The sequence below is a fragment of the Salarias fasciatus genome, chromosome 12 (genome assembly GCF_902148845.1).
Source record: "Salarias fasciatus chromosome 12, fSalaFa1.1, whole genome shotgun sequence".
NCBI lineage: Eukaryota > Metazoa > Chordata > Actinopteri > Blenniiformes > Blenniidae > Salarias > Salarias fasciatus.
The window spans coordinates 11740153-11853270 of record NC_043756.1 but is presented as its reverse complement, the minus strand read 5'-3'; the positions used below and the strand labels follow the sequence as shown (position 1 = coordinate 11853270).

The following is a 113118-nucleotide window of genomic DNA, read 5'->3' as shown; positions in this document are numbered from 1 at the left end:
ACTGCAGAATGCAGCCGACAGCAGAAGCCGTACGGCGGGAACCGCGTAAACAAAACATTTGACGTGATTGGCATAACAGCAACTTTATCCCCTCAATATTTCTAAATACTGTCAGCACCCTGAAACCATCTGAGCATGCAGAGAGCAGCTGTCACGTTGAGTGGAAAACCCCAAAAAGCATTTCTAGATTTTTTTTTCCCCACTGTACCATTGTCATCCAGATACATCATAATACGATAAAATCAAAAATCAAATAAGAATCCTTTACATATTTTCATTATAACCTCATAACACTGTACCCATTGCAGATTTTAGATAATAACATGTAATCATATATTATTAAACTTGGACTGTCTCTTTTTTTTTAAAGAAGGAATTAAAGGGTTTTATCTTCCATAAGAAAAGGGACTAAAGAAAATGAAATTTAATTTGAAGATTTCAACTATGAATATATGGATGTTTTAAAGCATTTCTTTTACACATTTATTTTTTTTCCCCTCGAAATACCACACAAAATCATTAAATCATTGGCCAAAAAATGATACATTGTGGGTTACGATGAATAACATCTATCCTGAGCTTTTAATTGATTTAACTTAGATCTCCGAGACGACACGAGGACATTTAATGCAGATTTTATGAACCTGACAGCTGAGATCCCCCCAAAAAAACTAAATAAATAAAAGAAAAAAAAAAGAAATACACACAAACAATTATACCAAATTTCCTAGAAAAAGTCTTGCGATCTTCAGATAGTTACAAATAAAAAAAAAAGACAGAAAAGAAGAACCTTTATGAGAGCATTAAAACGTTTGAACTACGTAGAACCTAAAAGCCTCGGCGTCGGTGCTGCAGCTCCACCGTGAACTGCAGTGCTTGTTTATTGTTACACACATCAGTCACCTCCGTTAAGCTTTCGCGGTGAGTCGCAATGTTTCAGAACTATTTAAAAATGCAGAGAAAAATAGGTCCCTAAATCAAAGCCGCTTGCTCTCAGGGCTGCAGGTTTTAAATGATTTGTCATAATATACATTTATAATTCACGCACCATGCAATTTCTTAAGTCTTTTACATATAATACAGGAGCATTAATAGTGTTCTGATTGATGTCGTAATGCCAGTGTCCATTCAGGTAAGAGCATGGCTCGAGGAGGTGAAGTAATCAAAGTAAAAATAGATCCGATAAAGCGATAACATGTTTTCTCTACATCGACACTTCAGTTATGGGATGAAGTCGGTTAATCGTGTCCAATGAAGCACGACGGACAGATTTCACATCCTTGTTAAAAAGTGACACTGTACAATAGCTTTTCATGGCGACAAGTTAAAACCACAGTGAGACCCTCCCCCTCCACCTTCATACTCCACCCCCAAAACCCCCCCCCCCCCCCCCCGCACCTTCCCATATATATTATAGAAGTTCATTCCAAACAGGATGGCAAACTTCAAGAAGAATAAAAAGACGAAGAACACGCTTTTTAAATAGGAAACTGAAAGTGAACCGGGGGGCAGGTTTGAAATCATTGTACAAAAGAACAAACAGCAACCCACCACAACCAAACACTTATTCTTGAAAAAATCCATTGGAAATCAATTACTTTTTACAGGTTGCACAGTTTATTTCTGCAGTATCGGGGGAGATACTCCAGTATGCCGAAGGGACGGGGGGGTGGGGGGGGGACGATGACGGGAAAGACGGAGAAAAGGGCTTCACTCTTCCTCTGTGCATCCCAGTATCTCTACACGCAAAGTGATCCTGCCGTACCATGACCAGGGCAGGATCCGAACCAGCCGGGCGTAGATGGGGGGATCTATCACGTTCTTTCTGTGTGTGTCGTTGTCGAAGTTCCCCTGAAACACCTGGGGGGCAAAAAAGAAAGAAAGAAAAGATGTTTTTCACAAACTTACATTCAAGTTTTGACGCTATTTTGGCGTCAATGTGGCACATTAGGAACTGACTGAAACTGAAAAAAATAAATAAATTAAAAATGTGGATAAGTTAGGAATGGCAAATTTACTGAAAGAAACTCTTTAAAGCCTGTCGGAGAGGTTGCTGCACCGTCTTGTGAACCGTTTTTGAACATTTGATATCGAAGGCCCTTCAAGACTCAGAAATGAGTAAAACATGCTTAACAGATGACATGTTGTGGGTTTTAGTGGAAAAGCCATGAAAAAATAAATCTGATTGCTTTTTTTCCGAGGAGGCAGGTGCAGCACATTTTTTGCTGCATTTATTGCTTGATTTCTCCGGACTGTTACCTTGAAGCCCTCCTGCCTGAGCAGGTACTGAAACGAAGCACGGCCAATCGGAGCTCCAATTCAAACACTGCCAGTGAGAGACCATCCACTGAACTCGGCCCTATTCGGGGAGTGTTTCTTTCATGCGAGCACATCGGCGGCTCTCCCCGAGAAACCGGCGCATTGTTAAAGAGGCGCAGCTGGAAGCGCCACCTTTACAATTAGCAAAAGAACCTCGGCTGCTGGGTCTCCATGCTCACAGAATGGTGTTAATAACATGTACTGCAGGCTTTTTAGATGGATTTTTTTTTTTTTTTACCTCAATTATGACCCTTTTTTTTTTGTCGTTATCTAATTAAAGAAAGCTCGGCGGGTGCCAGAAAAGCTGCTTCTGAAAACACAAAAAAAACAACTAAACCAAACCCAGTGTCTCGACTCCGGATGTGTTCAAACATAATAAACTAATAATAGACTAATAAACACTTTGAGTCATCTTTCCTCACTGAGCATGTTGCGTTTTCTATCTTCTGCTGCAGTCAAGCGCTCAGTAAAAGGTCGAGTTTGTGCAACTTTCACTCAGCCAGTGACCACAAACACGCATCATTTTCATGCCGGGACAAGAGATCTGTTGTTGATTATTAGAGTGCTGATTAGATGTGTGTTTAATCGACAGTAGAATGAAGTATATTAGGAAGGAAATGTATCTACAGGGAGTGCTTCGTTGAAGGATATGATCATTTCAATTAAATAGAAATGATTATGCTTGTGTAATTGGGATGTAATAGGATTCAGTGTTGTGTGGAAGAGGAAATCAGTGGGCTAAATACAAGCAGGTGCTAGAAATGAGGACCCACATTTTTTTTTTTTTTTTGAGTAAATTTTCCTGTAATTCCCTTTCAAATGCTCATACGGGTGTAAAAAAAACTGGACCAAAATAGTTTGCGTGGTGACATGAAACAACAGAGGAGTTTTAGAGCAGAAGGGTCGGAGGAAGGAATGGAAGCTGTGGCAGGATTTGATAGCTGCATTGGAATTCTCTCTGTTCTATTCATCACAATTTGTGCTTTTCTCTGTGAGGTTAAACAACTTCAGAGAGGAAAAAAAAAAAAAGCTGATTGTTTGGATGCGCTATGAATCTGAATGCACAAAAAGATGCACAAAAATGTGTCCTCTGAGAAAGAAAGTGGGTTGAGCACCAAACATGAGGAAACTACTGGATGAGGAAAGTAAATAATCTAAATGACACATTCAGAGCACAATAGGGGGAAGGAGGACTCTATTATAATCCCCACAGATGGCACATTAAGTTGATGTTTTGTTCTATGTGAGAAAATCTTCATTTCATAACTGATTTGTTTCAGTTTTTAAATATTTTGACATGTTTTTTTCAAATAGTTCAAGAAAGACAACAACAAATGAGCAATATTTTTGCACGGTTATTAATTTACGTCCACTGAATGCTTTGAACCAACACACAATGTCACTTACTACATCTGAAAACATCTTCAGTGTTCATGATTGTGTCTTGTTTTTGACCCGTTTGTGAAAGAGGTCCAAATCGGTTCAGCCTGCAGTGCTCAGTGCGAAGTGGGTGAACACAGAGACAATCACACATGTTGGCAGCAACGTCCATCAGGTTTGGGTTTCTCAAGAATTTCCCTTGGAATCGATAAAGTCTCTCTTCTTTCTATTCTAAATTACCTCGAAGGTATGTTTGACTAGAAGCTTTTCTGAACTTTACTGAAGTTTGCATAATCTCCCAGTGTGCAGTTTGATGAAAGAACACAGAAACACTTACATAGAAAGCTTATCTTGTAAGTATAGAATGAACTGAGCTGACAATTTTACAATAAAAAAGGCTTTTACTTGGAGAAATTTGATTAAAAGAATTAGTTATTATGTGTTGGACTTTACTTTTATGAACAGATATATTTGATGAAACATTTAGGCAGTAAAACGGAATTGATAAATCAACAGCACTGCTAGACTAATCTTGTTACTGAATTTGTTGCCTTTTTATGTTGTTTATCCTCTTCATAAACTTTACAGAGAAATTTAATTAACAGCTTTGCAGAGACTTCAAATGGGATGTCTGTAAATATAACTCTCACTCATAAAATGATCAAATAAAATGAAAAAAATAATGTTTTTTTATAATATCCAGGAATATCGTACACTGGTTCTCCTGTTTGTATGTTTGGGGGCCATTTTAACTGGATGTACGTGATAATCTGACACATGGACATAAATAGAATGAAACTCATCTATTCTCTTCAGATACATTTTACCTTAATAAAGCAGACGAGTGCAGAGTTAACATAGGATGACGTGTTGTACAGGTAATAAGCAGAGATTATTCATCCAGCAGCGAAGAACATATAAGATGTAATTGTTCCGGATCAATATACAGTGATGTGACAGTCCATCGGACCTCCCCCTCCTCTTTTTAAGACGGCTGTGTTTGTGTGATCCTCTCTTCAGCACGTCCAGGTCCTGTCATTTTCCCGAGCGTCGGCCGCGTTCCTCTCACAGAGCTGAAATCATGTGGCAGGTGTAGTTTTCATTACTGCTCTTATTTCACATGTCGAACACAAACGACGGAGGGTCACCTTTTCATCCGCCGTTCTTTTTCATCATTTTACTCCAGCACTGGAAGCCGCTCTCCTCCCGGTCCTTCTCATCTATACTGAGGTTTTAGATAGTAGTCGGAGGAGGTTTGTATGTGACGATGGGAAAGCAACACTTCATCACACACCTCTCTGTTCTCTCTGTCATTTCTGATGGTTTTTGTTTTCTTTTTTTCCCCCTTCTTTCTACACATTGTGATATTTTCCGCCATATATTGAATATCTCAAAGTACTTAATAAAAACTGAGCTGTATCATATTTCATCTCTCTTTATCCTGTTATTTCCTGTGTCTGAGAGGGGCCTCGTAGACACACTTACCTCGCTTCTCACCCACATTTTGCCTAATGAGTACATCTTGTTATTTTCTGAGAGGGTGTATCTGGAAATAATCATCTCTCTCTCTCGCTGATCTCCGGTGCGTCATGTGAAAAAGAAACGTCTTAATACACACCTCTGAGTGGGAACCTGCTCTGTGTGTTTACAGGGTCTGGTAAAATACGGCTCGGTGTGATAGATGTACATCAGATAACAAACTGATGAGTCCTGGGAATTGATCACGTACCAAGTGTTTGACGTTGCAATGATGGAAACACATTTTAGATTTTACCCTCTGGCAACTCAACAGCTCAAATGAAAAATAACCGAGTGTTGCAGGGCGTTCGCATTCCTTCTGTGTTTTCACATTTCAGATAACAATGAAGAGTGAATGAAGCAAAGTAGTTTGGACATTACAATGACGCACGATAGCAGCTAATAGTGTAACTTTCCAATCACACAATAAAAGCTTTGAGTCCATATCGCAATAACATGTTGTGAAAAATTAAAAAATAACATAAAACTATTATTCTATTGGCAGGTTTTGCGATATTTCATGATTAGTTGTGACACGTTTCTTGGTTTCCTGCTCAAAACGCTTCCCGCATTGGATTAAAAAATGTAAAGAAACAAAGTTGGATCGTTATTGTCATGTAAAGTATTCTGTGACACAACATTCACAACAGAGATGTGTGGAATATTGACGAGGCCTCTGTGCGACTCACAACAGCTTATATAATGTATAAAGACATTAAACCAGTGGCAGGAATTCATCCTTGATGCATCTTCAAGAACACAGACACTTTGAAGCCTGCATCCCGCGTTTGGTTCTTCTGGTTGTGCTTTGTTCAGACTTCAGTCAAATTACAATTCAAGGTTCTTTGGAAGAAAAGCAAAAGCTGGTTGGCATAAACTGAGCTGGGATTTATAACCATTTACTACATTTAGAGTATAAATATGCCCTCCAGTTTAGGCATGTTTTGATATTCCCCCTTTTTGCCTTTTCGCTCACATTCATAATTAATATAATGAAAGCATACTCAGGAGAGCGATCGCAGACCGGAACATCTTTGAAACAGCCGTGTTTTGACTCCCTGCTCTTTACAGTCTCTCCGAGTTACAACATTTGACATTGGGAAGCAGGACAGGTGTTTCCTGAGCGAGTGCCGCCGTGAGTGCAGTACGACAAGCAGGGCAAAGGACGGCGCGACATAAAAGGCAAGGCCACAAAACCAGCAGCTGATCGAGGTTTCACAAGGATCTGTCCCAGACTGTCTGGGGACGTGCAAAATGTCCGAGAAATACGATCTCTGGAAGCGGACGTGTGAAGGACCACAATAAATGGAGAAAATGCGGTGTTAGGAATGAAAAGATAAGCAAAATAATAACACATAAATGTCCTTATAATATCATCCTCAATACCAGTATATTTTTGTAAATATATTTAGTGTGGCTGCTGATAGCAGACTGAGTTTAATAATAAACATTTGACAGCAATTGGATATTTTTAGAACTTAATTCGTTGTCGGTGTGGAGTCCCTTAAGCTCCAAAAGGTTCCAAAAGGTACCAAAATCTTGTGTGCACAGGTTATAATGAAAAAAAAGTTTTTTTGTAAAAGCTGTAATATTTTCAGGAGGCAAATGAAGGCTGCAGGAACTCTGGTGACACTGCAGTGAAAACCAGCGATGTTAATTTTATTATTTTTTTTTCTGATGTGTTTTTGCTGGTGGAAGCAGTTTTGGTATTTGCAGACGGTCCCTGCACAGCGGCTGCACAGCCGGCTGCAGAGAAACCTAGTTTTTTTTCTGCTATTTTGAGAAAAATGAGCTTGTAGAATACTGTCCACCTTACAACGATGGGAGAGAGGCATCGTTAGTGTGATTATGACATTATGCAAGATCAGCAGAACTTTCACCGTGTGACACTACAAAATTAAAAATAAACTTGTTCATGTCAGTTGTGAAATAAAATTGTGGAATAAGCACAAGTAAATATTCTTATGTGTCATTCCATCAGCTTATATTTTGTATATAGGGTATTTTGAAATACAAGCATCTAAATTGTATTATTAGCTGCAGTAGGAGAACTGACCATTAACTGAATTTATCCTTTATTAACAGAGCAAATGACAGATTTTATTGTCATCCCGAAGCAGCCGAGAGGAAATAAAAAATGCATCCAGCTGGGAATAAACGAAGCAGCTGTTGCTGCCGCAGAAGTTGAACCTGCTGCGTCCGACCTGTGGTTCGTCTGCAACATCAGGGAAACAGGAGAGGAGCCACTGGCGTGAGGCAGCCGGAGCCACCTGGTTCTGCCGGTGCTGCGGGTGACTGAACCACTTTAATAAATGTGGCAGTGTTTCATCCCAGATGCTCCCTTATTTCATTTCCTGTCAAAATAAAGGCAGCACTGCTGATAATCCAGAGAAAATGAAAACATTTAAGCCAATGTTTCTTCATAAACAGGCGGATCTATAATGTTTGAATATATTGGAGAAGTTCAATTAATTCAGACGTGGTATTTTCGTTTACATGTCACTGAAATAAATGAGCTTTTATCATCCTTCAGGATTTCAGTTTTTAAGTTATGACGATAAAATACACAGTATTTAGACATATTGAAATAGCTCATAAGGTGAGATAACGATTTAATTACAGTTTTTATAGCTCACATTTTATGAGTGGGGCTGTCCACTGCTGTAGTGGTTGAAATCTCGCCTCATTGAGCAAACGTACCTGGTGGGAGTGCAGGCTGGAAGTGTGTGTTCCGTGCTGTGGAGCTGTGCATGTTCAGGTGGCGTCATTTGCTGAGTTTTATTTGCAGTACAGTGTGAATTTTTGTGTATTTGTCTGGGTGACCTCTCCAGGATTCAACTCGTCTTCACCTACAGCTCTGAAAGTTGAAATGCTGAAACTTTTCAAGTATACTCCCATTTTGGAGATGTACCTGTACATTAATCTAGATAATTAACTCCTACTCGCTCGCTCTCAAGTTCAAAAACAACAGTCCCACCATGGGGTCAAAGGTCATGTGTCTGCCACAGGCTCCAGACTGACCCCAGCAGCCACCGGTCCGCGCTCAGCCATTGATTTTCCAGGCTGGTGGAGTCATGAGTGCACATTACAAGCGCATACTTTGTGCACCCCCTGGAGCTGCAACACTTCCCGTCACTTATTTTGAAACTTGCAGCACGGGTCAGGGGATCGGGTCACTCGGACCTCTTTGCCCTCTGACCTCTTGCTGCCCGAAGCAGGTCGCGGCAGCAGCGGGGAAACTCCGCCGCGCCACTGAGAGGTCGAGAGCGGCCGTCCAGCTGGGAAGCAGCGGTTACACCCAATCAAACTGCAGCTCGCTGCACGACCCCTTCCTCTCAGAGGTCGGCTGTATTCTTGGGTTTTTTCAATCCTGACCTGCACTGAGATTAACTATCAATATATCTTTGGATTGTTGATCATAAAAAAGATGATTAGTGTTTCATTTCAAGTTGACAGTTTCCACAGCTATCTAGTGTTTAGTGCCCTCTGACCTGCGGGGGATTGAGGACTCTAAATAGCTAATTACCTCATCTCACCTGAGTAAAACACTATTAAACATAAATCAATTACTTTTGTGCTTGATTGCCACTATCAGTAGAATGTTGTAAATATTGACATCTGTAGCGGAGCAGGGGAGCGGGACCAGCCGGCACGCTGACCTCAGAGTGGAGAGAGTCCAGGAATGCAGCTGAATTATGGGAGGCATCCCACTTTAATTATGTTTAAAACAATGGACTCCGCTGTAGCTTGTCTCGGTTAGCAAGTGCACTACATAGGTATTTGGGATTTGTGTGTAAAGCAAAGGCAAACAAGGCGCTATAGATTTTGTGGAGTGATACTGTTGTGCGCGCCGCTGTGCCCCGCTTTGACAACATCTGGTATTCTGACACAGGCCTCCTCTCTCAATCTAGATCTAACTGCCTGCAGCCTCTGCCACACAGGAGCTGGAGGGGGGAGCTGAGGAGAATACTTACCAGCCTCCACCAGCCGAGCTCGCAAACATACACCCAAACACCAAAACACACAAAACACACACACACACACACACACACACACACATGCCGCTTCGCAGTGTATTCCTGCCAAGTCAAGCATTGTGGTGTGGCAGGAGGAGCCTCGGGAGTGCAACAGCCAAATGTGTCCTCTAGCATTAATGGCTGCTTCAGCTGACCTGGAAGGGGGAAAACACCTTGAGAATCATACATCTGAACAGCCACTCGCTCCTGTCTGGGACCGACTGATTGACATTCTCACAAGTCGCGCTAAACTCACTCGCCCTCTAATATGGCGCTGCGCTCAGATCGACTGCCTAACCTGCCTCTGCCCTGAATTACACAGGAATAACAACACAGGGAGCGACGCAAAGTTTTCCTCCTAATGTCAGAGCTGCAGAAGAAAGTGTTTCCATCGAGTAACTTCTTTATTTTCTCCTGAAACTGAGATTTGAAAATAAGCATAATAGCTTTCTGAGATGTCACCGGTACTTTGCTTTCTCCCCCTTTGGCTATCTCGTAGGATTCTTTCCAGGCTTTTAGAAGTCATCCAGGGCTCAGTACTGGAATTGCTTGAGAGAAAATCATGCTGAGCATGCATTGGCCTCTATCCAAAGATTCATCATGGGTGCTATAAACTCCTCAAGCAAGAAAATTTAACGGCAGAAATTGAATTTTTTTTTTTTTTTGAGGTATCGGCGGCTACACCAGATCTTCAACATGAAAGGGGCAAAAGTTGGTGGGAGTTATTTGCCTTAATAAGGTGCCGCTTTATCTATCAAAACTGACCCTGATGATATAAAAAATCCTTCTTTAGCAAAGTCTCGCTTGGAAATGAAAGTGGAGCCTATCGCATAACCTCTGCTCTGTTTTTTTTTTATGAGAAAACCAAAGCTGAGGCGCAGACTGCAGGGAGCAGACTGTAAACCATTTTAAAACATCTCACATTTAAAGAAGAAGAAACACTGAAGTTCGGAAAATCAATAAAGAAATCAATATTATGTCTTCGAATATTATTAAGATACTGTATATCTCTGAGCAAGAGGTGAAACATTTTAGTTCTGAACCACATATGGTCTCCGATTGATCTGCATTGGGTTGTTTCATTACAGCAGTAGCATGATAACCCATATAAAGAAAGACAACTGAAGCTGTACCTCATTTTGAAAGCAAAATAATACAAGTTCATCCTGAGAAAAACTCAGCTGGCATGTTATCTGCTTTCAAACTCAGTGTTCCTACCAAGTTACATGAATTGAGCTTTTCAGTAACTAGCTTTGCAAATGTTTTTGCAATTTGACAAGGATTTTAGTGTTTTAAAAAAAAAAATTACGGCGCATTTTAAATATAATAATTGTAAAAAAATAAAGTGCACCCACCCCATGCTTTCAGTGTGTTTGGATTTCTGTGGTCACACATCAGCATTCATGAATAAGAAGAAGAAGTAGGGCTTATCTTTCAATAACACAGCGAGAGAGAGAGTAAACAGTACCTCTCCTGCCACCAGTATCTGAAAGAAAGAGGCTTCAGCTCTCGCTGCAGCCCTCTGCCTGCAGCCCTCCTGATATCAGCGGAGGAGCTGCTGCCAGCTCGCCAGTGTTTCTGTTGTCGTGGGCAATTCCAATGGACATGTGTACTCAGTTGAAGGGCCGTAAACAAGATTTTCAACATAGCAGTGGCCAGGCCGGGCTGACAGCGCGATCTTATCTGATCCCAAGCCAGAGAGGAGCAATAGGACAGACCGAGCAGGCTCCGTTTGAGCCACTGAGTAAAAAGATGCTGAAGGGAAATAGAAAGGAGAACACGACGGCTCCCAAAATGCACATTTCACACTTAATGTCTGTCATTTTGACATCGGCGGCTTTGTTTGCTGCAGGTGTGTATCTTCCCTGTGCATCTTTTCTCTGATGTTTTCTACCCAGAGTGGCCCCTTCTTCTGCAGAGCGATATATATAATTCAAACCCTCAGCCCTCGCAGTGCCCACAAGCGCCTGATTCCACTGTATTTTTAATATGTTTGCTTTGGCAGCGATAATGAAGTCTGTTTTGGGACACGCAGGTTTGCCATTAATATGTTCACGTGGGTTATTATGCGACGGTAAACAACTCACCTTGTCCTTCCCCTGTTTCGCGTCTTGATATACGCTCCACCTCTCCCCATCATTGCTGTACGCAACTTTGTATGAACCAACAAACTGGACATGGCCAAAGTCTTTAGCTCCCTGGGTGATGACCCCTGTGACCTTGGTTGGCATGAGCAAGTCCACCTGAGGATGAAAGAGGAAAGAGAAAGATGAGGAAACTGAGGCCGAGAGAAAGAAACTCAAACAGAGTAAAACATAAATTCCACTTCTGAAGAAAGTTAGCTGGAAAAAAAACAAAGTCAGAAACGCTCTTTTTCACAATCAACTCGGCAGCTTGTTTTTTTTTTTCTTTCTTTTTTTTTTTTGATGTCATCAGAGGATTTACTGAATAAAGACACAGGGGCAAGTCAAGTCAGTTTCAATTATTCACAGAATATGAACAACAAGGCTAGTCCACAACCTCGCCTCAGCAAAACAGAAAGCGCACGCTGCAGCAGCTTCTGAGACCCACACTGCTCCATTTGGGTTAATTTTTAATAGGATCTCATTTGTTGCAACAATATACTGCGCGAGGGTTCTATGCAGTAAATAGACAAACTTTTCCTGCTGTTGACATTTTCCTTTTGTGTTCAATCACGCTTTATTATTTGGAGAACGACTCAACGCTGTTAATTTGAGACTGAGGTACACGTCGAGATGAATCTGAAAACAACAACAACAATAACTCGCTCTGTGCCAATGAGGAAATAATCTGTTATTATCTCTTAAACGCATTGAGTTGTGTTTTATATGTAAAATGTTCTGCCATGCTCAATATGTCAAATGAATAACGCACATATTGGAACAACACAAAGAGGAAGTTAAAGCGAGTGACGCTGCCTACTAACAACGTTGTAATGAAAGATTAAGGACAGCATTATAAAATGATTCACTCTCACTAATCTGAGCATAAAGCAGTAGATGTGCAACATTACAGCCATTGTACGGCAGGATTTGTTGTTTCTGTTAGAAACGGGAAGAATCACAAGGCAAATCCATAATGGTGACTTTTTTTTTGTTTCATAACAGTGTAAAAAAGATGAACACTAAATTATTGGCAGTCTTTCCAGGCGGCATTCATAACTCAAATGTCGCAGCAGAGCTATCTCACTTACTTATCACATACATCAGCGCGGCACTAACTCAGGAAGAGAAACAGGACTTGACTGGCATTTTGCTGCTTTGACACAAGTAGCAGCAAAATATAGCGGCGTACAGTTTGCACAAGAGAAATGTAAGCAGATTCATTTCTTTGCTGAATATGCGGCACACGACGGTTCGGCTGCCATACATCACGCTAATTGGGTTGGTCACAGGCCAACATATACACTGTCAGACTCAGATGGAAAAAAAACAAAAAAAAAACAAAGTAGGGCCTCGTCATAGATTAAACCAATAAAGGAACAAAGTAGCGCATGAAGAGGGACTGATTTCATTCACGTCCCTGCTTCTCAGAGCACCGCAGTGCACAAAACTTCTGTCGGCTGCAAGACAATAAAACTGATTTTTTTATTTCTTTCTTTCTAAGTGGCGACGAGAACGAGATCGCTGAAGTGTTTAAAGGATTCAACGATGCCGGAGAGCGTTTCCTCTCAGCTACTCCAAAACTGAGGGCATCACACTGAATGTGACAGAGACCGTCTTGAAACGCTGACATCGCCGCTCGCTGTGCACATGAGCAGCCGCAGACCTGGATCCTGACTACGTGTAGACAAAGCGCCTCTTTTGCAAATTCTTTAAAAAGGTATTAAAAGCAGATGAGTCCCAGTTCTCCATTTGTGAGCTGTTAAGCAAACAAAAGTAGGACAAAAGTTTGCGTGTACTCGTATGCTAATTCCTGGCGCGCGCGGCTACAGGTACGCAATTATGCAGATGCTGAACACAGCGTATGCACGCTTCATTTGTTGGGAATACACTATTCATGAAGTTTCACCTTCAAACAAACTCGCCCTTGCTTCCACTTTTCTGTGTGATCTCGAGCTCTTTGCTGTTACTAAACGCAGCTTTTTACAGAGTGTTTCACTGATGTGTGTGAGCTCTCTGGCTATTATAACGGCGGTGTCACAACAAAAGCTCCTGGACCGGGAGCCTACAATGCCACGATGGCAGGAGCTGGCCCACTGCTTCAGAGGGCGACGACAATTTGCATTGTTAGACTTCTATTTTGTTCCAGCTGCAGAACGCTGAGTTAATCTCGTTCTAGCCAAGCAGTCAGGTCTGCCACCAAAACAAAGGCACGCTTGAAGGGGAACCTGTAATTGCTGTCACAGGTAGCGGTCAGAAAATACGACCGCCTGGCGACGCGACTTCTCAACACTTTGATGGCCTGAACTGAATTAAGGAGCAAGATAAGCTTGTTAAAGCAAGGCCCCTTTGCCTGCAACCCCACCTCCTGTTCACTTTTCAGTCACGTTCTCAAGCCCACTCGCACCGCCGTCAGGAGACCCGAACCCAGACAGACAGGTAGTGTGTGCATCGTTTGTGGCAGAAGAATCAATTTCCGGATGTGGCTTTGCTTGAGCGAGATTAAAAACAAGATTTGTATGGTGCTAATCTGAGCTCCCAGTTTTCCCCCAAAATATAGCTGCATATCCAAAGGGGAGACAGGGTCAATTACTTATTTGTACTCTACTCTGACGGTTCGCCTTTGAAGCGGCCATGTTTGTGCACTTCTGCCAGACGAACTCTTATCTGCTCCGCTCATTAAGACAAGAGTCGGTGTGTAAATCTCATGTAACAATTTGAAATGGCTTTGCAACCGCGGGATAACCAGATTAATGCAGCAAGAGGCAGGTTGATATCCAGCTAAAAGAGGCTAAGCTACCTTTTTCATGTATACGGAATATGCATACATAGCAACCTGCTCAGATCGCCCCCTTTGGCTCTGCTGCTGATTTAACCGTATTTGATGAAGGTTCATTTAATCTTCACACCCTCGGGGATGTGTGTCTGTGCATGTGTGCTAATGCACGTGGTGCAATTTTTTTTTTTTTTCTTTTTTTCTGCAAATTCTCATTGGTCACAGTGAGAAATTCAGATTGCGTGTCGTTTAATCGTCATGCCATGCTGAACCAGCTCAAGGACTGGTGAAATCTTCTCACTACACTCGGACCACGGTGAGATAAAATCGCGGCCAACGGTCTAAAGTTCAGGCAGAGTTCAGTCTGAGGAAAGTCAGCGTGGAACACGATTAGGTATGGAAATGGAGCGATTCCATGTGTCAAACAAACTGACGATCAAATGTTGAGGTTTTCATGTGGCAGACAGGCAAACAGGCGGATGAAATTTAGAAAACTGTCATTAATTTGAAAGAATTATTTATTTGTTTAACTCCTCCAGGCTCTCATTCCTCAGTACTTTTACTCTTCTTGGCTTGTAAGCTGTTGCAGGTTTTCCTATCTCTGTTCTCTTTGCCCCATTACACAAACTTTTCCATAAGGCGTCAGATGCACCCGCTATTCCAACACAGAATTTCAGGCCACATGCCAAGGCACTATTAAGTGCTGCTGCATCCCTGTCGTTTCCAAAAACGCCACAGAACATAAAACACACCTGAAATTACAGAGAGGAAAAAAAAAAAAAAAAAGGGAGGAAGCTGCAGGCGGATAATTTTCAGACAGATGGCTGACTGAGTGCAGCGCTTCTCTACCGAGTGCCAAGAAAAAGCCTGTTTGTGTCATAATACCTTTTTCTGAGTTTAAAAACGTTCCATTGCACACAGGGGTGAGCTGGCTAAGCCTGTTGCAGGAAATGAGCGAGTGGTTTAAATCTCTCCGAGCATCAAAATATCCTGACACTTTGATTTTTTTTTTTTATTAGTTTGTTTTCAACCATATGAAACCATATTGCCCATGTGCGTAAAAAATAAATAAGTGGTGACTTACATATGGGGCAATATGGTGGCTCAAGCAAACATTGAAGCTATTCATTAATTAAATTTATTTACTTTGATGGTGTAGCAAACACACAGCACAGCCTGAAGAATTCAACTGTTATGGGTTATTAACACGAAAAGTTATGGTTCTAGAAAACTTCAGCCCAAATAGCTAAATAAATGAACAGAAAGATTAATAAAATAAAATAAAATAAAATAAATAAAATAAAATAAATAAGTCCACAACCAAATCTGAGTATTTTCATAAAATATGCCTTCACAGCTTCAGGCAGCCAAAACCACAACACTGTACACGTGTTTATTTGCACCTAAAAATAGGCACACACATTGTACTTGACAAAGAAAAACATTAGAAAAAAAAATAAATAATAAATAAAAATAAATAAAGAACTGAAGCAACAAATTGTGGCGAACTGTGTTGTGCATGCCTCATAACACCAGTTAATTACACTGAATGGGAATATACTGTAAGTGTGTTTGGGACTCTCTTGACAGCTTGATTAAAGAGCCTTGTTCTCAGCTCACCCTGCATCCTTTCATTCTATTATACATTTTTACCAAACATGACCAAAACAGCAAATTCCTCTACAGTGAATGTCACAATATTTGGTGCTTGATTAATGGCGCCCTTGTGTTTGTTTTGTCTAAGAAGGTTTCATGCTTCATCACAGAATTATGATTCATTCCCTTTTGCTTTTCCTTAAAGGTACACACACATAAACGCACACACACACACACATGCTTACATCCACCCACACAACTCTCAATCAGCTTATTTTCTTGTTTGTTGTTCTACAGTGCTCTGCAATTTATCAATTTTTGCATTTCTACAATATTGTCTTATTCAGTAGGTATAGGTTTTTTTTTTTTTGTTTTTTTTTTGGGGGGGGGGGGGAGTTTGTTGGTTTATAGACCCAAAGAAGTAATGTTGAGGTTTGGAAGTATTCTCTCTCTCTCTCTCTCGCTCTCTCTCTCTCTCACACACACACTGAGACAGAGCAGATCTGGCCGCTCAAACCTTTCGTGACTGGTGTTCCCCCGTCGGGGTGTTGAGATGTCAGAGGGTTATAAACGCCTGCTGAGCTCCCACACAGTGAAGGGAAGGTGAGCGGGCAGTCTGAATTGCCTCCGAGCGTTCAGCATTAAAATGCAATGTCACAGAGGAGGAAACATCACAGGATGGTCAGTCTGACATTGACCACATTCCGGTTCAAACTTATTTCCTCTTTGGAATCTGACATGTATACAGAGCTTTTGGAAAGGCTAAATGTGGATTGCGAAGTGAATACAGGTTTTCGAAAGAGTCCTGACATGAGCCTATATGTCTTTGTCAAAGATCAGGATGTTGAGCAGAACATCAGGAGCGTCGGTTTGCTCGGCCAGCCAAAACAAATCTTACAGCCAAAAAGCTGGAGATTTAAATATAGAAAAAAGCATGATTGGGTGATTGCAAAAGAGGGGAAAAACACAGATTTGAAAGAGTTACACATGAAATGAACATTGCTATGCATTAAGCATCCTCTCCTTTTCCTCTCAGCTCCTTTTCAATCTCATCTTTATGGCGGTACACTTACATAAAGCAATTCTGCATCTAACTGAAATGAAATTTAATTCTCTATTCTCTCTAAAAAATACAATTTTATAGCTCCACTGCAAAGCACTTTACCTCCAGATGTAAAACACAAAATCCTCCGAGGATCCAGAATGAAAGTCTTCTGATTTATCCTCCTTGAGCGAACAGGATGAGGATATTTACTTTACAGCCAACTGTCTCAAAAAGTATTTTGAAATATGTAGATCATATCTTTTACATATTTACATAAGTACATTATATACAATATACACAGTTCAAGTCTAAATGTACACAAATCCTGAGCTATGGTGCATTTAATTAAACTACACAAACCATCATGTTTGAGAAGGAGGATGAAGTAAACCTTTATTTTTTTAATCTACCTCTTCTTGCTTAACATATTTTACTATTATTATGTTACGTATCCAATAAGGCCTCTTTCACAATATTCATTCCACAGTTACATATTCACCAAACTTCTTCTGGAATTTTGTATTTAGATATTTGCTTCCACACAGCTGCCTATAAACATATATAAATTACATACGTTCATAAATACATACATAGTACATATTACATACATAGTGAGCGTCGTGGATAATGATGAACGTTAATGTCTTCTCCTTTATTAGCTTTTGACTCGGGTAATTGCTCGCTCGCTTTTCAGACATGTTTAACTACATCTATGAGCCAACGCAACAGTTAAAGTGCTTTAAAAAAAAGAAAAAGCACTTGCTCAGATCGTAAAACTTTCCAATCCCATCCTAAACAATGAGAGTGTTTCATCAAAGGCGGCGCATTAAAGCAAAAAACATTACTACCTGAACTGGCTTCTAATAGGCTACACAGCATAAAACAGATGGAGCCTCAATCCAGCATGTCAACTTAAAGTCTAAACTGGTAGCAGGAAGCGAAGAAGGGAATTGGCCATGGCGAAAGGAACAGGAAGCAAATCAGCCATGGTGGTTTGGATCATTTAGAGCTATTACAGCAAAGAGAGCAGCATCTGTAGAACCAGTCAGATTCCCATGTCAGTATGAGTGAAGTGAGGGAGTCGCATCCATATGCGTAAAAAATGGGCCTGACGGTGCTCTGGTGAGGGACTTGGGGAATTTCACACTCTGTTTAATGCTCACTGTGACTAGACATCTGATGGACACTTACTCAATGATAAAATCTAAAGTAGTCTGAGTCCCATGTGTGATCTTGACTGAAATCAAATCTGTATTTCAGCTGGAGCAAAGAAAACTGCTTTCCGTTCAAATATTAAGCAAGTGTAAATGTGAACGGATTTAATGACCTAAAGTCTGGTTTTCCGTTCCAACGATCATGACTCATAATGGCAAAAGAGATGGAGTTAAAAACAAAGTCGGTTCTTCCTCTGGCTGCTGCACTTACAGCTCATCAGGCCTCCTTCCTCTCTCTCCTCTTCCTCACGTGGTGCATGAAATATTCACAACAGATTCTCATCTATTAATACACACTGAAATTAACATTGCGTGATTCGCAAGGAACAAAAACCAATCATCTCATTACGAATTACACTTTATTGATAGAGATACGTGATTTTCTATTTTTCATTTTGAAGCATTGACACTTATCTAGACCTGAATCTGTGCTCCGCCTTGTGCACACCCTTCATTTAACTTTGGACGACTCTGAATAAATCATAATACTGTAGCATGTGCTCTACATAGTGCTCTCTAAGTGCAGACCTGACTCTCCTGGGTAAATAACACGAGGACGCCCGACTCAAAACGTGTGGGCCCGAGAGGGGGCCTTGTCAGGAGACGCCGTGAAAATCACATGATACACATGCAGAACACAGTGGACTCAATCTCTGCTGCATTGATTTAAGATACAAGCGCTTTCACTTCTGACATTCCTGCAGATCCCGCGATTACAGCAGGCGCTGCTGCAGACTCATGAATCAATCACCCCGAGATAAAGCAGATAAATGCAACCTGCGCTGGCTGAGGGGGAGGGGAGTGAGAGGGGAGGACGGAGAGAGAGAGAGAGAGAGAGAGAGAAGGAGGAGGTGGATCAGGGTGTGGTGCTGAAGGATAAGATGGCTTCCATGGATAATGAAAACAAAGGAGTTACATTACACCGATCCCAGACCTGTACATTTAAGGCTATAGTGGAAGGGAGGGAACACTAAAACCCGCCCAATTGAATCAAAGGAGCAGATGGATTTACCATCCCTTCCGTAACTTCATTTAGAAGCTAATTCAATCAGCGTGGTAGCTGCAGGGGCCTCGGAAAAGATAGAGGAAAGAAAGAGCCTTATTGGACGGGATTAAAATGAGGCTCTGACGATAATGCCTTAATGAAATTTACATCAGGCGTGTTTTCAAATTAGTGTGGATTCTTTTCTAAGATTCCTCCTAAATTCTTGGATAATGTTCTTGAGATGACTGATTTAGCAGCAGCTGTGGGGGACCGTTCTGAGCCAAGACACTTTATTTATGTCTATTCAAATCATGCGAGGGACTTTAACTGGCGAGACATACAACATCAGAAAGGTCCCATCTGAAATACATCTGCACAGAGGTCTGATAATGGAATATAACATTCTCCCACTTTAATTCGCTTCTCCATATTCCAAAACCTTGCCAAGTTTTTAGAATCGCGCCCACAACGTTCGCGGCTACATGGTGTAAATTTGATCTCGCCTTTCCGAAGCTGAGCTGGCACATCTGCTGAAGCGAGTGTTGGCAGAGGGATTTGCAGTCATGGTCATCTGTTATCGGCCTTTCAAGATTCGTATCAGCAGCCTGAACCATAGCTCCGCTTGTGACAACAAGTCGGGGGGAAAAAAAATAAAAGCAAAAGAGCAAGATGCGATGCAGTTAATGTATCATATGGACCGAGCAGGCAGACGATGCTGCCTCTGCCTCTTTGTATAAATATGGAAATCCAAATCAACTTGAGGGTGGATAATTGATATATAAACAGTTAGCAAAGTTAAATCAAGATTGCATTTACCTTCACAGCAGTGTGAACACACCCTGGCAGATCGGAACGTATCCTCAAGCCATCGTTTACACGTTTCAAACTTTTCAACACTTCAACTGTGGCTAATGCTCGTGTGCTTCTCACTGATTGCCACAGAAAAAACTAAATGAAGACGTTGGCCCCTGTAGCATTTGTTTCTGGAATTAGTTCAGCAAGAATATTTGGAGACAGGTTTTCTTTAGACTTATTCAGTTTTCTGAGTGTAATGAAGTGGGATAATGACAAAAAACTACAACTGAGGTTAAATAAAGAAGCACTTCAGTCTGTAGGACTCTCATGTAGGGCTGACCTCATCAATACAGACCAGTCATACAACACAGGACTTAAGAGGAAATCTTTTGAAGTGTGCTAATTTTTCGTTGTAAGAACTGTGTTCTCCGTCGACGGGATCAAACTTGAAGGACGCAGAAAGATCCTTAAAAAGCTCCCAATAAATTCTGGCAGTCATTTTCCCCAGCAAGCAACTTCATCTAAGTGCAGGTCTTTTCTTCTTGAAACAAGACGTGATCGTCGCTACTGCTGATAATCGGAATCCTTCTTAAGTCCCTTCACGCTACGTCGCCTCCCCTCCGTGTGAAGCAGCTTTTCTGCTTTCAGAAAGGACATACTTCATCTCTGCTGCAGGAACACTTAACAGGAGATGAGAGTTTCAATGGGACAAATTAAAGCCCCTCTCCTCCGCGGACGGATGAAACAAACACCCGGCTAATTCTATTGATTAAATGAAACAGACTTTGTTGTCGGCAGTGCTGTATTTGAGGTAGCGATTTGATTAGGAAGCTGTGTTCTGCAGAATTGGTGAATAATGAAACCAGCTTTGATTATATCAAACGCACTGGATCCCGGCTTGGTCCCTCTGGCCTCTGCACCACCCGGCACGCTGCTCTGAGTGATTGATTGATTTAAATAGTATTAATGATTAGCTGCAGATTTATAAATGTTTCAATAGTTAAAAATAAATGACATAAATATAACAAATGGCTGCTATATTTGTTACCATTGCAAAAATGTAAAAGTCATGGGGATTCATTTATTTTTGGGAATGTGTTCAGAAGTTCACAGTGTGAGCCAGTGTTAATTTTGACAAGAAATTTAAATTTCGTTTTAGTTATAGTCTGTTGACTAAATCAATTAAAATTTTAGTCATATTTTAGTCATCTGATTGTGTTTTAATTTTAGTCCATTTTAGTCGACGAAAATAAAGACCAATTTTAGTCGACTAAATTAGTAATCAATTTTATCGACAAAAATGTTTTTCTGTGTACAATTCAACTTTTATACAGAAAAGTATAACACATTTAAAACAGGAGTTTAAAATCATTAGACGCTCATTTAACACAAGTGTCTTTATTCCACTTTGCTTTGATGAAAAACACTGAAATGACAATATTAAATCTTAAAGCTTAGTTTAAAAAAAAAATAAAAAAAGTGCAGAATTGCGTCAAATGATCTATAGCAGCACAATGAATGTTTGAACATCAATCTAAACAAAGTGCAGTGAACAGTCCTTCCAGTCCCATTCAGGAATGCTGGGAACACAATAAGAGAAGGCCAACATTTATTTACATGCATTGAATTTAAGGAAAGCACTTTGTGCTAATGTGACTCTTGCTCTATTACGCTTTATTTCACTTTGTTTCGATGAAAACACTGAAATGATAATATCAAGTCTTAAAACTTAAGTTTTCAAAAAATAAATAAAAAGGTGCAGAATTGCTTCAAATGATCTATAGCAGCACAATGAATGTAACCAATTTACAAATAATTTACAACAATCAAGCCGCACTCATCTAAAATTCTCTGTGTTGCAACAGAAGACTTTCGAAAGAGCTTCACAATTGAGCGCGCTTTGTCAAGGAGTCTCTTTGCACTTGGTTCCTTGTTTATCATCTGGACCACGAGCTGCAGTGTAGGACACAGGGCATTCGTTCCATATCCATGTCCATGTTTTGGTACCTAAGAACAGTAAAGACAAATATACATTTAAAGAGACATTTTTGAGATGTTCTATAAAAAAATTGGTAAAGTGGCTTACCGAACATCTTCTGTCTCCTCCTCTGATTCATTCTCGCCCAGGTGGAACTCATCTGGATCATCAGAGCTGGTCTCTTCCTCTTCTTGAGTAGACTGTTTAAATGCCGCCACCATATTGCCCATTGTCAGTTATAACAGTGAGTATTTTCTCACTTGAAATGCCCCATTCTTTATGCACTTATGCACACAGGCCTTAATGGACTGAGCTGTGTGTGGAGGGCAACTTGTTCAAGAGCCAACAGTATGTGTTCTGGTCTATTTTGTTCAACACAAAAATAGCAGCAGCTTATTGCCAAAAATGATGCAGTCAGTCCCTTTTTAGTCCAGAGGTCAATCCCAATGGAAACTTTCCGGGCACCTGACAGTCTTTTTTTAAACTTTGTCACTTCTGTGTCATATGTTTCTCAATCAGATTGCTTATCTTTGTTTTCTTTGGCACAGTGAGTTTTTTATCAAATGTCTCAATCATCAGAATGAAATCCTCATCTTCGACTGTGGTGACTGGCAACCCTGTACGTCCAATCCATTTGGCAATAGCATCCTCTTTAATTTGTTGTTTCTTTGGCATCACTTTTATACTTAACAGTACTTAATAGAGCCTTTGCAATGTCCTGATGTAGTATTTTTGCTTTCTTGACACTTGGTTCACCACCTTCATCAGTAGATTTCTGCAACTGTGACATAATACAAATAAAATGAATAATTGTTATTTAACTTTTCTATTTCACATGTACTTACAAACAAGAAATGCACAAAATTATAATTGAGAGGTAAAAATATAATATTAACTAGATTAATATATAATGAAAGCAGTGAACATGGTCATCTTTACATAATATATTAACTGAGACATATCATGACATTTTACCAACATAAACACACATAAGCATAAGTAATTGTGTACAGGAAGACATCATGACGGTAAATGAAGTTTAACCGAGCTTGCTACCCGTAAACTTCTCGCGACGCACACACTACGTTTCCATATGCCACAGTAATGCAGAAGAAAAAACAATGTCAGCAAAAGCAGCGCATTTACCTGAGAGAACAAGGCGGGATGGACATTTTGTAGATGTCTCTTTAAGTTGGTCGTGTTCTTTCCGCGTATGACCGCTTCACATTCTTTACACTTCGTTTTATTTTCTTCATCGTTAACGTGAAATGGGCCCACAAATCTTGTCGTCGCTTTCTTCAGCTGTGGACATTTTCTCGAACTTTTAACATTGCATCCTCTTCGTGAGCTGTCTGCTTTCTTCCCGGGAGCCAGCTTCAAACGAGCGCTCGCTCCAGTTCCGGTCTCAAGAAGTCGGCTCTGATTGGCTCTTTATCTTCTTAATCCTGCCTGTTCACTTTCTGAGTGGTTCTTTTCTTCTTCCCACGTATGATTCTCTTCTCTGATTGGATTTCGTCACTGTGTATTTTCGTTTAGTCTTTTATTTGTTGACGAGATTGTCAATCAATTTACTTATCGTCATCGTCTCAATGAATGACTTCTATTTTAGTTTTCGTTTCGTTTTCGTCTGAAAAAAAAAATTTGTGACGAAATAAATGACGAAAATATTTAGTCAACGAAATTAACACTGGTGTGAGCTACAACTAGGAGTAAAATCCATCAAACGCTTTCCACAGCTCTGTGTTTCATTAAAGTTTGCTCTCTGAAAAATGTATTCCCGCTGTCCTCCGGCTCGGCCGCTGCCGCCTCTTACTATCACTCAGTCATCGGCTGCTCAGCTACAAGTGTTTCTTAGTTACTGCAATTCCCTGGTTAACTGAAGAAAAAAAAACTCCCCTGCTTTCAAATGCAATGTTGCTTTAGACATACAAGTTTCAGCCAGATGAACATTCAGAGAAAAAAAAAAAAAAAAAAAAAAATAGGCAGCATGTTTTTGATGAGTCAGCACTCGTGAGATTGATAAGACGGAGACGAATCTGGGACTCACAAGACACGCATGAACAGAGAAGGAAAGAGGACAATCTGGTCCGGACTCAGGCTGGATCCATCTAAGCAGCCACTTTGTGCTCATGCTGAACAAAACAAGGCCACACACTCGCATGCGGCCTGCTGGGAGTCACACGGCCCTGTTCACTGCTGGTATACTCCAGATAGAGGAGAGCATTTCACTTTTAGATCTGTTTTTTTTTTTTTTAAATATAGTCTGTTGAAATGATTTTCTGTTCGCTTTTCTCTGTTGGGTTCTCACTCGGCTGAATCACATTGTTACTGCAGTGAGAGCCTTTATGTAGGCAGAGGTAGTATTTTCAGCTGCGTCTGTGACCTTGAGGATCCTTCAAATCTTTGTAGTTTTTCATGAGGATGCATTTCCTGATAAGGTGAAGAATTCGGCGACGACATTTTATTTTATTTATTTATTTATTTATTTTGAACAAGCCATGCCATGGTGTGCCACTTACATCTCCTGGAGTGGCGTAAAGCTCACTCTAATGCGGAGGTCACATCCACAACATACGGTCTCCTAAACTGGACTAAAATATCAAACTCTTCAGACTTTAGCTGTCTGTTGCTTCTCAGACGATCTGGAAGGAAGATGTTCACCAAGTTGCTGCTTGAGCAACCAAAAAGTAACACCCCAATCGAATAAAAATCTGAAACAGTGCGACTCCCTCTTGACAAAATGAATAGCAGATACTTCTATAGGAAAACGACCCTAATATCTGTGAAGAATCCGATTAATGTGTTAACAGGTTGGATGCAGTTATGCGCTTTAAAAAATGTGATGATTGAAGAAGTTTCAGTTCATTATCGTATTTCTTCTGTGTGCATAAGTTCAGTTTGTCACTGATAGTATGTCACTTATCTCTTTCACACACAGCTAAATGTACCAAGAACTAAATGAATCTGATTAAGAGACATACATGCACGGAGACACTGGGCAGAGGTATAGGTGTGTGTATCTGATTTCTCATAATTGAATAACTGATGCCATTATCTGATGAAATATTATGACATTTACATGACTGCTTAAATAATCTGATAACTCCAGGAACTGCACAAGGCTCAGATTTTTATTGTGAATGTATGTTTTAACCACCATGAAGTCTTTACGGTCACAAACTTTCTCATGCACAGCAAAGACTTTGTGTTTATTATGAAGGGGAGGAATGAAAGAACACAGCAGAGCATCTGATGATACTATTGAGTGTGAAATACCTTCACCTCCTGTGCTCAGAGGCCCGAGTACGTTCTCCATGACGCGTCCAAATGTTCGATCTGGGGGTTTCGGATGACACGGAAATCCTGCCATGTCCTTCAGTGTCGGACAATCGGTGTTTTTTGCCAAAGCCAAAAAGTGCCAACTCAGATGCTGAGCAACAATATTCCCTCCCTGAGCTTCTGCTTCTCCAGTGGCCATTCGCTGCAAAGACAGATTTAACCAAAGCCAGGAAACAAATGGCTGCAACCCAATTCTGTCACACAGCTGCAGTGTTGTCTGAGGACTGCCACACACACACACACACGCACGCACACCACACACAAAGACACTTGTGTTGTAACGCCATCCCTTGTTCTTACCTCCTATTTGTATTATTCACCTGGATTTCCCCGGGCGAACACAGCGTGCCTGCAGAGCTGCAGCAACAGTTTATCATAACAGCAACTCCACAGAAAGACACTTTCTCCAATAATAAGAACTTACTCCTAAATCAGTCAGCATGACAAAAAACTATGATACTGAATCAATAAATGCATGAACATAACAGGCTCAGACCTACCGAGTGCTCCAATAATAATTAAACTTTCTCTCAGTGGTGTGTGTGACAGGTCACTTTGCTCCAGTCCTCTCACTTTGTCTCTCTGGTCTCGGTTTATCGTTCCCCACTGTGCCTTCCTCCTTGGCCCAATGTGCTCCAGCAGAGAGAGACGCCTGGTTTTCTGTTCGCACGCAGTCCTCGACTTGCTAAACTGCCACTGTTTACCTCATCAGCATCTGTCTATTTAAACCTCCACTATCATTATACACACTAATTATGTGTGCTCGGTTCTGCATATGAAATCCTCTTAATATATTGCTCTGTTGTGAAAAAAAAAGGCCCAACCCAGACTAAACAACGGCAACGATTTTGGAAAATCCATCAAATACTGTTTAACTATCAATATGTATTCACCTGACTGGAACAACAGAACTGAAAATATGAATGCACGGCCAGCAGTTTCAGTCATCAACCATGATGTTGTCTTTGCATCCACACATGACACAAGTCTGCAAAAAACGCCAGGCACTCAGGCATTTGGCCTACTTAGCCATTATAATGCACATTATCTGGTCAGGCATATAAATGACTCGTCAGCATAAAAGAATGCGGTGGCGCAGCTCATGCTACATTACTGCATCCGAAAGGTGTGCACTGACTTGGCAACAATGACTATATGAATTTAACATTAGCATCAATATATCATTTGCATGGAGGGGAAGTGTGCTTCTTTCAAAGTTTTCACTGGAGCGCTGGCTCACTCTGCATCATCAGAGGCAGAGGTGATTATCGGGGTGCCATAGCCACACACCACACATATTCATCACTTTAAGGAGATAATTGGGTGTGAAAACCTCGGAGACGGTGGATAACAAATGAACCGCCGGAAAGAAATTACGTTCATAGGCTTGTTTTGTAACCTTTGCAAGATGCAAAGAAATTTAACAAGTTACAAATGAAGTTGTGCGTTTCGTATTAGCGATGTCTACACAAGGCCACGCCCACACTGACCTGTACATTAATGCATTAGATGTTGGGATCTTATTTAAGTAATCCTATGTGTAGAAGACATCTCAAGGTGTGTAGATGAATTACGCAGTATAGAGTTACTGTATATAAGTGGATGAAAGACATTGTAAGGTGAGTAGTTTAAAGGATCACGCTGGAGAGTTTTGGATGTGCTTTTATAACAAGGGGTCATGACACTGCAGTGTTTATGATGGAATAACGGTTTAGTTTAAAAGAACACATCTTAAAACTGCAAGAAAGAAAAAAGCAAAAAGCAAAGGGAATACTTTCTTCACTTTCTAAATGACCCCACTACCCACTGTAGTTATAGTAATATGTCAAAGATTAAAATAGCACATTTGGTAGAAAGCCCCTGAGTGGTGAATTCTGATTTTTTGTCAGTGTAAACACAGGTTATTCTGTCTGTGATATTTAATTTTCTATTTCAAAACCGCTAACGTATGATCTACTCATAAAAGCACCAAACATGAGCTCCATCTAGGTCCAGTATGTCCAACCGGTGCAGCTGGGGCATTGGAGGCACAGTAACTCTTTCTGATGACGACGACCTGTCGCTTATGGGCGTCTCAGCGCCGCCCGCAACCTGAGACATGATTCAGGATCATGACTCAGGATGATGCATGCTCGCCAAGCACTTTGTTGATTGACCAGAATTAAGAGATTTGAGAGGAGCAGTCACAATCACTCTTCTTCCACTGTGTGCGTGCGTGCGTGTGTGTTGTGTGTGTGTGTGTGTGGTGTGTTGGTGTGTGTGTGTGTGTGTGTGTGTGTGTGTGTGTGTGTGTGTTTCTGGCATGTTTACCATAATCCACCATAAACGCACTCTCCCTGGCTCTGAGTAGCACTTGTCAGATAATTTGCACTGCACATATTTCATTAACAGGAACACTGTGAAACTGAAAAGAAGTAACCGTCCCTCCAGTAATTTCTCCACTCGCTATGTGGACATGTTAATGTGCATAATTAAGTAATCAGCTTATGCCAGCTGGAAGATTTGGCAGCTCAGTCTGACAGCTTCAGCTCCTCTCTTGAAAACATCTTGAATGATTCTGGTTGAGTTTCCCTCCGTGTGATTTTATCTCCTGCCAGACTAGAATAGCTTCAGCTTGGACAGCCCTCAAATATTGCACTTCTTGGTGTTTTTATTTCCACTTGAGCATTCAGTGACAGGAATATTGCGTCCTGGCACACACTGTAAAAAGATTCATACATAATTTACATTAGAACTTGGTTGGTGAAAAATATTCTTGTTCTTACTTTAATTTGTCTCACTTATACTTATAATCCATTCAGCTTTAAAGAAAGTGTTTTAATCAGGGAATTGATAGTTTTATTCCTACACTTATGTCTTATTAACACGACTGAACACCAAACTTTGAAATTAAAAAAAAAAAACATGCTCGGAAAAGGCATAACCCCGAAAACCAGATTTTCCCTGCTGCTTTGAATCTCTCTGATGTTCTCCAGAGGAGAAACCGATCCACATCTTTGAAAATGTTGATACAGTATTAAGACATCATAATCATTTAGAATGTAGTCATTTGCCAGTGTTCTGTTCTTACAGACTCGACAGTACCACTCACAGGTTGAATATAGGTTATTCACACACTGTTTTTTAATACTTGTGATGTTCAATGTTTTTAACGAAGTGACTAAGAATACTGCACTGCAGACAAAATAAACTGTAACAATAATTTGATTAAAGTAATCCTATAATATGCTAAAAGCATTGAAAAGCGAGGTGAATAATATCTTCCCGTACCCAAAACACTATTAGGCAGGTACTGAATAATTTATTATCACTATCTTCAAACTTATACAATCTAAGTACCGATTGATTTATAGCGATGTTCTAATACCTGATGACTGAAGCCCCAATGTTTTATTAATATCTAAAATCCAGATTATTCTGTGTCAGCAGAGCTTCCAATGTGTTCACGATTCGACAACAGCGCAGCTGTCCTGACAATAGGAATAGTTATTTTATCATTAGAGCTGATTAATGCCATTAGTCTGTGAGGCTTTAAGTCATTCAAACACCACTGAGAAGCAATAAATTGCCATGGCAACCGATAACGGAAACACAACACTAATGGTGTGACTTTAACGAATGCGCATAAGCTGGTTACTGAATATGTAAAATGATCGGTTTTCAGCCACAGAGTCAATTACAGATGTAAAACATGATTCTCTCGTATCCCAGGGTCCTTCAAACAGCAGCCTACAGAACTGCTCACAATAGTCTTTTGCAAAAGGAAGACATTGATTTTCTTACTGTATCTGTGTGGCATCTCCCAATTCTGCCAGCACAGCGTGTAATAGGAGAGCACAAGTTTTATTTTCCCCACAGCAATCAGTTTTGCTCAGCTGAGCTTCCTGACATGGATGGAAACCGCCTAAGTACCTGTCTCCTCTGACGCACAGGCCGGCATACAATTATCCTTCTTCAGAAAAAACATAAAACAAAACACACAAACTTAGACTCATGAAGACACAGCTGATGTAGTGATGGCCAAGACAAGCCAGAATGACTGCAGAGCGCTAACTGTGTCACGGCCAGCAGACGGCAGTGAGGAGCGAGTGCACAGGAAAGGCCAAGAAATCAAGAAATGACTCTGATCTTTCATTCCCTGAGAAGATGATCCACATCACAATTTCTCCTGTGCTATCGGTTCTGCAGCTTGGGAGTGAAATGTGGTTTCCTCTCTGTCTAAAAGCAAAGAGCATTTACTGCCTTTTATCATCAAAGAACCCACAAAAGTCCAATATCTGAGGCCTTGTGTGAGGGCAAACCGGGCATGATGAGTCTGATTGATATCTATCTTAAACACCTCAGCACCCATCAATCTCTCATATTGTTAAGCAGAAAGACTGGGAGGTAAATGTTCACTTAGACGTGCCTTGTCCCTTTCAGGAGACATGTTCAGCCATCAGTTACTGTAATGAAACAAATAGATTGGCTGGTTTCACAGAGATAGAACGCCTGGACCGCAGCCAAAGATAACACAGCTAAACTCTTCCAACAGAGGCAGGTGGGTGTCGGATTCAAACAGACTGCATGGAAATAAACAGAAAATGACTACCTATTACTGCTTGTTTGTAGGAACGATCCTGAGAGCTAGCTAAAAAGAGGAAGGGTTTTAACATATAATTTCATTACAAATCATCGGATGAAGTCTTTTCCTGTGAAAAGTAATTGAATATATTGGCATTTGTTACCATATGCACACAACACCGTCAATTACTATTCCGGGGAGGTAGGAGCTAATCCTTCAGCAGGGTGAAAGCCAGCTATCAGCAAGATCCTGGCCTTCTGTTGTTCATTTTCCCCACTAATATATTGATTTATATCTACAGAAGCGGCAGCAGATAACCGGTTTAGATCAAATGAGTTTGTACCTGTAGCCACTGCGACTGGTCGCTGTGCCCGGCTGTCCAGGCGTTGACCTTGCCCTGTTTATCCAGGCGGGCCTTCCCGGGCTCCCAGGTGAACATGTCCATGTTGAGTGTCCTGAAGATGCTGGAGGCCGTGACCTGGTAGTCCTGGATGTGGCCCGACTTCACCCCAGCGGCTCAGAACAGCCTGCCAACAACATAAACTCCTGTTATTTTGTGTTGTAGCATCTAAAATCCACAAAATAAAGTCCACCACATAAAAAAAGGGAGGCTTCCAGATTCAGTTTCAAATCATATCTGGTTACTTTGTGATTAATGATTTCCGATCGGTGAATCACCTGGGAGCTCACAGCCCAGCAGCTCCATGCGTAACGTGCAATGCCTCCTGCAGACTTGTGGGTAGATGCGCACGTACTGGGCTTCGATGGGAGGGTGAAGGAGTTGGCCGACGGAGCATTGTTATCGACATTGCCTCTGAAAATCTGTTGCAAGGGATGAATAACAGCAGATCGGGGCGGGAGGGGGGACAGCGAAGCAGATCAGCTTGCAATATGTGGCGGGCTATCTGCTGCTGTCCTCTAGTGTCTACTCCACACTCAACAAATTACTGTCATTCAAGGTCAATGAGCTAGAATTACATGGAAAAATAGACAATTTCTCGCACCATTTGAGCTAGTAATTCATAAGAACAGTAGTGTGCTTTAAATTAGTGCTCCAATTATATTGGTATACCTTCTGGACTGTTTCAGAGACACGACCTGAGAGAGTCTAATAAAAAACTCTCCGATATGAGTCAAACATGCATTTCTATTTCTCAGGTCCAGACCTGCAGTGTTGTACTCTAATAAATCTGATGAGAAGTTTGGAGGTCCGGGGTGTTTCGGAGCTCGGCCAGACAGAGGACAGCCATGGTTTGCTGTCAGGAATGATAGAACGCTGTGTGGCCTATTTGGTGGCTGTTCATCCCCAAATAGTATAAAAAATTCAATCTAGAAGTCATAAAAGTGGAGGGGGGTACGGGGCAGCAGGATGGGCCCGGTGTGTGCGAGCTAATTAAAAAGCCATCTCATCATGTCCTCCAGCCTGCCCTTGACGGAGCGCACGGTCTCCATCGCTGTGTGAGTGTGTGCAGGAGTGTGTATCCGAAGCGACGCTGACGGTGAGAGAGCATTCTTGTGTCTGTGTGCGCGCATCTCACCATATCCTCATCCTTGCCCTTGACTTTGTACGTTTCTCCAGGTCTTCCCGTCATCACTGTAGGCTACTTTGTAAGACTTGACGTACTCGGGGCTGCCGATACGCTTTGCACCCTGGGTAATTAGGCCCGTGACCCTCATTCTCCTCTGCAGGTTTATCTGTCAGAAAGAAGAAGAAGAAGAAAAAAAAGCAAAGCCCTGAAATGAAAGGTTCTTCTTTTATTAGCTATAAAAGTGTGAGTCTGTGTCTGTCTGCGTGCACGAGCGGTGTCTGAGTGCACGTCATGGGAATCAAGTCCCCCTCCTTGTATCTGTTCTGTCAGGGCCATCCATCTTATTCAAAACGTCTGTGATCAATGGAACATTTAATCAATCCTTACGCTCCACATCCAGTCTGTCCGCCCAGTGCAAGCTGTCAATATGGTGCCAATGTAAAGCAGCTCGGCGAGCCAGGAGGAAACCAGGTGAGCAGAGAAAGAGGGGAATGATGAATGGTTTCCTCAGATCACACTCAAGCACACAACAAGCCTGACTGTTACATACAGACACAGAGTTTCAGGCTATTTCCAAACATGTACGTTAGAAAGAAAGCTTTCTCCACGCTTTACCTCCAAATCACCTAACGCTGAAACCACGAACCACTGGAAGGGTTGTGGTCTGATCTGTGCGTCAGTAGTTTTTGCTTTGCCAAAACAGAATTTCCTCAGGTGAACTAAAAACAACCCGTGTTATTGTCTCTTTTATTAACTGATTGAAATTAGGCCCAAGTCCCATTAAGTCCCAGCCTGATATTTCATATAAATAAATAAACTTCTGCGTTGAATTGAGCTCCAGTAGCTTGTCTCTTGGATCAGATAACAGGATCCTGCTGCGAGTCGTTTTGAAACCAAAAGCAGACTCAAACAGCATCTGAGTTGAACTGAGTTTACTGATGAAGTCCAAGGTAGTGTTTTTTTTCCAAAAACACAACCCAGGAGTGAAGTCAGAGCTGAAAAAAAGAGTCCACGAATCCAAAACACAGGTATTACGAGGGGAGCACAGAAAGGTGTGGGATCTGGCACTGAGACAAAGGGAAGACGTGTATTTATACACAAGGAGGAGGGTGACACACACTCACACACACACACACACACACACACACCACACACACACACACACACACACACAAACCACACACACACACACACACAGGGAGGATGGTTGAGTGCAAAAATAAAGCAGGAAGGATGAAAACAGGTAAGAGACGCAGACCGAACTGAATACAGGAGACCAGACGGAGCCAGTCTTCTCTTCATGTGACAGATTTTCCCCCCTTGGACCACTTCTGATATCTACTGCTGCCTGCAGACTGGGAACTCCCCACTAGAGCTGCGTTTTATTGATGTCCTGACCCACTTGTCAGATCGGAATTGAGCCCTTGTCAAACTCTCAAATGTTTTTTAGGCTTGGCCATTTTCACTGCATAGAAATGTTTTCCTTCCTACTGAATCCAGTGTCTCGACCACTAACAGACACTATAATAACGTTTCTTCAGTCAGTGTCATAATGCTGAGGCTGATCTGTGCATCTGGTCAGGGATCAGCACGTTTCCTCACTCAAATTGCAAAAAAAGAAAGAACAATATCTTTTGTACTTTCAGCCTCTCGTTCTGACAGTCGCTCTTCAACCCCACACACACTCTGACAAAATGTCAATTACTTGCCTGCAGCGAGGTTGAGAGACCTATGGGTAATTCACAAATGTCACACTTAAGTTTTTACCTCCACTCTGTCATTATTGGCGAACTTGGTGAACTTAGGTATACAAAATGTGACTCGATCGTGACAAAGACGTCTGTGGCCGACTGATGAATTCTGCTGAGTTTGGGTTTCAAATAACCTATGAGATGCTGCTTATTTGGAACAATGGAGTTTAATTTATTGAATTAAAGAAAAATGAAGACAGTAAAACAGGGTTGTATCAGTATTAAGAAACACATCATAAAGCGAAGCCGTCTTCCATAGCTGCTGTGACACAGCGTTCAGTCAGTATGAGGTAAAGGGTCATTAACCTGGGATGGCCAAGCCAGTGAGAAGGAATGCAGACTAAAATGGAATTAGAACTGCCATCATGATGTAGCCTGGGTCTGTATGACTCAAGGCTGTAGTTATTGATCCATCTTGTATTCTTATGCTCTCAAAACAACACAAAATAATGCGATAGCGCAAACCAACAAGCTTTATATTTCAGTTTATGTTTGCGGAGCTGAGGTCTATTTCTATTTAAACCACTTTAAAGCTGGTTGAAGAAACAGTCGCACACAGCGTGACCACATTCGGGATGGCACTCCGAGCGCTTGAGCTCATTTCCCTCTGCAGGAACGGTGGCGTCACTATGAAAAAAAAAAAAGGCAATTTAAAGGTAAATATTTGAGTGGAAAAAAGCTTAACAGACAGGCTGAGTCCACTAAGTTATTCTCTCCTTTTTCTGTTAATGAAAAAAGTGTGAGCTCAGTCTCCTGCAGTTTAGGTCCTGAACAAGAATAAAACTGTTTACATCCAGGAACCATGTCTGCATTCTTGAAAAAAAAACCCAACAAAAGTAATATAAAATAGTTCTCTGTAGTTCTGATTTCCATTTTAATTTCCAATAGGCACAAGACTCAATTACAGATTATTTCCTACAAGCTCAATGCGACGCGCGTTAATTATACATAAGGACGCCTCTTAGCGCCCCGGAGCCGCACTGACCCCATCGCTCTCGTTCACAACACTTTCAGCATTTCTTTGCTCCTCTCAGTTTTCTCCATAGAGATAGATACTTCTTGCACTAATTAGAAGCCCTGTCACTAAAAAGGCCGCTGCTTTGGTAATTGGGGTGATTCTTCACATTTTAATGACCGCTGAGATGCGCGCCTCTGTCACTTCGCTGCTAATAGTGATGCATTTCTTTGTTTGAGTGAGGTATTGCCGGAGACGTCCTCCTCATGCAGACCTTTGTCTACCGACTTAAAAGTGCCATTTTGAAGGAGCATGCCAATTAAGCTACTTTGCTTGAAATGCGAACGGGGTGTGCAAAAAATTACACTGAGAAACACAGATAAGACCGCGGCAAATTTAGCACTTAACACATTTGTACGACTCCAGTGAGCTGCCAGATGTTTTTTTTTTTTCTTTTTTTTTAACGTCGACATTTTTTCCCCTGTAACTTTAACAGCGATGTCACTGATCACGGTAATTACTGAATTCACTGTGCACGTGAGATCAGACTAGGATGAAAAAATGCTTACATTGACTTCAAAATGAATTTCGAATGCACTGTTTCTGAAATCATTACTTAATCTGGTTTATGTTTCCTGGACTGTATGAGATATCGACAACAAAGCAAAATCCATCAGTGATGGATTGCAGATATTCGTTATTACGCTCACATCAATCAATTCTGGTCTCACAGATAATTTGCAAAATAAAGGTGATACCTTTTGCACGCCTAGTTTGCTTCGACTCGTCTTTCCCTCTAAAAACATTCCACTGTTTGCATCTCGATACTGAATATGCAGGAGACGCGGGACGAAAAGCATAGCTGCAGGAAATACATGTACTTCACACTGTTTCTCCGGGGAGCACAATTCTCAGGTCTCGCTGATTTGATGTGTCAACACCGAACCTCTCCCGCTGCCCACGAGGTCGCACTGTTAAAAACAACACGCGAAGCGCATCTATCAAGCCTGTGACGAGACTGAGCTTTAATTACAGCGAAAAACTGTGAAAGAAGATGCGGAGGGAGATATGAGACATCGAACAATGAATGTAACCTTCCTTTCAATGTTGTTTGTATTTATGTCTTTATGAATTTAGATTAATTACCTGGTGTGAGAAGAAACACATCGAGGCCGTTTCAGAGCCTGTATGTGCAAATGACTAATGCTGAAGTGATCAATGTCGGTAAATAGAGGCAGCTCAGGTCATGGAAAGTTTATTTAACACTGATTAGTATTTATTTGGCTTTTTAGACAGAGAAATGATTATTTATCATTAAAAAGAATACGCAAATGCAGAAAAGCGCTTGCTTTTTGTGCTTCCTGTGCAGCACACCACGGTACGAGCGAACCTTAAAGCCATCTGCTCAACAGTGGGGACTAACACAAAAACATATATTTTTCCATATAATAATACGTGGAGCTCCTTGAAGTTGTCTAAATTTAACTGGCAGAGAGGCTTTTATTTAAAGACGCACCGTTCCACTGAGGCTGTAAGTGGTCACATGCCGGCGAGCTTCCAGTCATTTACACTCTTACAACCGCTAATTATTCCCACATATAATCATAACAACATGCAAGAGCACATGCGCTTTGCGCTCACACAGGCGCGCAAAGGTCAGGAGCACATAAAGCGGAACACGGCCTGCGCTGATTAAGACCTCAGATTGGACCTGCAAAGGGAATTGCAACAGTATTGTAACAATTAGACTGTCCTTGAAAATACCCACGAGCCCTGCGGCACTCCACGCCCCTGAGAACATACACACATTCAAAAAGCTTCATCTGTCTCATCTTCAATGTGTACATATTATAAATAAAACAGATTTTTTTTTTCTTCCATTTTCTGTCTTTTGTGTGATCTTGAGTGGTGTTTAAAATAACCACAACGCGCCACACATCAGAGACTCCACGAGACGGACGCCTGATGTGTAGTGGCGTCTCCACCAATATTCCTCCAGGAGCCAACAGTAAAAATAAACCGGTGTCAAAGCCACAAAGTAAGAGTCTGTGCTGAGGAAGCATGGAGCCATTCTGCTGCAGTGAAACCAGAAAAAAATGCAAGCTGTCACTGTCTTGATGCCGTTTTACATCAAGGAATAAATAGCTGCATTACAGTTTTACAGTTTAATCATTCTGAACAGACATCAGGTTATTCCTTTGCATGCTAAAGGTGCAGACTGGAATCTGCTTGTAACAAAAACCTTAGGTTTATATCTGTGTCTAAAATGTAAAATATTTTCGGGGAGCTTCACTCATTGTGTGGGGCTGTGTAGGTTAAGCTAACTGGATGGACAATATATGCAAAAGCTTCTTAACATGTCTCTGCATCTTGAACATTAATGCCAATGTACAAATATTGATACTATTTTGCAAAATGAATGTACATTTGTACATTGGATGGATGATTAGCCTCCATGAAAACATGACATAATAGAATGCTTCACTCCATTCCTGTCTTTCTGCTTCACTTTCATTCACCCAGTCAGTAAAAATAAGGAGTCTCTCTATACATCTGGCTGCAGCACTAATCATAGTTCATGGCTGACAGTGGAACCTACCTCACACCACTTTTTGCTTGATACAGCAATCACAATGCTCACTTTCTTCCAGTTTCAGCTTCATTTTAACACTTCTAATTAGCATCTGCAATATTTGTCTGCAGCATTTCCCCATCAGCAGATCATCTTCTTGCAGCTCGCTGTCTCCTGGATGTCCTCCCCTCACTGCATCCATGAGCCTCCCAGCGGCCCCCCTCCCCTCCGCTCGCCTGGCAGCTCCATCCTCACCGTCCTTTCCCCACGTAGCTGTCAGTCCCCTTTCATACGTGACCAAACAATCTCAGCAGATTCTCTTTTATTTCCCCACCAAGCTGTCCGACAACAGCTGCCTCTTTAATGTCGTTATTCTCAATCATGTCTTTCAGCTCAAACGCAGTGGAAACCTCGACTTCCTCAGATCGCCACTTCAGTTCTGCCTCTTGTCTTTTGGCCGGTGCCGCCGCCTCTAAACCAGAGAACAGAGACGGTCACCCATTGGAAGAACCGGTTCATCTTTTTTTTTTTCCCCCACTGTCATTCCCAATCACATGTTTAATTTTTTTTTTCCACTGAAAAAAAAAAAAAGTAGTAATGCTGTGAGTTCAAAAATAAATTCTAATAGAAAAGCCTTCGTCAGGGTCACATTTCAGCCACAACAGACCGACAGGATGTTTCAGGCTGCACTGGAATGAAAAAGGGGGGAAAAAAAAGTCTCCACACAAAGACTGAAAGTTAGAGCGACTAATATATTTAGTAACTACACAAACGCACATGTCCAAATATTCAAACCCTCAATCTGGGATTCCAATCCGAGCATAACGTCATTAAAAACTTTACTCCTATTAAAATATGTATAGCCGCTCCTGGCCTTCACAAGTGATTTGTATTGTTTCGATCTCGCAGCACAGCCAGCTGAAGCTATATTTTGCTGATATTGGTTAGACCTGCGGCATATTTCCCTGGAGTGTTCAAATGCAATTTTATGTGTGAGCTAGACGGTGCGAGGCTGTGGAAAAACTCCCACAGTATATAGATGTGTGAACAGTAGCGAGCTCGCGCACACAAGCAGATCCAAGAAACACACACACACACACACACACACACATACACACATGCAGAATGAAAAGCAAAAGAAGTCACATCAACACATGCAGTGTTTGCATGCTTTGTGAAGCCCTCTGATGTATTATTCAAAGAATGCTGTTGTATGTTTGTTCATGATTGATTCATTTGTCGAGTTTTTATGGGATGGAGAACTGCGAGTCGCTGACATCCAAGGATGCGGCGGCGCCAGAGCACCCGCCACACCAGAGAGAACCTCACCGGTAGCCAGAGAGAAACCCGAACCCTGTCATCTGTCACTGCAACCTGCTTCACATGACAGACGTGCAGACAGTCACGCCACATCACTCCGCGCAGCAAAAAGCACGCTGCCGACTCCTTAGCATAATCCCAAAACGCCGACATGACTGCACACCTCTGTACGCGCTTCCCAATTATCCCGGCCCTCTGTAGAAACACACAATGCCTACAGCATCCTGCACAGCATCCCACGTGGCATCATTAAAGTCAAACAAACTGCTTGAATGTTTTATGTCCCGTTCTCCTCGCCCTCTCCATGTGCCAGCATCTCTCCTTCATGTTGCTCCTTTCTTTGACTCTCTCTCTTTCTCTCTCTCGTCTTTCTTTACAGATTTGTTTGCGGCGTCTTCTGATTTTCTCGTTACGTACACCGTTCACTTGTCGATCGCGCTGTCCCCGTGTTGTGTGTTTTTCCATTAGACTTTGTTCATGGTTCACTGTCTGTGCGTCACATGTCAGACGGCGACGGGCTTCAAAGTACGCTGTCTGTCGTTGTGACAGAAATGTAACCAAGCAGGAAAAAAGACACTTTATTTCTGAAAAAAAAAAATAAAGCTAACAGGAAAGCTACAAAGTGAAAGAATTAAGATCTATGCTCATGCAGTGTATCTCTACAAAAGACACTGTTAAATGGTTATTAGGCCTTGGAAAAGAGCTGAAGTTGAGGATAAATGCATCGTATCTATAATAACTACACACCATCTGACAGTCGTTCATATGCGACAGATGCTTCACCAGAAGGTCTTGATATAAAGCGCCTCTACATAAATCTTAAAAATACTTTTTCACACGGTCTATATTCAAAGCAGTTGTGGAAGAAAGGGGGTCGGTATGATCACCTTCATCACTGCAGGTTACAGGTTTCACAGAGGTGTGTCGGGTCGCGATTCTATCAAAGTAGAAATTGAAAGCGGACGGAGCAGGGCTGGAGAGGACGGACTCCCGGGGCGCGACGTGCCGAAATATCTCGGGGGCCACCGGCTAATCTATCATATCGATCGGTCTGTGTGGCTCTGCCCACTAATAGCACAGCGTGAAGGTTAACTTTCACAAAGCCTGAGCAGGAGGAGCGCTTCGTGTGTCGACGCTTCGCTGCCATAAACAAAGATTTGCTTTTGATTTCATGGTGGTTACAGATAAATACTTGTTAGGTAGAAATCAAACACACACACACACACACACACACATTGGGGTGAAAAAGAGTGAAAAGGGGAGTTAATTGTTCAGATAAATGAAATTAGTGGCAGCAGAAAAATGAGCGGTAATAACTATGTAGTGTAAAATTAAATCACTAATTTCTCTGATATCAGTGTAATTTGTAGATCAGAATTTGCAAAGCCACTTAGTAAGAAAATTCACCAATGCATTGAATAATCATAATATTACCACGGCTCTGTTATGCAGGAACTTTGCCAAAGTCGAATTGTGACGATGAGTACAGCGCCGGTGCGGCGAGTCACAGTTAAATGTCAAAATAAAAGACAGCTCAGCCACTTTCAGGCCAAATGCTAAAAGACCGTCACCTCAAAGACAGACACATTAGCCACAAGCTGAAAACAATTATGCCCTTTTCCATGTTGCTCCCCACACTTGACTACACCTGCATCTGTTCTGCCCCCCGGGCTTGCACTTTTATGGATCTTTATTACCACTAAGTTAGCCATCAATTTTACAGCAGCTGTGATTAACTTAAAAGCTAAAAACTGTTGCATTTCAACAGAATCAGCGACTTCTGCTTCAAGCCACTGACGACAACAGAAAGTCGCAAATAGACCCAGTATATAAAAAGCATTTAAAAACCACAACCAGGCCCAGTGTCTGGATTCTGTTTGGAACTGGTCCTCTCCTGCTTTACCTGGATCCACGGCCATCTGTCGTTCTCGGCAGCGGTCCAGGCGTTGACCAGACCCTTCTTGTTGAGGCGTGCGAAGTACGGGTACCACTTCTGCAGGCCGAAGAGAGCGCGGTGAGTAGAAGAGGCCGTTATCTGCTGGTTGGAGATTATCCCGCCCTCCATGCCCAGTGGTCCAGAGCATTCTGAGTGAAGAGAAGGGGAGAGAGAGAGAGAGAGAGAGAGAGATAGACAAGCCGTCCAGTCACTTCAGCACTTCAGAATGTGTGCGGCTCAGTCTGTGGAGCACATAGGTGTTTCAAAAGATACCACAAAGACTGCATTCTGTAGCCCTGAGTGATTTCGCCCTATACATTTTATTTTATTTTTGTATTTTTTTTCTATAACACTTTAGTGTCACAATTTTGGCAGCGACATTCTCACTCAGTCTCACAAACAGCAGTTTTATTTGAGAGCGCTACGTCACAGAGAATCATTAAAAGAGCAAATCTGTCCCTCATCCCCTTCGAGGTCATGTTCCCAACGACCATTTTCGCTCCGACTATAAAATGCGGCTTTGATTTACAAGCGTACTCCTAATTTCTCTAATATGGCACAATCCTTTTAAGTCACAGCTGTCAACAAGAGGACTCTGCCTTCATGCTGCCCACATTTGATGGACGAACAGGTTTTTCCTTCATCTCCTCCATCAGGAACGGAGCCCTCAGGCTTGTTGCCAGGAAGCCGCAGCCATTTCTGAAACGGCTTCATCCCAAAAGTCAACAGGCTTTCTGGCAGCTTCACACACTTTACAGTCTGCCGCTTCAAAATGGGAAAAGTATGACAGCAACATTTTTTTTTTTTTTACACAAAAACACTGTCCTTTTGCGAGGCGGTCTGTTTTTTCCCCTTCACTTAATCCTAATTGGTTTGTCTGGGCACATCAAAGACGTTTCAATAAGCATACCTGTGGTGGAGGGGATTCTGGCAATGTTTATCCAATAAAGAATTCACTGTTCTACAACAACAAGTACTTCTTTGTCTTTCCATGAAGAAAAGAGAAAGGGTAGGGGGGGATCCAATAATATGAAATACGTGAAGCACTGTGTAGCAGTAGATGGAACAGGCACAATAACAAATTGGATAAACAACAAATATGCATCCATTCAAACTCAGGGTCATCGAACGGTAGAGGAAATGGCCCACACAGGAAAACTACTAGAAACACTCACATGCATTCAGGAATTTATGATTCACCACATGAGCAAAGACACATGCTCTAGAATGTGGGTGGAGAAGGGTCAGAGTACATGGATAAAGGGAGAATATTCACAAACGGAAGATATGCTGAGGACTCAAACCAGGTTACTTCTCTGTACCTTACAACACTATAAGTCCCAATGGTCAATAACACGGTTTTTATTGAACAGCATGGACAGAGAAGTCCTCAAATGAGCATTTTCTAATTGCTCACTCAAACTGAAAACATCTGCTATTTGCATCAGATTCTGAGAGCTCTCGCCAGATCTGGACAGATCCAATTAGAACCTATGATATGCATGCAAATTGTGCAGCTTCCTCTGCAATTACACAATACCTTTCCCTGTGAAAATATATCATTCTGCCGGTTCTCAGGTGTGCCAAGAAAACACCGTGAACAGTTCAGCTGTGGATGGCTTGTTGTCTGAGACAGCTGTGGCACGGCGCCATCAGAAAGGATTCAGACACGGCTGCAGCTCCTCTGTCTGCATGAAAACACTGCACCTCACCAACTCTTAACCCTGACCCAATTGTGAAATATGCATTATTTTAGCATAAAACTGTTTGGCCATTGGCCATGAATTGTTAATTAGATTTAATCTGAAGGCAAACAAAGCAAAAAACAATTAAATAGTGAGCTATCTTCTTTAGCATCTGACATTAAAAAAACATATACTGTGCAAGATATACTTAATTATTTGAGACAGATGTTGAAGTTTTGATTAGTGCTTCGGTGAGGCATAACGCTGAAATAAATGCAACACAGTATAGAAAAAGAGTGGTTTTTTTTCCACATCTTGCAGTACATTACTGAATGGTTCACTGATTCACTGTACCACCTTGAGCATCCGTATCTTTTTTTTTAATCTATAAGTAGAAAAGTAAATAGTATATCACTCACATATGGTCCATATAAAGAAGAAAGAAAAAAAAAAACACTCACTCCAAAATATGCTGAGGATACTTCCCAGAGAACGACTAACACACTGACTCAACGGCTCAGTGAGTCTGAGGAGCATTACCAGGTTTTTATTGCATGTTTCACATCTTCTGTAATGGAAAGACACTGTGTGTTTATCGTCTGTAACATTCAGTTCTCCACCAGAGCTTGATAGGAGTCTGATGGAGTTTGATTCTCCACAGGCTTTGTTTGTGCCACCCGGGAAGAAGTTCGCATCATGTTTATTCCACTATTGAAATGCAGCTTTTAAAGACGTTTTTGGATTTAAAGATATTATAGACTAACAGCCTTATTGACAAACAAGTTATGTAAAGAATGTAGAGGTACTATAGTACGTACTTGTTTCATTTTGATTAAAAAAAAAAGCAATTAAAGGGTTGAACAGAGGACAGGCATAATTTATTACATGTCTTTATATGAATGGATACTGACTACTGAATATAAATTAAATTATTAAATCTGAGTTAGTTCACAGATAATTGAAAAGTCTTGTGTAGTGTGAGTGCAGGAGGAGCGCAGGGCACTTATAAGCATCCCCGAAGAACGAGGACGCGTCAAAACTTCAGCCGGCGCTCCGGCTCCTTCACGCCGGCTGAGCTGTGAGCGTCGGTGTAAAACAGCCTCCAGGGAGAGCCTGGAGCAACGGTCACCTGGAGGCTGCGATGCAGCCTTCGCCGTTTAAGCAAAACGAAAATGCCCGAGTGTTTAAAAACCAAGCGCCGACACACAGAGAGGTGGGGAAAGGCACGCACACACACACACGGGCAGACAATGAAAGTGGCAGCAATGAGAGCCGTGGGAAGACTTCCACCTCACAGAAAAAGCCAAGAGTCAGAAAAGAATTGGAACAATGAAAACAGCCCCGGCACGACTTATCCAGCTGCTAAAACAGCGGGGATGGAGTCAACAGGGAGCCGGGGAGACAGTGAGTAATGTCTGAGGATAGTCCGGGGGGATCGACTGCAGGCTGGCAAAGAGCAATGACTATATCTCTGCGAGTGTGTGCGTGTGTGTGTGCGTGTGTGTGTGCGTGTGTGCATACTGACAGACATGTTTATATATTCCAGTATGGTAAACCGCTCTCGCTTCCTTGCATGTGAGTCACTGCATCCCACAAGATGAGAGGATGGTGGAGGTGGACGCGCAGGGCTGAAGCTCAGACACGCCTCTGATTCCCTCACATCTCCTAGATGGAGTTAATTTAGTCCCGTTAAAGTGCAGAGCTGAGAAAAAAGACACGTTTTATTTTTACGAGTTTGGAGCTGAATGCTAAAGGCTTTGCACCGCCACACACACCAAAGCGTGTGAGACTGACAGAATTCTAATTCCTGTGATTTCAATTATCGGTTTCATTAAATGACACATTAAAAAAGTGCAACACACAAAAAATGTCTTTCCTGTTTCATCAAGGAAGGTTACATTGTCCGCCCTTCACAGTGTTTTTCCTCCCAGGAGACTGTTTTTGAGACAAATTAAAAATATGTATTTTTTTTTTGTGTCAAAATGAGCCCAAGCATGCACTCAGTGGGTCAGCGAGCTTACGACGTAATTTTAAAATTTTCCCATTAAAAAAAAAATATTTAGTCCTCAGTCATGATAATAACAATGATTATTTATTGGAATCCTGAAGGGAATATATCTGTAGCCTCATAAATCATTTCTGGATAGCAGTGCAATTGTTAGCGCCGCCGCCTCACAGGGATATCTATTGTTCCAGTGCAGCCCTCTCTGTGGAGTTTGCATGTTTCCCCTGAGCGTGCATGTGTTTCTCTGAGTCTCTGCGTTTGTGGCCCCAGTTCAAAGCCATAATGCTGGTTCAGGCCTGCTGTACTCAGGAACACAGACGCTTTGAGCTAAATACCAATGTCAGCATGTTAACAGGCCAGTGCACCTGCTTAGCAGCACGTTTAGGACCGCAGCAAAGTAATTAGGCCACATCATCTGAGACCATGAGATTGTTTACAAAGTTTAAGCCACCGCCTTCCCTGGAGCTGTTCTCTTAACGTGGCTCAAAATAATTCACAAACCCAAAGGGCAACCTATCAATAATCTAATTTGTCATTTCCACAATAGGAGGGACAGAATTAGCATTTTTGGCATGTCTGCACATCGCAATCAAAAAAGGTGTTAATTGAGTTGAGCGTTACATCTCCTGACCAAATCTAAAGAAGGTAGCCAGGGCTAATCAATAGCAGCAGTATAATATAATGAATCCTGACTTTCAATTTGTTAGAGGGGCCTGCAGAGCAGCGCCGGTTTCTCCGGCACCAAGCACAAAATGACATATCTCCAAAATTGAACTCCTGAAAAGGGGAAAGGAATCTATTTTTCCTCATTAAGGCCCTGATGTTATGGATTAGTGTGCAACGCGGCATCAACACAGTATCATATTTTCGGTAGACGCTGTAGCTCTTGGCCGGCTCCGCTGTAAGATATTCCATAATGTGACACTGTAATATTGTGACAAGACACTGATGCAAAGCCGCGGTCCCTCTCACCTTGTGGCAATGATGGGCCGCTCTTAACGAGCTGCCTGCCAGCCGTCCGTCACGGCGGCAGAGGCAGCCGGCCCCCGGGCCTTGCCCCGCTGGCCCCTGAGCATACATCAGCCCGGCGACAGCGTGCATCACTAACGCCGGCGCCGCCGCGATGTGACAGCTGAATCCATCTCCCACAAGCCCAACCTACAGCCTAAACAAATTAGTGCCCCGCTGAAATTAATGCCAGCGCACCAATGCTAATGAGCAGGCGGCAGAACGGGGAGATGAGGAAAAGAATAATAAATACAGCAAACAGATGTTAGCCGTACAGCCGAGGTTTCCAGAGGTGACAAATGGAACTCAACGAAAGGCACCTGCCTGCCCACGCTCGTGAGCTGCAATCCGCTTCAAATTTAGCCGAAGAAGGACTATTTTAACATATGTTAAAAAAGACAAATCTCACAATAAATTCATAAAAAATTAAGTATATGTATGTTATATGAATAATGTATTGATGAATACGAAAGCTTAATGATGGCGGAGCGGTTTCGCTCTCACCGTCTCGGGAGAAGCTCGTGATTTTGTGTGAGCAGGTCCGGTCTGAGTAGAGTTTGCATGTTCTCTCCAGGAACTCCGGATTCTTCCCACAGTGTAAAAATATGCTTATGAAGCAATTAACATAAACATGTTCACAAAACCCAACTGGAACTGTTCTGTATTGTACAAAGGGCAAAAGAAACAAAAAAAATTAAATCTCATAAAAAAATTAACACACCCGTACTTTGAGTGATCATTAGATTTTTGCATAAAAACTGGCTCTGTAGCAGAGAGCCAATGTTTTTTACTACATCCAATTTAACTGATACACACTTCCTTGGTTTAATTTGCTGAGACTGGGTCGTATAGCAGGTCCAAGGTAAACTTTGTTCACTTGAGTTGATTCAGTTTTTGCTCAAAGGCAAACAGTTCCACAATTATCTCCGCCTTAAAATGCTTTTGGGACCCGGAGCCCCGAACAGCAATCACCTCTCTTCTGTATCGGATCTTTAACCGACCATTTAACCCATATTAGTGCCTTAAAGTGTTACTGTCTCTGGACAATTACAGCATTAACTATTCCAAATTTGTTTCAGCAGAAACGCTGACGCGGCTCGTGCCAAGTTTTTATTGCACTCTTTCCGTTAATGTCTTTTTGCATATTCTGCAAGATTTAGCGAGACGTAGGTGAGATGCCTCTGCTTTCATGGGATCGCGGTCGCCAAATTTGAAAAACCTCAAACCCACAGCAGTGTTGCACAGTACACCGCAGAATGTACGGCAGTCTGATGTGCAGCAGGACCTTCCCACACACACCGTGGGCTGGAGGAACAAGCGAGAGCATAAGACGGGTTCCTACATTAGAGGTCGTCTGCCTTTCACAGCGTTCCTGGGGAATCCACCAACCTGTGCAACATCCACACAAAGGCTGAGACACAGAAAGTCTCCATTAAAGACCGGTTGACACCAGTATTGGTCAGGAGCAGCTCGTGTTGAAGTCAAACAGAAAGTGGAACTGAGCATCACTTCAGCATTCATGGAACTCAAAACACTGAAAATATTGATGCCAGCTAAATTTGTACAAAAATCTCTGAAAAATGTTTCCACACAAAACATGTTAGATCAGGTGAATTGTTGGAATTTTGAATATTTGTTGTCAATTCACTGTTCTTTTTGTCTGATGACAGACCTTTTTATTCATTATTGTCAGGTAATCTAGTCCAATGTTTGAAATTTTCTTTTGTAACAGGTCAAAGACGTTTTAGCCTTTCATCTGGCCTGATCAGATCATTCTGGTCAATCTTAACAATCCATTGTAGGCACATGTTCCATGTGCAGCGTTGACATCAGTGGGATGAAAGAAATTAGATATGACAAGGAAACCATTTATTTTTAGGGGTATTTTGGAGTTGTTGTCTTTATTTAATATAAAAGTGAAATAAACCCATTGCATGACTTGAAGTCAAGCGTTTAATGCATTGCGCACACATTCAGTCTATATGGGAAATATGGAAAAGACCACAGTTAAATAATAAAGCAATGTGTTCAATCGACTAGACAGTTTGTAATCAATCAGACTGTGAAGTAGTGGTTAATGTTCTCAACTGATGTGTGGAGTTTGCATGTTCCCCCAATGTGTGCAGGAGCAACTTTCACTCTGCTCACGATATATAGTTCCTCAGTTCCTCAAATACAAACTACAGCAGCACAGAGGCTCCAAACCTTTTGACCTCCTCCAGACTGTTTTTAACAAGGCCTGGCCACGACCTTTCTGGTCTCTGAGTTGCTCAAACATTACAGTGAATCACACATCCAGTCCATTCACATATTAAACCACTTTTCAAGGTATGCTTGATATTTTAAGTGCTTCGTTATATTTTTCATTAATTCAGGGGAAAAAAAAAAAAAAATCCAGTGGTTCCAGACGATTGTTGCTTGCAGCAGCAGACAAAGCTTTGGGCTCCTATGAGGCCCCGTACCACAGGTTGGGAACCAGTGCTGCACCATGCGATGTGCACAATGCATCCGAGGCTCTGTGAAGCATTTTCACAGTCGATTTGATGCATTCTGGGCTTGTAAATGCATTTAAATGAATATTAACTGACTGTTGCTGACTGGTGAACTTGGTATGGAAGGAAAATTCAGGATCTGATAAAAGTGAGCTTAGCTTTGATATGTTCTTTATTGACATTGTAGAGACTGAGGAGTTGTTGCTTTTGAATCCTTGGCATAGATCAAAAAGTAAAGAGAGAAACTCAGCTTCGACTTCACCCTGCTGAGACACACATGTACTGCATGATGGAACTATGCAAGAATTGCATAATGATTGCTCTATATTTGTTATGATCGGTTGAAAAAAAAAAACTGTCAAAGGTAAAGAATAGATTAAAATCTTCGGAGCGTGTGATTCTTTAAGCGCAGTGGAGCACAATGAGAACATGTTGCCTCGTCAGGTGACAGTTTATCATTCCACATAATCAACTCAACAGAGCTGCAAAGAAAAATGAAACAAAGCAAAAGAGAAACTACATTCATCCTGAAAGGAGAACTTTGTGAAAGACTCTCATAATTTAATAATAACTCTTCTCCAGCTCAGCTTGTAAAACACAGAAAAGACTCGGCGTACCACTGAAGTGTTAGATAGCTGTTCTTTATGAAAATTACAGCGTTGGCTCGAACCGTCTGTCTGTCTCATATAAAACCAGCTGTGAGATTACCTGCAGCATCAGGTGTCCTGCTGAAATCAATGTGGACTAGTATGAGAGGTAAAAGTCAAACATTGCAGAAGAAACATGAGCACTTACTGTATTGACAGTTCCTCCCCATGTACTCCCCCGGGCAGTCGCAGGAATAGTTCGCAACCATATCTGTGCAAATGCCTCCATTCTTGCACGGGTCCCTTTCGCATTCGTTAATATCTGAAAGAGCCAAGAAACAAAACAAAAAAACCTAAATAGTGCATTCATTTATTTGAAGCCAGCGTGCAGACAATTACAACAATTTCATCCTCATTAAAATGCATTTGGAGGGAGCATGCATTGTGTTTTCTCTCAGTGTTACTTGATGCTGTCTTTTCGCAGATCTCATAAAGGCAATCGTTTGCTGGAAGCTATTAAATGAAATAACTTCTCACGTCATGATAAATGCTGCACATTTGGACATGTCATGAAAACACACTCTAATGACCCCTTCTTTTACTTTTAAATCATAATCCTGCTTTGTTCTTGTGTGTTTAGAATATCCGACACCAAACATTTTAGTAGTATCAAAAGGCTGCTTGGGTTGTTAGCCTCAGCGAGACCAGCGATCACTTTCATATGCAAATGTAAAACAATTATGATGGATATGTATAATATTCAAAGAGGACTGAGGTTTGCTGCACAGCGAGACGGTGATAGATGTAGTCTTAGGTCCCCTCAGTGGAAAAGGGATGGGCGACACAGATGGCTCCTTTAACTCCCTGACTGAGCGGCCGCTGGTCTGAACGTGGGTCTGCACCGGCGAGTCCCGGACCAACAACATAGCTCCTCTATGTTGTGCCATCTGTCTGACCAGCAGCTGTCTGGCTTCCTAAACGCGCCGTTCTTGACAGCATCGTGGTGTTTGTTCAAGGGGGTGAGATCCCCAGGGAGGACCAATTTCTGCGGCGGCGTGTTCTGGCATTTGGAATCAAACGAAACGCGGTATTTTGAAAACGCGTCTCAGCCAGAAATGACCTTGATGTTGCCGGGGCAGCAATCAACCGTGATCCAGCTCCTTACTTTAAATAATCACATTTACAAGGACCTGCTCAGTGTGTCATTTCTCAGCTTGAGTTTGAAAAACATGGAGTCGGAACTGAATGACTCACAAATACGTTTGAGACATTTGAGGCATGAACAATGACAGCTGTGGGTTGAAAAGAATGCATCTGTGTTTCGGTTCACGCGGCGAGTTGCAAAAGTCTACAAATAAATGCAGTGAGAGTCACGCATAAATTCAGCCAGTGAATAAACAGGCCCCACCCGCCTTCTATTGTGCTTATTCCAAGTAGGATCGCGGTGACTCGAGCTGTTCCCAGCTGAATATGTTACACCTACAGGCTACAGTCTCTTTAGAGTCACCAATTAAATGCAAACATTTGTTTTTGGACTGTGAGATAAAACCATGGGGAAAAAAACAAGCATGCACTGTGAGAACGGGTTGAAACTGGGTTCAGGCTGCTTTGCTGGAGTGCAAAACACGACACCTCTCCGTGGTCCTGAAACGCACAGTAAATATCACGAAATTCCAAAAAATGCTTTAAAAAAAAAAAAACACAAGTATGATTTCACAACAATAACTGGAGATGTGAAAGATACATGAGCAACACATGTGCAAAACTGTTTTCAAATATGCTGATCCACAAATACATGTTGAGGAATAAATATAACGTCCTCTAAATAATTAATTATTATATGAAATAATTAGTTGTGAAAGATTTGCAGCACATAGAAGACGTCAAAACGGACAATCAACAGGTTGAACAGTTTGGAAATGACTGTCCATCATGAAATCGTCTTTGCTCTGTGGTTGTTTTCTGAAACTGATTTACTGATTGACTCATTTTAATAATTATAAATAATTATAAAGGATGAGAACACCCTCAATCTGTTGTGCTACAGTTATGCAGTGAAAAAACAGAAAGTCTTGGCTGAACAAAGAAAAAGGGTGAACTTTTAAATAATTTCAACTGAGTCTCATTATTTCAGAACTTGCATGTGGCAGCATGGGACTTATGGGTACATTTTGACTTCAGGATTTGTAAATAGACTTAGCTGAAGAAAGTGAGACATGATTAAAGTTGGCCTGTTATGTTCCATCCATCTGAGATTAAATCTGTAACATCCATCAGTCACTCAGCACACTGAGTATTGACTTAAAAGAAACTGGAGGAATGGGTCGTGCTGCAGAAAAATACAGACGGTCTTCGAGCATAACGGTCACTGAGGTGATGTGAATAGAAACAGTCACGTTTAATCTGGAGTTGAGCAGAGTACTAAAAATATAGATTAAAAAAAATGATTGAAATAAAATAAAGGGGGCAAGAGACAGGGAGTGGGACAGCACTGGAAAAAAGTTGTTGTGATTCTTCCAAATAAATCCATGGGGGACCTGCAGGACAGCTGTATTTGGGTTTGATGAAACTGAGCTGAGAAACATTTCCCAGAAGGCAACAAAAAAAGTTTTTCCAGGTTGAACTTAAAACACAAACTCTGATATTGTTCTTTCTTTGGCATGCAAGAAAGATTTGACTTGAGTGTCAGCCTGGACGTTTACCATCATTTTCCTTCACTCTGTGTCCAGAACTGCTGCTCCTGAAACTGATGATGCTGAAGTGCAGCAAGCAAAGAGAAACAGGCACTCAGACACGTTCACACTTAAGCAAAGACATGTTGATGGTTTTTTTTTTTTTTGAACGATGTAAAAACACAGATTTAGAGTACAAGAAAAAAGATCCAGACAGACAAAAACAGAAAAACTCAGTGCAAAGAACCCCCATTAGGATTTGAATTGCTGTGAGCAAGAACACACACAACCGTCTGGCATCCCAGTTCTGCTCATTCTGTTGGTAATTCTGATACTGATAAGAAAAACCACCTGATAACCGGATCAGTATAGTTCTGTGCAGTGTGCTTCATGGCTATGAAAATGACCACAATCATGATGCTATTTATATAATCTGCATAAAGTCTCATTTTCAAATTTCTTTTCCAACATATTGGAGAGACACTCCAAAGCTGGCATCCCATTAATTGCTCTACATATATGTGTCCCAAATCTATTAGCATATATATGGTCTGTTGATGTTGATCTGGGATCGCTGGGATTTCTATCTGGGCGTGTTCCAGATAAATACAAGGAAACCTTTATTTTAATGGGCTGATTTAAAACACATGCTGTGATGTACACTTTGGCTGTGACTCCCAAATTGCATTCTTCTGTTTTGAACGTGTTTAGGTGTAATACTAGTATATGATTCATAAGTTCCTCCACCAACACATCCAAACATGTGGCACTGCTTCTCATTTTGTGTTTGTGGCACCTTGGTGATCAATTCAATCCCTCCATGGTGAAATAAGCAAACAAGCACAGGAACAAGACCATTTCCAGTAGATGGTTCTTGTCGAAATAAGGTCTAATGAGTACAAAATCTTCATTTTAATACTCATATATCCAGGTGACAGCTCTTATAGCATTATTCTTCACTGATCATCTGCAAACCACCAAGTGAAAACACAATCGCTTTGCTCGAGTGTGCGATTTCAGATGCAGCCAGCATGTTGTCCCTGCAGTCGTGCACTTGTTGGTACTGAGTGGCATCACTGGCTTTTCCAGACACGGCGTCACAGCTCGCCACGTACCGCGGCAGAGACAACAGCTACAAACTGTTGGCTGTGGTGGAACAGAGCACAGGATATGCTCCACGTTGTTGTCTGGCATCAACCAGCCATGGCGATGGAGGGACGCGGCACTTCAAACAGAGAGCAATAACAGGAGGCAGCGGTGGCCAAGATGTTGAAGAAATGAACGGAGCCGCCCACATAAGAGGATATTATACAACTGTTCCATTCAAATAACTCCAACTCCTAAATGGAAAACATCGAGTACTCATCTGCTAATACGCTTCTTTGTTTCTGATTAAATTTCCAATATCTTTGTTTTCCTTGCTTTCCCTTTGCGCTCTCCCTGGTTCCAGGTGTGGTTGCACCTATGTTTTGCTGAGCAGCCGTCCATTAGTTATCCAAACCTTCTTTATTCAGGCTCAGGGGCGGTGGGAGTCAGCTGACATTGAGGAAAAGGGTAAACAAGGTTAAATAATTCATTTATTACAGCGGGCGGGCCTTCATTTGATTACGGAGCCAGTGAACGGACGTGGACAACCATCCATCGTCATGTTCACATGACGGCTTTCCTCCGGCTTTTGAAATCACAGTGTTCTTTCTGTGAACAAGCAGTCTGGAAAAAGAAATTGATTACGTGAGCTTTGTTTTTAGCTATGTTCTGCTTCAAGTATTACCGAGGAAAAAGTCAAACTTCAGCCCACCTTATGAGGAAAAACAGTGGTCATGTCTCATTTAACAATTAATTTACTTTTTTATAAATCCAATTATTTTAATGGCTTTTATTCTCAAGGAATACCAACTGTCGCGAGCTGTGAAAACAACAATGAAAAATACTAATGCAGTTATTAATCAAGGCCCATGTGAGCATAGCCTCGTGAAACAACAGTCATGCATTTCACATCACAATAATTTGTACAGGGAATACTTGGCCTCTGCTAATTGCCTTAGCGGAAAGCTAAAATGGAAATGTGATTTTATAGCCACTCATGAGCAATGTGATATAATAGATTCATTGCATTAACCGAATGGAGATGCATCTGCGAACAAACACTGTGGTGTTATATGACAACCTTAACAAATTACAGAAAGCGGCCGTTGGAAGACTTGCTTAAGCGGCTCTCGTGTGTAATATGGGGAAAGTGGACATTACGCCCTCTTTAATGACCCTTCAGCTCAGACCACAATTCACTGTTATTTCACTTATGCAATCAAACCGGCCCAGAGAGCCTTAAAGTTCACGTCCTGCCTTGTGTTGCCATTCAGGTCGAAAGCAGAGGTGGGCCGAGCGGGTCAGGTCAGTCAAACAGCCCGAGGCGCAACAAACCACAGAGAGAGGGAAACACAGCGAACCCATCTCGCCATTTGGTTCCTTTTTATGAGAAGCCATCAGCCCCCGGGAGATCGGCGCGCGGAGAGGGAGACGTGCCAGTAAATCAGGTGAGAGGAAAGGGATTACTTTGGGGAATACGGTTAATCCAGCCGGTAAATAGCGGGGGGAGGACAGGAGAGGATGAACATGGAGAGGATGGGAATGAGAGGAGAAAAGGGAGAAAGACATGAGAAGGTGTAAAATTGTGCGGCGAGAGTGAGAATGATGTGCGAGTCCACTGGCTGGGTAAATAAACCCAGTTTACACGACTTCTTTAGCACCGTCACAGCTGACGATCTGAGAAAGTTCCCTCACTGATAGCAGTCAGAATGTACAGGTCTGTTTATAAATCTACCATTGGAACCTTAAACCCAGTGAGACAACATTTTATCTTCAGTTGAATGAGTGGCTTGAGGTCATAACAGATTCACAAGGCAAGGAAGGATTTATAAAGCAGGTTTCAACGATAAAAATTCCTGACAATTAAAAGCATTCCAGCACGGTAGCTGTCCAATAACGCCGGGAAAGCGCTCAGCCCAGACTGTTCGGTGGCATTGCATTGGATTGCAACACTTTGCGTTATTATCATAAGTATCAACATTTCAGCAATTCACTCTGCATACAATGATGGCTAAAAAGCACTGATTTGATTTAACGCTGCAGTTAATAGCATTAAATCAAATCGGCGCCCTTGAGCACTGAGATTTATATGCAGACACAGCACAGATTTATCAACACATTATCCTCATTGTCCCTCACCTTGCACGAGCCTTTCTAAAAATAAAACCGTTTCCCCTCAAAAATGCGTGATTTGGACTGAGGTCAGACTGTCACCGGTCAACCAAAACGTCTTCACTCTTCTATTTCTCACTGAAAAGACTCTCAGTCGGACAATAATGAGAGCAATGAATAGTGCAGCGTGTCACAAACCGACGCCGGCTGTGAGAGCTAAATTGGCTGCGGTGCGTCCAGGGAGCAAGAAGAGGCCAACAGTGGGAGGGGTCACCGGCGCTGTGGGCTGCGCTGACCCCTCTGCAGCAGGCACACCTGCTACAGCCACACACACATATACACACACACACGCGCGCGAGTCTGCTTTCCAGTTCACTCAACGGTGGAAATATAGCATCAAACCCAGCAAAGAAGGGGGTTTATTACAGGTTACTGTAGCGTGCCATGAAGACGCTCCGCCGCCATGATACCTGTGTTTTTCTCAGTGAAGGACAGAGTGACGGTGATGTGATGAGACGGTTCGATAAAAATCTGTCCATCACCATACATCAAGGCCTGCTAATAGCTCCCAAAGCCCAAAACATAATCACTCAAATGAAAGGTAACATCCCAGTTGTCTCATGTTCCATTTCTCCAGCTGGGAGCAGTTAAGCTCACATGCACCATAATCCCCAGGGGAGGTTTCGTTTTTGGTATCTGTCTCTATTTATGTTGCAAAGACAGCAGATGCACAAATGTTTGGGAAGCAAGCTGATCCTTTTGACCCCCCTGTCTGGGCGAGGAGCAGCGGCTTGACCTCTACGCCAAGTGATCGACAGGAATGAAGTGGGCCGCTGGTTGTTTATGCCTGAAACCTAATTAACCTTTAACCTTGAGCACTAGTCCTCCCTGGAAATATATATATTTTTTTCAAATTTAGTGGTTAGTATTATTTTCCTGGAACAGGCTTCCAGGGCTGTTTTCTTGTGATTCAAGGTGTTCCTGAAGATGTATGATTTACTGCAAATAATTATTTTAACAAAGACTACAATCTACAGACACTTATGATGGATAAATCAGAGGGTAAAATGAAAAAAAAAAAGAAAAGAAAACAGAGCTAATGATTCGTATCACTGAGAAGAATGATATATATCATTACCTCTCGGAGGCTGTGACAGAGCAATTAAGTAACTTATGAAGGAATTCCACGTCGGATGATAAAGATCATTTGGAATGTTTCTATGGGGTTCATCTCAAGGATATTGCTCTGAGCTCAAACACTACATACTTCAATAGATCATGATGTTATCAATCAGTGACAGCCCGAGACACACCTAAGGTGTCTAAAACATTACATGTTATTGAATATTTTTTTCCTCAGATCGCAGTGCTCTGAGTGCTGAAGCTGAAACGCCACTGCTTCTTAGTCGCTCTGTGACGAGTTACACTGTTTGAACAGAGCTAAAGGTTTATAGCAGGTCAACGTCAAAAAGCATGGTGTGTTTCTCCACCAGATCACATCTAATGTCCGCGTGTTTTTAATTCATCTGCGCACACAAGCGTCGGCACGCACTCCTCCAAGCATTAAACATTCATTCACACGTTAGCAATGTAGAATGCATTAGAACGCGCCCGTGTCAATACGGTGTGAGCAGTTCTTCAACGTGAACGCACTCTAAAAGTTGCTGACGTGTCCTCAAAGAGCTGCATCCTCCTATATGAGCGATCGACTCTGGACGTCGTGTTTGACGCGAAATGCGCCGAGACGGGCCCCCGTCTCTCCGAGTCGAGTCAACGACAGAAGACAGAACACGGAAATGCGTGGCCCCGCTGTCGGTTCACCCTCGCCTTCGCCACGTCACTGGAGTCACTCTCACTACCTAAACCAGGGCTCCCATCTGAAAGATGCCCCAGCATCCCGTGCATCTATAGAATATGTATTCACTATGATATATTTCAGCAGCTTGACTTAGCAGAAGTATTGATTTTATCGATTCCTTCACAAAAAAAAATTCTCATCTCACGCGCAGGACAGTTCTCTCACTGGCGCCTGCTGGAGGTTTCAGGGGAGACGACGGTGCATGAAGCTGTGAATGCAGGATTAAGAATAGCGTATTCCAAGGACATGCTTTTTGAAGTGGGATTAGCCCACTGAGAAGTTATTCACAGCGGCACTCCAGCAGCCCTTGAAAAGGTATCCTAGAATGCATTGCGGGGAAGTTTTGAGAATCTGAGAGGCGAACCGCTCGTCATTTTGAAGACATGCAGACTGGGAGCTCCTGCCGAATCAGAGACGTACAGAATTCGAAGAGCCCTCGGCTCGGAAGCAGGAATGACACTCAAAGGAAAGCCTTAAGTGTCGTTTGAAGCTTACAAATGGGGCCGGCGAAAACAGGCGTGAGGGGAATACCGATCCGGCTCCAAACAACAGGCCCTGATCTATCAGGTCCTTGACATCAACACGGTGTACTTACAAAAATGTTTATATAGCTCGCAGGAGAAGGTGATGACCATACAGCAAAAACAGGCTTAATAGAGGAGGGAAAAAAAACCAAAAAATAAATAAGAAGACACATCGCTTACAAGGGAAAAACATATCCGCTCCTACAAGGTCGCAGTATTTCAGTCTACATTGTGACAAAACACAATGAATAGAAATGCAAATGTGCCGCGCTTTCACAAACAACCTTGGTTTAAATCCGGTAAAGAGATAAATATCAACAGAAATAAAAAAAACCCTCGTCTTTTGGGGAATGTGAGTCAACTTGTTTCCATCCCCTCATCCTCTATGACGCTTCATCCAACTCAGGGTTGCGGCGCTCTGGAACCGATTCCAGCTGACTGTGGGCGACGGCGCTGTATCTCAGACAGACACACACTGTTACATACACTGGCGAGCAATTTAACAATAACAGAATAAGGATAGCCTAAACCAAATATAGTGTTACAACCCTAAACCAAACACAGTGCACACCACAGCAAAGAGAGCGGAGTGCCAAAAGGCCGAGTTGTACAAGATCAGCACCAGTGAGGTCCGTATGCGAGGGACAATTTGTCCATATTATCTTCTCCCTATTGCACTTGAAGTGACCGTCTGTCCGTCGGAGCAGCTCAGACAGCAGATCTGGAGTTCCACAGCCTGAGGAAGCTGTTTCTCAGTCTGGTGAGGAGGCTGCTTCAGCCTCCACCTCTCCTCTATGCCGCCATGCCGTGCTACAGGAACAGAGGACATTTCCTTCGTCTTCCTCACGCTGATGCAGAGGTGGTCCTCTGTGCACCAGCGTTCCAGACGTTCCACCTCCTCTCTGTTACTCGGACTCGCGGCTGTTGGTGATGCACCCCACCACTGCTGCGTCGTCTGGAAACTCCACAGTGTGACAGCTCGGATGTTTGGCAGGGCAGCGGCGTGTGGGCAGGGTGAACAGGAGGGGCTCAGCACTCAGCCCTGAGGGGAGCCAGCGCTCAGGGTGATGGGGGACGTGGACATGTTGTGGATTTGGACAAAAGAAAGACCACTTTCATGATAAAAATGCATGATTCTAGCACAATGGCATGAAAACACAAGGTTTGTCAAATATTTTAAAAACACCCAATGAAACCTTTGGTCTATTTAGGGATTTCATTGGTAGTAGTAAAGCAGGTCTTGAAAAAAACATTCGGATAATTTTTTTTTTCATGCTGATTCATGAGTAAGTCTGGAACTCAATAATAAAGTGAGATTTAACTGGTATAAACCAGATAAACCTCATGTTATGGCTAGAAAACTGCAGATGAACCTTAAGGCCTTTCGTTCGTCACATTGAATGAACTTCATTCAGAGTAAAACAACAATGATAGCAATTTGGCCCACGCTGAGCGCACTGCATTAATGCAGCTCTGCGTAGTCAAGCTGAACATTTATCAGTGTTGTGTTTTGGCTCACGATGGCAGCCAAACGCCCAGGGCCGGCCGGACTGAGTCCGACTCTTTTTAAGCCATCTGGGATTCAGAATTGCATCTCTATTTATGCTTTGGCCATTGGCCAACGGGTTCATGCTTGCTGCAGAAAAGTGGCCGCGGCCTCGCAGCGCTGGGCTGCGGTAACAGATAGTTCCCTCCGCGGAGGAGATAACGCCAGGTGAACGGGTGCTACAGGCGACCAGGGAGGGCAGGGTGAAAAAAACAAACAAGCACATAAGAAAACATGCATCATGGCATTTCCTGTCAAAGCCCGTCTCATTATTTTCCTGCTGTTCTTCTCAAGCTTTCGAGGCCTTTGTTTCTTATCTTCTCTTTTTGATCTTAACCGGGAATAATGAACAAAGTTCAGGCTTCTGAAGAAAAAGCCTGGAAGCGCAACATGTTCATTTGCTTTCAGAATTGCTGGCCTTTCCTCTAGAATGTTATTTTAAATCACAGATCTGCAGCCCGAGGCGTCAGTGTGAGCATTTTATGAAACTTCATTCTCCTCCAGGTGATCAACACTGTTATCTTTTGTTTTTAAACACTTCAAAATCCATATTTCAAGATTTAGACAGATGACTCTTGTCAGAAATGGATTGTAGTGTTAAAATATTCATCTCAACATGCCAGATTGAGCTGGTTCCCCTCCGAGAAGCATTTTAACGTACTGTAAAGCTATGAGTAGCTGAGATGTTTTACAGTTCATCTGAAGTAAGAATGTGAGCCAAAAGGAGGAATCCCGGGGAGGACGGGGAGAAATACAGTGCGGCCTTGTCAACAATAACAACAAAAGAGGAAAGCAATGAGAATCCCAATGGCACACACACTTCAAATGCAACACAAAACACATATGTGAAACTCAAAATTTAATTGCAAAAAGTCTGCGGCAGCTTCATATGAATCCATGGATTTTGAGGACAGCCTGAAACCAGCATCACCAGATGTCAGTACATCAGACAAAGTCCTGAAAACTTTGAACAAAATATACTTGATTGAGTCCACAGTGTGTGTGTGTGTGTGTGTGTGTGTGTGTGTGTGTGTGTGTGTGTGTGTGTGTGTGTGTGTGTGTGTGTGTGTGTGTGTGTGCGTGTGTGTGTGTGTGTGTGTGTGTGTGCGTGTGTGTGTGGACCAAGTCAAGTATATTTTGTGAAGCGTGGGAGGATGAGTCACCCTCACAAGGCTTCAGCTGCAGGCGTCCAGCTCCAGCAGCTCCTCACGCCACATGTTTTGTTTCACATCAAGGAATAATCTGTGATCGAATAGAGATTTCCAAATGTTTTTTTTGTTTGTTTTTTTTTCACATTAAAGTCAACAGATTTAGGAAATAAAAAGCATAAAGCAAAGGATTATAATTTCTAATCTGGTAGGTCTCTGAATGTGATTTTGATTTGCACTAAAGTGTGACCTTTTCTTTCCTAAAATAAAAAAGGAAAAATCCTGTCTAGGAAAGGCATTTCCCTGATTCCCTGAGAATGGCCGATTCAGTCAGATGTTTCTGTTGTTTTGGGATCTCCCCGCCCCGCAGGAGACGTCGCTCTGGAATTCCCTGTCAAAGGAGATCAGGCTCACCGCCTCTTCTTATGAAACTAATCTCAACGGACTTTTAAAGAAAATGTTCTGTCAACAACGTCAACACGTATCTGATGTTTTATTTCCCTTGTTTTAAATTGCAATTTCAGCTTTAATTTCAAGCTTAATTGATTCCGCCTCATATTTTGATGTGAAGCACTTCGTTTTGAAAAGCACTCTATCAATGAGGCTTAATATAAAAGTAAAAAAAAAAAAAACTTGAAACAATGTAAGGCCAAAATGAAAAAAAAAAACTGAATTGGAAAGTTTGGTACATATTAAATATTACTATTCTCATTCACGAGAAGGCAGCTTCAGCGTGAAAACTCAACTGATACTTCTCCACTGCTCCACCACCTTCACTGCAACACACAAACTCCACCGGCTGCACTTTGAATGAGTGCGCCTCCCTTGGCAGCCTTCAACAATTGTGCAGGGTTGTGTTTTTAGCCAGACTTAGTTCCAGTACAAGGACCTACAGAGTATAACTCTCTTGTATTTCTGCTTGCGTAGCACGACATTGATAACAAGGAAAGGTCATTTTACTCAAAGCGTGTTTCTACAGCAGATTTTCATTTTGGCAGGATTTGCAGAAGAGAAGGCATTTAGAAAATGGGGCATCGCGCTGTAATATGATCAGTGTGGACCAGATCACTACAGGCTGAGGGTGTGAGAACGTGCACGAGACGAACGCAGGTGGGATCAAGGCCACACACACACGCATCCGGAGGAAAGTGTCTCAAGCAATTCTCTGCATTCAGTAAACCTGAAAACAGACATCACATTTGATCTGCTGAACCAAAATCTGAAAGACTAAATAAAGTACCAGCGTCGGGAAGGAAGAGCTCCTGAACACCTTGAATTTAGCTGCTTTCCCAGGCTTGTTATCCAAACCGCCCTTTGACAGAGGAGAGTAACGGTAATGGACGGAGGGGCAGCGGGACGCCTGAGAAAATAGACGTGAGGAGAACAGCACTGACCTGTGACCAGACTACCTGCTCTGTGCTCCACTCAGTCACATAACATCAAACACACGTGCACTAAGAACGAACAAAAGCAAACATAGCTGAGAGGAAATGAAACGATTATGTAAAGCACGGTTATCGTTATTTTCCATAATGATGTCATGTTTCAGTGGATACTCTGCGTTTTTGGCTTTATGTGGACTGTGGATTTCACAGAGCAATTAAAGCCCCTCTCCTTTATGTGTTTACTAAACATAGCACATTCATTAAATATGTATTGTGTTTTAGATAGCTGTGCATTTATGAAGTCATCTGCACTGCTCATCAGACTACGGGAGCCTTCTCAGCTCACATCTGTGCAGATTGAAATAATGTCACTGTAAAACCTCTGTGCTCTGCAGAAAAGTCCCCTCATCAGAACATATCCAACAAATAATCTCTCCTTATCTGCAGAATTGCAATATGAGTTTATGTATTAGTACAGGGACACACATTAAAGAAATGCTGTACGCCTCGATGCTGAGAATAACCATCTATTGTACAAAGACCGTCTTTCCTCCCACCTGCATATTTCACATGTGTGGAAGCCTTTTGAGACGCGCTGCGGGGAGATGTGAGCTGTGTTAACCTTGAACAAAGTGAATGTGAGAGAACTGTGACTTTTAGATAGTTTGTAAAACTATGTCAAGAAAATGTTAAAACTAGTTTGTTTTCATAAGTCAACCTTCCAAACAGACTATATTTGAAGCCTGACCCATACTGCCAGATACAATAAGACAGCCAGCCACAAACATTCCAGTTTTGCAGGATGCTAAAAGATCAACGTAGGTGGGAAAGATAGTGAGCCTTAATTATTTTAAAACCACTGATGTAGTCAGACATTTATTAAGAACACGAAAAAATGCCTAGAATGTGTTTACTGTAGAATTTACTAATATGAGGAGTAATTGTTCAGCTTTTAAAATGTATATTACAGTTACTTCCTTCGACATCTGGTTTCCTGAAACAAACACAAGCAAACGGATATGAACAGATGATGAACACATGGAAAACGATGCTCTATAGGTTCAAAGCAGAGTTTGTTTCTGCAGCAGTTTTTGAGCATCTCAAATGGTGAAAACACCAAGAACTCGGCCCCAAAGCAGGTGCCTGCAGCTACTTCAGGACAGTATAAATTTAGTTGTGGCAGTGATGAATATCTCAGTCAGAGAAAACAAACTGCAATATAATAAAACCCTGGCATTTCTAGCAGAGGCGCACACACACCGACAGTCCAAGTTGGTCGTGATGGTGTTTCATCAGTAAGCCTTTGTGCTCAGTGGAAGGTGGGACTTCATTTCAGAAACATGCCACACACACAAACACACACACACACACCTTGACCAGGTCCAGGTATTCCCAGCCAGAAATGTGCAAAAAAAAAAAAAAAAAAACTATCAAAGTCAGTGTGGGTGAGAGTTTCCCCTCCTTTGAATTCAACTGAAGACCTTATATAAAGAAACAAAGTGCCTCTGCTTTGCAGCGTGCCAAGTACGCCTTCACAACCTCAGAAGCGGAGATAATTAAGCCTTTGTCGAGTGAGACAATGCCGGTTACATTATGCAAAGGGAAGACGTCTTTTTCCACCGCGCCATTTTCACGGAGGCGCCCAAAGTTGCCATTCCACCAGGCGCCGATCAGTCAGACTGAGGAACAACGGTGTGCCTCAGAGTGAGCTACATTCGGAGCTCCAGGCTCAGACTCGCACACACAAACACTCATCTTTCCCTTCCTTCACAACATTACATTGATTTAAAGTCATTTCCAGAAGGCTCACCCCAAACCGAGCCATAAACTACTTGCTCGCCTGCTTTGAACCTGAACTCTACCCGTAACTCAAAAATGTACTTACCCCATCCTAAAACCAAGGCTTTACACTGCGGCTTGATTTACATGGAGGAGAGACGCCTTTTGTCTCCAAAACGGAGGCGAGTCCAGCGGTACGGCCGAGCGAGCAGATTTAGATCCCTGCATGCTCTCAGGGCTGCCAACTCTTGACCTCGGCTCGGCGTGAACGTTTTGTGTCTAACTGTAAACACAAAATACCAACAAAGCTCCTTGCCAATAATAATAAAAAAAAAAAAAGGAAATGTTCAAGTGAGGTGTGTCCAGAACCAAACTAGGAGAGGCGATCGGACACTGGGAAGCAACAATTGCTTTGTTTTCCTAAAATACTGCAATAAAGTATATTGTTCAAAGATGAGCAGCATATGGACTTTTTTTTTAATCTATCATACAGTTTAAATCAGGATGTTTTTTTGATAGCTGATTGATATATCTTCAATCTATCATCATAGTGATATCAGTAACACCTAAAAGCGCTGACCAAACTTCATTAAATGATGCCTCCAAGCTGTATTTCACTTCATTATACCAACATGGTGGCAAAAATCCAGATTCACAGAGGCACAAAAATGACAGAAAACGACAGAGTCAACAACTGCTCCTTTTAAGAAGCGCGGCTGGTGGGAACAGCAGATTCACAAGCGATTAAAAAAGAGAGAAGGAGAACAAAACATGGCCCAGTTGCGTCTGCTTGAAAATGAGTCCAAGAAGTGAAGCAGCAATTTTGTTTGGAAGAGCAAATCCCAAAGCAATACACGACAAGATGATCGCAGATCACATGTTTCACTAATATCCTGCAGCCCTAAGTCCTGGTATAAAGATGATAGATGCGCTGGTTTCTCCTCACTGAATTAAATACTAAGAAGACTTAAAGCTCCACAAATCAGACATGCTGGTATTTCCATTGTGATCCGCAGACACTCTCCACATGTTGGCGCCTGTCGGCCAGGCTGTGTGCTTGTGGTCATTTCTTCGGCGGTTCAGCGGACTGGAGACCCTTCCCACAGGATTCTCCACACTCATCTCTTCCTGTAAATGCAGCTTTGCGACCGCAGCCTGTGAGACGTGGGTGGGCTGTGGAATTGTGAATGTAATGCTGAGATGGTGTCTGGAAAAGGCTGCGCTCTCCGCCACTGCATCACAGCGGTGGGGCGGCGGTGGGAGCCCGGAGGCTGCCCGTCTCCATTACGTCTCTGAGACCACGTCACGCTGGGGAGCGGGCAAGTCTCAGAAACTGTGATATTATATCAGCCTTCTGACGAACTTCACAAAATCTGACAGTCTCTGGTGAAAAAGATAATATAGGCTTTTAAATGTCCAACTAATATACCAAAACTTACGACCAATATTATTGTGCCACGTCTATTCTGAGAAAATAAGCTGATGCGAAGTTTCTCATGCTAATTTATTCATGTAAAAATAAAGCATGCGTGTAGATCAGCATAATTTCAGCAAAACTTCTCAACTCTTGCAACCCAGAGGCTGTGAAGACGAGACAAAGTTATACCTACGAGTACAAACCCCGGGCACTATGACTAAACCAATGCCTCTGTTTATTATGAAAATGGATTAACTTTCTATGGACAAAGTACTCTTCCTGCCTGATCTGCCAAGTTTTCCCTTAAACTTTCTCACTAATGTAAGTTGTGCTTAAATCTATCTTAATCCATTCCGCTAATCCTGCCCTGGAAACATAATTTTTGAAACTTGAAGTGAAATCCGCCCTGAAACTAGATGCAACCGTACTGCTCAGACACTTGGTGAAATTTGTGCAGCGACAAATTAACCCTTGAACAGTAAGCAAACTTTGTATAGCTTCATAGCTTCACTATAGAGACGAACGGGGGGGGGGGGGGGGGGGGGGGGGGGGGGGGGGGGGTGGGGGGGGGGGGGGGGGGGGGGGGGGGGGGGGGGGGGGCAGATTTGAGAACTTTTAAAGATCATTTTGCCGCAATATGGGATTCTACTTCCGTTCTATAACTGTTATCTTTTTTTTTGTATTATGCGAACAGAAGGAGCACTTATTGAGTCCACATGTTCGACATTTTGTGAGCTGACAGGGAAGCAGCTTGAGGAGTGAGAGCGCGAACACTGTTGACAAAGTGTAAACTGGTGCCATATACTGGATATATTTACAGGGGTGCGACCGAGCACTGCAGGTTCTCTGATGCAATCTTACTGCTTCAGATTGTACATAATTTAAATGTCTCCTCAAAAAAAAAAAATTCTCCTATTTTCCTGTGAGAAAGCTTAATTTCAAGTTAAGCAAATTTAGGACTGATAACGACCATCGAAGTGCCATTAACATTTGAAAACGGCTACCGAAGGGGAAAGGCAGGTCCCATGATTCATCGTGATCTTTGCCGAATTGACTTTACAAGTGCCGCCTCACAGTGAGGAGGAAATAACAACTTCCTGGATGTGGAGCGAGGAAACAGAAAGACACGAGCCCCACCAATCTCACTCCACCTCGCCTACTGTACTCTCCCGGTGGTCTCCGCGTGAGGAGCGGCTGAGAAAAAAACCGAAACCATCAAAAAAGAAAAAAAAAAAGAAATAAAAAATGAAATACTGTAGCATCCGCGGTTTGCGGAGTCACCTCCTGCGACGCGGTGGCAGCTTTGAGAAGGGCAAGTGATTTCTCACTCGGCGGTGTGCAGGTAACCACTCGGAGTGCTGGTAAAGTGAAGTGGTGGGTGTTCGCAGGGGTGGAGCGGGTGCCGGGAGACGCTGTCAGGCCTCCGCATTGTGCCTGACAGGCAGAGCGTGCCGCCGTAGTGAAGTGCTTAGGGGTTAAGATGTACACAGCGACTGTTGTTTTGATGCTCATTCATGCCGCCTCTGGCTTTAGTGCTATTGTGCGAGCGATCTTCTTTATAAGTAACAAATTGAGCTGAAAAAAAAAAAAAAAAAAATAATACAAAGAAAAGAGGAGGGGCGTCTCAATTTCTCTCGCTCACTTTTGGTGAATGTAGGAGAAAAGCATCCGAGGCCATTAAAAAACAAAGTAGAATAAAGGAGAGAGTAGAATCTCTTTTGGATGCCTTCTTACCAGCCGCTTCGTATGGGACACCAAAGAGCACGCCTGTATGAATCCTTTTTTCTCCAGTGCTGAGGAAAAGCGGCGCCTGATCTGCCTCAGGTGAATTGAACAGTAATGGCTCCTTGCGGCATTACATCAGGCCGCAGCCATAAACACCGGCTGATTACGCCGTGGCGAGAAGCTATGGAGGCGCCAGAACTAATACAGCATGATAGCAACTGTCAATACATGATCAAACGCAGGGGCCACACTTTAAGAAAAAAGACATTTCACACATCCTACATTTAACCTCAATCAATCCCACCCCGATGCTCTGCTCCTGAAAGAAGCAGGAAGAGGCGTATTGATCAAGGAGCAAGGCGGAAGGTAGTCAAAGGACTCGCAGGCGAGGGGAGGCTGGAGAAAGATCCAGATAGAAAGTGAACACAGGGTCGGTTATCTGACACACAGTTTAGCCAAGTTAATTCCTTTTTTCTCTTCTGTGGTTCAAACAACTTGTTTCACCTTGGAAAACTAATGGCTGAAAACACAGGCTCACAGTATGGAGAGACCGTTTCTTTAACACACATGGAGGAGTAAAGAGTTTTCATTTCTGAATCTCATCCATGAATTTCTTTGCATTGAAATCTTGACTCCAACAGACACTACATGTGTCCTTGATGGACTGAGAATGGGCACCCTAAAAAAAAAGATCTGCAATCCTGTGACGTCTGAGGCAATCAGTTCCAATTTTCACACTGTGACACTTCATTACAGCATTTGGCTACTTGCCCAAAAACGTCGCACTTGTTCTCCTGTCACTAAAGAGACGTGACGCCACACTATTCAAAAGATGAATGACTTTGTGATAATACTGTCTCCAATAATAATAATTAAAAAAAAAAAGCTGCGACAGTAACCCAAACTTAACCAGGGATTCCTCAAATGAGGCCGAGACGCTTTTGTCTGAGTAAAAACTTAAATCAATGCAGCAAAGAGAAAGAAATAAAAATCCACATAAGCAGTGGAACATTATGAAATGGTGCAAGTGACACAAAAAAATATCCTGATTGAGAAAAATACAATGAGAGATTCAGTGGGTGAGAGAAATTAAACTTTTGAAGCGTTCCACTGAGTGTGCACTTCGCTGTGTCGGCGCGCCGTTATCACCTTCAGCCACTGACGTCAAAACCAAAATACGAGAACGCCGACTCCTTGTGATGATTCACTGCATTCAGGAGGAAATAGAGGTCCAACAACACGGACTGGGTACAATGACTGCCACATCAAAGGCGGTCTCAAAGAGCTGGTGCTTCTCCTGAGCAGGTATTCGTGCGGCAGCCTTCCTTGATGTGCTTCATAAAACAGGCCTGACAAGAGGGATATATGGTGCATGTACTTAGGATAATATGCCGAGGTGTGAAATTGGTTTTGGATCTGACAGAGCAAGGAGATATGAAGAGGAACAGTACAAAACTAGACTTGTTTCACACAGATTTTATTTTGTATTCCTCACAATATCTGAAGGCAAATGGTGGAAATGTTCAGATAAAACACACAGAGTGTGAGTCCAGTGTGCAACCTGTCGCCTGTTGCATGGCTACTCTCAGAACCAATACAAGAATTGACATGAATTTTTGTTTTCCAGGAATTACTTTGAATATATCTACAAATGTTGTGCCAGGTCTCTTGGACAGTGTTAATACGGTAAAACGCTGCAATCCTAAAATACAGAGGACGGCGGTTTGACTTTCTCATTCTGAATTTTAGTCTATCATGAATACACATTGTGAAAGTTTCATCAAATATTTTGAAGTTGCACTTTACTCTTCTGTGGTGGCTGGAAGTGTCAGGCCGGATCATGATCTGCCTTTCACCGCGCAGTTCACTGAAGTTACACACGTAAACGATAGGCCGCTTTCCAGGAATACAAAAAACATCATCTTTTCTTCTTGTTCCTGCTGTTCTACTGATGTTTCTGTGTGTATTTCATGTGCTATTATTCTTTTCATTAGGTGTGTTATTCATATAAAAGCAGCACTATACCTATCAAGGCTAGATATACCACTATCCTGAGCGAACAATAATGAATGTGCCCTTATAATTCAATTGCTGGAATTATCTAGACATAGCTTTGATTACGAATGTCTTCAAACATATAATGTCTCTCTCTCTCTCTCTTTCTGTAGCTGTAATGACCGTGAGGAAAATTGGCAGACATTAATGTGCTTTCAGCCCATATCGAATCAGTTTCTCACCAACCTAAAGGCTTAATAGGAAACAATAACTGAATTATGACATGAAAGCGAGCCAATCACTCTCAATCCTGTCTGGAGATAAACACAATGACAGACGGTTGATACAATGACTCGCTCCATTGCCTTTTATGTTTGGCGCCTTTTAATGAAATAGCAAAGATAACAAAGATACGGCAACAAATAATCAATGACTGACACCCGATGTGTTTGAGAAAAATTCCATTTCTTTTCATCATCTATCAGCTACAAGGCTTCCTTGTTCGTCTCGGCCGTGTCTGGCAGCGTTACACAGACATGAATAAATGTTTTCTTTGGAGTGTTGGTTACCGGCTCTTCATCCTCCCCCTGTGCAAGTCCGCTTTCTTTCTTCCAACCTATGAGGATCCATCTCGCCACACAGTTTGCACCATGATACATTAAATCCATTACTTACAAGCACACCTGCGATGAAGGACAACTGTGTTATGTGGGCTAATGCAATGCTCAGCCAAGCACACACACGCAGGCAGGGAAGCCACAGAACTTGGCCTATATATCACAGTGCCGGATTTAGCAAGATTTAGCACTTTGAGACAAAGCTACGTGCTATTTCCAAATCCTGGGACCCATTCAGAAGGCAGACTATGAATGTGATAGCTTGATACTGTATGTGAGTATCTGTACTACTGGTTTGTTGACGACTTCACCATCTGTTTCCGAATGAATAATTAGATTTGCAGGGATTTACATTCAGACTGTAAATGAGTTTGTGTAAGTGCAGCCGCAAAATAGATAAGAAAGCCTTGAAGCCATCGGATATTTGCAGTGAGACTATCAGAAACTAAAGGAGTACACAAAAAACACAGTGCATTTATGAAAGAAAATGTTCTTAGACAAGAAAATATGGTCTGACTTTGAATTATAAATCAAAAAATCATTTTCAAGAAAAAGCAAAATTGCTGAATTACCAATATACGCCCATAAACACTGCCACATATCTTTCAAAGTAAATGATGTTGGTTGAAACCAGAGGATCCTGAGATGTCTGTATTGACGATCAGCCTTGAGCAAAGTTCCAGGGAATTAAGTTGAGGAGTTCAGAGAGCGCAGTATGAGCACAGGATAAATAGTAGTGTGGATGAGAACAATGTTCCCCAACATAAAGTATTACCTCATCGGCAGCGAAAACCTCCTGACACTAACCTTTATTAAGAGCATGTTCAACAAAAGAAAGCAGGTTCAGCTTTTCCTTTCTCCACAAACCCACTATCGTTTTGCTGAACTGGTCTTTCAACAAGAATTTACTTTACGTCAGCTCTTCAACGTTTGCTCACCTGCTCAAGGTCATTTGTGTCGCACGAGGTCCTCGATGGAACCAACAAACCAGACTTCACTGAAGTACTTCTAAGGAACCGTCTAATTATTGATCGAATGACTGAAATGATTCGATGGCTGTGAGCGCTGAGATGAAGAAACGGTGGTCAAACTTACTGTGTTGGCAGTGAACTCCACTGAAGCCCGGCGGACATTTGCACACGTAGCCGATGAAAGTGTCGCCCCTGTAAGTCTCACTGATCTCACACGTTCCTCGGTTGTGGCACGGGTTCGGGTGGCAAGGCCCTGCGTGAAAAAAAACACAAGTAAACAACTTCAGGAAGTCTGTTTCAAGCCCAGATGAGTAGAATGGTGTGACAGTTTTTACTTGATCATTTCTTACGATTACAAAAAAAAAACAAAAAAAACACAACAACTAAGTAACACTGTTTGTTCCGACACCGCATTTCACACTGAGCACGAATAAAATGTCTACCGTCGCGTCAGGAGTGACGAAAACAGACTCTGACAACCATATCCCACAGTGAGTCGACACAAAAACACAGCCGCGGTGTGGTATCGGCTGGCTTTTGAACACGGCTACATGAAAAAGTTTTAGATGCATAAATTACACGTGAGACCTTGTGTGAGAGTTGTGTGTGTGTGGGTAAAACTGTGTGACAGGGAAAAGCGAGGATGACAGGAGAGCAGGGAGAGGTTGACTGTGTGTGTGTGTGTGTGTGTCCTGCTGGTCTTCGGCGGGCGACACCACGGGGGCGGCCCAAGGCGCCTCCAGAGATCACTGAACGCGTCCCCTCCAGGAAGCCAACGCTTCCATCCACACAGAGAGCAGAGACGAGCTGAAGCGTCATCCAGATGCAGCCAGAGAACGCACGTGTCAAACCGCTCGCACATACGCAGGTTAGAGAGGAGAGCCGGATCAATTCAGTTCTGCCTGACTGATCTGACACACAGCAGAAAACACAAAACAGGCATTAGTAGGTTTATTTATTCATCAAAACGGCGACAAAATAAAGAAGAGTGAGGCACTATCACGCACAGTTCACCACCTAAAGATGCAGGATCACTTTGTTTTAGCCAAAACAAATAACATACACATCAATTATAAAGAAAAGTCAATGTTAGTAGACTTTATTTCTATTCACAGAGTAAAACATTTGTCTCAGAAACTGTGATTGCATAAGTGATTGCAGATGCTTTTGTTGCTCCTCTGGATGTCACACACTGGCTGGCTGGATAATTAATAACTGACCTTCTAGCGTTGACGCTTTGAGTAACAGAAGGTGCAGTATGGGAGAAGTGGCAAGTGTGCAAAATGTCCGGGACACTGCAGAGAGTCAACGTCCTGATTTGTTTTGAGAGCTCACCCAAAAAGCATGATTCGCAGTCCTAGTCATGTCTCAGCAGATATTGATAGTTTAGTGTGTAATGAAGCCTCCGAAATTTGGATAAACCACTTTACAGTGGATGTTTAGAGCAATACCTGTTAGAACAACTCGACTTTTCAGGAGAAGTCAAATCCTTGTATATGAACACATTGTGTGTCTGGTTTTGTCTGATCTGCTGATGAAGGACCTTGAATCGCTGTGCAAGTAAGATGAACTTTATCATGCGGTAAAACTAACGAAGTAGACGGAGGGATGCAGAGAGACGAGATGAACATCCATCCGTCTCTCCCAGCAAATCACACACTAATATATGACTTAACTGTTCTCAAATGTAAAAGCTCTTTCATGTGGAAGTGAAATAGAGCAGCATTAATCCATCAGGAATATTTATGTTTATGGATTTCTGTAGAATACTTCCAAGCAGGTACAGAGAAAATGCACCATTCCTATTTTCTTTGTTGCACTGCGGCTCCACTGATCTGTGCATTGAGTCTCCAGTCACAGTGGGCACAGCCCGCTCTGCATGTTTCACATGTTGCCAACAGATTACACCAGTCCTGTGTTTCCACAGAAAATCAAAGGCTGCTCAAGCTTTACACTGTCCAAGGGTCAGTTCAGCTCAGTTCACCAAAAGGCTATGAGTCAAACACTAATTTGCAAGGAAATACATATTCATGGCTTCCAAGAATCCGTAACCCCGCTGTGCACACGCCACACCACTCCCATTCATCATGACCATTATTTTCTCCACAGCGTTTCAGTAGGGAAACACTGGGATGTTTACCACGAGTGAATTCATACCTCTGGGATTAGGCAAACAAAAGAAAAATATTTAATAAAAGGAACTATTAGAGTTATTCTTGTGATGATTAACAACGCTACTGTAGCCCCTTTTAATCTCTTTCCAAGTGTTTCATTGTTTGGTTTTATTCTTCTTCTCATAATGGCATCCTGTTTGGGACTGATGATGACAACCGAAGCTGTGAAAGAGAGTTATTACAAGTGAAGACGGGGTGTGTGAAATATACCTCTTAATTGGCAGTACCCATACCACAGAGTCATATTAATGCCACCTGAAATCTTCCTCAGACTAACCTGCAGCATGGGGCCAAATGGAAACGGCGGGGATTTAAAGCAGGGTTATTGGTTTCATAACTCAAAGGCCTGCCAATAGCTGTCTCATCTTTTAAAAATGTCGCTGTACGACTGTACCCAAGCTGTCAAAACTTCGGGCTGAAGTTAGATGGGAAAACTTCACACATCTCTCACTGGAAATTAGCTGGAGCCGTGTTAAACGTCAGAGGACTGAAATCTATTGTCTAAAGTGGCACGTGAGATAAGCGAGTCACTTAAAAGTTGTCCGAGGAAGGGGAAGAGGAAGCAAAATGAATTTGTTTTTGGAGGCTCACTATCTCTAAAAAAAATAATAAAAAAAAAAGAACAAGAAAAAAACATATATTAAAGTATTTTTACAGTCATATCTTAGTGTTGACAGGTAAACTGTGCTGTGACAGGACTCTTATTTCATTTTAAGTGATAAGCTACGAGAAGAAGTCTCAAGGGTGAGACTATCATGCCCTCTTAACTCAGCCTGACAAATTAACAGCCACGAGCACAACATTTGACAATGTCAAGTAAACGGGACTGGCCTTGAATTGAAATACTACATCATGGGGCCGACCATTTAAGACTCGCCCCCGATCCCGAAAACATCTGGGATGAACTTATCACGGAAAATGAATATCATCGGCTCCCAGTTCATTACTGTGCTCACGTTGGAATTAGTAGGCCTCTGGATGTGAATTAGAAACAAGGCGATTCTACGGGAGACGTGCCGTTTGAAAGCCTGTATCAGTGATACGTGAGCAGCGGGGCTAATCAGCTGAACAGAGTAAAGTATAATAGCTTTCAGAGAAGCCCTGCTCTCCGAGGGGGAGGAGGGGAATGACAGGTTCCAGGGCTGTTTTGATGTGACGATCTATAGTCGCGCCATGCTGTACTGACAGCCTCCCTAATGGAGAGCGCATAAAGCAGGGAAGGAACGGCGGCGGAGGGAGGATAGTGAAAGAGGAGAGGAAAAAGAGAGCTAAATTGAGAGTGCGAGAGAGATTCGGGGAGAGTGTGTTCTGTGTGACAGCTACGTTGAGTGCAAAACTTTTGGTATGAAAGGCCCCAAAACATTATAAAGCAATATTTCAAAGAGATTGATTTACTGTGATGTATGGAGCTGGATGTCAGCTCTAAACCAAAATAACTTCAAGCTTCGGGAAAGAGGGAATATTTTTACACTGAATGTGTAGGAAATAAAAAAAAGAAGAAGCCAAAACTGGATGGACTGCAAAGCTGTTGCGAGTTGGAATCAAACACACATATAGTCATATAGCCTACATATGCTGTTCATTTCTTCTCCTGAGGGGACATCACTTCAACTTATATTGCTATAACTGAATCCTGATTAAAACAAGCAATAAGAGGGCAAAATTAGGATACATATGGTTAAAAAATGTATTACTGAAAATGTTGCAGACTGAGTTTGGTGCTACGTTACAGCCAAAGTATAAAGTCAGCACAAATTTCAGAAAGAGAAAAAAAATACAGAAAAATAAAAGAATATGGATCCATTTTTAGCAAACACTGCACATAAACACAGTATTTTGCATTTCTGAATGTCCTTTTGAGGCATAAATTCATCCTTTATGCGTTTTTATTCCAATGGATTTCCAATTTTATTCCAACAATGACCCTTTCATCCCCAGAGAATTGCAGCGTACAGAAATGACAGCTCACTAGAGGCAGCAAAATGGAAAGGACTCAACCTCACTCGCCAAAAAAAACATGCCATTTTTTTGTTCCCCCAGTAAAAAAAAAAGAAAAAAAAAGAGGAGAATGGATGCTGTGTGCAATCAGTGGATGCTCTCCTCTCCCTGAAACTTGTGTGATGCATGTCTGCGTGAGGATGTCATGAAAAAAACATGGGCAGTTTTCCTGTGTGAATGTCAGCTGCTGCTCTGCTGTACAAGCCCACGCCGGCTCGGTGATTGATGTGAGCCCACGTTGCGTCCGGCACAGGCTCAGAGATTTCTTTTGCGGCGGCGGAGAGAGAACAATCAATCAGCTGGGGGAAAACCTGACCAATGGTTAAACATGGGGAAGCATCCTTTGTTTCCTCACAGATCAATCACAAAGACTTGACATTTTCAGGTTTAAAGCTACATATGTGCTCTTACGTCTTGGCGGGAAAGCTTTCACGGACATTTGCGCTCTGTAAACACACAAGGAATACAGATTTCATGAAAAAGGGCAGGAATAATGTCACACGTGCTCCCAAACATTAAAACCGAGCTCTTTAATGATAGTATGCGTTACAGCGCTCAGTTCTTCACAACGCCAACTGAAGCTGAGAAGCCAGTTAAGACTCACTTGACTTCACAAGAAGGACATAATTAAACACAAAGCCTCCTGCTCACTGTTTTCACATAAGATACACACTCAGAGAAAACCTTTCATCATAAAATATGTCAACAACAGACTCCAGCCCCTTGTAAAGACGGACAAATTCAGAGAAGAGGAAAGACGTACAGCTGCAGCTAGGCCGAGATTCACTTAATCTCGATTGTCTTTACAGCGCTGTGTGGGGTCAAGATTAGGTCGGACAAAGAATTACTGACTGTTCTTGTTACAGATTTCTGCTGATCCCAGTGAAGTGGGTCAGCCTGAGCAGCCAGCTTAGCATTTACTGTACATCTGCAGTGGAGGAAGTGCTTTTTAATCAGATCCGCTGAGTAGCCGCCACCCAGCATCTGCACACAAGTCACGATCTCCCGACCGACACTCAAAATCCAGTTATAGTTTAATTTAAAACTCATAGTTTAAGGAGATCTCTAAGTGACAGACGTGAAATAACACACCTGAGAAAGAAGCCGTCATTTCTATGTTCCTGAGTTCCTTTATCTCAGCACGGCTGTGAGTTAACAGTGACAGCCGCTCTGCTAACCTCTGAACGAAGTCTTAAAATAAACACACGCAGACGTTTTACCTGCCTCCAGAGGCGCGAACTGTACATTAAAGCTTCGTCGGCTTTTAATGCGTACCCAGCCACATCGCGGCGAAATCTGACATGGCCTAATTGTGTCAAATCTATTTTAACCCAGCCTCCTTTCCAGCGACGGCGTCGCGGTTCACGGGCTCATGGTCATTGCATCCATCCTGCAACTCAGCTGATGAAAGTTGGCACCGAACCGCCAACATCACATCGAGGCTCTCAGCGTGAGCCGCCGCACGCTCAGGCTTTTAGTGAGTCCTTGGCCTCCCGTGTTTCCCGTGCCCTTGCCACGCCGCCATTTCAGCCCATCAGCGTTTGACAATGTCAGACAGATGCGCTAAAGAGGGGGGAAGCAATGAGAATCATGCAGAAACAAAATACTTTCAGATATGTCAAATAAATATCCGAAGGAAGAGGTCACACTGGAGATCGGCATCATTTCTGGGAGGTCTGGAGGAAGTCTTGTTAAAGAATAAATGCCACGAAAATGTCAAATCTGTACCATGTGTCCCAGAGTCTCTGCAAAAAAAAAAAATAAATAAAAAGAACAGGACACCTTTCTGATACTGGTGTTTACAGAAGCATATTGCAGAGACATAAAAAGGATGTTCAGTCATCTGAATGAACGAGATAAACTCTGACGGAGACATTTTTAGGGCTTTGTTTTCAAAATGAAATATAATCTTTTCTTTCTTTTTCTTTTTTCTCCCCCCATAAATTGAGGATTTGTCTACGGAATGAAGCAAAAGCTTTATCTGGTGTGATAAAGCACACAGTTGTCCCGGGTGGAGATATTCTAATGATCCCCAATGCAAGGTGAGCACAAGGATGTTTTCAAACACATCACTTTAATAGTTCCTTTTAACTCGCCAATTCAAGGTCATAAAGGAAGAGAAAGCGGTATTAGTTTTCTTACGTCAATACATAAGTGATCCATACGCATCAGTAGGAAAAACGTCAAAGCGGCAATATGTCGGGAAACTTTAAGGATTAAAATAAACTTGCAGTTGTTTTTGACTCGTTGCCACTTGTGTGTTAATAATATTTCGGGGGGAACCTGCAGCGATATGAAAATACATATTTTCTAGGTCACATGCAATTTGTGCAGCCCCTGCAGCGGGCGCCGTAAAAGCGGCGGCTGCTTCGTGGAGCCTCCTCAAAGAACCTCAACCTGCGCACCACAGAGAACCACTGTAAGCATAAAATGAGCTTTGCTTCATCAATGCCAGGAACACGGTGGATCTGAAGGACTGATGTTAGGCCAATGCCTGCTGAAAAGTGAGACTTTTCAGTCTGCGAAACATATTTCACACAGAAATGATACAGCAAACACAGAATGAGATTTGATCTCTAGCATACACTGAAGCACCAAGATGTGTATTTTCTGCTCTAAAGGGCAATATTTGGAACAGAAACATGATAAACCTAACAAGACGATATTATATCTAAACATAGTAAGCAGATTTAGATGAATAGTTTGTCTTTAGATCACACTAAGCTCATCTAAAACACTGATTTAAGGATTTCAACATGCGACAAAGTGAGAGCTTCGACGTTCAGACTCCATTAAAGATGGATAATCGTTTAATGAATGAACACAAAGTACTGCTCGTAAAGTTTTGTAAATATTGGATTTAAGAATCAATTACAGCTAACAGCTTGTCAATAATAAATGTACAAAGTACTGAAGCAGTGTAAACTTTCTCCAGGATTCAAAGGCTGACTGACATCCTCTCATTAGGGACAACAGAAGAAAGCAAGCACTTGAATCTCAACTCTGTATTTATCAATATTGTTCGGGCATCACCCTCAACTAGGCTGCCACCGTTTCTCTATAATCTATAGAGAACGGGCGGCTGAATGCGTGGTATGATTAGTTACCGAAGCTCTTTCTATTTTCAAAGTAATCAAAAAGGAATTCCCCAGATATGCAAAAATAATCCTGCTTTGTGCAGATGAACTGTAGCTGATCGGTTTCTTCATTTTCGTATTCCACTGAGTCTGAGGGGGGGGCAAAGCGAAACGAAACGTGCTCTCGAGTTAGAGCAGGGGTTTTTTTCCCCTCTCAACCTCAAACTTTCACTTCTAATTAGTAACTTCAGATGCTCTGTGCTGTCGATGTTCACAGGCGCCACAACAACACAATCGAATCTGCTTCGACACAGAACGCCCACCAGACCAAAACACAGGCCAGGCACGATGAAACAAAGCGTGAGCATATGCAGCGCGAAGATACACAAGGGTGTGCGAAAGAGCAGCTGATATGCTAAACTTCTCAAAACTGTCACCAGTAATTTGGCCTCCCACATCACCCTGTCCTATTTTCTCCCTCGGTCCGGTTCCGGGTCAGTGGGTCGCAAGTCACACCTAATTCGGGTCATTTTTCAATCCCGTAATTATTTCTCGGGTTCGTTTGCCACATTCGATCACTTCTGCTCTCTGGTGAAATGTGTACAGCACACAGAAAACAAACCTGAGAGACCTGGGTCAGATGATTTACGGCTGGATTATCCCTTCATGGGTTCAATACAGATAACTTTAAGGTTTTGTTGAAGATGATTTCTGTAATTCAAAATGAAACCACACATATTTCATTACTGTAATTTACTAAATTCGAAACAAGAAATGGCACTAAACATACAGTTTACAGGTACAATCATTTGCAGCAGTTATTGTGGACAATATCAATGTTCAAGCACTGTATTTCACACTTTATAAAGATGAATGCAGAAAGTCATTATATAGTGATAATTTGTCTAAGGAGAATGGGCTAAACACGACACACAATGTGAGCCTATAATGAAAGGTTAATTTCACTTAGAATATTGTACAATTGTAAATTGACTATCAATTACTTTTAAATAAATACAAATAGAGAGCAATACTAAATTATATTAGGTTATAAAAAGAGTCATGAGAGTCAAGTTTGAATTGTGCTTCCTCATACTGAACCTGTGAGATTATTTGTCATTTCTGATTATTATTTATACATTACAGAATTCACATAGATAAGTTAGATGAGTTCTACCATCCATGTTCATTTAAATCAGGATAATGTGCGTTGGTGTGTGGCTCTACGTAAACACGCAATGAACAATGTATACATTTTAATTTCTTAACAATGTGATTAGTGTTTGAGATTAGCAAATCTTTCATCGGCAACAACAAGCTACTTTGATTCCTGGGGTATTATGTCTAATCTAAATAAATTATTCTTGTTTTAACCTTCTTGATCTCAAACAAATCAGCAGGGATTATTATTAATGAAAGGAGCGTAAAGACACAAGACAATTAGATGCTGAAGATGCACTCAGAATAGGGAAGTTTGTATTCACTTTGCATTCCTTCCCTACGATGTGAAGTGACATTTTAATTATATCACTGATGAAGATAAATCAGCTTCTTGTTTACCGTTGTCCTCGGTGGTCTCTTTTGTAATAAAACTCTTGTTGCACATATATCCATATATAAAATCAGAATCAGCACTTACAAATACCAACTATACTCTGAGGACAATAGTTTGAAAAGTGCACGACTATATGAAGATCTGTACTTTGTCACCTATTAGATGCAAACACTAAGAGCAACGCGAAACACTCCATGAGCCCCTGAGGGAGGGGAGCGAGCTGCACATCAAAAATGAAGCTAATGGCATGCGTTTATAGATGCACGGCGTTTCATTCAAGAATAAAGATACTAAAATTGCAAGAGAATAATGCTGCTCTGATGGATTATTCCACCAGTAATAGGCTTCAAAAAGCAGCTCTACGTATGATGCTAAGCACTTAGGTATTCAGGATATTTCACTTGCGATGAAAAACAATCAAAGCAAAAAGCAATCACTGGGCCAAATTGGACTGCGAGCATCTGAAAACAATCTCCAGACTACGTATCAGCCAAAGACGAGCTGTTTATCAGAGTCACACTATTATGGAGTTTAAATAGGACGGCCTTATGAGGTGAACTATTAAATGATATAATCATGAATGCTGCTGACCAGGCATGATCAAAGAACCACATCAGGAATTAGAATTAGTCCTGATGAAGGGATTAAAGGGGCTTGACAGGACTTCATTTCACTATTTAAATCCACACACACATACATGCACACGGGCAAACACACGGGAGCACACAGAGGGGGAAATCACGTTACCCAGCACAAAAAATTCCCACCTGCTGAAGTTGGTTCCTCACCATCTGCTGCTGTTGAGACACAAAAGAGGGAGGAGGGAGGAGAGGGAGAAGTATATTAGCTTTATCACAACAATGTCACAGGGCCCGGCGTCGCAGCTGTATATAGTCCTGGAGATCCAACTATGTAATTAAACCGCACCGTGTGCAACGACCACACATGCAGTACTTTTAGACATGGCCAGTTCAGTATAGAAAGCCAGACACCCCCACCCACCCAGGCACCATGTCAGAGCCCATCCCCCATCTGTAAACTGTAACTTGGTCAGTTGCCTTTTAATAATATGTGTTCATCATTCTGGACCAGTGTCGGATTCGCCCCTGTGGCATAAATGCTTACATGCAGCATCCCCGGTTTCCAAGGCCCAGAAAGGCTCTGTGGTTAAAGATTTGGCTTGTCGACCATCACCTCAGCCCTCTATCTCCATCATTGCTTGTAAAATTGCTCCAAAAAAAAAAAAAAAAAAAAAAAAAAAAAAAGTGCCTGAGAGCTGGACTTGGCAACAGTGGCAGCAAAACCAAGGACATCAGATGAAAGGCATGACAAATAAGGTGGAAGAATAGACGGTCGCATCGATGGAAAACTAAATATTGGGACTATGCATGTGTGTTACTGGTGTTATAATTAAAGTAAGATTCAATGTCATGTACATGTTTTCATCTAGCATTGAATACTAATTAGACATTAGCATACAGGAAAGGGTTTAGGCCACATGGAGCTTATTATGGACGGAGAGTTAGTCATAGAAATACCGAGTTTTATGCAGCTGAAAAATGAAACGAACCTATTCAAATCTCATTTTTAATCCTGACATTGAGAAACCAAAAAATGATTCTTCTCCTTTAACAAAGCATACATCAGTGCTCAGGCGACACTACAGTTCCCTGTGGTTCTTTAGCATGGGAAATCAAAAAGTGCTCTAACAGGGTTAAAGAATTTGTATCCTGTTTTTGGAATTTAATGAGGTCCTCATTAGCTGGGCGGGGTCAGGATTCGGTTTGAGTAATCTGAAAATGAAGCGTGGGGCGGGCTTCGATTAGGTAGACCTGTTTCATAGTTATCAACACAAAAAGCTAATCAAACAAAACGCTGATTTCTCCAGAAACTGCTGATCTGCTGGGATTTTCAGACACAGCCGTCTCTAGAGTTCACAGAAAATGGTCTGAAAAAGAGACCATTTCCAGTGAGCAGCAGTTACCGGGCCAAAAATGCCTTGTTGATACAAAAGGTCAGAGAAGAGCGGCCAGACTGGATCACCATGACGGAAAAGCAACAGTAACTCAAATAACCACACTTTACAACCCGGGTATGCAGAGCAGCATCCCACTGAAAGCTGAGGCTGATGGGATACAGCAGCAGGAGGCTAAAACGGGTGCCATAACTATAAGGTAAGAATAGTACAGTTCACTAAAATTGGATAATAGAAAAATTGGAAAAATGCTGTCCGATCTAATGAGTCTCTTTTTCTGCTATGATATGAGGATGGAAGGGTCAAAATTTGACCTAAACAACATGAAAGCATGGATCCATCCTGCCACGTGTCAAAGGTTATATTTTTGGGCCACTTAGTTTCGAGTGAGCAAGCTTTAAACACCACAATCACAGACCATTTCCATCCCTTTACGGCCACAGGAGACCCATCTTCTGACGCATACTTCCAGCAGGATAACACGTCACGTCAACAGCTCAGATCATCTTAATCTGCAGAGTTCACTCCGCTACAGTGACCTCCAGAATCAGCAACTGTGTGACACTAAAACATCAATATGGACAAAATCAGCACCTTTCAAATCTACCCCCATCAGTGTTTGTTCCACACTGATGATTCAGCAAAAGACACTCTGATTTTTAAGATATTCAGGTCGTAAATATGTGGTGAGTAACTTTGTTTACCTCAGGAAAACATTGCGTCCGTCAATACAGAAACATCTCCAGGTTGAAGAGCTAAATTGTTCGCTCACACACGGCTGCGATAAACGGCTGAAGAGAGAGAGCCGTGGCCTGTAACCCTGATGTAAATGTGAGAGAAAGCTTTGACTGAAGTCACACAGAACCAGAGCCAAGCACTTTCTCAACCCCTCGACAGTCTGGCAGCAGAAGCTCCCCTTTGTGTTTTCCTCGTGCACGTTGGCCAGTGTAATCCCCAAACCAAGCGCATTCCACGCTTCACTTCGTGTGGTTTTCTTTCTGCCGTTTTTCCTCTCCTCGCTTACCATAAGGGTCAAGACGCACATTTGCAAAGCCTCAAACACGTACTGTAGACAACCACACACACACACACAACACTCACACACAAAAAGGCAGAAGAAGCAAACATATGCCTTCGAGTGCAGACAACTATTCACCCCACACAAAAATACACATGCTGAGAGATAGAGATACATAAAAGGAAGATTTTTTTTGTTGTTGTTTATACAAGTATTGAAGTGGTGAATCATAAGAGTGCATGAAAAAGTGAGCATGCAACAAACTGGGATGGTGAAATCTCTCCTGCTCGGGCTCTCTGAAGATTAGTCACAGCATAAGCATGGGCCGCATCAACGTATGGCTTATGAGAATATATGCCGATCATAATCTACCGATGCCAATCAAAACACGCATCCACACCCACGTGAATACAGAATCAATCCAAGAGGAGGAGGGAAGTCCTCATTAAGGTACCGGCATGAGTGGATGTGAGCTGAATGGCATCTATGAATGATGGGAAAATGACCTTCTGCGCCTGTGGAATTATTTATTGTCCAGGAAAATAATGTAACATTCTGCAGAAGCTTGTGCAGAAGAAACAGCATGGAGGGTTGTATTCACAAGATGCACAGGGTGTGTATGATATTCTTTCATTATGAACATGACGTGGGGTTTCTGTAACAGTGTATGAATCAGTTTTGTAAAATGCCTTGCAAATGCAAACGCTGACATTAAAAGTGGGCACTGTAAAGATAACTTGTTTTGACACAGAGGTTCAAAACAACTGTTTATCAAGACTTGAGATGTTGAGATCAAATAAATATGGACATCAGGAAAGTAGCGCTATTTCCTGCAGTGACATTTTCAACCATCATTAAAAAGCGTTGAAGACTGAAGTCACAAACCAAATGAAAAGTCACAACAAGCGTTTCATATGTTACACGCAAACTCTACAAGCATGTGTGCAGGACATTTGTTTGAGTTCCATGACGACGTGCGGCGTAATATAAAGCCTGGTGTCTGCTAGTTACAGGCCATTTAATTTTCAGCTGCACATGCAGTGCACAGATGTCTCTAAAAAGTAAATGTAGCCGTGCACATCTCTGGGTTGCTCTGAGCTCAACATGAAGTGTGGAAATAATTTTAACCAATCTAAACCAGGGTTTGCGGTGAAGGTGTGGTGAATTTTAACAATGTATGGCGCACTGAGTGAATAGACAAGTGGCTTTTGACTCTGCTGATGGTGCATGAGGGTTTTACTAACACTTTACCAGCTGTATATCTTTTTTTTTCTCTCTAAAGCAGATCAATCCCACACACACTCACACTCACACACTCGGCGGCAGTAACGTCACCTTGACTGAGACGAGGACACACCTGATGGGGATTTTTACAGCAGATAAAATTGTGAACCTGGTGTAATATTTCAGGTGAGATTTGTCACAAAAGGTCTTTTCTCTCTTGTCAAAAGCGCCTTCACGTTCGCAAGACACAAATTGGAACTCAAAAAATATAGAGATATTGATCATTCAATTACTGAATGAGGCAAATCATTTGTATCATCTTTCTTGTCATTTCATTGAACTACATAGTGTAAAACTGGAAAAAAAAAGACTAACATACAATTTCTTTCAAAAGAAACCCGTAGCATTGTTCTGAAGTAGTAATGCCAGGTGTCAAAAGTGGGAGGAAATACTATATTTTGGGCAATTAAACATAGAAAATAAAAGAGTAGTCAAGCAGAAATGACATAATGCAGCTAATTGCGCCAGTTTGTAGAGTAAACACTTAAGGTGCTGTACGTCTTCAGACCGCTCTAATAAATTTGTACAACATGGAAGGTTTATAAGACGACTTATTTAAATGGACCCTCGTCTTTCCCAGGAAAAAGTCCTCTCTGTTGCAAGATAAGCCCCCCATCCTGGGATATTGGTTTAATCTGACTGACAGCCAGGAGGCAGTAATAACCATCCATAATCTAAATAGGAAGCAGGCAGCCCGTCCAGCGCGGGGCTGATATGACCTCAAGGTGTTCGGTGGAGATAGAGGAGCGAGTGCACGGGACGAACAAGTGTAAAAACCCCACAAAAGACGCACCTACAGTGCATACACTGTCGGGGATGAGGAGACACATGCATAATGCAAAACAAAATTGGCAGCTGTCTTCCTGCGAGTTATCCTTTTTATGTTCCATTGATTTGGGAAATTTGTTTGGAAAAACTACGACTGAAGACAAAAGCTAAAAAAACAGGGCAGCTTGGGGATGTTACAGTTCAATATAAGCAACCAGTATGATATATTAAAGTAAAAATACACTAATTTACTGATAGTACTCTTGTAGTATCTCAGTATCTGCTTATCCTGCCCAGCAGTGATCTTTCTGAACATATTCTGTCCTCCCATTGGTATCAGCTGAAAGATACTGCATGTCAGGAGCTGCTATTACAGCGACGCAAACGGCACATATTCTGCTACTATATCTCCATTGATTTGGAGATTCACCGTCCAAAACATGTGATGTTTTTGTATGAGGCGACGAGAGCACAGAGGCTCACTTGAAATGAATGAAAGTGTGAAATGCATTTGGATCTCCTCAGATAAACCACGTGATCCCAATTTCACAAGCTGACAGACACCCGAGATGGAATCGGAGGAGGTGAGAGGGAATGAGAGGAAAGAGACACCAGGACCTGTAACACAATTTATCCAACAAGCAAACCAAATAAAACCTGCAATATCTGACACTGCGTGGCAGAATATATCAGCGCTGAAGCAACAAAAGCAGAAACAAGACAACAGCCTTTTTTCTGTCTGACATGTGGCACATTGCCTGCCATCTTTAAAAAAGAAAGAAATCACCTCATCTGTAGTTGTGTATTCCTTTTCTTTATTGTGATCATAAGAAACCCTTTTGTGAATGTCGGGTAGGCTACGTGATGAGAAAGAGGAAAACACTGAAAATGTTTATTAAGAAAAAGAAACCATTTAATAAAGTATGTTCATTTGATACGTGAGGAAAAAAAGCACTTTGCTGCTTTAGAGTGGGAAGAGTTGCATAAAACATTTAGTGCACTTTTTTTCTGTCACATTAGCATTAAATCTGTGACCTCTGAATACTTTCCTGATAAAAGCAACAAAACTGTTCAGTTGTACCGACAGTGTGTCTGGGTGAGGGGTCGACACAACTATCGCTTTAACTGTAATCACGATAGCTTCATGTAGTCGTCTGCTTCCTGATTCAGCATTTGACGGCCCTGACCTGAGCGACGCTTTAAACCCCGAACTTCATTTTAATGTTAGCTATTCGCACGTCTCAAGTTTTCGACTTCACAGTGGTGCAGTGATTAGCACTCGTGTCTCATGGTGAGAATGCAGCGGTTCGTGTCTAGTGTTAGACGGGATGAGGCTTTCAGTGGGAGGTTTAGATGTGTGTATGTGTGTGTGTGGTGTGTGTGTGTGTGGTGTGTGTGAGAGACTTGGCTGAAGTAGGATTGTGACATTTAGTCAGTCTTGGCCGGCTGCCCCATTTCCCCCACGCTCATTTTATTTTTCACAAAAGATAATAAAATAACATGCAAAGTTGACTTGTGACTAAGTTTTATGTGCGAACATTACCATCTCCAAACAACGTGGCTGTGATTTACGGCAGAAACCCCAACAATACGAGATGAACAGACATAAAACTGAGTTCCACCATAAAACGTATCACTCTTACCTTCATGGTCAGTCGGCCTGTGACAGAGTCAAAAAAATCCGGGTAATGGATCGTATCCCCATTTAGCACTGTAGCATCAAGAATGACAGCCTGCTGTCACTGCTAATGCTGGCAGCCGAGACGCCCTCGCTGGGGCTGACAAATCCTGTTTGTGTCTGTCAAGTGTCTTTGCTCGGAGACTTCAAGCGGTGCAACTTTTGTAGGAGTTTTCATGTCTTTTTTTTTTTTTCTTCCACCGCTTGCCAACAAGTAGTAGACACGGGTTGTTTTAATCAGCATACAGTAGCTTGAAAACTCAGAGACCCAGTAAAATCATCACGCAAACCGACTTTATGTGCCACAAACATGCATTTAATTAGCGCGTGACTTGAGTTGTAGTTTAAGACGCTCCGTGTGTTTCAGCCGTAAATGAGCAGCATTAATCATCACAATCAACTTCCCGGGCAGCTGCAGTCATAAACCGTTAGACACTAGTTGAGATGGTAATTCTGGTTTAGGGTTTATCATATACATGAGTGCAATTCAACCAATAAGTTTTAATGACACATGGTGAGTTTATTTGAAAAGATATTCAGCTGTTGTGAAATTTAACAGACACTTGAGGCTTTTTTTTTATGTTTGTTTCTCGTAAAGATAGCTGCAGAACCTGGACCAATAAAGCTCAGCAGAACATGCGGACGCTTTTACTTTTTCTGACAAGGGAATAAAACAACACAATGTCTAAAGTGGCTTGTTGCAAATGAGGATTCAGCTTCCCTCGCCGGGGAAGATGCTGCAGCATTGGTACATGTGCAACATTAGCACTACAGACAAATATCACCTTTCCCTGTACTCCCTACCTACACCCACTCTTTTTTTTTTTCGTGTTAGCAGATGCTCATTGCACATCTATCTCCCACGTAACATCGCCGTTAAAAGTGTTGGTTCCATCACAGCAGTGCTTATTAACATTAAATCATCTTGCGATGGAGTGGGTGGCAAACTGTGAAATGACTCACAGACACAATCCCAACAATAATTAGGGAGGCATTGTTCAGGCACTTCCTTATCATTAGTTGTCTTCCAGCTAATGACAAGGAAGTGCAAAAGAGCACAGCCTTTTACATCAAGTGGGGTGGCAAACACCACTTCTTGCTCAGTAAATAACCCATCAATCCTCATTGTACTTTTGTTGACAGTGAAGCACATGTGCGGGAGAAGTCCCCGTTAATGAGTGGCTCTTGGACAGTTTAGAGAAGGAAGGACAAAAGTGTACAACCAGAATAGGGCCTGGGATTTTATTTCCTCACAACTCACTTGGCTTTATACCATCCTTTAGCCATTTTGATGAAGAGAAGCAGCTTTTTGTTTTAAAAAAGAAAAATTTAAAGGAAAAGGCTAATATTGCAATAGCTCTTACAGATAGGCCGTTTTCAGTGTTTCTGCTTTGCAGCTGAATTTCTGAGAGATGGTGGTAAAACACCAGCAGATGTGGATTAAATGTGTTTCACAAGTCTAATATTAGTTAATTAGATTTTTAACTGGCTGCACTTCAGTCAGCACATCATCCTGCGGGAAAATGCTAAATGATACTGGTGCACTGGCAGGGCAACAGCATTTCTTTAAAATCTAGTGAATAAGAACAAATCGTACGCTGAAATGCAGGACACAGGAAAAAAAAAAAACTACATTTTCTTTTTTTGTGTGTGACGTTAGAAGGTAAATCTGGTATAATCACCGGATTCAAACAGTACATTTCTATTTGTCTTTTTGAGCATTCAAAGTTTAACAATGGCCTCAAGCAATGCAGTCGTCAATTTCCTTTTCAGAAGAGCCCGGCTGGAATGGGAGAAAAACAAATACAAAAAGAAGGAAGATCCACAAAACTGCTCAAAATCCATAATATCTCAGACTCTACACGATGTGATTGCTTTTGGGGCAGATGTTCAGTCAAATAGAGCATCAAATTGCTATTCCAACCATAGCATAAAGGAAAAGCCTTCTGGATTGGTCTGTCTGCGGGGAAGTGTTTCTGTAATGTGGTCAATACGGAGCGCAGACGTTTCCAAGGTCTGATTCATACTGTGTTTTCGAAATGGAATCGATCTGTTATTTTAAGGTTTGCTCTTAAGTGTCAGTGTGCAAAATCAAGTGTCAGGACATAATATATGTTCTCAATAGTGCCATGGTCAGTATTGATTGCCCATAACCTATAGGAGGCTTCAGCAGGGATACAGAAACAGACACAACTGACAACATCACTAACCAAAGTCAACAGTGTAGAAACTCTGGGTGTAATTCAAGTTGAGATTTCACGGAAAAAATGCTTCTCTCCACAAAACGATTCTTTAAGTTATCATTTCTTTTCTATTGTATGAGAAACTTGAAGTAAGATCTCGCAAATATGGCAAGGACAAACAGAAAACTCCATCACCGATATGAAAGACAATGCTAACCAAATTAGTATATCAGCCAACTACTAAGACAACTTATTGTTTTCTTTAAACATGGAAGCAAAAAATTTAAATGTGGTAGAACGATGAATAAATGAGTACTGTGAATGTGTCATATTTAACTGTTTCTATTGTGCAGTATAAGTTATAAGAGCATCTGCACATAAATCCAAACTATCAGCAGCTAAATCACTTTATCTTTACAAATTAAACAGAGTGGGGGTTCAAGTCAAAGATAAACAGACTAATGGTTCAGATTATCTGTGAAAGGGTTATTTCTTTGGAAGAACTGGTTCAAACCTCTGTGTGCTTATATTTAAATAGTTTAACTTGAAATCAACAGGTCACTGGTCTCACAGATCATTTTCTGACTTTTGTTTTCATTCCTCTATTCAATAACTTCAGATTATTTTAATTCCGAATGTGGGAAACAGCAGTGACACTAAAACAAATATCTGTTTGTATCGGTGTAGAGTACAAACACTTTTTTACAGTCTTTTACCTCATACAGAAGTGCTCCAGCGCTTCATGGTATGAAAATGTCTTCGAAGTGAACCCCCATCCTCTCTGGCTTTACTTTATACGCCAGCAAATACACAGAAAATAAGTAAAACATGAAGCGGTAAGTTGAATACATACAGATGGGGTCGAGGTCAGGTTCAGGAGTAATGTATATTTATACTTAAAGCGAGCATCCTGATGAATAATGCAAGCGTACATTATTTCAGCACAGGGATGAAGAACAACACTGAAGGATTAGTAAACATCGCAAAAAACGGAGAGACCACCTTAAGGCTGCGACCACCTTAAGGGAACGGGTGGCACCGAAATGAAACTGCTGCCTTCAACCTCATGTACACAAGTGAAATTCTGTCCAAGTGTGTACAACCAATAAACAAAAGCAAATAAGCTCCCTGAGTGCTGGAGCACACAGACCCCATTATGCAGCACAATCTGTTTCCTGAAATGTTATGGTAATTTTTCCGCCCCTTTTGTATCACAAGCCACTGTTTACTTCAATTATCTGAGATGGAGCTCTAAAGGTTAAGTCCTATTGTCTTTCAAAACAAGCTCCATAGAGCTTTATCTGTTATACTGAGAATTTTCACTTTTTTTTTTATTCTCAGCTTAGCTGTAAAAAAAAAAAAAAAAAAAAAAATGTTATTTTGTTTGTTTTTTTTTTATCTTCACCTGTAAACCCATATGATATACCGAACTGGTAGACAAACATGCTGCAGCTTTATCATCTGAGGCGCAGAGAAGCGGCTGTCACAGGCTTCAGATGCACTTAATGTAAACACCAACCATCTGTTTGGAAGGATTTAGCTCTCACTCGACGACTCAACACCTACAGCATGATGCTCTATACTTTGGGGATAAAATGCTGAAACTAAACTCAGTTTCATTCTTCAAACAGCGCTGACTTGGATTACACAGCTTTTCAGTTTCTGACTTGTGTTTAATTGTTTTGGAGCCATAAAAAAAGACATCACAGGTTATTCACCTCATGTTTTGAAAGTCATGCGTTTTAGAAATTATGAAGGTGGGTAAAGTCATCATGTAGTCAATAGTCTTCCAATATTCAACACTGTTTTACATTCATGGGAAAAACATCTGAAGGCAGTAAGGCTCATGCTGAGGACTGACTCACAGCTGACCTGCTGAAAAAAGACAAACTACGGGACGCCAAGTCAGCATAAGGAAAATAAATACAATCAGAAGAGGCGATTCTGTTCGTGGGAACAGAGATAAGCTTCTGCTTGAAGGAATGCGATTAACAGTGTGAAGCAGGTTCAATATGCATCACTTGTACATTTACATTTATGCTTCAGTTTTTCAAGTCCAGACTTGTGTTGCTATCTATGCCAGTGGAGAATACCAGGCATCGATCTGCACCCAGCGATCTCCACATTTTTGTTCACTGAATCACAAAGAATCCGAACTTGAAAGGGTAAACTGGATCTTTGTTTCCCTGCCAAGTGTGCATCTGAAGCATAATTTGTTCACATCAAAGAAGCGGAGAGAAAAAACCCTGACTCACTGCACTGGATTCCACATTGTTAGTGTAGAAAAGGAGGAGGGGTGAAACTCTCACTCCTAATTGGATATAATAGCTGGGGGGAATAAGCCTGCTTTGGCCTCGGGGATCGGGAAGCGAGGGGAGCGAGGGAGACGATGTTTAGAGAGGGTTGAAAATGCTACATTCCTATAGAAGACTAGAAAGACACAGTGTGGTCCCAGAAAGCCAAAGTCATCCACGGCAGACTGTTCAGAAACAGCGGCATGAAGACGAAGGCACGCAGAGGGGGAAAGACGAACACGCTGGAACCCGGACTGGATTTAAAAGGCGACGGGGAGGAGAGGCACACAGGGGAGAAAGATTTGATGGCAACACACCAAACACATGAAACAGGCCTTAATAACTGCGAGTGTGTGCACTGGCCACTGAGTCAGTGAACGCTTCTGGGATGTCCTCGCCTGGAGAGAAGAGATCTAGGTCTTCATTGTAGTGACATTTGAAGATGAGAGAAACCTTAGGAGCTTTTATGAAGTCAATCAGAAGCCGCTGGCTGTCCTTAAACCTCCTCCCTCATTGAGGGAAAGTGACTTCTCCAGCTAATGCAAGTCAAGCAGAATAGACCCGCATTAGCAGTCGGCCAAGCCTTCAGGAAGAGGAAAATTCAGATCGTGTATTTTACTGCAGTGAAATTCCTGATTTCAGTCTTTTTACTCTGTTAAAGATTGTTGCAGAAAAAAATCAGGCCACATCATTTTAAATTTTAGTTTTTTTTTTCAAGATGAAAACGTTTCCTGAGGGGCTAAAAACATAACAATCAACATGTGATGAGGAGTTGATGGAAAGTTGGGGAACAGCCCACCTCCGACACACGGCTGGTAAGACTGAGGTTCAGTTGATAAGGTGGGTTTATTTTCCAGCCGCAAGTACAATATTCTCACCCTTAAGTGCCCTTGAGCAAAATACTGAGCAGCATGACGGCTGTCAACAGTGGGTGTGTGAGTCTGTGCATTAATGGGTAAATGTGACATAAATGTAAAAACAGGTGAAACATTTCCAAAACAAATAATCAAATGTACGATAAATGTATAAAAGGGTTCAAATACCACCATGATACAAAAATAAATGTGTGTACAATATCTCATTCATCTGTTTTGGATCATCTGTCCGTTACCGCTCTCTGCACCACATAACATGACTTGTGCTCTGAGAAAACCTTCCGAAAAACCAACTGCATTCAGGCCCCAAAATCACACCCATAATCACCAGTGTGGCCACACTCTGGTAAGGTAAGGTAAGGTAAGGTACTTTATTGGTCATTATACAGTGAATGTACAACGAAATTTGTTTCTCTGCATTTAACCCATCCATCGATGCCACTGAGGCATTCCGTATGGAGCAGTGGGCAGCTGCTGTGAGGTTCAGAGCTCCACTGAATATAATCTTCAGCTCAAAGCCCTGCACACACACACGTCTCTCTTCCGGGTCCTTGTCAAAAAAGCAACTTCTGTCACCAAAAAAAAGAGTCCAACGCTGGAATTCAAAGGAACAGGGATTTTTTTCCCCCTCAGGTTTGGTCGAGCTGCACATTCTCTGTGAAATGCTTTTAATCGTTTAAGGCCACCTTCACTGCTCCTCTGACTTCATAGTGGGAGTGAACCAAATTTAGTTTCCAGACAGTCTGTGATGAGATATATTCCCACCGGAGCCCTAAATTCCAGATAAGACCATCAAGGGGAGAATCCAAGGTGTGGCGCAGACCTCCACTGTGCTCGCATACTGGCTTAAAGCGAAGGGTTAAAAAATGCCCCACTATCTTCTGTCTTTTTTTTAGTGTAGAGGTCTTCATCCCTGTTTGGTATAAGCTGGTCCCCTATTCTGCCCTCCACTTCTCTCATTACTGTGCACCGCCTCAACCAGCTCTAAGCCCTGCAGAGGAGCACAGAGGGCTTTCGGCGGAGGATAAGATCGATACCTCTCCTCATCATGGGCCGGGGGCAGCGATAATGCACTCAGTCCCAGGCCATAAGGGTCCGCCGGATTTTTTAGCAGCCCAGCCCTATAGTTTTCCTCAGGTGAAAGTATAACTTATGTACAGTGTGAGCCGTAAAGACAAGAGGAGAAATGAGAGAAGCCTCCAGAATTACCGTACTCTAACACTTTGCTGTAAGTGGGATGGGTTGAAGATATTAAAATTGACAAAAGCTATTATTTCACCCTGTCAAAAGGTAATTAAAATGATATTAGTCCACGCTGACATAATAATGAATTATTTATCTGTCACCCTGGCACTTTAAAGCCCTGGCACCACTTAATGATACGGGGTTAATTGGCCTCAGTAAGAATCATGAACCTGTCAGGGATATTATACCTGTAGCTAAAAAACTTGTTTTGGTAAGTTCTAGAACTGAATGTCAATGGGGGGCAAAGCTGGGGTGGTTCAGCACACGGATCAATCATTACACACTCTGCCTCAGTAGGTGTACGTATATGGAGCAAATTCCCGTGACACTGCCAACGCTCCCTGACATAAACCACAACAGTCTTGGCCATTGACCAAAACACCACCTTGGGACAATAATTAAACGACCTCTGACTGCTCAAAACTGGTCAAACGTTGTAAAGCAATTTATTTTATGTGAGAACCCACAAACATAACTTATATAAATTGTCCAGGGGCTAGTTAACGGCAGAAGCTGCATTCCGTTCGGTTTAACTATCCCTACAGGCCAATAATAAGGATATTTAATGATGTTATGACACTGCTAACGTTGTTGCAATGGTTCTGTATGTGATGCAAGCTTGTAATGTCTGACTGAATACTGCCTCGTCAAAACACCGACTCCTGCACAGGCAAGGTGATAATACCGCAGTATAATATTAGCCATCATCATCATCATCATAATAAAAACTTCTACATTTCTCCATTAACATCTGAACTGTCAAACAATTACGCATTAAGTTCAATAAAAAGTAGTTACGTAGCAAATAAAAGTGGTGGAAGAAGAAAAATAATAAACTTAAACCACTGCTTGCTATAGTAATAGTAATGCCTGGTCTCTTTTTAAAGAGGCAGACACAATAATAAACAAATAAATCCCTTTAGTTATTAGATTGGTAACTCCTAATATCTGGACCGCTTGATGGATTGTTCTAATAAAACCGTGCAAATATTTTGCTGTTCTCATCAACAGATGTTCAACAGAACTCTAAATCATTTCCTACGGAGCCCCGGACATGACATGGTAAAAAAAAAAATTAAATTGTGGCCACGAATTACTAATTCGTTCCCACGAATTACTAATTCGTTCCCTCGAATTAATAAATCGTGCGCACGAATTACTAATTCGTTCCCTCGAAATAATTAAATCGTTCCCACGAATTACTAATTCGTTCCCTCGAAATAATTAAATCGTGCGCACGAATTACTAATTCGTTCCCACGAATTAGTTATATCATATACTGAACAGTTCAGTAAAGTTGGCAGCATATTGACAGATACGGACTTTCAGTCTCAATAACTCTTTAACAAAATGTCAGTAACATACAAAGGGCGCTGCATCCCATCGTTGTGAGGTGGACGATATGCTATAAGCTCATTTTTATTAAAAATATCTGTCTATCAAGCAGCAGAAACAATATTGATTTCAATCAGCACCCGGTAGTGCTGCGGGCTTCAGGGATCGTCTACAATTTACAAGACGCTGCAACAGTGAAGACAAAGACCATATCCAATAAATTTGATAGGAGACAAATGAAGGTTGTAGCGATTATGGTGACACTGTAGTAAATTCCAGTGGTGGTATTACGTTTTTTTTTGTTGTTGTTGTGTTTTAGTTGTTGGTTTTTTTTGTTTTGTTTTTTTGAGCTATTTGTCTTCACTGTTGCTGCGTCTTGTAAATTGTAGACGGTCCCTGAAGCCCGCAGCACTACCGGGTGCTGATTGAAATCAATATTGTTTCTGCTGCTTGATAGACAGATATTTTTAATAAAAATGAACTTGTAGCATATCGTCCACCTCACAACGATGGGATGCAGGCGCCCTTTGTATGTTACTGACATTTTGTTAAAGAGTTATTGAGACTGAAAGTCCGTATCTGTCAATATGCTGCCAACTTTACTGAACTGTTCAGTATATGAATGATATAACTAATTCGTGGGAACGAATTAGTAACTCGTGCGCACGATTTAATTATTTCGAGGGAACGAATTAGTAATTCGTGCGCACGATTTATTATTCGAGGGAACGAATTAGTAATTCGTGGGAACGAATTAGTAATTCGTGCGCACGATTTATTAATTCGAGGGAACGAATTAGTAATTCGTGGGAACGAATTAGTAATTCGTGGCCACAATTTAATTTTTTTTTTTACCATGTCATGTCCGGGGCTCCGTAATTTCCATATAATGAGTTTGATTGCTTTCTGCTACAGACAGGTGTTGCTCCATCAGTTCAAAACCATTGTGAATTTATATTCAACCTGCCGAGATCCTGGAGAAAGCATGTATTTAAAGTCAATAAAGAGCAGTAAGTAGTGAATTTTCCTGGTATTTCCTGTTCGGTGGGACTGCAGACTGACGCCTCCCTGCTCCCCTCATAGACAGGACAGCTGATGCTACAGTTTGTTGCTCAGTGCAAGTTTCCAGCGTGCCTCTCGGTCTTTTCCCTGCCCCCCCTCTCTCTCTCTGCATGCTCATTACAGATGCCCCAGATTGCTGGCGAGCCAGGAGAGAGAGAGAGAGAGCCTCGCTAGCCTCATTACAAACTTGGACACCTCCCATCTTTTGTACCTTTTTTCCCAGACAAGATCTCCCACGTTTCACGCACGCATCCCAGAAGCAGCATAAAGAGATTCATCAAACATGTATAAAGAAGTGACGCTCCGATCTTCATCTGGATGTTCACAGCGAGCGCCGGGGAGGAAGGCGTCTGATGGAAAGCGCCAGTGCAGATTAAAAGGCGAGGAAATCAGAACGGGCGAAAAAGGAAAATGAAATTCAGTGGGAAAGAGTGTCACTAATTTCCAGCATTAATGCATATTCAACAGGACATGAAGGCAATTCTTTGACCCTGTTCGTTAAATGTTTACCTCATTAGCTCTCTTGTTGCCGTGATGTTTTCCATGTGGCATTTTGGATGAAAGGGGGAAATTATGCCATATAAATATAATCGGCGAGTGAGCAACACGGATTCGGAATTCACAAAGGATGCACGAGTGTAGCTTAATCAAATGTTCAGTCATTTTTCTGTTAGGTTAGGAGCATCTGTACTACAGCCACAGGCACAGTGATGATAAATGAGCCTAACTGATATCATTTTTATTCATCTGTTTCTTTATAACATCATGGCAAAGAGAAAAATAAATCTGGAGAGAGTTAGAAATGTGGATTTTTCCTATATTTCATACCACTGTCCCCTGTCGTCAAAAGATTACTATAAAGTCCTGAAACAAGTTATTATGTTGTGGTGCAGCTCCTGGATTATCTATTTAATCCTCTAGAATTTTTTCTTGGGAAGAACTACTTTTAGACCCAGTTGGTTTCCTGGAGCCTTCACAAAAATGGGATTTCATAAAGTCGTCCAGTACCCTCTTGACGATAGTCAGAAGTATACAAGCCTGGATTTATGCACAGATTAATCCAGTGAGACACAAGCCGAAGCTCTGCTGGTCACATTGCAGTGCTGTCATTCCACAGTAAGAAGAAAAACTAAACCGTCAGGTCTGAACCCAGGCAGATGACTTTTTATTATAAATACATGCAAGTTCTATTGTTTGAATATTATTTTACTGTCCATACTACAATCCAAACACATGATTGGCACAGAAAAAGCTGGTACGGTACTAATGTTTAGGTTTTTTTGCTTTTTTTCCTATCAAAATGCCATTGCTTTGCTTAGATGATGATTCAAAATGCAAGAAAAACTGTAGAAAGATCACCAGTCTCAGGGCTGACACAGAGACAGACGACCACACATGTACATATTAACATCTGGTTTAAAACTGAAGTCTTCTCACCAGCGGGTGAGCGCCAGCCAGAGGGTGATAATTGATGTGGAAATGATCAATCCAGTTGCCACAAATATCCCTGTCAGTTGCTGTAGAAAGATGTTTGTGGAAGTGGTTTATATCAACACCCGTATTGAGGGAATTATTGGTTCAAATCAAAGCAGCACTTGTAAATAGTATTGAACACTACTGGATTGACTTTGCCATGAATTTGCTGTCTGCTGAATCGAGCACCTGCTTGTGATCAGTTGCAATCTTTTATACCACTTTAAAAAAAAAGGCATATATTGACTCGGAACAAACCTTTTGACAATTGTCCACCGTCTAATTGCGCAACAGCTTCATTCCCCCGGCAGCGTTGCTTGTTTGGTTAATCTGGTAAAAGCAGCTGCTGTGAAGCTGCTGCTGATGTTCCTCCACAGCTCCAACTGCACGTTAGAAGAACATGAAGAAGCACTCGCACAATATTTCCCGATGCTTGTTCCACTCGCACTTCACACCCACTGGCCTAAGCCGTGCATTGTGCGTAGTGAAAAGGGCAGCCCTTGACAAATTGAATTTTTTCATCCTGCTTACCCCTTGGTCAGTGAATTTCATGTAGCAGGCACTACTTGCACAAAAAGCCTCAGAGTTAAGTAGAAAAAGGCCCCGAGTACAGCAGATTTATGAGTGATGATGTAGTCGAGAGTGACTGCCGAACCTTCCAATATTATACTGTCGCTGCTATTCAGTGATTATTTCATGTCTCTATGATTAAGCACTTATTTAAGGACGCAGTCGCCGCACATATCTGTAAAATTAACAACTGGCTCAGAGCATCAAAGCATCATACACACCAGCCCAATGCAGTGTGAGGGCTAAACCTATCCGATAGTTTTATTCATTCCATCAAACCAAATCTCCAGGCGCAGCAGCCACATCAGAACTGCGGCTTGATGTGATATAATTATAACTTCTTCAGTTTGTTTGAGTGAGTGAGAGGGAGGCAGCGTGAGAGAGGGCGAAATATCCCACAGATTCCTCTTCAGTGCGCCGCACCTGGTTAAAAATACCCTCCGTGATTTAAACTTTTGAACTTCTTCAGCTGCTAATTGAACTTGTCAGTCTTCACAGCTTCAGCACTCGGTACAGAACAGACTTACAGGGATGGCGCTCGCTGAGTACAGCCTGCCTGCATCTGCAATACAGCACACCTGCCTGGGACAAACCGGAGCAGGTTAGAAAGATCACATCGGTAAAATTTAATGACCCTCAAACAGTGGTGAATAATAGAAAGACCAAACTGCTGAAGACCTGTTTTAGAGGGAAAATAGCAGAAATAAGACAATGCTCAGGCAGGGTGATGATGATGTCAGTGGGATTGCGTTGGCTTTGCAAGAAGGAAACAAAGTGGAATGTAAAGAACGACTTGAACTTTTCAAATGAGAGGTCTGAGGTCTTATTGACGCGCAAGGATCGGGTTGTTCTTTGAAGAGTCTTTTCTTTTTGCTTCCAGCTAATGGTTCAGGTATAAAGCATCTCATGACAGCCCAGACTGACTACCTGGGATGTGCCTCCACTGTACATCCTGCACTTGGAATGAGGGCATCAGAAGATTAGTGAAGGGAAGCCAATCAGAGTTTTCATATAGCAATCACACAGCTGCCCACTGCTAATTGAAGCTGCACAGCAATGTCAGTCTGGCATCATTACCCAGAGACACTGATCACAACCAGGAGTAGGAAATAAGACAGCTCGACAAAATAATGGCCTCTGATTCTCCGGATGTTGAAATTAATCATTTCTAGAACGCATCGTGATGTGGATGTGGACAATTTTACATCAATACAGAAACAAAACACGATCAACTCTAACATGTTAATGTTGTCTCTTGATTTTTCTGCAGTGGAACAAGGAAGTTTAGTACGGCAAGAATGCAGGAGAGCATGACCAGTGTCAGCAGTTTGTAGAATATTTAAAACTATCGAGAGTCACAAATGTAAGGCAGACTGTAAATTATGCTATAACGAAATATCAAGAGGAAGGGCAAAAGCTATTTTGAACACACCAGCAACTTAATCACCAGTGACATTTGGACCAGAAGAGTTGGCTCGATGTTCCTCATTAGTTTAACTGCTCAGTGGATCCAGGAGGATCCGAGCTGCATGCTACGAGCTAAAGACGGTCTCAAAACTAATATCTGGATACTCATTTATCAAACTCATTTATCTGACTGCTTGTGTTAATGAATGGGAAAAGTTAACAACGAGTAGTTATAAAGGAAACTGAGGATACAACATTCCTTCGAACGCTTTCTGAATTTCAGGAGGTGTCAAAAAGTGACGACTTCATGAACACAAATGAAGACTGGTCAATATTCAATCCAATTCAATTTGAAAAAGCAAACATGTCTTACAGCAGCGGTATCTCATCACTGCTTCGTCTGCCTCTCTTTTGGCCTTCGCTGTCTGCAACGTAACCGATCAGGAATGCAATGAAACTAATCAGAACTGCGATAACTGTTGCGAATGTTAAATTAGGGCTGCACTGTGGTGAAATGGTTAGTGTTGTCACTTTGTAGTACGAAATGATCTGTGGGATTTCAAGCCCATGTTGGGGGGAGTTAATAAACTTCTCCCTGAGCCTGCATGAGTTAAAGTGCTACGCTTTTCACAAACAATCCAAGACTGTGTCTTCAGTTAATTGGGGGCTTTAACTGCTCATAGGTGTGTGTGTCTGTGTGTGTGTGTCTATGTGTGTAGGATTGACAGCCTTTCTGTGATTTACTGGCAATCTGTTCAGCGTACTCTGCCTTTGCCACGTCAGCTGGGAGAGGATCCGTCTCTCCATAAGCCAAGCCAGGATAAAGCAGGTAGAAGAAGAAGACGGATGGTTTAATGGATGGGTGTAAGTTCCATTTCTGGAAAAACCCTTCACCTCGTTGTTTTATGTTATCTCAGGCTGATCTAGTGCATGTAAGTGACAATCGCAGCATTCAGGTTGTCCTTGATTATTACTGAGCTAAGTCAAAACAGGATTTAAGGAGAAAACAAACCAGCTGAATTCTGCCCGTCGCTGAAACACACACTTCACCCACTGGCATTTGTTAAATTCAATTTCAGCCTTCACTTCTCTCTGTCTATTTTCTGTCTATCACTGATCCTCTAAAACTACCTAATTAACTTGATGGTGTGTTCTACTTTGTAAGGACTTCGGCTGGCCTTTGCCAACCATCCGAGCCCGAAAAAGAAACATTTTGAGAGCGAAAAAAAAAAAAAAAAAATCTAATCATCAGTTTCATGCTGCACGTAACAATTACCAAAATGGTGCAACTTGTTGCAACTCTCAGCTCTTTTTGTGACAAAGCTGTGCGATTGCGGAGTCCAGAAGATCATTCTTTTTGAGTTTTCTAATGGGCCTCGCTTTGAAGTCTGAAGGTGAGTGCTCTCTGCTCATTGAACTTCACATTAAAGGGGCTTTTCACTCTGGGGCTAAGCTCTCTTCCTCTGCTTCTCTGTGGATTCCTTCCCTGCCTGGTACTACACACCCCGAGGGTAAACCAGAACATCTGGACTGAAGATGCTCGGTGCATAACGTGTAATTTATGCCATTACCTCCGATACCCTTTCCCTAAAATAAATAAATAAATAAATAGGAAGCAGTTGATGAGGGTTGTTGCTCTCGTCTGTCATTCAATAAACATCCCATTGATGGTTTCAGCATTATTTACTTGTTGACATAGTAAACAAAGGGATGATGTTTTCTGCATAGGTGCTCATCTACACTGCGCAAAAAAAAAAAAAAAAAAAACAAAACAAAAAAACAGAATTGCTGCCTCCACTGTGTGTGGTGACATTTCTGGGTTACCTCTCTAAGCATCAACCACTGAGGCACACACACACACCAAGGTACAGACACTAATATGCTCAAATACACACGCGTCGCCACTTTACGAGGCCCGCCTGTACGATGAAGACAATGCAGAGCCGGCCACAAATTCAACACAATTTTCACTTCGTGTGACAAAGTCAGAAACCTGCCATTCGGCCGTCTGTGCATCATGAGAGGAGTTTTCCCTTCTTTACCCATATCACATACGACAATAGGCAGGCCAAAAAGGTCCAAAAATGTCCTTTTTGTTTGATTATTAGTTGAGTAAAAGTTCAAATCCATCAGCTCTGTGGTCCACTCAATATGTTGCACAGTAGTTGAATTTATAGCTGAAAAATATTTCTTGTAGCTGTTGTGGAACCATATGCACACACCTCCACAAGTTTACATTACATTGAAAAATAATTCAATAGCTCAATAATTCGTGTTACCTTTTAACTTGTGTGCAGGGCTAGATTGCCTGATGATTTAAAGTACGGCTCCGGAATAGGAATGAGGAGCCCACATCTCCTCAGGGCTTGTCGACCGTAAGAACTTAAGCCACCTGCACCCATTGATCTCAAATAAGTAGATAGTGCTTATTGAAAATGCAGCGGTGTTTCAGAACCCAATGGAGAGATTTAAGACCAAAGTAAAGCTCATTGCCTTAACTCCTCAATCTTAAGTTGACTAAGGTGGACTTAGGTTCAGTCTGAAGCAGCAAAACGCATGCCTGTCCAATAAAATACAAGCAGAAATGTTGCCAGTTTTGATTAACTTTATTCCAGTGTCACATTAATTGCAGCCATAAGCCTGCTGTAAAACTGATTGTATGTTAGGAAAGTCTTCAAAGGTAGGGAAAAAAAAAAAAAAGATTACAAGCATACAGTCGAAAGAGATTTTATACCCTACAGGGAGCAGATATTATATCACAGGATTGTGTCAGGAGGAGCCTGAGTTTTGTGAAACATCAAACATTCAGAGGTTTTCCGCATCATTCATCCACCTGTACAAGCTTTAAACTCTGGAAGCTCTGTCTTCAAGCTTTGGTCTCCCTCCAAAAAAAATTAAAAACAAACTCCTCACACAGGCTTCTGCAGCTGATCCAAAATAATGTATTCTTCTTATTGATATCCTGTAGAAAGGTGGACTCTTTCACTCATAATGAACGGCTGACACCTCTCTCACAAAGGACGGCCACGCCTGCTACACTTTAAAACGCTCGCATGGTTCACTTAAGAGATAAAAAGACAATTCACACTATTTCTTAGGGACATTTTCTTGGATACTTTTCACAACACGTACACACAGAACATGCAGCAGATGTCTGCTGATTCGCTGATGGACTCACTTACTTGATGTTTGCAGAGGCAGGTGTTCACAAGAACAAAAGAACAACAGAGCAGAAAATCAATGGATGAACATATACATCTATTTGCAAGATAAACAAGAAAACACAAAGTGAGGCTGCATGCAGTCGTTCCTCTTCTCGCTCTCCTCGAGACATCAGACCTGCAGTGCTTCACTGATTCCCAAAAGAAGCAACTGGCTCCTGCACAGTAATTATACTCTAGAAGTTAACAAGAGCAGAAAATGATTTTTTTTTTTTCTTTTACATTACATGAACAAGCCAAAGAACGTGTAATGAAAACAATACTTCAGAATGAAGGCAACATAAAAAGCATAGAATGTGTAAATGTCTTTTTTTTAGATTGTTTTTAAGTTTGGGTGCTCTCATATCAAACTGTTTGGCACATAAAGGACTGACATCGCATTTGATGATCTCAAATAATGCATGCTCCATTCATGTTCCATCTTCTTTACCTAAGTTACCATGGACTAATGTGTGAACCATAGAGTTTCCACAGGAAGGGACAACTTCTGAGGAAGGCTGCAGCTTGGCAGCCGAAACATGTCAAGGTAGGCAAAATAACTCTGGCCTGTGTATACGAATCCAAACCATGAATACAAAAAAAGGCCTAATGAACCTTATCGGACGACAACTTCACTCTCTTGCTGACACATTTGAACAACCTAGGGACGCCAATTCACCAAACACACACGTCTTTGGATAGAAAACCCTTGATGCCACAGGCTGCTTGAGTCCATCCCAGGTGACTATGGAGGAAAGCAGGGCACGGCCTGATGGCATGCTCTGGACTGAAAACTGGAGGGAGAACATGGAAACTCCACAGAGAAAAGCCCACAAGCTACTGGAGGAAACATGTTTAGAATAACGTATTTTTGAGAAAAATAGAATCAGCAAAGCTTGCACTGCATCCTAATGCTATCACTGCAATGGGCATTGTGTTCACATTCAAACACGTTTTCATATGAACTGTAGCTCCTGTAAAAAATAAATGACTAAAATATACTGCACACTGAGATAAATGTATACGTTCCCAGATGTTGACAGAGGAATTCAATGCATGAGTATTTGCTGCTTTTTTTTTTTCTGGAAATGCCTACACTCTCCTCCCACTTAAAACACACAGAGCCTGTAACTCTGACTCTGTGGTATCAAGATTTCAGTGCATGCTGTTCAAAGCTGCGAGGTGAATTTATAATTACCTCTGCATTCGACAGCCCTCCAACAGAGGTGTAGAATATCTCATTGTGGCCAATGACATAATAGTGAGTAACAATAATAGAATTGCTGGAAGATAAAGGAGCAACAAGGCTTGATGTGTAATTTCTGCACTTACCTGTCATAAAGGGTCAGTCCAGCACAAATATCATCATCTGCTGTATGAAAATGTGAGTCACGGAATGGCCTGTTAATGCCTGGACCTGTCTGCATGATAGTCTCAGTTTGAGCGAGCTGTAAAGGTAAACCTGTTCCTAAAGCCCAATCTGTACCGAGCTGCTATATTTAGCGGTGTCTCATTAGGGAAAACATCCACTGCTTGTGTTCAAACACCGATGCAGAAACTGCCAATGAAGCTTATTAATAATGCTGTGTATAAATAAATAAATGCCATTATATGCTGTGCCTTGCACATGTCTTCTGATGTTGTGTTCATCTGGCGATGCAGTCAGAAACCCATGGTCCTGCAGCAAAGTGGATGTGTTAACAATATCTGCTACTGACTAGAATATTTAAATTACATTTCATGCGAAAATAGATTTGTTTGAACAGCAATTAAAGACCAGGACTTGCTTTCCAAAATGCATTAGGGGCTTGAGGCTAAATGTAAAGTGTTGGCATACAGAGTGTCTTTACAGACGATTTCTTTTAATAAGACCTGAGTCAAGAAAACTGTGTCTCAAGGAATTCAGATAACATCTCCTAAAATACAAATACAGGGCTTCTCGTTCAAACAAGACATCATAAAATTTTCTTATAAACTTTTTGGGCAAATGCACGGGCACGCACACACACGCACAGACATAGACACAGCAGGTTTTGCTCATGACTCGAAAAGTTGAGTCATTATTTGTGACCCAGTGGGATTACTTAAAACCAGCATGTGGTCCTTCGAAACACTCAAACTGTGAAAGGACAGGCTGCTGCATGTTCTTAGTAGAAAAAAGCTGATCTGTACTCAACATGAAGTGACACTACAAACAAAGTATTTCCATAATCTTTTAACGGGATTTTTTAGTGTGTGTGTGTGTGTGTGTGTGTGTGTGTGTGTGTGTGTGTGTGTGTGTGTTTAATCTTTCAGGCTGATAGTTTTACAACATGTGCCAGTTTTATGTTTGATAGTTTTAGAATGTTTGATATGGGCTGGGTGATAGTTTATAGTCTATCGCCGTTTGGAGAAAAAGCCTTGAGATGTGAATTTTGGGCCATGTCTCCCAGCCCCATGCCAGGCATGATGGGAATTCTGACAAATACAATAAAAATGCAAAGGAAAGCATGGCTTAGGGCAGCCTTCATAATATTACATAATTCTTTAAAAATCTACCTTTCATGTGTCTGGGGAAAAAAAAAAAGTTTCAAAAGTTTTATGAATAAAGATATAAAAAAAACAGACATGGATTGAATGGTGAGGAGATCAAAAGATAACGCCCTATGTGAATCATATTGATGATCAGGCTTTGAGTTTGTCTTTCGTCTGTCAGTCGTGTTGACACACGTCAATTTTCAGTCTTTGATGTACAAACGTGTCTCAATTCACCTTGAGAATCTCTGACGAAGCTCATCGTGGCCGACTGTTTCAGCTGAGCCAGGCACTTAGAGCCAACTACATGCTTATCCGATTACATCTGAGAATATAAGACACAGAAACAGAGCAAAAACAGCAGTGGCACGTTCACTTTGTTTCTACAGTGAAGTGAACATGAGTCTGTGTCAGTTCAGATAACCTACTCAAATACTACGCTGCTGATCTGAGGGCTGAGCCAGAGTTAAGCTGTATAGCTGCCCCTTTAGTGCCCACCCAGTAAGTCAGGAAATGTAGGCAGGACGACAGGATCAAGCAAAACAAAAGTTTTAAAGCAGTGCATCCATTAAAGTGTCAACAAAAGAGGACACTTTCCCATATTGAACACATTTGGTAGCATCACTACAGTCCACAAAGGTTCCATAAATCGAAAGATAAGACACTGCTTCACTGCTCCCTCCAGTTTTCCTTGTTGCACATCCACACATCCATATGCATCAGTTGTTTTCCAAAGAGTTGCTTTGATTTCTTTGGTTATCGTTGCAGCAGATCTGACAGAGGCCGGAGTCTCGGCGCTGATTAAAGATGGTGCCATCTAAAGGCAGAGTGAAGGGCACTGTAGAGGTCCATCACCAGCCATTGTTGTTAAAAGTCACCCGTGCGTCACCCATAACCTTCAGTGACCGGTTAATGTAATGAGCTTTTCGATAACATCTATCATCTGCATGTACCTTCCATTAAAGTCCCTTCAACAGTTTGCAAACAAATGTCCTATTTTTTTTTCTCCCCAGTTCGGCACCAGAGGACTTCAGAAAATTTAATCTCAAGAAAATCAAGGGCATCCAAGCTATTAACTTAATCCGGGACCGTCTCTTTTGTTAATCCAAATGGCCCAGACATCATTCCTACAAGCAATGGCCGAGCTCCCCTGAAGTTCAAAACCCCGTAAATCTGCAGTCTGTTAGCATGATGAGCATCTTATTGCTCCTGTCCCGATCCGAAAGCATTCAAGTCTTTTTACACTCGAGAAGTTTTGAATGAACTGACCAGAAAACCAACAATATTGCCGCTAATCACAATTTACCAACAGCAGACAGCCGCCCTGCCACTCCAGATGGCTGTCCATTTGCCTAAAAAGGGTCTAATTGTGAATTCATTCAGACCAAAATTAAGATGGTTATTCATTAGAACTGACTGGAAACAAGCGCAGAAGCATCTTGCGTTTTCACACAGCGTAATGTGCTTTGTCCGGGCAGACAGGCGGCATCGCAAACAATGTCCGAGAGTCAGCAGCAGTAACCAACCAGACAAGGTGATGTATGGCACGCCGACTGGAAACAATGTGGACTGTTTCACCTGAGGGCGACTGTTTCTACCCCATCAATTTGTTTCAGCGGACAGTCGTGCCCTGTGACACCCTAATAAGAGAGCGTGTTGGAATATATCCATTAGGGTAGCTGGTGTTTTTGAGCCCTGAATAAAGATAAGTAGAATACATCTAGAGAAGCATCCAAAAGACATCTTTCGCTATGTTCTTGAGACTATATATGCTTTCCAGTCCAGCCAATCTCATGGTTGTGTTGCTGTTTTTTTTTTCCAAACATCCAACAACTGAAATACCTGATGACAGTGAATTATGACTGAAAGCATACTGAGACACACAGCTAACACCCTCCATCCACCTCCCATCCTCTTCAAACCAGCTCCTCACTGTGGACCTGCTTTGCAATACCTCTCATTTAACCGGGATAGTATTAATTGAGGCACTTGTAGGTGTATTTTTAACTCAATGAGCTCTAAAACAAGTCGACACACGACCCGCGACTCCCGCCTGCCTCCTGCATTCATTATGCCAGCCTACCAGGGAGTGCTGTCATGCACGGCTGACTCCGGGTTGACACTGTGAGGCTTTAGGATCCTTAGAAACTCTGCTTGAGGCACACTCTTGGTGTAAAGAATGAGGGGTTTTTTTTGACATGTGTGACTCCTGAGGCAAGCTTGTTGCTAAATGAATGGTGACAGGGAGGATGGCATGACCCATTTCCATAGGGGGCTCCGCTGCTGTCTTTAGAGAAAATCCCACAGGTACAGTTCTGCGCCATTCATGGAAAATCTATAGCAGGGAGAACCTTAAACATCCCAATTACCGGAGAAGTGGGAGAGCAAAAGAGGGGAGGGTGTGAAAAGATCTGGATGCTGATACAGGGGGTCAGGAGAATCTATAAATAAAGGCAATGTGCCAGTTTTTCAGGAGGGAAAACATCAGACTTGCAACCTATCTTCTTGTGATGCCGATCAAGTCAATACTGGCTCCACAACTAATAGAGGAGGCTGTTTTATCTCCTCCAAGTGATACCATCTGTGTCTGTGATTAACCCACATCCAGGAAAACCTCCCCGCATACAGTACATGCCCTTTGTCATAATTCGGTTATTTAAAACGAGAAGAAGACAAAGTGGCGTTTTGTTTTTAGGGGGTTTTCCTTTTTTCTATCTTTTTTTTTTTTTTTTTTTTATAACTGAGGCTATATCTGGATCCTCACATTTCTATCCACAGGGAGCATCACAAAGCAGAGGAGCCAGCAGCTGAAGATAATCACGGGAGGGCGCACAAAATAACGGAGCGGTGCACATTTTAACCATAATTGCGCGCCCATATGTGCGAGCTGACTTGGCTGCTTGTCGAGGGGAAATTACGCACTGATAAATGCATTTAATTATCGGCTTGATCGACTCAAACAAGTGTCTCCCACAACACAACAAGCCAGAAATAACACAGATACCAAAAAGCGGCTGTTGTCAAAGCGCGCTGACAGCTCGTCCGTAATCCGCAAACAACACAGGCGCGCCACAGACGCACCATACAGTCCCTCCACCTCGCTATTAATGTGGGGTTTCCCCTTTTTTTTCCAATAGTCACTTCAAAAATCCGTGTGCCAATCCCGATCGCTATTGATCGGTCTGTGCTCCTCCTCTGCCTCAGGGCGACAGCCGCGCAGAATGTTGGGATCATGACAGGGCTCTCACTTTTCCACTCACCTCTCACATGCTGCGGGACAGCGGCGCCCAAACACAGGGCGATGGAAAGGAGCAGCGGTCCCATCCTCTCCTGACGCGCAAGTCCGACTTCCAAGGTTACGAAGACGAGGCACAATAAAATCACGCAACACAAGTCAAAAGTTCTCCGTCCGCGGCTCTGGCTGGGCTGTCGGATCGCCCCGGGCCTGCTGCTGCTGCTGCTGCTGCTGCTGCTGTACGTCCTCTCAGGTAAAGTACCTCCTCTGTGGTGAAGTCGGCTGGGAAACACGCGCATGCACACACACGCACGCACACTGGCCACCTGGATGTGGTCGTGCGGGAAGAAGTGAAGTGAGCCTGCCGGGCGCTTCCTCCTCCTCCTCTTCTGCTGCTGCTGCTCCTACCGCAGTGATGCGATGTAGTGGAGAGCGACGTGCGCGCTCCGTGCTCCCGGACAGCCGCTGTGAAGCCTCACACACCAACACACACCGCCACTTCCGATCAGCCTTTACAAAATAAACCCACGCAACTCATTCCTCAGGATGCTGGAAAACTTGGTGTCGCAATTAGAATAATCTATTTTTATGTTTTTATTTTCCCATTTTTACTGAATGACTTCTGGGAATTATTTAGCTTAATTTTTGTCATATGTATTTCTCTAATTTATTATTCTTTAGATTGTGCCAGAGCAACCAAACGTTGTGCTTTTATGCCCAGTAGGAAACAGAATTGAGATTTTGCTTTGAAGGAACAGTCCAGACGGTGCGCATTTACGCAGCTTGCAGCGCAGTCCGCGTGCCCAAAACCCCAAACCGGTCCCTGTCAGGTTGGCTGTGCGCTCCTCCACGGCAGGTCACGGTAAAGCCGACTGAGGCGCTGTATGGCCGTGGAGTAACCTCCCACCACCTCCTCCTCCTCCACGTCCTCCGCCTCCTGAAGCGCATTTCCAACAGTGCGCCCTGATGGGACTTCACACTGCGCATAATCAGCCTCTTCAATATTTTCCTAACTTCTTTACTCCCAGCGGCTTACTCTACACACTGGAGAAGTTGGAGACTATGAATATGCCGTTATTATTTTAGAAAAAGCCACAGAGATTTAAAGAGCAGATCTTGAATAAGTCTTGAAACAACTCCAACATTAAACTGTACAAGGAGGATATACTTAAGATGCTTTATAATTTCAATTTAAGTTGGTTCCAGTTCCAAACGGCAGATCCCGTTAAATAGAAGCGCTTTTAAATAAGATTCCTAGAGTTTAATCCTCAAACTCAGCAACATATTCACAACAATGTGTCTTCTATAGTGAACTGTACAAACAGAACACAATAATAAATTAATTAAAAAAAAAAATCTGGCTCACTCTTCTGATTTAGATTATCCAACTTTGCCAAAAAAAAAAAGTTTTTCGTCTTTCTTCAAAATAACAATGGGAAGTAGTTTCATCCTAAAAGCACTAGTTTGACAAACATTTCATGGCCCAGTTAAAATCAGAGTGCCTCCAATGTGTCCTCCCTCTGCAGACTCTGGGGATCACATCAAATGCAACAAGGTTCCATCCTGTGCAGAGCTCCAGTCAATATATAGAAAACTTAATAGCTTCTTGAAAACAATGACATCCAGACATTTTCTCAAATTATGTTCTTCAAATTATTATTATTATTACTTTAAAAGAAAGGTGGACAACAGATGTGAACCACTGAAAATATTTGTATCTTCATTCAAAATGTGACTATTTCAATAAATCATTCACCTCAAGAACCACTTCAGACTCATCCTTTCATCCATTCACATCTGATAAAGCACTGGAAATACACGGGTGTAGGAATGTCTCTGAGCCGAGGCTACACTGATTGCCCCTATGCCATGTGTGATATTCCACACACCTCTAATTGGCTGTTGTTAAATCTGTACTTTGTCAAAAGAGTTGTGATTTTCAAAATTACACTGATAGAAACTGTGACTGCACACCTAATGAAGTTCTTGGTAATGAAGGCTTGTGAGAGCTGAGTAGAATCTGGATTTGTCTTTTGATAACTTCAGGCCATTAAGAGCGTTGTGTTCAAGAACGATGTGAAAAACATTTCTACTTCCAAACGTTCTTCAACTCTAAGAGAAGAGCAAGACTCAACTTTCAAGGTAAAATCATCTCCCAACGTCCGATACTTATCGGACTGACCTTGAGTAGTTTCCAGGCTCCTCATCATGAATCATGAAAGATATCAAGTGTCTTATGGTTTAATGTAGATAGAGACCTCTACCTACATGCACTTGGTCAAGACTAATAAATCATTGACCGTGGCCACAGTGAAATCTGCTGTCATGTTAATGAGACGTCACCCTTTACTCTTTCATCATGGAGAGATTCATTGTTTTAGGTCTCCAGACTTAGTCTGCTCTTATTCTGTATCACCAACTATTTTAATTTCAGGTTTTAATACATTAGATCCCTTTTGTATTGTTTGTCTTCTGTGAGGAGTTAAGTCTAAAAGACAGAAAACAGTAAACATACTTTATTTGATGAGCACATTTGGAGCAACAGACAACATTTACAGGATCAATATTAAAAAGAAACATAACATTCTGAGCTATACCAGAGAAAGAGGGGAAAAAACAGCTACTGAGAGATGATTAGAGATGATTGGCCATCAGCACCAAAACTCTCTGGTAAATCTGTAGAGGCTCTTTGACCTCCTTCCAGTCTCGGCTGCCAGCCTACACACTGAAGACAACAGCAACAACTGCATTCTCTAAATCCCCCACTGCCACTATATCTAAACCTCGCCAAAGCCAGTCCTTCTTCCAGCTCCGCTCCGTTCGCCTCTTGTGCCCTTGTCTCTCCCTCGGTTTGTTGAGAGGTTCAGCTGAGACCAGTGAATCCTCCTCGGCTCACATCTATCCTCATTTAGGCCACGGGGACCCATTTAGGATGAGCAACGGGCTGGAAAACACAGTGACCTTCTCATATTTGACTCATTTACTCCTGTTTTTTTTATTTATTTATTATTTATTTATTTCAGCCACTAAAAAACTTGCACCGTGTTTTCAATTCTTGCACAGTTCCAAACTACTGACTACTCTTCTTCTCTGGTGAGCAGAATCTGTCTTGTTTACACAATGACTGCATTCTTTCGCCCAAATAGCCTTACGGCAGAAGCACCTTCAGGACACAGAAATGTTCTCAAATTGAATCTTAACAGGTGGAGATCCAGTCGCGTGCGAGCCTACTACTGTACCATTTATTTTTGCATCCATCATGCCCTCAGCATTTTCATAAGCGCGGTTTTAATGAGGTTAACCTCTTGAAAACAAGCAGATGAGGGGATAACCACTTTCTTCTCTCCTGCCTGTCGGTGTTTCCGTCATTACGCTCGCCCTGCATTCCCTCCGTCTCACAGTGTGAGGAGAGCGTTTTCACATCCACTCGCTCCCTCTCTCATCTCCCATGTCTCCAGGTTCCTGTGCTCTCTTTCCCAATCAGACTGCTTGAGTCGTGTTCAAGGCGTCGCTCTTTCTCTCTGCGCTCGCCACATCGGCAGACTCACAAAGGCCCCGGGCGGGGAAGGAGAGAATGAGAGAGAGAGAGAGAGGAGGAAGAGAGGAAAGAGGTGGTGATGGTGGTGGTGGTGGTGGTGAGGGGGGGCGAGGGGGCACAGAGCAGGATGGAAACCGCGAGATAGTAAAGGAGATGGATGAAGAAAGCAGGGGAGACAGAGAGCGAGGGGCAGATTGAGACAGTAAGGAAGGCAAGCAACACTAAATTAGATGCTCTTGGAGAAGAGACAGTGAATTAATTCCAAAGAGAATATTGCATTGTGTCTTTCTTTTCCTCTCCTCTCTAAGCGCCGGGACACAGAGTGGAGTTATGCTCCCCCAGCAGGCCTCTCTGTTTCTCTCTCCTGCTGATACCACAGGCATCAGCTCAGTCTTTCCCCTTTCTGTGTCATTCTACTTTTTCTTTTCTTTTTTTTTTTTTTTTTGCAGTAAACATACTGAGCACTAAAAATCATAAATGCACCGAAAATGAGGTTTTGATTGAGCGTTTTAGTGAGCGAGCAATGATCGGGCCAGAGAATGTAAAACCGCTTTGAGCATTTTGGTGTTTTGCCACTGATGATCTGAGAAATAGCACCGTTTTTTACAGCGGCACTCAGTGTTTTAACTCAAAGTAATTAAAGAAAAGAAAGAAAACATTGATCCAAATCCTGCAGTCACATCAAACATATTCCTACATTTTGTACTTTTACAATGGCACGCATTGATTTTTTTTCACTTTCCACTGACTGAACTGTGCTAGATTGCCTTATAACGAACGTTTTCCATAACTTTCCCCAACTGTGTGACCATAATAACAATGATCTGCCACTGTGCACCCCAGCCCATCTGCTTCTGTGGAAAAAAAAAAATGTCCAAGGCAACAGTCTGGTTGCTGCTGAGGCTTTTGCTTGGCTCCCCACATCCAGAAACCTGCATTTAATATTGAAACTATGGTTGGAAAATTGAATATTTGGCTGGTTTTGTTAAGTAGGAAGTTATGTACCGCATGCATTTTTCCTCAGTCGGTGCTAAACACACGATACAGTGACAGATATCATGCTTCACTGAATGAAAAACACAACCTTTCACGCTAACCCAGACTTTCCTCCTTGCAGTTTGCTGCCAGACGACCAACACAGTCGACCTGCAAAGCTGAAAGTAAAGCATAAATCTGAGTCAGTGTTGTCTTTCCTCAGTGCTTCTACATCCTTAATTAAATGCAATCATTCTGTTGGAGAGTGACTCCTTTTCAGATAGGCTTGCCAATAATCACTAAATATGTAATTTTTTTTCCTGATTTTACAAAAAGCTCCTTTTAACCAAACTCCAAACAAAAGACTCTTGTTTTAGGAGACCCGGGAGGTTTTGTTTTGTTTTTCTTTTTTTTCTTGGAATTTTAATTACTGACAGATTTGTTTATTTAAAACACCGGGGTTCAGATAAGTGTACAGCACATTTTGACAGTTTCCTCAACAGATTTGGATGTGGAGCAGCAGAGATCAAGGAGAGTATTTTTTACCAAGACTTATCCATATGGCTCAAGACACATTTATCAGTCAGTAGCACGAATACAGTGTGAGGCGTTACGTGTTGGACAGATAATGATGAATTGATTCAAACAGAAGCAGTTTGTCTGCGAGACAAGAGACAAACAACTGAAAAAAATACAGCTGAGATACTGCGAGCACACTCCGTGCACACGGCACACGCTGCAATCATGGCGACAAAAAAGTGCTACAACTGTGCAAAACAGCCAATATTAGAAAGACAAATGTTGAGGTGAGGTTTAGATCTGATCTCATCCCGACGACCTCTGCAACTCATTTTCCACGCCACAATGCCACATATCAACAAAGGCAAACGACCTGGAAGGACTATATTTCTCCAGCAAAAATCAATACACTGTTCACCTGCATGAGACAGCAGGATTTATAATGTAACGCTGTGAGTTACGAGCGAATCCTCCCACCCTCCACCTTCACCACCTTGATCATCAAAGACTTGAGTAAAGGCATGATATCCTCCCAACCGCAGCATCCCCACCCATCTCTCCCTCCTGTCATCCGTCTATAGCGGAACTTCAGGAAACAGAAGCTGAAAAGCAACAAATGCGTTTTAACACAGGCCGGGGTTTGTCTTTGCGCTAAACTTGTTTAGCAAGGATCTTGAGCGAATTTAGTTAATTACGACTTGTTTGGTTTGATCCGATTACCATTATGATCAATCAGCTCTTTACTGCTGGCAGGTTGATCAAAGCAGCAGCCATGCTATATTGAGCTATTTGGCATCGCTGTGCTCTGCATCTCTTCAGCCGTCGACGGGAATAAACACGCGCAGCTGGAGTTGGATTGAAGTGGCTCTCACTCAATAGTGGCGATGCGTTTATTTGATATACCATTACTGCTCTGTTTGGAAACAGGAAGACAAATTTACCTATCCATTATCCCTCTTGACATGAATGATTAAAGACAGTATTTTTCAGCGTCGGGAGCGATGATAAATCTTGTTTGAAGTTTGCGTCTCGGCAATAAAAGCCGGCCCTTGTTTGCCCTCAGCTCTAACCTCAGTCTAGACAAACCTCTTAAAGTCTATTCAACCAAAACCAAACAGAACTTGAGAAGGCATGAGTCATAAAAACATCTCTTTCCTCCATTTTGATTTTCCTAATGTGAGTGATTTTTTTTTGTTCTTCTTCTGTAGTACAGCCCTCATCTGAGAGAGACACATGGATGGCTCACTCTCGGAATCTGTCGAGGGAATCATTCATCTTTGCCAAAACAGAGCCTGGAATAAATTGTATCAGCAGTAATATGTGAAGAGTAATAGTAAAGGTTTTTTGGGTATGAAAGCATCATGCTTCAGTGAGCTGCTTATGAAACCATTTGCTGAGGCTACTTATGGTCTCCGTTTCATTTGGTTCCATACTGAGGCCACAAAAGGCCTGTATAGATATGTGTATGACTGTCTCATATTTCAGGTGTCACGATCGGGTCAAATAGACAACAGATTCTATAGTGTAATGTCAGTCGCTGTGGAGCGCAACGTGCAAAAGAAACTGGAAACGCACTTCTGAAAAACATTCTTCATAAACTCGCTATTTATAATACAACTGCATACATAGTATGATTTTCAGATCACGTTACCTTATCTGAGTCTTTCATGGCTGATTTGAATATAATTGGACAGATCAGTACAGTGTGTGATTAATTAAAAAGTTTTGTGAAATGTGTGTCTTGCTGCCCTTAACAAGACTTAGATAACAAGATTGATGTTTTCTGTATGCTACATGTGGAAACGCTCAGCTAAACATAGACTTGATCCAGAGGAGGAACAATTCCATTCAGACCGAATAAGTTTTTTTTTTCAAAGTGGAAAATATAGCGGTATGATACTTTCAGGTTTTATCATCTTATGTTTATGTTTTATCATTAACCGGATGGGAAGCAGATGGTCTTTAACCCTTCATTCCTCTTTAAGAGAAGCAGAGTAACAACATTTTTTTTGGTATATTTTTATCTTATGCAAAGAAGAAAAAAACACCTTAGATGGAAAAAAAAAAAGATCTACTTGCCCTTTGAACCATCCTACATTTTGAAATTAAGGCTTTTATCTTGAGTTGTAGCCTCAGTTCTTTGGCAGTGGTCCACGCAGTGGTATTTACTGTATCTGACATTTCAGAGACTCGCTCACATTCAGATATTTTTTTAAATATAGCCCTGAGATGGTTAACACTGTGAAAAACAGACAAAAGCCAAGTTTGTTTTATGCAGAAATTGAGTCATTCGCCTCCAATGATATTTCAAAACATTCGAGTCTGCCTTCTTGTCATCCAAGCACTCATGAAGTGTTTTTCTTTTTTCCCCAGCATCCAAACCACCATGATGCATCTTAAGCCAAATGACACGCAGTCACTCTGTGGGTGGAAACGGAGATGATGAAAGAGAGAAACAAGAGGTGACACTTTACATCAAGCCTCCATTTATAGAGAGTAAACAACTCTGTTTACTCACTCATACGTGTGAAAACTTTTCTCCCTCTGAGCTGAATCATTCAATAACTGGAGGAAGGTGTTCACACGCTGTAACGACAGCAGAACTCACAGGTTCTTAATGTTAGTTTGGCTGTCAGATTAACTGTATTGTTGAATTTTTATGTGACGAGTTTCAGCCCAAATGAGAGAAGGAGGTGAGATACTCATCCATGATAACAGATATTTTAAAAGCAGGATGTGGAAAATTAAATGTAAACAGGGAATTTTAGCCTGTATTTTGCCGTTCGCCATGCTTCCCCAACTCATTTATATTGAAAACAAGCAGCTGGGTTTGTTCGACAACC

General features: G+C 42.0%; 1 protein-coding gene across 1 annotated transcript; it reads right to left on the bottom strand.

The window, feature by feature from the left end:
- Positions 1 to 1475: 1475 nt before the first annotated feature.
- Positions 1476 to 105661, bottom strand: edil3a (EGF-like repeats and discoidin I-like domains 3a). Its single transcript, XM_030104089.1, is given in 13 exon segments — positions 1476 to 1860; positions 11321 to 11476; positions 29992 to 30155; positions 30158 to 30175; positions 30327 to 30422; positions 30425 to 30470; positions 31187 to 31222; positions 31224 to 31343; positions 39679 to 39860; positions 47697 to 47810; positions 68448 to 68576; positions 77895 to 77924; positions 105269 to 105661. Coding segments are annotated over 13 exon segments (1515 nt in total). The 5' UTR covers positions 105543 to 105661; the 3' UTR covers positions 1476 to 1710.
- Between the last annotated feature and the right edge of the window lie 7457 nt (positions 105662 to 113118).